Source organism: Aplidium turbinatum, chromosome 10 (genome assembly GCF_918807975.1).
Source record: "Aplidium turbinatum chromosome 10, kaAplTurb1.1, whole genome shotgun sequence".
In the NCBI taxonomy this organism is placed as follows: domain Eukaryota; kingdom Metazoa; phylum Chordata; class Ascidiacea; order Aplousobranchia; family Polyclinidae; genus Aplidium; species Aplidium turbinatum.
The window spans coordinates 5,359,983-5,479,126 of record NC_137481.1 but is presented as its reverse complement, the minus strand read 5'-3'; the positions used below and the strand labels follow the sequence as shown (position 1 = coordinate 5,479,126).

Here is a 119,144-nt window from a genome sequence, read left to right as displayed (position 1 = left end):
AATTTCTCATCACTCTCTTGCCACATATTCCACAGGGATCTACTTTGCTCTCAACAACTGTTCCTTCTGCTCCACTCACCATCACTTTTGTTTTTTCAAGATTCACTTTCATACCCTTGGTTTCAAATGCTTCTTTCCATTTCTCAAACTTTCTCTCCATTCCCTCCATACTATTACTTGTCAAGACCAGGTCGTCTGCATACAAAATTTCACTCAATAAGCCCTCCCTCACTCCTTCAGTTACAACGTCAACCACAATAGCAAATATCAGAGGTGACAAAACTGATCCCTGGTGTACACCAACCTTCACAGAAAACTCGTTTGAATAATTTGATCCAACTCTCACTTTTGTTCTTGCATCCTCATACATAGACATCACAGCTCTCACTAATACCTCCGGTATACCTCTTTTCCTCATTGCCCATTCCATCACTTTCCTTGGTACTCTATCAAACAAGGTACTCTGTCAAATGCCTTTTCTAAGTCGACGAAACACATATATAGTTTTCTCTGCTTCTCTCGGTATTCCTCCTGCATTCTTCTCAATATAAACAGAGCATCCACTGTACCTTTTCCTGGCATAAATCCAAACTGCATATCATTTAATTTCACCAATGTTCTTAACCTCTTTTCTAGTATTCGCTCCACAATTTTCATTCCATGCTCTAGTAGTTTTACACCTCTATATGCACTGCAACTTCTCACATCCCCTTTTCTCTTGAACAGTGGAACAACAATACTATGCTTCCACTCCTCCGGCATTCCCTCTCCATCTAATACCCTTTGGCTAAGTTATAGCATTACTTCAATTCCCAACTCTCCACTTGCTTTTATCATCTCTACGCTCACTTCTGATGGACCGGCTGCTTTATGCAGTTTCATTTGCCCCATTGCCTCCACCACTTCATCACGAGTAACCTTTCCCACTGGACCCTCCACCAGATCAACCTCTGTCATATGATCCCATACATTCTCCTTATTCATAACATTTTCCATATGTTCCTTCCACACTTCTCCTCTACTTTCCGGGCTGAAATGCAACTTCCCATCTCCACTCCTTATACATCTTCCCCCTACAATATCTTTCCCATCCCTTTTAATTTGCTTTATGAGTCTGAATACTTTGTTTTGGCTTTCCCCCATTTTATTAAGTTCCTCCTCAGCACCATTCTTCATAGCTCTTGCAACAACCCTCTTTGCCTTCTTTTTCATACTCTTATACTTCTTTTTATTCTCTTCTGACCCATTTTTGCGCCACTGCTTGTATGCATCTCTTTTCTGTGAAATCGCATGCTTCACCTCCTCATCCCACCACCATGTGTCTCCACGATCCCTCCTCACTTTCTTTTTCCCACATACTTCATCACATGCTGCTAGGACACCTTTCTGAAATGAAGAAAACATTAATGTACTTTATTTATTTTTCAAAATATACGATTATTATCACGTTTTAAGGTGTAGGCCTATTATTCCAGAGTTTTTATGAGATATATGACCTATGGAGCTATATGTGCTGGAGAAGTTGCTATTTTTTTAATTTCACATTTTATGACCTTTATAAATATAATCTTGTTTTATGAAAAATTGTGTTTTATCGGCCACTTTCTCCCATACAGATTTATCGACCAACAATTTCAACATAACCGATCCGAATTGCAACATTTCCGTGCTGTTAAACAACAAGAAACACCTTTTTTACATGTTTGCTTCCTACAAAAATTGTGGATCCATAGTTCAGGTAACGTCGCGATATGCTTTGAATGACGTTTTCTGACGTGGCAAGTCAGCACTTCGAGCGTAGCCAGCAAAATTTTCGAGAGGGGTAAATTAGTAGTGTTGCACATATCAGTGAGCCGGCAACAATGTGACGAAAAGTAATCAGAAGGGTCTGAGGCCTTCATTTAGAAAAAATTGAAACAAAAACCTTTAAATTTACTAATTTTGAGAGTACTTTCAGCCTAAATCCATACTGTAAAGCTCTATCAAACAATGCTGCAACAAAAAATGAAATGTTTTTTCAAAATATTTTGGCGGGAAGGATGGCAATTGCTCCCTTTGCCCCCTGACTACCCCCCTCGTCAATACTTTCCGGCCTTGTGTACTTCTCAGCTCGTTAATTCATTCATTTTAAAAACGTACCATATTGCGTCAAAACGACAATAAATATTGAGAATGTGTTTGTCAGACGTAAATATTAAAAATACAAACACAATAGATCAAACCGGTATGGTGATAAATGCGGACAACCCTTTTACGTCGACATTTTTGATAAATTTTTAATTGCGTGTTTGGTGGAAAAAGTTCAAGTAATTGCACTTAGAAGTGCAAAAGTTTAATAAAAAAGAAAAAGAATAGTTTTACACGTCTTTAACCACTCGTAGCGGTGTAGCGCATTGGCTTAACAACTCAGTTGAAAAGCGCTGCCTACAATAGACCTACGTACATCTGGCATTATTTTGTTCCTGAGCAATGTATAGCTTATGTCTAGATATAAACTTCACCAGTCTATTCTGCTCCAGGCAGGATTTCTATTGATAATAGTAATTACTGTTGGTGACATGTCCTATATCTTCACATGGACGGAGTTAAAAGTTTTTACTCTGTTTGTTGTCACACGCTCAAACCCAAACGTGTAGATTAAGCATATGTCATACGTTTTCTTGATTATTGTTATGTTGGCAGCAAGGTTGAGTGGTGAGAGCCCTGGTTCCGACACCGCTCAAAAGCATGAAGCTGTGTCTTTGGCAACTTGAAGGCATGCCTAAAGGTGGACACGAAGATTGGCTTCCTTGCCTTCCCGTTCACTTCTTCTAAATCTTCAACCACTGGGTGTAAGCCTGGATACGACAAAAAAAGTATTACTGTTACTTTTTATTTTCAGGGGAAAAACAAAGAACTAATTTATACTTTTAACCACAACATCTCTTACACCACCGATACCGATCACTCGTACAACCTTGACTATCAATGCGTACTTCCACAAGGGTCGCCAGCATTTGGTGCTTTGTTAAGAAAGCATCTTAACCCTGGTGAGTGAGGGGGATTTTTAACGTTGCATCATCGCTTAATGCAAAGGAATTGTTATTATCTGGTTATAAATTAACCAACGCCACTGGCCACGCTTTAAACGTGGTTGTTCTGTTGTGGCTTTCTGGCTGTTCCTGGTACTGTAAATGCGGTCCACTACAATTACAATAGATTCAAACATGCTCAAATAATATTAAACTTAATTCAATGAAATAAATGGATATTGAGCATTTGCAAAACAACTTACGTCGATGCTTAACCTACGCACAGCAAGAGACCTGTCCATTTTCTATGTATAACTACTGCCCGTGGTTGCACCTTGAAAAATCTCACATCTATTGGTTTGCGGTTACCTTGTTTAACAAGACTTGACACAAACGTGCAAGTTCGTACAAAGCTTGTTGCTAAATAAAAAGTATTCTCAAGTTGGTAACAGCACTCAAAACACAATTTAAAGAGCACTGTTTTTTACTCCATACAGCAGCCTTTCAAGCCCAAATACCATCCGCACTTGTTCCGACATGAGCGAGCCTTAGAACCTCCACCACAGTGACTCAAACAAGCTCAAATTTGCACATGGCATCTGTGGTTAATCTAAAATTTATTGCAAATAATTTTTAAAATAGCGCAAGGGAAACTTTCGTATATAAATGGACAGTATCAAATTTTCATTTGTCAAAGTGTTGCCGGTAAATTATTTCATTCGCTAGACTTCTGAGTAGAAAAGTATGCTCATGCGTAAATTATGATTTAACTTTTGGTATGTACAAAAAGTACACTTCAGAAACGATCCATTTGGTAGCTATCAGTAGATAAAATAAAATATACTCGCAACAATTCTCCGCGCACAACAGGAAGCTTTCAACTGTTAAGTCTTCCATGGTTGCTATTACTAAAAACGATAGAAATGTAACGCTAAAAATATCTTTATTGCAACAGAAAGCAAACGTCCGCAACCAGAAGCATTCCCAGCAACTTCAGAGCAGACCAGTAGCTTTAGAACTGAACTACAAGCAGCGAAAACTAACTCTCCACTGGAAAAGTTATTGACTACTGTTAAACGTTCCACCGCGACATTTCCTGCGAAAGCCGCTGATGCATGTTTGCCAGTTCCTTGCAAAAATGGAGGAACTTGTATTGTGAGCAACTGGTAAGAGTTTTTGTCACAGAATTTGAAATTTCCTTATGAGATTATTTTACTATTATTTATTCGCACAGTAACTTGACTTGTTGTTTTATAGTTGCAAAAGATAAGTTTTAGTCACGACTTTTTATTTAGCTCCTTTTCTTGCTTGTGTCCCAAACGGTTTGCGGGGATGACCTGTGAAGATTTTGTCGCTCCTTTTCCTGGTGTATGGAATATGGAAGTGGTTAGCAATTTATCTGATTTATTTTTCCCTTTTAGAATGGATATGAAAATATTCGAGTAAGTTGGCTTACAAATCATAACTCTTGGTTGTGTCAATTTTTTGTTTTTATTGACCAAATCATCACAAATAGAAAGTTTCTACAAGTTGTAGCCAGTCGTTTTTTTTCCATTGTGAATATTGCTCTGAAAAGCTTTCTAATAGACTATATTCTACTACTTCAGTTGAGCTTCTACCACCCTTCAATGTTTTCCTGGACAACACTGAATGATTAGGTTACTATTTAATTTACCTATGTAGCGTAGCCTATTAGCCTACCACCATAGATAATACTTTAATTTAAGTTGTTGACTGACAGTATATTTATGTCGTATAAATAAGATCTTTAAACGTTAAATTGTAAAGCAATGGTCTTCATTTTTGCTCTTCAAAGCATTTTCCTGCTTTAAAAAGCTTAGCTCTTTTTCTTCTTTACAGTATGATTGCGCCGTAATTGCTTTTAGCAATTTGGATATAGGCCACTTGATTTCAATTTACACCTATTTAGGACAATGCATTAGGCTACATGAGATTAAAAACATGTTAAAAGTGCAAAATTTATGTTTTAGAAACTTGAAATTCCTTCCAATAGAGCTTATACACGACGGACATCATTACGGCATTAGATCTTTGGTTGGTTGTCTAGTTGGTGAATCCTGTCTCTCATGGCTGACATCTTCAGATGATGGTGACGTTTTCTTTTCAAGAGACTCTGCCAGGTTTAAATTTTGTAACATGGTATTAGGTTTTATCTGACGAAGTTTGGTTTGTGGAATTTTGTATTTCATCTTTTTCCGTTTATTTGGCAGTAACAGCCGAGGGATATGCTCAGATTTCAGTAGGGAAACCTATGGACCTGCCTACGCTACAAAAGGCTGCTAGCAAAATCTTATTTGTAGGCCTATGTGAGAAAGTATAACAATTAAACACAATTCACTGAACAATTATAGTTACTATCCATGGACATTGTCAGTTCTAAGCTCTACTGACGAAACGTATCGGTTGCAAAGTGGATTCACTGGAGAACATTTGGTTTACGAAAATGGTTTTAAGCTATCATTTGAAACAAGGAAGGAAATAGCATTAAAATTTATGGAAACGAAAGGTAAGAACAATAGGAACACAAAAACACTAATTTCCTTGGAAGTAGAATCAGAACAAGCATAAACAATATGGTAGGCCACTCTTTCAACCACGTATTGGCAGACACGGAAGAAGGCAAACTTCTCAAATTTGAATTAATAGCTTTTTTGTGATCTTTTTACAATTTCAGATGTGAGTACTATTGCTTTGGAAGCAGAAAACTATATTTCTTATGTGCAATATGAAGTCAATAAAATCTTTTCAATTGCGGAAGACGCTCACATCTCGATACCTTTAAAAAATTCCAACAGAAGTTTTCATATCTGCACTGTTTGCTTTTGGTATAAAGCAAGAATGCATTCTGGGGTGTCTATTCCAACATTGAAATTAAAATTGAAATCATCTCGCAGTTTTAAAATTGAAGAACTTTTTGGAACTGCTTTCGGTTTAAAGAAACTTCGACTTATTGGCAGTGGGATACCTGAGGTAAATTGACTGCCTGAGGAGCATAATTGAAAACAATACAAACTTTAGAAATAATAGTTATACTTAAGCTTGTCCTATTATATGTGCGATAACAAACAAGATAAGGTTGAAAAATTTCTTTTCTGCAAAACTGACTTCTTCAAACAAAAATTTTGATTTAGACTGGGATTTCCTTTAATTACAAGAAAATGGTCTATGGATTCTGGCATTTTCTTTGTCTAACATTCGTTGACTCTTCCATTACTTTGTTTCTTGATGGCTTCAAATTTGCTCACGTGTCGCTTGAAAAGTACAATGTCAGTCTCCAAGATCTGTCGGTGATTGAAGCCGCATATTGTTCAAAAGCGTCTACAGGAACCTGCTTTGTTGGTAAGTCATCCGAACAGTATAAGCATAGAGCAGTGCTTCTAATTTTTTTTTATGCACCCTATAGCTGATGCTGCCATTTCATGTACCGTACCCTTGCAAATTGTCATTGATATCACAGTTTCCGGCTGTTTCAGCACTCTTTAGACTTTTTGGTCTCTGTAAGACATTCGTGTGACCAAACATTGGGTGATTCCAATTACAAAAATGCACCCAACAGCGAACATGTGCGTACTTGCAAGTCTTTTCATTTTCATACAAACCTATATTTGTTTAGGCAAACTGCAATGCATTTCCGTTGTGGCTGTTGTGGTGCACCTTAGGGTACATCGTGCATTGCTGTTATAAAATATTACCAGCAATAGAACTGTGCTCCTAAATCTTGCAAACGCAAGCGCCTTACAGATAATTGTCATCATCATTATGTGCCATCTCCGATACGAAGGTTAACTGTCAATTGTTTCTACACGTCACGCTGTTCTGCTACTCTTTTTTCTTCTCCGATGCTGAATAGGTCAGCCTACTGTTTTACATCTCCCCAAGTTCGTCTCCTTCTTCTGCATTTCTTTCCTTCCACCATACCTTCAATTTCAAACTGATGTAGGCTAGCTGTCCTGGAGATCCTCCCAAAATATGCCACGTGAATTTCATTTTTTGTTTTGCTAAATCGTTTGCTCATCTATCCTGCACTCCAATTCTTTTTCTAATTGCTTCGTTTGTAAAGTGTTCAAGCAACAGAGACACAACTTCAAGCAACGGTAGTTCTATTCTTGGATGGAGATCAGCAGCATAATGCACTTGGAACAGCTTTTTTTTCAGGGACACTTAAGCGATTAAATAATTTTGAACAGCCAGAGTTAGAAACAATCCGAAGTATCACTCTGTCAACCTCTGCTACCGTCCGGCCAAGTTTACCCAGATGACAAGAACATGCTTCGAATAGACTTCTAGTCGGATCATAATAATCCTCACAATTAATCTTCGTAGTAAACTATGTATGAGCATGTTCATACTGAGGCCAGGGATATCTAGAACAACGTGCGTTGTTCTGGATATCCCTGACTGAGGCATATCTCTTTATTCAATGACAAGTTTAAAATATTTTAATTAGAACAAAAAGAAGCATTTACTCATTTTACAGTAATTGTGGGCGATACAAACACTCGTTGGTTTGTTATGATCAGTTGCTTTGCTTTGAAACCATTGTTTGGTTAATTTGTGATAGAAATTATGCACCATTTGTATTAGTTTAAGACAGTTGCTTTTTGCAGGATTTATACATGGAATTAACGTATGGCCACGAATACTTTCAAACTCTGAAATCCATTCAACATTTTCTGCTCTGTCAGTTTGTGGTCTTGGCCATTTGGGAGCGAAATACTCATCCAATCAAGATTTTGACCAAATGATTTTCAAAACATCTGGTTGTAATGTCTTGCTGCGCAGGCTGACATTTCCTGAATGCAGTTGCAGTAAGCAATATATCTTTTCAATTAGATTATTAGAGATTAAACGTGATGTACTAAAACTTTATGTTTATGATGATGTTGCACTGAAAACGTTTTATTTGAACCTGTGTTTGCAAAGTTGTTTTCGGTTGATGCATGAATGAGTCATAAGTTACCCAAACGCATATTGGATTAACTTATTGGTTGTTCTTTTGCGCTATGTCCGTCGACGAGGGCATAGTAATTCAAAGTCTTCGATCTATCAATACAAATTTTATCTTGTTATCAATGTGAAAACAAAATATTTAAAATTCCATTTAACGCCCATTCTTACCTTTACGCAAAGAAACCTAAATGTAAAATATGTGCAATACGCGGAATGAGCTATAGTCTAGTAATATTTTCTTCAGGGTTCTGCAAGCCTGGGTGGAGTTTATCTACTGCAACATGTTTTCAAATCAGCGTAACAAAACATGACTGGGAGGAATATTTCTATGGAGATGCTTGTCAGTCGTCTACTCCAGCTGTGACGTATGCAAAATCACGTGACATCTTTGTCTCTAGTATGGTGGATGCAACCAACTCCAAATCAACTCCTTACATTGGCCGTCGACATTCAAATGCGAAAAACGAATACATTTGGCAGTAAGTAAAATTTATACATTTTCCACAAAGAAGTAGATGATTTGAAGCAGCTCCAGTAACCTTATGCGAATCTTCAGAATTTTGCATCAAATCATACAAAATTTTAGTGCAACTTAAATTATTTCATTGCTTTTATTAATTTAGCTCTGAAGCACATCGCTCGTCTCTTCACGGAAAGATTTAGTTCAATATCATTTCTATGTTTTAGTGACAATTACACTGAAAAAGCAAACTTGAGTGCTTCAACTGATCAATGTGCGATTTATCAACTCAAAGACCCGTTTGTTTCTCCTACTTTTGTTGGAAGCTGGCCAGGCAGAACTCCAGCTTCGATCCCCCGCTACAGGCGGTTTGTTATCAGCAATGTAAATTGCACCATAAAGAGAGCAATAATATGCCAGGAAGAGGCTTGGGTGATCGGGTCTGCAAACAATGTTTCAGTAAGTGCATTTACATTATTTCGATTACAAATTTTAAGAACTTTTTCAAGTTGAAACCTCATACAACACCTTGAATATTTGTTACGTAGGCTATGCAAAATATGGTAGTAGCTGCGTGTTATAAATCAAATAACTCGCAAAAATAGTTGATCAGTACAAAAGCCTAAACTAGAAGTATGAGTCTCCCAGTTGTTAACTCAGCACTTTGCAGTTGAGCAAGTGACAACTGAGCTAATAACACTTCAGCAAGTGGTTGAAATTGATAAATGATGATCCTAAGCACGTAAAAGCTAAGCAAGCCGACTCTTGGCATGTAACAAGTCAGCAAATTTAGTTTAGCAAGTGATTGGTTTGGTTTTGAATCTTTATCCTCGGACTGACAAAGCCTTGATAGGTGATCCAGTGATGACCAAGCAAGTCCGGTGCTAGACGGACATTTTATTTGCTGACTTGAGCAGCAGCTGAAATGTAGGTACTTGCTGAATTGACACACTTGCTGAGTTGTCGAATGCCGAGTGGTCCGACTACAATCCATGTAGGATAGGCTACTACTCATAGCATTTGTTTTATGATTTGGGTATTGGGTGGTAGCCCATTAACAATAGTGGGTAGCCTAAGACAAGAGCATGACCTACAACAGATTATTGCGCTCGTTGTAACATTTATAATTGAAATACATCTCGATCCAAAATGCAACTAATGGACTATTTCATCCACAACTTATAACAAGTTGTGGAACAAGTTCGAAACAAAGTTTAATTATCGCGCAATAGATCACGAATAAGATTCATGTGTCAGACTAATGTACCTTTAATATAGATTGAATTTGATCATCCGAGTGGATGTTTAAATTTTAACTAAAATTTCAATAATGCAGGTGCTGTTTGTATTGGAATATATCCCACAACCTATTGCGTTGAATCATTACAAGCAGTCGTTGTATGATTTAGTGGAAGCATTACCATCTCCTGCCATCACAATGTGCTTTTCAAACTACAAAGAGCTTCACTGTACCGACCAACTTGGGAAAGCTAAAAATGTTAGTAGGTCTACGTTCAACCCATTCTCTAGTAATAGGTCAATATAATGACGATTTTGAAAAACTTTACACTTTGCATAAGCATTACCTATCAAAAACTCAAATGGCAATATTAAAAATAAAATTTAATTAACTTGAAAATGTTTTTATAATAGAAGTCACCACATTTTTTATCACTAAAATTTCCTTTTACCCTTTAGAAATTGATTGTGGTGATATAAGCATAGAATCATATACATATTACAGAGCATTTTTCTAAACTCATTTAGTAACAAATGGCTAATACCAATTTTTTTATATAGAGCGTTTTGTTTGTCCTTCCAATTCTAGCGAATACAAGTTTGACGCCGATAGTTTGCGCTGTTTATTGAAGAAAGTAGCAGTCGGCATTTGGCACCTTTTCATGCTGTAGTGTGCAGAAAAGGACTGATTTTGCCAACTTGGAAAAATTGTCACCTGTGGCCAAAAGCCCTCACCCTGTTTTCTTTTATCCTACCACGATTAATTAATAATACAATAATTTTGGTTTCTGTAGATTATTGATAAATATTTGCCTCAAGAATCTTTTGAATATTTGGAATCGGTGCAAGTAGTGCAAGAATTGTCAAATAAGAGCGAAGATGGTTTTTTTCGCTATACCGTTTTGACTTCATCCGTTTTTGACGGTATGAAAGAAGTGGTTAACATTTTAAAACCGAAACTGTACGGAAAAGGTTCTCTGTTCGTTTTAGGTAAGTTTGATTTACTGGATAATCCAATGCTTTCGGATTTTAATTTAAAATTGTCGCTTTTAGTCTTAAGCCCCTGCATTATTTACTTTATTCAGAACAATGGCAGATTTTTTAAAGTTCTGAAAATAGGACTACAAAAATAAAATTTTCCAAGAACCGAATGGGAAAAAGCAAGATAGACCTTTACAAAAATCTAAAAAATGCGAGCTCGAAATTTATTTAAAACTTGATTTTTGAAATCGACCATAGCCGAGAGGAATCCAAGTAACCCGACTTTCAACTTGGTTATACTGCTGTTGCAGGAATGCTTAAGAGCGACTTGCGCGACGCACAGACGTTGGCAACGCATCCGAGCTTTGCACAATATCGTTCTTTGAAAAGACAACGAACTGAAAACGAGAAACTTGGTTTGCAAGAAGCTTTTAAAAGATTTTTGTGCGGTAATATTTACGTTACAACTGCACGCGTGGCATAGCAAAAATGATTTATAGCTTGCATTTTCAAATAAAAAACCTCATAATTTGATTTATACATGAGACACCATGATTATGTCCATGAATCTATTATACAGTGTTAACCGAATTCCATCAAATAAATATTTTTCAATAAAGAAGTGAAAATTACAGAGCTGTCTGTTTACTATCTCTTGCCAGTATGCATTTCCAAAAAAGTAAAAATTTTAGAGAAAACGTCTCATGTTTTAAAGTCATAAAGCGTGCATTTTTTATTTTATCTTGCCATTATTTTAAAATATTTTTTGTGACCTTGTGTTTGCTTTTTATAGGAATCAAACAATCAAGTAAGATCTTTCCTTTTCCGCCATTACCAGTGACCACAACGTCTGACACAGCAATGTCTGACACCACAACGTCTGACACTACAACGTTTGACACCACAACGTCTGACACCACAACGTCTGACACCACAACGTCTGACACCACAACGTCTGACACCACAACGTCTGACACCACAACGTCTGACACCACAACGTCTGACACCACAACGTCTTACACCACAACGTCTGACACCACAACGTCTGACACCACAACGTCTGACACCACAACGTCTGACATCACAACGTCTGACACCACAACGTCTGACACCACAACGTCTGACACCACAACGTCTGTCACCACAACATCTCAACCTTCTTCTTGTGACAAAATGGCTTGTCGGAATAATGGAAGTTGTTTGATGAAGAATGGAAGTTACATTTGTAAATGCACTTCAGAATTTTCAGGAAATTATTGCCAAAAACGTAAGCACATAAGTGTTAAGACGATTCAAGATGTGAGAATAAAGTCTTTTCCATAAAAAAATGTTTTATTATCAGGGTGCGCCAGAAAAACCTACCACATTTCAAATTGTTACTGTACCAAAGCTGTAGCAGTCTGACAGGAAATGCCAATGGCCTGGACTGGCAAACACCGTGCATTTATTGTGAAAGATTTCATTAGAAATGCGAAAATTAAGAAATTTTAAGACTCATTTCAAAGTAAACCGTAACGATCCTGGTCCCAATCGAAAATCTGTAATGCTCTGGGTCAAAAATTTCAGAGCTACTGGTTCAGCACTAAAGCGAAAGCCACCCGGAAGGCCTCGAAGTGTTCGAACTCCAACAAACATCCTTGCTGTAAAACAATCAATTTAGCAATCTCTTACTCGTTCAGCTCGCAAGCACGCTTCAGCATTGAGGCTTTTGAGCAAAATAAGCGAAATACATCAAATGGTAACCTTTTTTACTTTGAGATGAGACAATAAATGTTTTGATTGCTTATAAATTTTGTCTCTTTTTCCTAGTTTGAAATGTGGTAGGTTTTTTTGGCGCACCCTGTAGCATCATTTTGTTAAACATCGGACCACTTGCATAATATCTTTTTGCGACTTCAATGAAGGTTTAACCATAGAACCGTGATTAGAATGCCTAGGAGGCATAGTAAAAATTCAATGATTTCTGACAAGATGAGAAAATAAACTTCTACTTTGAGCAACAAAAAAGTTGCAACAAGTGATTAATTTTTAAGTATATGACGTTTTGAGCTCTACAGTCATCTAGCAAATTGGCGTATGATAGCCAAGTTTTGTTTTCAAGATTTACAATATTTTCAAATAAAAAAATGTTATAACTGCCATGATTAGTTTTGGTACAGTCGTAGCACTTTGATAACTTACAGTTGTAATAATATTTATATCTCAAAGTCATGAATATCGAATGGAACTCTACTTTCTGGGACCAAAATCATATCACAGTTGAAACTTTCGGTTTGATCATATGGTTGGTTTTGAATCTTTATCCTCGGACTGACAAAGCCTTGATAGGTTATTTCTGGTAGTTTCGCATACTTGTAGAGGCTTTTGACGGAAGGCCAGTTATCGAGATTCACAGAGTGAAGTTTCCGATTGTTGAAGTGTTGTTACTGGGGAATTATTCCATCCATGAGGTGAAATGAATTGTTTATTTACACTAATGCTGTTGTTAGTATTTGTTGTCAAAACTCTTCTTCCGTCAGATACTCTTCATCCTTCGGTTCAATGCAATGATTTTGCTGTAACAATAGAGCTAGGTGGAAAAGCTGTTCTAGAACACGATGTTCAAACTTATGAAAACAACACTGTCGTTTACTTCCGGAATTACAAAAATGTTAACGGCTGCAGTGTGTCTGCGCCTGTTTCTAGCGACAGTGCACCGGTGTACAGGTAAGTAAATCAAAGCTTTCAGCTAATGTTTTTGAGAGTAGCTACTTTGTATCACAGTCAATTGTGTATTGTACAGTCAATCATCTCAAGAAAGATTTGATAGCTAATTCCGATACCTACTCAAGCTTACAGCGGCTTTAGTCGAACTGCAATGAAAATTTGTGCTCCCTGGGTGCTATTTTATTGATTAAGAGGCTTAGTAAAAATTGTTTGTATCATTACGAACTTCTGATTAATTTGTATCTTTTTGCCATCAATAGGTTGTTTCTACCATTTCCGTTTTCAAAGTGTGGACTCAAAATGAATATTTTGTCTCCTGAGCTGGAAATATCTGGAAGTATTTACAAACATTCAATCAATGGGTCCTTCTCTCCACCAACACTTATTACCAACTTCACATGTTTGTACAGTAGAGAGAGATCGATGGCTGTGCCAATTTATCCTGTTGTTGATGAGTAAGCATTTTTATCTAGTTTTGCGCAACCATTTTATATCTGCTGTACTGTATGGTTAGAGCAATCGTGAGAAAATAAGTCGAATTTATTTATACAAAGCAGCTATAGTTTAGCGGCTTAATCACTGCAAAGTTGACATCTAATCTAAATTAGAACTTAGTATGAAGTTTCACATTACACCTACGGTAACAATCCTGCAAGTGATGGGCTTTTACCAAAACCAGAGTGGTCTATGAAGTCTTTATAATGTTTTTTGTTGGGTAAAGTCAATAAATTTAAATTTGATTAAATAATGCGACTTTATGCTTTTCTAGAACTCCTAGATCAAAAGTTGCTGGATTCGGTTTCTTCAAAGTGAATATCAATTTGTACCTTGATAATCAGTTGACACTCAGACCTCAGAATTGTGGTTCTTCCTTAGTTTCCAAAGTCGTGTTGGGACAACGGGTTTATGTCTTGATCAAACCATCAGACCATCTTCCTCCTAGTATCCGACTCTTTGTGGTATTTTGCTCTGCATCGCCTCACGTTGCTTACAACCCCAGCTCTATTAACAACATTCCACTGATATCTAAAAGGTTTCTAATATTTTGTTTGATTTTGGCTTACATTGAAAACAGTGCTGAGATTGTAAAACCTATAACACAAACTCGACAATGACGCTAACAAGTAATTGTTACATGAGATGATTGTATTTGTAATACTTCTTCAATCCATTGGTTGACTACTGTTGACATCAGAAAATAGATTGTTTTAAATGTGATTTTTAGTAAGAGGGTTTTTCGTGTTAGCCCAATTTCCAGCATGGTTACAAATGTAAATGTTTCTTTTTTCTCTTCTGATTTCTTTTTCTTTCTCACTTTGTTTGACTGTATGCTTTGTTCACATAAGACTACAAACGACATTTTTCTATTGGGGGGTATAGCCAACAAATCATCTCAAATACACAAACGTGAGACAAAACGAAACACAAGTGGCATCATAATTTGTAAAAATCTTATTTGTCACCTACGCTGCGGTCCAAAACAGAACCGAAGTTGCTGTTGGGCATTCGAATCATATTATCTAATCCCGATTAGGTTCGTTTAAACGTGATAGACTAACCAAAAAATTTTTTTTTTTGATATTTCTACGCACCCAATATATTTTGTTTCTCGTTCTTAAGTGAACGTAATCCTGTACCAATCGTTCTAGCTTCATGATGGGGTAACATATCATACACTATTATTTTAGTTGCGCTGCTTCTGCTGGCAAACCAGTTGCTTCTCGTGTTGAACAGACTGGAGGAAAGAATTTTCTCTTCAGCTTCTTGACATTTCGCTGGAAGAAGCACTCCTTTCGCTATATCTACATCCACTGTGGAGCATCCTTGTGTTCATCCAATAGCCCTTCTTGCACTCCGGTTAGTAAGTTATGGAAAATTGTCGATGAGGAAGAAACAACCAATTGCTAATCATTGGATTTGGTTTGTAGTTCATGAAAACCAAAACAACTTACAGTTAAATAAAAATTGACATTGCATTTTATCAGAGTAAACCTAAACTAGATATGACGTATTCTACCTTGCTTCAAAGTGTAGAGTTTAACAATCTGTTTCGTCATAGCACACGACTAGGGAACTGTGTTCCGAAAGCTAGTGCAATTCGATATTGCGACAGCAAACTCGCAGCATCAGGCTAAAAAAGATCGTTCAAATCTAAACTGTGAAGTAAGCAACGATCATGCTGCTAAAAGCGAAACTCAATCAATTGCATATTCTATCCTAATTTGATTGATCATCCTAAATTGATCATGTTTAGTGATCTATTAGGAAGTTGGCAGGACTTGTTGCTAGTTCAACAACAACATTATCAATAATACAACAAACATGAATCCAAAAAGTCGGTATCTCATAAGTCAACGATAGGGTTTGTTTCAGACATGCTCTCGAAAACGAAATATTAGGGCCATCAAAGGTGACATTTACCACGTTAGCACTCCAGCTATTGCAATACAACCTATGGAAAGACCTGAAACAGAGAAGAGTCAAAGTCAACCTAATCTCATCAAAGCAAATCCATCACAATTTAACTATGCTGCTCAGAAGTTATCAGGTAGTAATTCCACACCACGTCAATGCAATCTGATGCATTTTTAAGCTCCAATTGCTACGGCTTACCAAGATTGTAATTCTATGCAGTATTTCTCTATTAGTAAAGAGTTGAACCTATTAACAGTATGTTAAAGCCGAGCTGCGTGGCCGAACGGTGAGAACGTTTGCGTGACGCTTGAAAGAACGTTATGAAAAAAAAGTTATGCTCTCGAGTTAATAAGTTGTTTCAGTCATGAGCTACGCATTATTCTACAACGCTTTTTATCGTTTAATAATAATCTGCTAGTCTTTATTCTACAGAACTTACAGTGTTATGAAATTACAATGCATATTTGCACACCTAGATGACCTTCAGCAAGGTGGCAATGGCGAGTGGACAACAGCAGCACCTTCACCAACACCCATTGATCACAAATACAAAATGGCTGGTCTACTGTTCTTCACCTTCTTATTCTTCACTGTTATTATACTTGTCATTCTGCATACTACAAGAACTCAAAGCATAGGCGACTACGTAAAGTAAGTCTTTATTAAAGCTCTTTGGCATTTACAAATGGGCTCAAATCAGTATTTTTGTACGTGTGAGGAGCCCGTTAACGAGTCAGAGCACCCACAGGGAGATATGGGGCCTCCCCAAAAGTTTGAAAATAAATTGCCCATTTTGAGGGTACTTTCAGCCTAAATTAATAATAAAACTTTGTCAAATGATGCTGTAACAGAGTGTGAAATTTTTATTAAAAATATTTTTTGGGATGAGGGCAATTGCTCCCTTTGCCTCCTCCCTGACTACGTCAGTTATTGTATGCCATCTACACGCTTGTTACATCAATAATTGAAACGATTAATTAAATCGTTGGTTTACTGAAATGACTAATGTTGTCTATTTACAGTATACAAGTTTGTTTGATTTGCATATATCAAAAAAAAAATGTAATCTGTAACATTTTATTGATAAAAATAAAATCTATGATTTATTTGTTTAAATTGTGAACATTATAAAATTAAAACAACTTGCTTAAGTCAATGTATTCGGCAAATGTCTCCTGATTTCGCATTGGATTTTTTTTTAGAAAACAGGTTTCGTTTTGCCAAAATATTGTAGGCCTACGGGCAAAAACTAAGAAAGCATTAACTGCAGAGCAGACTCTTTGTCACAGACATTCCTTGAGCCGCTACTACAGAGGACCAAGTCTCAACGATATGACCAATGCAAACGCAACGCTAATCAACAAACAAGGTACCATATGTCTTGAATAAGTTTGAAATAAGTTTATTTGATACTAATAAAAAACAAAAATTAAAAAAAAACATGATTGTTGTGTTTTTTCTCAAAACAAATCATAAACCAATTAATACCAGTGAATTATTTGAGGAGCGTTTTGTGATTGATAAGTTTTGAAACACAGTTTTGCTGTTTTACTATTTAGAAAATTTCAGTGCAACTAAGAGATTTGTCACTTTTAGTGACTTCGCCGGAAATGAGATATCCAGACTGCCACTTTATCTAGGCCAGATCTTTACCAGATCTGGGCCAGATAAAGTGGCTATCTGTATAACTTCTCTTGACCCTTGCTCAAACATTAGGCAATGATGTCTAGGGAATGTTCTTTTGGCTAGCAAGTGGCAGGCTTGATTGATTGAATCTGTATCCTCGGACTGGGAAAGCTTCTTGCAGAGCTTAATCCTGGCAGTTTCACACACTGCAGTGGCTTTTAATCACTGACGCAGGCCCAGTCACCGAGATCGGCATAGTGAAGTTTTAGATTGTTGAAATCTTGTTGCCGAGAATTATTCCATCCATTAGGTGCCGCTGAATGGAGAGCAGTCCTTAACGTGCGTTGCTCAAGCGCACACCCCGAGAGTCGAATCAGCGCCGCTTGATCAAACTTTTTCGTTCCGGAAGTCACGTGCTAACCAACTAAGCTATCGGGGGGGCTAAGGTTAAAAACACCATAGGTTTAAATTGAATAAGGTTTAAAAACTAGGTTTAAAATACCATAGACGCTAAGTGAAGGATCCTTGTTTATTTTTTCATCCTCAATAACATCGAGGAACCAGAGCACAGTTCGAGAGACATCAGAATTTGTTTTTTAATTATAAACCTAGTTCATGCCTATGTCTGTTTGGATTTTCACACGTGTTCTAAGAAAATCAAATTTTACTCTTGGCTAGTTTTTAGTGCGCAATTGTCACACCACAAATATAACTACTACACAACCGGCTTTGACTGAAAGTAATTTTCTAGACCACAATGTCAAAGAAGCAAACTGCTCTGTCCCAGACGTCGCTATAACATCTTCATCTCTTCTTCAATCAACTCCTGCACGTAAGGAAGTGATCTCTGGAGATGATAGCTCTTCTTCGCACCGTCCTTTGAAGAAATCCAAGTTGAACGTTCCAGTAAAGTCAACCTTTTCCAAAAAACACAAAAAGCCTTTTTCCACATTTTTGGGAAGTAGTGACAGTGTCTCCACAACGAATAGCACAAAATCATCTTTCAACCACAAACGAATGGTGATCAAGAAACGGATTCCAATCATCAGCAAGCAGAAAAAAACAAGCACACCAAAAAAATCGTCAGAAAGCACAAATATAGAGCAAACTGCTCTTTAGAAGTCTTTTGTCTATTGCTCTGAAGCAGAAAACATCAATGTTAGTGCATTGTCATTTGTCTTCAAAATAAAAAGAATTTAATCTTACTTTGTTTCTGTAGTATTTATGTTTTACGTTGAATCATCTTGACATGATGTGAAAAGCTCCTTTTTTAGTGTTGACGTTATTGAGTTTGCTGCATCTTGTCCTCATTTTATTCTTGGTTCTTCAATAGTTTCAAGTTTTATCTGTGTTCAAACAGCCACTTTCATTTTGTTTTACATTTTCTTTTTACTTGAGTTTTTGTTTGTACGACAGTTTATTGCAAGTACCGTATTTGCATTGACAAACGTTAATAAAAGTAATCGAGTTTTGTTGAAGTATGTTATTGAAATAACTTACAGTATATAGCACATGAGCAATGAGCATAAGCTGTATAAACGAGAAAGCTGTTTGTATCAATTCTGAGGTTATTCATCTAAATTAATTATTGATAAAGGTGATTGTAAAAACTTGCAATGTCTATAAACAATTCTTTTCTTGCTAGTAGTGACGTAGAGAAAGAAAATTTGTAGAAGAACTAAAGCAACTGTTGGGAAGGGACAATTATCCTTATGTTTGAAATAAAGAGTTTGAAAGTACAGCAAATATTTATGAAACGTCATTAAATATGCAATACAATGCCATTTGTCGTCGTCGTCGTGTGAGCCTCTGGGGCAAAGGGTCTATCCTATTACCATCTCACATTCACAATGTTTCTGAACTAAGCCAGAAGGCTAATAGAGAGCTGCCACTTTGATTTCATCATCCAAGACACTCAGACCTTCTACTCCATTAGATGGCTTGAAGATGGTACAATCGGTCATGATGTGGTCTGTGGTCTGTTCCTCAGCACCACATTTACAAGAAGAAGAAGAGACCATTTCTCATTGGTGCATAATTGAGCAGAAAAGCGCGACGGCGGTTGAGGCGTAGCCACGCCTGTGTCTGTAGTATCAGGCCGATGTTGCGGGTGTCGGCGTCAGGGATGAACGAATGGAGTCTGGTGGTAGGTCCACTTGACTTCCATCGAAAATATTTCATTTATGGACCACCAATTCGTCGCATAGTTGTCTTATTTATCAACTTCGTCGATCAGAAGTTGAGCGGCTGGCAAGAACGGATGTGTTAATTCAAGTCGGCAGGGGTGCTCGTTTAGGAGAGCAGAGACCTTGGGGTGAAAAAAGATAATTGTAAACTTTGTCATTAACAGGTTGGTTTGAGTCCATAAGCTTACCATCCCAATGGATGTTGGCAACTGATGGAGGTTTCCAATTTCCTGCAATCCTTTCAGAGATTGTTTGAACTGCTTCAACCCGATATCTCTCAGTGGTAGTGCAACTTAAGTTTACTTTTGACATATCACCATCTGCTGTATCGATGACTGCATGCAACACAGCAGAAGCAGCAGAAGAAAATTGTTGAAACTTTGCCGCTTTGTGAAATTTGTTGTATTTTGTTATATCCCGTGGTGGCTAACTGCTCCTGAACCATTAACTGCTCCAAAAAATGACCAATTGTTCATTCACTCCATCCTTAATTATCAAGCCATTGATGGTGCCATTGCGGGTGTAGCTCTGAAAATTTTTGGAAAACATACGTGGTATCTGACAGAAGAGCTTGTACCGTTGGCTTTTTTGAGTCAGAGTGTGAAAACTTCAACCAAAGAACTGATGGCACAAAAAATGATCTTAGTTAAAAATGACGGTGTGTGCACAAAAAGGTTTGGCTCTGGATTTGGAAAACCTTGTTTCCATGAACTCCCAGCAGACACATCCAGGGATCTCCAGGACTATATTGGAGAAGACTCTTAGTCATTTTTTAAAATCTTGAAAATTGACTCAGCATTTTTAAGTGAACCTATCGAAAGCTGGGATGACAATGAGACTTACAAAATTGCAAAAACAATTGTGAATAACATCAGTGTGGTTAATGACACAGCAGAGCGAGGAGTCAAACTGGTCCAGGATTTTCATGGGACTGCTCTCAAGGAAGAACGATACCAAAACATTTTACAAGTAGTAGAGAATTCCCGAAAAAAATTACCAAACCAAAGAAATAGGAAAATAGATCCAGCGTCATGGTATCTGACAATCTAATTGCGAGTTTACTGTTTCATTACCTGTGTGACCTTTATGATGTGAAATTCACAATTATACTAGATGTTGCACTGTTCTTTCTTTGTTTGTTTTCAATGATATACATCTCAATGAGTTGCATTTGTTGAAACTTTGCATATTTGAAGTCAAGTCCAAGCGGTTACGTTAGCTTAAACTTATGAAAAGCAGGTTTTCTGCCACCTAGTGGCTAGAATCTTTAAAACTAGCAGCAAAAATAAACCCACCACCCTTGAAAATGGGGGGTTAGACACCAGTTTTGCTTCAATTGGATGAACATTTAAGGAGATAATTGTTGTTATGTTTTGGCCACTAGAGGCAGTATTGCGCTAGGGGAGAGTACAAAACTGCCCATATTTCTGCTTCCCATTGGCCAATTCAGTTAATTTTTTTTAAATTATGCAGAATGAAGAGGGGTATGTTTCCAAAGTAAATATGCAGTTGCATCTTGTAAGCATCTCCATCTAGTGGCAATAATGTGAAGAAAATGCCGTTAGTCCCCTCAGAAAATGGCCGGGTGGAGGGGTTAAACTTTGTCCAATCAAAATGAAACTTTTCAAAAGTTGTTTTCTAAGATAACCTCATAAGCAAAAAAAAGTCCAGGCTTTTTGCTAAAGGTCGGGGGGCAAATGGTGCACTCTAACGAATATAGCGATATTGTCAGGTATCATCTTGGAATATGCTTAATATAACAAAAACGGTCAGGCTAGTGCAAGTAAGAGGTTTATTTTTGAAATCTACACAAAATTTCAGTTTAGAAACACTTGTCAATCCTTACTGACCCTGACAGTCAAAATAAATCGACCTGGCTCCTGCTCTATTGGGGTTTATCCGTCCCCGGGTTTATCAAAGCAATTGACATTGAAAAAAATGACGCGCGTGTAGTAATGCTTTTTAGTGGTTTAACGTCATTACAAATACTTGATGATTACCTACAAGCTTTTAAGATTCCTAAATCCTAATTGTCCACTTAGTGGTCGCTCCGGTATTTGTGTCCATCTCAAGATCTCAAGTAGAGAATATCTTTATCTGCTTGACTTCTTGCTTTGAAGTTACTTGTACAAAGTTAAGTGGATTGCTCAAGCTGGTGTACCAGGGACTTAGCCACGAAGGAGATTTTGGGAGCAATTTCTTTCCCAAAGTTGTATCTTGCTCTGTTGAAGTATGTCTGTAATACTATTTTAATCAATAACTTACAGCAAGAAACATCTCAGGAATAAAATAGAATGCTTTTAATATGAATATTGTATACTATTTCTATTGGCGATTTGGGCATTTAAAATCATAGTAATACGTAGAGAAATCATAAAAATGTTTTACCAACAAACAACACGAAAATGTAAATTGAAATGGTTATAAAATATGAATAATGGCAAATTTTCTGAGGCATTAGATCCTTGCAACAATTCCGAAAGTTTTGTCGCGTTTAAACCTGGCAATGGCACATCAAAAGAATAGATTTCTTTGTTTGCATTTCTACATTCCAAATGGTGCTGTCATGAATAATTTACGGTCTATTTAATAAAAGAAAAGTTTTTAAAGGCAACAATGCCTGCCTTCATGACAACAATGCAACTTTTATTGCTACTAAACGTAAAAGTAACGTAAAATAACAAAAAATTCAGCTGAAATTAAATTCATTGGCCATATAATGGAACACTTGTGACTACCGCGAGGCTGCAGAGTTCGCAAGACTCTGTGTAACAGTAGCGGTCACCATGGCATCTTTACAAGACAGACCTTTATATTGTGTCGTCATTGTTGGTATTGTTGTCAAACAATAAAAGGAGGGTTTTAACTTTGTATAGGCTTGTTGTATTGCCGTTATAGATTAAATTTATGTGGTTCAGAAAAGGCGTGTACTGTACAGAAAAGAAATGTATCTTTAGAAGGAAAAGCAAAAGGCAATTAAGTGTCTGGTGAGTTACAGTAAGTACAGGTTCAACTAATGAGCTTTCATAAACTTAGAATTTTTAGTGCAGGGAAGATAGATAAAACGGCAGTCTTTAGGATGGCACTGAACTAATCAAGAAAAACTTCAATCAATTTCAGCATTTGTGTTGCTGTAGTTTGGCATTGGGTCTCTATTTGTGCAGCGCTTTAAATATATTCTTTGGTAGCGTTTGCTTTGTCCTGTTCGTATTAACAGTAGGCTAGTGGATAATATGTACTTTCCTTCAGTTTTATGGGATAAAATTACTTTCAGATTTCTATAGCTGAAAGCATTCCAATATCTGGAGCTATTTCTATCATGTTTATGAGCCAACTTGTGAGGTGATCACAAGCTGATACGTGTTATCAACTTAAGGAAGTACTTACAGAAAGAGAACTGTTTTAAGGAGGTACTCATAATAAACAATAGTAAAGTTGATTTATTTTACAATCACTTTGTTTGTTATGCGACTGACATTATTTTCACTTTTGTGTCATCAATGTACGCCCCGTTAGCTCGGTGGTTACTCGCCTAACTCAAGATCAAGCGCCGCTGGTCGGCTCTCGGGGTGTGCGCTTGAGCAACGCACGTTAAGAACTACTCTCCATTTAGCGGCATTTAATGGACGGAATAATTCCCCGACAACAACACTTCAACAATGGGGAACTTTACTCTGTCAATCTCGGTGACCGACCTTGTGTCAGTGGTTCAAAGCCTCCACAAGTGTGTGAAATCGCCAGGATTCCCCTCTCAAAGAAGTTTTCCCAGTCCAAAGATGAACATCAAATCAATCAATATTTAGGATGTGACCTCATTATTACTTTGACATTAGTATGTATTTACTGCACTGTTCATGTAAGGCCACGAACTAGCCAATTACGTTTAAAATCTGTTGTGTGACCTGGTCTGCAACGGAACAGGAACCTGCAGGAATTAGACGAAGACATCTTTCAATTGGCCACTTCTAACAACACGTAACTGCACACTCAATAAAAATTATAATCGATTTTTCGATAGCCCTTCGTTTTCGTGGTAATTATCCAAACAAAGTTATTGGCCTGTTCTTACCATATCACTGCACTGCGTGAAGTACAACGTCTCGTTTTCTTTTATATCCACTTTTCTTCTACTTTCCCTATTTTTTATTACAGAAGGCTGCAACGTCTGAACATTGCCATGAGAACTAGCAAATAATAATTTTTGACATTTAAATGGTATCTTCTATTTATTTATTTATTATTCATATGCTTATTCTTTTAAAATAGTAGATTGAACGTTCTTTTTCAGCCTAATGCTGTGGGTTCGCTGTAGTGATAGCGGTTTTTCGCGAGCTTTTAGAGCACAGTTCCCGGGTCATGTGCAAATAACGTGTGAGGTTGGAGACAGAGTGTCGCTACTTTATGAGAGCCCTTAAATAGGGCTTGGGCTTATAGCATGACAAAGAACGTAAAATTTGTACTTGTGAAATAATTAACGACCATGTACTAAAGTGGGCCTACCACAACTTTTTACACAACCACAACACAACGTTTTCAACTATTTCAAGGTTTTGCAATCCTTTTCCGTTTTATATAAGTCATTGATATTTATTAATTAAAAAGGGGTTTGACACATTTAACCTTAAATAAACGTAAAGTTTGTTAAAGGATCCACGTAAAGCAGATACTTATGCGTCGAAAATTTAAGAAAAAAAAAATACGTTGAATACTTTAACATATTAACGTCCACCTTGTAGAGTACAAGTCAATTCAAAGAGAAACAAGAATTTATTAGCTAAACTTCCATTTGTACTCTACAAGGTGGACGTTAATACGTTAAAGTATTTAACCTATTAATATTTATGTTTGTTATCCGAGACACGTTAATGGTGAAGTATGAAATGATATGATATTACCACTGAAATTCATCATGACTTTCTTTTTAAGGATTAAATTTTATCATAAAATTTGCATTTGCATTTGATCGGTTGTCAATGGGCCTTGTTTTTACTGATGCAATGTACGTTTTGTAGCTTACGGTTTCACATAAAGGTAGTTTACAACACGCTTGAGTATGACTGCTAATAGCTTATTCAAGAACATTCTCAGCATGTCCGACACAGAAGATTGTGAGCTATCGCTTGTTAATATGCTCCGAGACCTTGTCCAAATCAGCGGGAAGTTGAAAGACGGGATACAACTCGCCATTGAGAAAGATGTCGCTACAAAGGCTAAGAGAGCGGAACAGGGGGAATCAAGTGACAGTGAAGAAGAAGATGAGGATGAGGAAGATGATGAGGAAGACCCAGAAGAAAGTGAATTCGATGAAGAATACGATGAATTTGATGGAGACAGCAAAAGAGAAGTAAATAGCTTTCAGCGATGGAAAAAAAATTCACGAAAGTTTGCAATCCACACATTATAATCTTAAAATAGTTTTTTAGTATTTAATTTCTGAAAAAAAAATTTGATACTTGCATATACGACTGCAGTATGAATATGATTTTGAAATTATGTCAACGTTTAAGAACAAATTATTTTGCAAATTTTGTCACTGCAAAGTTAACGTGACAAAAAAGGGTTTTTAAAAAAATGCAAATCACGTACATCAATTTGTTTAGCCTACCAACAAACTTTAACCCGAAAAGATGCTTTGACCATTTAACTGCACAATTTTAACGCTAATTTAAAATTTCAAAAAGGTGATTAGAGTGGTTTTAACTCAGCTTTACAGTTATATAAAGTAAAAATGATACAAAATGCTGATTGAAAAGCTGGTTAATTCAATTATTATTCTAATTATCTGTAATAAAAACATTCAAAAGATACTTTATTTTAGAAAAAGATAAAAGAAAAGAAGCCACCGAAAACTAAAACCAACTTGGAGCAATTATTGGAATCCTTGCATCTTCACAAGCGTCAAAAGCAAACTTTGCTCATCAAAAAGGCGATTTTGCTGAAGTTGGAAGAAGCTCTATTCGGCAACAATGACATCACAATGACGATTGATTTAAGGTAAGCATCTCAGACAGCAAATCAACTTGTCCATGACTTAAGTCCCATGACTTGCTGTTTGGGACGAAACTGTAGTGAGTGAAATAATTGAACAGTATTATAGCTAAACAAACATTTCAACTTCAGCTCTTCGTAGGACTTGAGTCGTTTCATCACTTTACTTATTTTTAATAATATGTATGTAAGACAAACCGTACATCCTTGCACATCGAGGGCTATATCAGCTATGATACCTACACAGAGAGAGAGATCTCAATTGTTTATTCAAGTTTATATATTTTTGCAAAGGGCAGGGTTTACCCGGTGCTGTCTTCTTCGATTGATGGTCATTTGAAGGTGCTACGAAAAACTTTTTGGCATTTAGGTCGCTGCCAAGTACGCGTTGGATTTTGGAAACTTACAGTTGGCTAAAGCAATACAATCAATATGTCATGCCAATGAGGCCATCCGTTCTCATTCGGCATTTTCTATATTTTTAATGGTTTCTACTCGTACATTAAGAAAAGGCTACTTTTTCAGTTTAAACTTAGGTTAAAACCCAAGCAAAAACCATAAAACCCATATAACAAAGTACCCCATATAAAATAACCAACGAAAAAAATTAAAAAAGCTAAAATTTACATCTTTAATGATGAGTTGTATGGGAAAGCTAAAATATTGCTCCACAGACAAAATAATTTTCGATTTCTGATTAAAAAACTTTTATTTTGGCAGGAAAATTGGAGAGGAAGAAAAAGACGGAAAATTGGAAGAAATCCTCGCCTGCAAAGATCTTACCCGTTATATACCTAAGTCTGTAACGGAAAATGGAACTTCTATGGAATTCGCGGAAAAGGCAGCCTTAAGAGAAATAGTTAGTATTGCTGAAGGACCTCCTGATATCTTAAAGCCATTTCGATCAAAGACTCCAAAGAAAATTGCAGTTAATCTAATAAAGCAGCAATACAACATAAGGTATGAATATTAGTGTATCGATCAAAGTGCCTTTGTGTTTGACTAATCTGATTTTTATCAAATGACACCAAAACAGTCAACGCGCAAGTTCGCAAACGAATAAAAATGCTCTCTTGGATGGCAATAAAACCGTAGTTATTCAATTTCATCGGTACTAACACTCTTGTTACTGAAACTCTGCTTACCAGTCAGTATTTGTATGTTTTCAGGTGGAATACCCAGAGTGGTGAATATAAACCTTTCGATTTCTTCTTTTTACCGAAACAGTTTGCTAAAGGGGTAGTTCGTAAGATGCACATACAAACAGAATTGTTCGAGCAGAAGGCTGATATAGTTGACTTGCAACATAGGTTAAATCCCACAGGACACGTCGTTCCAGAAGACTTTTGCCCTGAAAACGTTTTCGTCAAGAAAGATCCATATCGGAAAGACAGTGATAGCGATACATCCATTCCGATTCGCGCACGTGACGAGCCCAAGTTCTCGTGGCAAAAGTGGGGTATTCAAACGTCAGTTTGCAGTGAGTTAGGTTTTGAATTTCCAGCTGAACTCAAGTGGATTGACCCAAAAGTAAAAACTTTGATCAAAAAACTAAGCCATCCCTTATCAGATGACTTTAATCCAGAATCAACAAAAAATCTCATGTATCTTATTGTGGTAAATGAAACAGTGTCAACAATACTTCCTGACGTTGGAAACCGCAGTCAAGTTTATGTTGGTGCTGCAGACGATGGATTACTTCATCGATTTTTAGATGAAAATGAAGGACACTGCTCCAAGTTGAAAAAGTTGTATGAAGACTTTAGTTCAATGGAGACCTTCACTCCAAACTCAACGGCTTTGCTCGTAGAACTTCGTATTCTACTTGCTCTAGCACGAAGAGAACAGTTTGCCGTATTTGCAATTCAAGATTTTGATGAGCCAAGAACTTTGGGACGTGAACTTCACGATCTAATCATCCAAGCTTTGTACTTGGCAAACAACGAGATTTGGGGTCCAGCTGTGAATATGAGATTCGGCTTGAACGTCAAAGAAGAGTTGAAAAAACGAAAGAAGTACTTGCCGGATCATTTTCCAGGTTCGCGCAGAAGAAAGAAGAAGTAATTACTCAACCATCAACGTTTAGTCGTTAGTGAAGATGTTGAGTTGTTGATATCGAAATTATGTTGTGACCTTGAAACTTCAGCACACGCATATCTTAAATAACTAAAACAACATTCCATGTTGCATGTTCTGCTATGCTTATGTAAATGACGACATTAGTCAAACTGTCAGCACTTATCATCACGTGTTCTACTCGTCATTTTAATCAATACATTCCCCTTGTGTTAGCTGAGAACACAATGAAAAAGGTGTTTTTGTCACAATTTTATGCTTTTTAGTTTGTTTTCATACATACGTTTTTTGCTGCATGTCATGCTGACAAATCTTTGCATTGCACTTATTTCAATCAGTAAAATGGTATTATTAAGCAAGAACTACTATTAAGCAAGAACTCTTGGCTAAGAGACAGAGGTCTATTGTTCATTTATAAAAAGTTGTAATCAACTACCATGCTTTCTTGTTTTTAATAAGGCCTTTTGTCGTTCAGAGCTTTTCAATTACTGACGTAGGCAAAACATGGTGCTTGGTAGAAGACGAATCCCCACAAGAGATCAGTGACGAATTATCGTCTGTTAACTTTATGGTGTTGTTGCTTTTCGAATCTCTTGTGCTGCTCATTTTGTGTATGCCTATGAGGTCAATGGCTTTCGATTGGTCAGCAACTGTGAAACTCTTTATTGTCACATGATGCCATTAGAAGGCTGTTGTTGTGTGTGCTGTCTAAACACATTGTAGCCTACCTTTTGTTAGTGGTTGGTTGAAAGATTGGTGCTAATATCAGTGAAAGCAGGGGCCTTCGTTTCTTTACCCTTCCCCGTATGACTCATGTTGTCAGCCTATAACCCAATATGACAATTCTGATACTCTTTTTCTACTAAAAGAATCATAAGACATTTAAACAACGCCGAATACCACAAAATTAAATGTAGGTAAAGCTTTCACAATGTCAAAGGATTATACATAACGCTAGTGTCTTATTCTCAGGGCCGTTTAGAGGCTAATTTGGGCCCGGTACCAATGAGATCCTCAGGCCTTAAACCAAGACACTTCCAAAGTTTAAGTGCCCCTAAAGTTATTCCGGGTCTAAAAGCAGCCCCTAGATTCTAAAGGATACTTTTATGTGGTTCTAGGGTCTAGAACCTCTGTCAACTCTACTGTGTCCACCCTTCCACAAAGTATTGTTTTATCGATTGATTTGAAATCATTGTGAAATGGGACAACGTGTATGATGATCTTCTGTGGTTAATGACAGAGATGAAACCCTAGTAGCAAATGACGTATTTTTTCATTGGATCAACGTCTGTAGACGACTGCAACCTTTATTTGAAAATACATGAAGATGTAATGCAATGAAGTTTTGTCACCTGCGTAGTCGAGTAGTGCAGGCGTCAAACTATTCGAGAGTTGAAGGGCCTTGGTTTGCTTTCCATCGAAAGCTCCTGGCTGTGTCTTGGCAAGAAGCTCCATGACGTATATAAAGGTAGGCACAAAGATTGATTAATTTATTATTCTGTTCTGCCTTTACTTCTACTGTGACTTAAATCTCACTCCTAAGCAACTACAGTACTGTATGTCAGGCCTAGCCAAACTGCTGCTCGCGAGCTACATAAGCTACGTCTCTTTTCCCGCTTTTATGCGGCTGTCACGCCGCACACATAGTGTAATAGTGCATGAAATAATTTATGGACAACAACAGCAAGCGGACACTCTGGCAGGGCCTGTATCACTGACTTATAATTTTAATAGTAAACTATGCAAAACTATCAAGCATCCAAAAAGAGTTTTTCAGTCTGTTATAAATAAAATTTTCCCGCTTTTCAAAGTTAAGCAGCAAAGTTTTCACTCTCCAGGTCCAAATCTAAAAACTAGATTGGTGATAAATTGAGACCTGGAGACAAATTAACTTCACTTCAGCAGCACATGACTTCTTTTTTTTTTCTTTCGTTTTTACTGAACATCGGCCTATCTTGTTTCAACATAATTTTCCGATGCTTGACATTTGTCACATTAAGAACTGGGAAGCAGCTGACTAGGTAACTGATATAGTTTTTGCTGCATCCTGTCTGTTGTGGTATCTAGATTGCTATGGTGCTACTTTATTCGTAGCCTATAATTGTACCGTAGGCTACTATTCTTGCAACAGACGAAATAAAAGTAAGTTTCCTCTTTCTCTCTCTCAATTCAAGCCAACTTAACAATAAAAATCTACTGTAAACGTTCTCACATGACTGTGTTAGTTCGCATTGAACAAAGCAGCAATACAAAAGTGTAGCGCCCGAGAGCTTTCTCTCTAGCGCCCGAGAGCTTTTCTTCTATCGGACGACGTCCGCTACAAAAGCATTGTTTTTTTTATCAACGCTGATACTGCAGCGTAGAAGAGTCACGGAAAAACCGTAGAGGTAGCCTATCGTTAATTATCTCAACAAAGGTGCACCCACACGAAAGAACTGCACAAGAATTGAAATGTCAGATTAAAAAAAACTGAATCACAAGTTAAAGCAAAGCGCACAGCGGAAACAACAAGAGTGGTGGGAGTACACATCCATCAAGTAGGCTACTCAATGGCCTAGGGCAGTGGTTCCCAACCTTTTTTGGTGTCGGGGCCGAATTTCAAACTTCAGAGTACGTATGGAGCCGCATGAAAACACTCAAGTAATTAACGTGTGCTTTAGCGGATAGCCTATGTGTGCTTTAAGCGTGCTTTGTGCTAATTGGTATTGGTTGCAAATTATTGGGCTTGTCTTTGTGTTGATTTGCCTGTTTTGGGCTTGTTTCTTAGATTCACTTTCTTGTTTTCAAAAAAACAACCTGACATCACTGTGTAAGATGTAAAATGAAAATTTCACTGACAATGCAACCTCTACGACACAACGACAATACAGTTTGTAAACAATTTTGACTTGGCAAACAATTTTGACAAGTCATAAAATAATCGCCCTAGTTATTATAAATAGATTTTTTTATATTTTTTTGTGGGATTTTCAGGGGTCAACGAGAGCCGCAAGAAGGCTAGCTTGGAGCCGCATGCGGCTCTAAGAGCCGCGGTTGGGAATCACTGGCCTAGGGCCTAGGCTACAAGACTGTTTAAGCTTCCGGGTGAAATAAATTGGGTGAGCGTAGTTACCGAAGGAAGGGCGGTCGAAAGAAAAGAACTAGCCACCCTACTCTCGTTAGTGCCGAAGGCTTAATAAGTTATACCAGTAATGAGAACCCTGTCTTCTCATTCCCCGATACTTGGATCAAATATGGGACTCATCTTTCTAGGCTACCTTTACCCCTTTCAACGGCACGCTAAAGGGCGGAATAATTCACAAACAACAACTCTTCAACAATCTAAAGTTTACTCTGTAAATCTCAGTCAAAGGGGGTTACTTGGTTCCACAGTAATAATTCCCACAATCGATACTTTTTGAAATGTTTTCTGTTACTGGTAGGTTATGACATTGTTTGTGGCTAAATTCTTCAAAGTTTAGATTTTTGTTTTGTTTTTCATATCTTTATCCTGCATTGCGGGAAAGCGGACTTGAGCGCTATGCATCGGTGTACGCCTTCCGACGTACACCTGACCCACGCTGCAGCCGACCGCAATGTCTGTTTCCAGCTGTCTTCTCTACTACATCGTCTACATCAGTAGCTTTTATTATCGTGCCCACCTCTAGAAAACGGGTAACAATTCTCTGTCATTCCTATACTTTTAGTGATTTAAGACCTGACTAAATTGGGCTTTCCAAGACAGCTCTCCATTTAGCGGCACCTGGTGGATGGAATAATCCACAGATAACAACACTTCAACACAAACGGAAACTCCACTCTGTATTCTACAAGTATGCAAAACCGCCAGTATTAAGCTATCAAAGAAGCTTTCCCAGTCCGAGGATAAAGATTAAATCAATCAATCAATAGCCTAAGCGGGGACAAAAATCATAGATTTATTTATTAATTTATCTTTGCCCATTATTCCCTCTGAGGATGCGCATTTCCAGATGCTTGAAACGTCAGCAAAGCAATAAAACAATTCGCATGTTTTGCTTTCGCATTCATCAAATGAACGTTGTAGCTATTGACTATTGCTGAAAAAGTTATTTGTGTGTCGCACATTTTTTCGGAGACAAATTTTGCTAGAATTGTCAGATTAAACGAAGTATTATTTATATTTATTAACTAAAAAAGTTTTTAACTTCTTTCAGCAGCATACTTTGCATAAACATGTTAATCTACAAAACAAAGGTTAAAATATTATATGAACCTGAAAAGGAAGCCACTCTCCATACCATTTCATTTTCTAGACTCTAGAGGGCGCAAGCAAACTAATGCGTTACTAGGTTACCCAGACACAGTCATGTGGAACCGAATCGCAAATTTAAGATTATGGTTGTAAATTTTGAGTGCTTTGCCCTCCTCGACTAGAAAAGTAATCTAGGAAATTTTAGAAAAAACGTTGTAGGCATAGTTAGGTTACTGTAGTGTACATTAAACCCAATAACATGTAACTAAAAAGTGGATGATACATAAATTTTTTTTTGGTTAGTTAACTTGTTCCCAAACAAACAGTAGCCTACTGGTAGGTTATCCTCAGTAATAAGTTGAGGTTAGATTGTTAGAAAGTAGAGAAGGGTTTCTTATGAAAAGGAAATTTTTTGAGTGTGATAATACGATGAAATATTAGAATGAACTTCGAAAGTTTATGGTAATGGTTTTCATAGGATGGATGCTTATGAGTTTTTGTTTTGATTTTTAAAATGTTTTTGTAAACTATATTTTATGCATAATATCCCAGTTGTTTTAGGGTCTTAGGCTAGGTTAAATAGTATATTAGAAGAATTTAGTTTACTTCATTATACAGCCATTCCCAGGGATAGGCTATTCTCAAATAAAGCAGGCACTGAAATTCATATTGTAGACAAGAGTTGTTTGTTTGTTTATCTTTATCCTGCATTGCGGGAAAGCGGACTTGAGCGCTATGCATCGGTGTACGCCTTCCGACGTACACCTGACCCATGCTGCAGCCGACGGCAATGTCTGTTTCCGGTTACTCGAAATTGATCACTGGGTAGAGGCAATTATCATAAAGTTTCTTGCCCAGAGAAGCAACAGCAAGTACGGGTGGCTGGAGTCGAACATGCAGGCTCTCGACTGCGAGCCCAACGTGCTAACCATTCAGCCACTGCCGCCGATCAATTACGTGCAATTGTAGTTGAATACAGTTAATTACACATTTTATGTAATTACAGTTGTACAGTACTTGAGACTTTTTGCTATATTTTTTAATTGATAAATGTAATTGTAATAATTTTTGGTTTAAATTAAAATTAAGTTTATAATTACATTTTGGTGTAACTGCAACATCAGCCGCAGCAGAAAGATTTTTTTCAATAGCTGGTTACTTTCATACCCCAAAAAGGAGCTTTTACTGGTGCAGACACTTTTTGCAACTTAATCTTTATCAAAGACAATTATTCTTCTACTGTCTTTGATATTACCAAATTATAAAAATCATCAATCAACATAACTATTGAAACATTTAGTTTTTAGTTGTAATTAATAATTGTAATAATGTGTAATTAATTACATTTGGAAGTAATTATTATAATTGATAATTTTAGCACCAAATAATTGTAATGTAATTAAACTTGAAGCTATGTATTTGATCCAACTCTTCTGTAGAACTTTTTTGGTGATTCTTAATCTGAATAGCTTTTTGGCTGAAATTTGATAACCTCGTATATAATTGAAATAGGTTAATCCACAGAGGGTTAATCAAATAATCATATAACCCATTTGCCAGACGTTTTGATATTATCCGATTGATGAGTTTAGCTAATTTGCTCCAGAAAAAAATGGTTTGTTGTAAATCGGAAGAGTTTATAACGGCTGTATTACACAACACAGTGCATTTTTTTTTTTGCAAACTGCAGCAATCAAACATATTTTTATCTTTACCGATTTCTGTGACATTACAGTGTGAACTTTGACTGCCTGCACCTTTGTTTTAAAGATGCTATTTTTAGCTCTGTTATAGTGTAATTACTTCTTTTGTCTGTTCTTTCACATTAACAAAGTTCAGTTGTGCAAAAATTGGATTTACTTTGAGTGTTGTCTTGCGCTTGAGTTTAAACTTCAAAATTGCAGTCACTTGTTTTTTTTACCACAGTCATAAGTTTGTTGCTTTCTTTTACACATAATTATGTATAAGAAAAGAGGGATATTCTCCTTTTTGCTTATAGGTAAACAATTGTCATGCAACTCATTTTTGCTTATAAACATCTGGCAAAAAACAATATACAATTAAATGAATGAACTACACGAGCGATAAGCAAATCCTGATACGTTTATCCGATATATTCTTTTAAGTAGAATCTGTTAAATCAATAGTTTTACTTAACATTAGATAGGATTTGGTTTGGGATATCGAATTTTAATCCGATAAAACAATTGATACGACAAAACAGTATGCTGTTACCCGATTTTGTCTGTAATCGGTGAAATTTGATTTAAATGACATTTGAGATATTGTTTGAATACTTGTCAAAAGTTGTGACTTACACATTTTGAACTCGCGGTGTTAATGGTTTTACAACATCATGTATTGATCTAATTTGTACCTTAATTGTTTTGTATTATAATTGTTTAAACATGTTTTTTCTTACCAAATTGTGAACCTGTTTTTTAGCATCAACTAATCAATTCCTAGGTGCATGGTACAGAACTATAACAGATAGTGGCCAGTTTAAGGGCTCGTAAATACAAAAATTATTCTGAATTATTGAAATCTTTGGTAAAAAGCTATGTCATCAACGTCAAAAGATAATCATGGCACTAGATTGCCATTGCCACCAATTCCTGTTCGAAAAGCTAGCAACAGAGCACGAGACTTCTCCAGAAGTAAACTCATGACATATAGAAAGAGTAGAGAACATCAGCATGTTTTAAACAACATTATGTAAGTCGAAGTTCTACCATTGACTAATTTAATGTAAATAGTACATCTGAAATAAGAAAAACTTAAAATTGCATGTGTCAAAACATCATCGAAAAACAAATCGTAGCTTGTTGTTTATGTTGCTATTTTGCCAATGTATTCCAAGAGATATTAATGCATTGTTGTAACTGATTCTTTTCTTAAAATCATGTTCTATTTTATGTTATCATTTTATGTGTCATTGTAGCAACAAATACTTTCTTATCGTACTTACTTTCTGTAATTGTGCCCCTTTTTTCAGTAAGAATGTGTACACCGCAAATATATATATAGTTTGCAGTAATTTCTTCATTTTTATTTTGTTCAGTATTGACCAACAATGCTTATTAACAAATAACCTGTGAAGTCCAATGACAGAAACAGGGGAGGGCATTGAGCTGTGGATCTAGTATTTGCTTTGACAGTGCTATCCGAAACATATTAAATGTTGTGTACTCTACTTTGTTAAATAGTTTTTGTGACATGGGAGGCAAAGCCGATTGCAAACCCCCTCTTGCATATATCACTGACTCACTGCCTAGGTCTATCTTCAATATTGTCAATACTGTCACAAACTTATTCTTAGAATCAAAGAGGCTGAAAAAGCAGCAGAAGAAACAGAAGATTATCTTCGATGTGCCCCGCCTGGCAAACCCGAGCCATCCATGCCAATTGCTGTATGTGTGATAATTTTAAATTATTTACCTATGTAGGCTACTTTGTTTACTGATCACTTATAAGCTTCAAGTCATAATCAGATTGTTGAAATTTGGTAACAAATTATATCTTGTTTTGTGGTTAAGTTTTAATATTGGATGGTTAATGAAAAATTTCAATAAAAACAAATCCATCATACTATTTTAGGCTAAATTTTTCATGCCTTGTTGTCAACTATGATACATAAGCTATAATAAAGTACATTGTTTTTTTCAGATGATGAGTTATGAAAGAAAAAGACGGGTATGATTTTTTGATTGTTTGTCAGCTTCGGCTTGTATTTCGTCAGCTTCACTTGCTGACTGCTTTAGGACAAAATCTAGTTGATACAAAGTATTTAAAAATTTAATTTTATTACAGCAAATGTACTTGTACATGAAAAAATGTGTTGAATCTGGGCCAGTTGTTCCTATGCAAGACAAATGGATGACTTCCATGGTGAATAAAATTCCTCGTCACTTGAAAACTACAGAAAGACAAAAGGAGCACATTGAAGAGCTTTTTACGGATGTCAAAAGCAATTATGAAACCAGCATTCGCAAATCTATGGGTATAGTAACATGGTTTTGAGAGCAAAACGTTTTACTTATTAAACATAACAATCATTACCATTAAACATAATAAACACTTGACGTGCTGAGAGATTCTGTGCTTTACTGATGTCCCAAACAATATAAATGCAATGTCCCAAAAATATCTCATGCGAATTACTTTTCCATTCATTGTATGCTGTATCTTATTCATTACATTTTACCAATTTTTATCTTGTAAATATTTTTTTATACGTAATGCAATACCCTACAGCATCAATGCAGCAACAAGAACGCTCAATGGAACACAAGTGAAATGACAAATGAATAAAATAATTAATTACTTATTAAATAAGGCTATAGGCAACAGCTTAATTTATGCAAATGAGATTTTAAAAGCCCTTAGCTAGTTCAATAGTGTGAAACAGATTGCAGAAGTTTCTTAGATGAATATTAGCTTCATTCACTTTAACCGTCTTGCCTGCCACAAAACAACAATCCCTTGGATGTTTGCAATTTAAAACAACTGAACTCAAGCAAAATTGCACTGTGTTAATAAAAAGGATAGATTGTTCTGTGGCAAACCACAGATATCAAGAAGCTTTTATATTTATTTGATAACTACGCTTTGCTTCAGTTCAACACATTTTACTGAAGCCATCTGTACGTGGTCTGGATAAAGATGATGGCGCTCCACCACCACCCGACCAAACGTGAGTAGATGTATGATTATAACTGTGCCAACTAAATGCCCCGATAGATCAGATGGTGAGCGCATGACTTTGTGAACGAAGAGGCTTCAAGATCAAGCTGCGCTGGTTCGACTCTTGGGGTGTACGCTTGAGCAGCGCATTCTAAGGACTGCTCTACATTCAGCGACACCTAATGGATGGAATACTTCTCCAGCAACAAGACTTCAACAATCCGAAACTTCACTCTCTCAATTTCGGTAATCGGCCCTTCGTCAAAAGCCTCTACACCAGGAATAACCTATCAAGACTTTTTCAGTCCTAGGATAAAGATTCAAAACCGAACCAATTGTTTAAAACGTAAGTTATTGTTGCGGAAATTACATGAATTTTGCACGACCAGTTTGGTTACCAGCTTCGTACAACTTAGTGGTTTCGTCAGTGGTTTCCAATTGTTTAGTTGTTTTGGATAACTAAACCCCATACTTCTAAACGTCTGAGAGTAACTATAATTGAAAAAAATCTGCTGCCATTCTAAAACAAAAATATATGTTCAGTTGCTTAAATTTTAGCACTTTTTTTCTTCAAATCAGTTCATTCACGGACAACCAACTGTTCATGGACTACAGGCTGGGAATGACTGAATTAAACTCTTTATTAAATATTTGTTAGCATTAAATGTCAAGGGCATGAAGAGAGATAGTCGAACATTTGAAAGTTTATCAAAACGCGAATACTGAACGGCAATGCACAGCTTACAGTTCACCACAGCTGCATTTTTAGTGATAACATACTTTCAATTGGTAATGGCATTGACTAAACAAATAGTTTGTAACTTGTGGTTGCTATAGCAGTTTGTATGTTAGCTCAAGCTCACCTTATTCTATTATGCAGAAACAAGTCTCTATTGAAAAGACTCTATGACGATCTTTATGTTAGGTAATGTTCATATTTTGAGTGAGACTGGTTAGAAATTTAATTTAGTGTAAGCAGTAGCGTAGTTGATACAGAAGTTATCGCAGCAAAGAGATAGAAATTATATGTGTTTACATTTCTAAGGAAGAGCTCCACTAAGAACAGTTATAGACAGGAAAAATAAAAATAACGCTGGAAGTAAAGTGCGTTGTCAGGCCAGAAAAGTTAATCAGTCTTATTTCTTCTTCTTCAATTGCCTTGCTTGAACCAGGCATCGACGGCCTCAGATGAATATAATTTGACCAAGTATTCCTACCTAGGATATGTTGTATCAATGATTATTTTTGGCTTGTGGTTAAATTGTTTCAGATGAGTTTGTCTCATTTTGTAATAATTAATTTCACATCATAATAATTTGTCAAGTGCATGATACAAAATTTCTTTTTAGTTGATATGTTTGACTGTATAGATATCTTGTTCTTTCAGTGGTATGGATTTCTCTAGCCCTTGGCATGAGAGTTTTTTAAAGGCTAAAGCGGAAATTGAGAACCGATTATGGATCACACATAGCTCCATGCAAGTCGTGCTCCACATGTGCCAGACCAGTCTTGAGCAATTGCTCATCATAGACTTAGGGAATCTGAGGTATGAGATTATACGATCATCATAAAATGTCTTCTCCACAAAATAATTAACAAGAAATCAAATCCTGATCTTTCACATCTGATCCGTCGAGATCTTCCATGTGATCTGTGATTCTCATGGGTTTTTTTAACGCTTTTAATTGGATATGTATGTTTTAAAACACAATACGTCTAAGTTGCGATATTTTTCTTCTGCTGTGTTTGCTTTAAAAAATTGATCCAAATTTTTTCCTCGTATAAAAATTCTAAGAAAAAAAGAAGTGGTGTACCAGCTAGCATAAGAAGTGGTATTCCAATCTAAAGAATGATTGGAATATGTTAAAAATAAATATTTTATCGTACTTTGGGATTGATTGATCGGTTTATTTTGCTGCGAGTATAAAAACATAGAGGTTTATAAAAAAAGAACATTAAAAAATGTAGAGATTTAAAAATTGTTTATTGCATTGGCATGTAAACTAATAATTTTGTTAGACAAACCGTTTGCATTAAACATGTGTTCTCTTTCTCTTCCAGGTCTCAAGGTCACAACGACATTGAAAGTTTGAAAAACCACGTGGTGTTAGAATGTGAAAAAACCGAGGACAAACTAATGCAGAGGTGGTACCCCAGGGTTATAAACGTCTTCAGTGATGACAACAAAATCAGCATGGTCAAGAAGGAGAATCACGACTATTTTTTCTCATGCGTGACCACTCTTATTTCAAATCAGGTTTGTGCCCAGACAGCAAATCAGTCGATTTTTACATTGATTCAACGTCTGCAGACGTTGAATCAATGTAAAAAACGACTGATTTGCTGGCAGGTTTGTGGAAGTTGTCGTGGACGCAGTTTATTAAAAAACTTGGCAAGGTAAAACCTTGATGTCGTCTTCTTGTGTATGGGGTGGTAGCTGCCACATTATTCCGCAGCGATTAGATTGTGTTGCTATCAAGCGTTGTTGTGACGTGCATGATGTAGCGTGTGATGGCAGCCACGTTGAAGTAACCTGCTCGACAAGGATTGCTAAGCATTGACTCAGGAGTTAGGAAAAATTGGTTCCCGAAAATTGTTTTTTTAATATAATCAGATCCTTAAGTTTTAAGATGAATTTCAGCTGAGTATTTTCGTTTATTTCAGCAGTGTATCGTTGAAAGCCAAATTGATTTTTTTGAAAAAAAAAATGTTTTTGTAATTTCTTATTGTTAATTCGCTTGGAATAATCTTGAAAAGTGGCATTTTTATTCATAAACGCGTTATTTATCGAATTATTTTTCAATAAATATTTTTGTACGGTACCATTTTTTTTATGATATTCGATATGCATTATTTTTGCGCTAATACAGACAACGAAATTTCGAGTGGTATCTGAAATGTGTCTTTCAACCACCAACGCCTATCAACGTTGTGAGTGGAAATATTTCGAAAAAACAAGCAGTTTTCTTCACTTGAAGATCATATCGGTTTTTCAAAAACAGAAAATTGTGACCGAAGTAGAGTAACTACAATAACTGTGCTCTGAATAATACTTACCTCACTCTACACTTACGGTGTGGTATATATTGAAGCCACGTAAATTCCAATTACATCCCGTGTTGAGCTTTGTTGTCGCATGTCATTTGATGCTTAGTGGTTCTTTCACCACAGTATCACTTCTATTGTTTTCCTCACCCGACAGACTAATTCCCAAACGACAAATCAACCGTTTTTTACATTAATTCAGCGTCTGCAGACGTTGAATCAATGTCAAAATGATCGATTAGTTGTCTGGGTTCGAGCTTTTTTCATCTTGTCAATGTCACTTTGTTTGGTTTTGTGGCAATTGCTTTTTAAAATCATGAACAGTTATGTTTTAGTGTTGTCAGCGACTATTGTTTTAACAGAAAAAGGTTAAAGGTGAAACGAGAACTGTTATCAAATTAATTTCTGGGCCTTGTGTCAAGTTACCACGTTTTCAAACCAAGCTAGTATTACGCCATAATAAACACTTCTACTTACTGTGGTAAACGCTGTTATGCACGTTTTGTTATCTTACTTTGCATTGTTTTTTTTTGTTTTTTTCATGAAATTTATATAATGTTCTGTTTATCTGTTTCTATTTTTATTCCAGTGATTTTTATATCACTGAAGATGAAGACAGTATAGTTTTTGAAACGTTTGTTTGCTGAACATGAGTTTAGTATCTACATTTTGGGCTCTTTATCTTTTGATTAGTTTAACCAAACCTTCCAACCATTTTGCTTCGAAGATTCTGTTAAACATTTTTGAACAGAATATATGAGCTTTCAACTTTTCTAATGTTTCATTTCATACAAATTGATGTTACTGTTTATTTTTCCTTTGTTTTGTTTCAACAGTTGAAAGACGTCGTTGCAAGGTCTCTCCGCCACTGGTTGTCGTTATTTGACCTGGACGATAAGCATCGGCTTCCCATATTCAAAATGGAACTGACTTTTGACGAGGGAAAAATGGAATTCTATCCAAGTTATCAGGTTTCGCTTTTCGTAATTTGCTGCATTTTTCAACGCCTGCTTGTCGATATTCTCGAAAAATGAGGCGCTGAAGAGATGCGCGTCGTTTCTAAGAGTAACTTTTAAGTCGTTGCACGACTTACTTTGGCTCAGGCTTTCAAAATCATGTTGAGATTAAAAAAAAGTAATTTGTTTTTGTTTGAACGAACGGAATTCTTCTTCTTCTTACCTCCAGCAGAAAATAATTTCTTTTTAACATTGATTTAACATCATTATATGTTAAATTATGGTAAAAGTTCCAAGCTCCCATCACAAACTATAGAGAACATTGCATGCCTTTTTCATTGCATGCAATTATAATAATAATGTTAGTTTTTATATAGCGCTGTATCCATCGCAGAATGCGTTGCTCTACAGCGCTTTACAAAGCAGACAGTGTCTGCATATTATGCATATTTTGTTATTCGTACAATTTATTCGAATGATTATCCTTAATAAAAAATAGGCTTTTCACGAGTAGATAGAAGCTCCCAAGCTTGACTGGGTAGAAATTCTTTGTGTAAAGTATAAGAAAGCAAGTCTCATCAAATCAAAAATTTTCTCCTTTTATTAGGACCTTGAGGATGCGGTCCTGGATGTTGGAAACACGATCAGAAACAGTTTGCACAGTATTCCCACAGTGCAGTCGTGGCTGTCAGGGGCCGCCTCGACTGTCAACATAGACACAAACGTTTCTGAGGGGTTGGCTGATGGAGCCACCGTCCTGCTCAAGCATGCTGTGAAAGTGAACTTCGAAGAAGTTCAAAAACACATGGACTTTTTTGGTAAAAATATGTTATGACATTTTTTTTAAATTAAAATTTGCTGCTTTAATAAACATGTAAGTAGGCTATAGTTCTACGTAGTTCCGTAAAAACAAAGGTATGTATCGTTTTTTGACTTTGCAAGTATTTGGTTTTAATCATGAGAAAAAAAGCAAAAAACATTGAAATCCCTTTCAATCTTAAGTCCGTCCCGCTAGCTCAGTTGGTCAAGTGTCTGACTTCATGAGCGAAAAAACAACCAGCAACCTCCATACGCATCTGAAGACAACTGTAGTGTGAAAAATACCAAATAGAAACCTTTTCAACTTATTGAGACGTTTAAGACTCAATATATAAACTCAACCACATTTAGTACTTTCATGTTCATGCGTGTGAAAGAAAGAACTTTTTGATTTTTACTGGGTAGCCACTAGCCATGGTACGACTACAAAGTGTCTGGATAGTAAATTGTGTATTGTATGAATGCAATATCATACCGCGTATTTTATGACCTATGCATATTATTGAAATAAGACTATGGTAACACTTCTCACCAGGTATTTTATTGTTTAGCGGCGAAGTACACCTACCTTGTTAACGGCGAAGCTGCCACTGCCATAGAGAAATTCATGGAGGAAGAACACAATTTCCAAGAGTACTGTGAATACTTTGAAGAATTTCGAAAGGTTGCTTCAGACATCGCCCATCTTGACAGCATTGTGCATTTTGAGATGGTAGGTGTAACCTCATTGTGGAATTTTGACCGTCGTCGTCGTATTAGCCTCTAGGGCGGAGGCCGGAGGATCTATCCTTTTGCCTCCCCATATTCACGATGTTCCCTGTCTATATTGGAAGGTTACTGGAGAAGCCTATTTTGATAATATAAAATATGTAGTTTTTCAAATGTTCTGGTGTACTGGTCACATTACAGTTCATTGCCGTTTTGTCATCTTCATGTCATCATCTTCTTTGTCATCTTTTGTCATCATCTTGATGTGCCACCTCCGAACCGAAGATTGGCTATCATTTGCTTCCACACGTCACCCTCTTCCGCTCGGTAGCTCAACCCCAGCGCACCTTTACAGAGGGATTACTGACAATCGTTTTGGATTTAGATTCGTCTTGACTGTGATGACATCAAACGTGGACTCATCGACTTTGCGCGCACACACTCTGACGCTTTGATGGAACGACTCACACACGACCATAGAGTGGACAATGAGGAGTGAGTCGTGTTGATTCTTTCTACTAACTTGCTACCTACACCCGTGGCCCATTCGTCTACATTCTGAAGTCATAAAAACAGTCGTAACTTAATGGTGTGCCCACTAAGTTTGCTGTTGTTACATCATACCGTCCATTGTACCGTAACAAAAGAATGACTTTATTTTTAAATCAGCGATTAAAATGGTGCTAGAAATAACGTAAAAGTCGTTGCTCAGTGTGAACAACTCAGCGTGCACGATAAGGTGCAAAAAAGCATGTTCCTTCAATCTTTAGCCTACGTATTTGTCATTTGTAGCCTACATATTTTTTTTCCGATTTGTTTTATTATGATCTCTTACGTTTTGATAAATCTACAAAAATGAAATGCTTAACTTTCGTCAACCATCAAGTTACATATTTGATCTTAGTACTTCTGTTCCTTACCAATTTCGAAAAATCGTCTTGATGATACTTTCAGCATTTGCGCGAGGTTTGAAGAAATCAAAGAGAGATGCCAGAAGGTTCCTGAGAACAGCGAGGAGATGATGTCCATGATAGCGTTCGTTCGAGAAGCAAGGACTGTTGGTGCGTTGGCTCCGGCCATCTCTAATTTGATATCAAAGAGGCTAAATCAATAATTAGTCCTTCTAATGAAGTATAATTCTTATAAATGTTTCTTTTTTAGGAATGTCTTGGCACTTTGCACCCACTGTATATTTTTTTCTTCCTTATTCCAAAAGTATTGAATGACTTAAACAATTAAATTTGTAATGTTTTAATAGCATGTTTTTTTTAATTTCTACCAATTACATTTTCTACCATTGCTACTGGCTATTAATGTACAATGTAGACCATACCTGTCCTTATGAGAATGTACGGTAATATAAAAAATTTAAACAATCAATGCCTTCCAGAATCGGCTCTAGTTTTTGCCCGTTAGAAATAAACTACAGTAACATCGTTCAGTAGATTTTGTGTAAGGTATCAAAAGCTATGTAAGTTATCATGAAGGTGAAAAAGCACCACTGTGCTTGCAACACCATTATTATTATTAAAAGTTGACCTAAAATAGTCGCACGAGAACCGCCATAAATTCCTGCATTGCTTATGTTTTGTGTAGTGATTTAGTTGTTTCATTTATACCAATCTTTCATGAAGGAATCACCGAGTTGTGGGAGCGCATTAAGGAAAGCCAGAAGAGACTCAACTTCTTACTAGATGTCCATTTATTCAACGCCGAAGACGTCCACCTCAACAGCACTGTACTCTCATGGCCTCGAGCCATTGAACCCATCTTTGAAAGCAATGATGAGGTGATCGTATTTGTGGCATTTTCTTCTTCTCTTCGTCTTTTTGACTCGTCTTGCTTTTGAGCGTTAAAAAGTACAGCGTCGGCTAAGTCTTTAATTTTAAGGTGCAGACTCTTGCATTATTTTTTTAATACAACAGCACATGCTGTAGAATATGAACGCTGTGTAGTGTGATACAGCTCATGCTATGTTAGGCTACTGAATATGGCGCTCGTTCTGGGTTAATGGCGGCGAAAGATCACAGGGTGAACGAAATCAGTGCCACTTTGATGCAACAACCAGATAGGCGAATAAAGCGGTGTAGCAATATAAGAAGAGTTCCTTCACGGTTTATTTCATTGTTGTCTGTGTACACTGTAAATCTTCATGTTGTTCATTCTGTATCAAAAAAGACGTTAAATGTTTCGACTCTCGACAGTTTTCAATGAGAAGATTCTCGAACTTAATGTGTTTTGTTCGAGGACCGAGGTTGTTGCATAAATGTTGCTCATGCTTCTTTTTCACACCTAGATGATATCTTGGCCGTAATTTCTTTCAGCAAGGTTATATTATTTCTCCCGTTTTAGTAGTCATTCTCTAGCTAGAAGGTACATCTTTGGTATGTAAAATATGATTATGTCTAAGTTTGGGTGCAGAGCTGTGTGCACTGTTGTATTCTTTTCTTTCTAACGCAAATATAGCTCTCAGTCATAATGTTCTTAAACTTACAGCTCGTTGAATCAGCGAAACAAGCTGGTGAAAAGGAATTGCTTGCCAAGAGAGAGCGAGTCACTCTGGAGCTGGAGAAGCTTGCCCGGCGCGCGGCCGAGTTCGAAGAGTGCGGCGAGTTGGACATGATGCAACAATACGTCACCGACACCAGGCTCGTACACAAGAAGGTCGCGGATTTGCAGGAACAGATTACGTTCATCAACAAGGTGAGATACTAGAGTTGATGAAATTTTGCAAAACTACAAACTGTAAGTTTAACATTTCAGTCTGCCTCATAATGTTCCTTGGTTATAACATATTTTTGCAGAGAAGTAATTCTGGAATACCATAGATGATTGATAACAACAATTGCTTGAGTTGAATTTGGAGTTGTTGTCCGCCATCTACTTTGGTTATTGTTATGAATCCAATTTGCACAAAGTTTTGAAGGCAGGCAAACTTACTAGCCGTGTTTGTGTGGTCTGCTTTCAAGTTAATATTTTGATGATCCTGTTCTTTCTAAATGGCAATTTAAAAGACAATCGAATTTTATTTTCCAGGAAGAAGATTTGTTCAAGTGGGAACTCAGTTCTTATCCCATCGTTGAGCAGATCCAGACTAACTTGGAACCGTATCAGAAGATGTACGGAAACGTGCTGAAGTGGCAGAAAGCAGAAAAGAAGTGGATGGATGGTGAATTCCTCAAACTAGAGAGCGAAGTCATTGAAGCTGAAGTCGATGAGTTCTGGAGGGAAATTTACAAATGTAAATATGAACAACTAGTTTTGATAACTTATCTTGTTTTTCATCATTTATATGTTCTGGTGAGCATCGTACGTTAAATAATGCTTGGTTGATGAAACTCTAATCAGTGAAGTGCTTTTCTCATAAAATGCTCTTTTCAAACTGCAATTTCATTTCATCACTGCAAAAAAGATCAACTTCTTTAAAATGTTTGCTGAACCGTAATATTTTGTAGTTTTTTTTTCTTATTCATATAGTTAGACGGAGGGAGTTCAATCATGTGTTTTCCAAATTACTGATTGTATTTCTAGTCTAAAATTTGTTAAAGTATGGAGATGAAAACGCTGAACTGGCAACTTGTGTCACAGCTAACAAGTCTTTCACCGCCAAGCGTAAGAGAGCCTTGGAAGAGAAGCGCCAAAGTGCTCCCAGGAAGAAGATCGGTCTGGAGGGTGACGACCAGGACTCTGATAAGAAAGATGTGATGCTGGAATTGTGCGAAGCAATCATGCATGATATCAAAGAATTCAAGGTGACTGCTTCTTTTCTGTTTGTATGTTTAAACAATTCACTTCCAGAAGGGCCTAGCAAGTTTGCTAGAGTTGTTCGCAGCAATCTGACTGGTGACAAAGGGGTGAAAAAGAAGTTGATCAATGATGTATTTTTCGTGCAAGCATTTATCCACAGCCTAATGCTGTGATATTACTTTTGCATCTATTGTAAGTTAAAATGTTACTACATTAAGATTACTTCCTTGTCTTTTTACGTCTTAACGTTTGTTTACTAAGTTAAAACTTTCTTCATAAGACATTTTTAAAGATACATGTCGTTATGGCTTTCGTGGATTTCACTCACTCGTTAGGTGTGGGTGCTTGAAGATGCAAATCTGACACCAATTAAGAGTAAATAAAGCTTTGCTCTTTTAGAAAACAACTGGAATACCTCACGTGCTTAAGCTAATGTAACCAATGTCCTGGCACTAATAAAAATATATTTTTTTATGGTGCATGAACTTACAGCACTTGTTATCGAATGCTTCTCATACTTTTTTTTATGTCGATGGTTTCTTATTTCTCCTCCAGCAAAATATTCCGTTGATATCCACGCTTTGTAATCCTGGGATTCGTAAGCGTCATTGGAAAGAGATGTCGGCAATTTTTGGCGATGATCTCACTCCTGATGCAGGTACCACTCTTCGGAAGATGCTCAAAAAGAGCCTTGAAGAGTACATGAGTGACTTTGAAGCCATCAGTGGTGCTGCCAGTAAGGTTGGTACAAAAAGTAAGAGTTACTTTCATAGTGATAAGTTTTGTTGGAGGACGTTGCCGTGACAGGTTGGCTTCACTTGAAAACGCAAAATTTATTCGGGAACTTGGAAGTTTTTTATTTTTAGGAATTCTCGTTGGAAAAAGCTCTTGTTAGAATGAAGCAAGATTGGGAAGAAGTCCTTTTCAACACTTTGGAGTACAGAGACTCCGGCGTGTCCATCTTGTCATCCTTGGATGAGATACAGACTCTTTTGGATGACCAAATAGTGAAGACACAGACCATGAGAGGTTCGCCTTTCATCAAGCCTTTTGAAGAGCAAACGAAGGTAAATTTCACATACAACTTTCTGGATGCCAATAAGGAGACAATTTTGTTTAACTTTCAATTGTAGAATCACACTGCCAATCGGACGAGAAAATTTTTTGCAACTCAAGATGTTATTTTTGTTTCTGAAAAACAGCTGCTGAGTGGTACTATTGCTTAATTGAAGTTCAGACGAGCAAATGTTTATTTTATTTATAAATCAAATACTTTTTTTAGGTTTGGGAAGAGAGGCTTTTGAACATCCAGGACACATTGGATGAGTGGCTCAAAGTTCAAGCACAATGGCTCTACCTGGAGCCCATCTTCAGCTCCGAGGACATCATGCAACAGATGCCTGAGGAGGGAAGACTTTTCCAAACTGTTGACAAAAACTGGAAGGAAATCATGAGATTCGTGATGAAAGATCCTCACGTGAGTCGTGATTATGAAATGTGATTGTTAGTTCACGAAAATGCTGATGATGTGAGAGACATTGCAGTGTCACTCTATTTTTACTTTCTCTCATTTATTTAGTTCAATCTATCCCTCTGAATATTTTGTCTTGCTTAATAAGGAAAAGGTTTACATAGCGTCTTCTATTTTTAATACAAACACAACTTAAAATTTAATTAAAGTCCAGAAAATGGCTTTGGATGTAAACTAAATCAATTTGATGAAAAACATTTGTGCTCCATTTTTGTTTTATGAATGCTACAACTACGTTGTTGACCACTTAACCACTTCATTTGCAGCTAATGTACAAGTATGCAGAGTAGATATTCGATAAACGACCTTATTCATCTGTTTGCTATTTATGCTTTTAATTAATTTATCGCCAACGTACATATTCGTTGTTGTAGATCATTTTAACGTTTTTGATAATATATGTAAACGTCACTTTACTTTAATTTAGCGATAAAATAAATAATCGATTTTTTTATTGAAACACGACTGCTCATCTCAGGTGATGGCAGCCACTTCCATGAGAGGACTGCTCCAGAAACTTCTTGACAGCAACGGACTGCTCGATAAGATCATGAAAGGACTTAATGCTTACCTAGAGAAGAAGCGCTTGTTCTTTTCAAGGTAGATTCATTTTTTTTGTCTCAACTGCTCGATTGAAAAGCTTATTGGAAGCCGTATGCAGCGTTCTGGTTAATGTAGGGAAGCAAATTCACGTGTCTCTGGGGCTTGGAGCAGGGACTTTGTATGTACAAGATTTCCGTAACGATTTTGCAATTTTATGTTTATTGTGATTTGTTTGAATTTTTTGTAGAAATAAGTTTAAAATACAAAAAGCCTTTTCGCTTTTATGTTTGACGTGGTTGACGTATTTGCGGTCGATGACGTGTTTCACATCGTTGACGTCATTGACGTATTTGACGTTGTTTCTTTCACTGAAGTTATGGATCGGTTTCTTTAGGTTCTTCTTCTTGTCAAACGATGAGATGCTGGAGATTTTGTCGGAGACCAAGGATCCGACCAGAGTCCAGCCGCATCTCAAGAAGTGCTTTGAGGGGATTGCGAAACTCCAGTTCTTGGATAACCTCGATATCAAGGCGATGTTCAGCAGCGAAGGAGAGCAAGTTGATTTGGTGGATCTTGTCTCGACCTCTGCCGCTCGGGGTCAGGTCGAGAAGTGGCTGTTACAGGTAGGTGGTTCCTGCAAGTGCGCTACTTTCGAACGGAGTGCCTATTGAGTATTGAGGGTGATCTTTCACCAATGAGAAAAGCCGCTTAATGTATTGCTTCAGCTGAACTGATAAATTCACACATTTGTTTCTCGGCAGTTGAGTGTAGCAAGAATTGAAATTCACACATTGGTAGCTACAAATATATTAGCTGCTTCGGGCTAGTAAAATGCTCTGATCTCAAAGTGCGTTATCGTTTGATAAAATAGAATCAAAAAGTACTAAGTGGTTTTCTGAACGTGATTTTCCGTACAGGTTGAGGAAGGCATGTTAAAATCCGTCCGTGACGTCATAATCCGAGCCAACGAAGCGTATCCCGAAACTGAACGTCACGTTTGGGTCACCGAATGGCCTGGTCAGGTAGGTAGAGGATTTGCTGTGTGAAGGAGAATGGATTTTGTGTCACCAAATTTAATAACCTACTTTTAAAGTATGATGTGATGTTCTAATCTAAGGGACAACGTGCTTGTCCTGCGTAACCTATATAATGACGTTTTCTGTCACCTTCAGGTCGTCTTATACGTTTCACAAATGTATTGGACTTCTGAAGTCCACGAGGCTCTCCGCAACAACGGCTTGCTTGGCTTGAAGGATTACGTCGACGTCTTGCAAACTCAGGTAGCGTAATTATCTCACAAAAACATTGTTTTCGACGCAAATTAATTTTTTAAGGCGATAGTGGCCTTTAAATTTTGTGCCGTTTGGTTTTACGATAGTTAGAAGATGTGATGGAAAGATACACTAGGGCCTAGTGACCAGGTAATGCGCATCAACTTTTAGATATAGCTGATATTTGAGCATATTTGAGTGAGCAAGAGCTAAAACAATTATTTGTTACTATATGTAGTTTATATTTTTTAGCAATTTTTTTCATGAATTACACTAAAGATGTTTTTTATATTTTTGTTTATTGCTTGTTTGTTTCTTTTGTTGTTTTTATTTCAATTTTTGTCAGGAAGCATTATTCTTGAATGTAAAATTATAAACCCTTCTTTTTCTTTGTGACCTTTCCACGTATTGTAAACTGACAAAACCTCGTTTTTTCAGCTCAGCCACATTGTGAACCTGGTACGCGGCAAGCTCGCCAAACAAACCCGTATCACGCTTGGCGCTCTCGTCACAATTGACGTCCACGCTCGTGACGTTATAACGGAGATGATCGGCCAAGGTAGCATGAGTTTTGATGAATTCAATGTTGGTGGTGATTAGGAATGTTTATTCGTCCTCTTACAAATTTGATATAGAATTTTCCACTGCAGAGCCGATGAACGGTTCAAAAAGATGGTTCTGAGTAGCGGGGAAGTTGTTGCACAGTAGTATAAGTGGATTACTCTCATTATCCATTCGGCTGCTCCCACTCATTATTACGTTCTTCAGAATGGCTGTGTTACACTTGGCGTTCAGATTTTTGCGCTTTAGTGTCCTGTTCTAATTAGTAGAGGAAATTTTGATCCAAACGACCCCATTGTCTATGCCAAAGCCTGGTTCTCAAAAAAGCATTTAAGTGAAAAAATCTTAAAAACCACGAATGTGGCAAGCAGCAAAATACTCAGCTAAGAGAAATTTGGATTTTCCGCTTTCATTTTTCTTCCCTAAATGAAGACATTCATGGAGTAACAAAATTGAAGTGTGGTAAACCGTTATATCATTGAGTTGTAAATATAAGCGAGTGCGTTCAACGAGCTGTCTTCATCCACAGAGGTGTCTGCTGAGAATGACTTTAACTGGCTAGCCCAGTTGCGATATTACTGGCAGAATGACCAGGCTAGGGCTCACATCATCAATGCCGACGTCAAATATGCTTACGAGTATCTCGGAAACTCGCCCAGGTGAGTCAGGAAGAGTTTCGTATGTATGCTAAAAATGTTATCGTTGTAACGAAATCGATTGTTTTGTAATAAATCGTGATTCTCGTCGGCAAAATCAAATTTTGGGTGGAAAAGAGAAAAGTGGCTTCAGAGACTCAAGTGACAATGGCGTATTGAATATTGTTGAAGAGCTTAAAATTTTGTAACAAGGGAGCGAACGCAGATTAGCAACATGGGCTTACAGCATAGAAAAGTAATCCTCTCCAATTTAGCTGTTTGGCCAATAAAGAGATGCAGGTTTAATTGTTGTTAAATGTTCAGTTATACTCAGTGCCTATAATGTAGCAACGCAAATGGTATTGATTCATGTATCATCCAATACCGTCTGTTTAGAAGCTAAGGACTAAGGAGGCACTACACTTCCTTACCATTAAAGTTTGTCATTAGTATCAAGCCATAATTTAACTTGTGTGTTTTGGTTGTGTAAAATATCGCATGGGAAATGAAGAGTTATGTTCTTGTGCGCACTATAACAAGATCGCGATATATTCACTCAGGAAGTATATTTTTCATTTTTTATACCTTGAAGTCGCTACTACAGTAGCCTGATACATAAGAATTTGATTAATTAGAATTTTGATTGACATTGTCATACATTGATTGACAGGTTGGTCATCACTCCACTGACAGATCGTTGCTATCGTACTTTAGTGGGCGCGTTCTACCTCAATCTTGGGGGAGCCCCAGAAGGTCCCGCTGGAACAGGAAAAACCGAAACGACGAAAGATCTTGCAAAGGCTTTGGCTGTACAGGTGGCTGAGACAACATTTTGTACCTTGCGTTGTATATAACAGTTTTTCGTGATTGATTTGTACAATCTGTTTTTTTTATGATTCCTTAACTGTTCTTACGATTTTATATTTTATTCTGATTAGTGTAGAGTTTTTTTTTTACCTTTAAATATAGTACTTGAAATAGTCTCAATGTAAATCAATAATCTTACTATATCTGCGTCTAGTGCGTTGTATTCAACTGCTCGGACGGCCTGGATTACTTGGCCATGGGAAAGTTCTTTAAAGGGCTGGCTTCATCCGGTGCTTGGGCTTGCTTCGATGAGTTCAACAGAATTGAACTGGAAGTTCTCAGTGTCATTGCGCAGCAGGTCGGTTGTTTGTTTCTAGAACGAAACTTACTATTACGAATTGTGATTGGCGGTGATTTGGTGTTAGATTTGTGTTTTGAAGTGATATTTTGGCCTAACTTTGAAAATTATTTATGGCTACAGTTGTTTGTATTTTTGTTTTACACCAAAACCGAGGACTTTGTATTGCAATGTATGAATTTTGGGTCTAGTTTCTTAGGTTGCAAATTACTTTGATTAATTTTTTTCTAGTTTAGACATTAAACTTCAATCTATTTATCATGTTTGAACTACCTCACAGATGTTGTGCATCCAACGTGCCATTCAAACGCATGTCGACACTTTCATGTTCGAGGGAACTGAATTGAGGCTGAAGCCGAATTGCTTTGTGGCCATCACCATGAACCCAGGCTATGCTGGGAGGTCCGAACTGCCGGATAATCTGAAGGTGGATTGACATTTTGATGCTCATATTCAGCTGTTATTTTGCTTACATTGATAAAATTTGATGATTTAAATGTGTTTGCAATGCATTACAATAAAAATTATGCATTGTTTGTTTGTTTTTGCTTCAAAAAGCTTTATAAAAGTCTGAAAAGGCTTTTGTCGCATTTTTGATTAAAATGAAAGATTGCTTCATCTAACCTCACTATAATGGAAAGCCATGATGTAAAATAACTTGAGTGTTTTGTTCATTGCTTTGTTCTGAACTGATATCCATTCGAAAAATGTGCTTTGAAGGTCCAAATAATCAAGCTGTCGAAAATGTTCAAAGTTGTACAAACAATCTAAAATCCATTTAGGTCCTCTTCCGTACCGTTGCCATGATGGTTCCGGATTATGCTCTCATTGCCGAAATCTCTTTGTATTCCTGTGGCTTCTTGGATGCCCGAAACCTCTCCGTCAAGATTGTCATGACATATCGGCTCTGCTCCGAGCAGCTGTCGTCCCAGTTCCATTACGATTATGGAATGAGGGCAGTTAAAGCTGTGCTGGTGGCTGCCGGTAACTTAAAGCTGAAGTTCCCTGATGAAAATGAAGATATTCTGGTAAGTTGTTGAAAGTCATTAATGTGGGTAACCGGTTAAACGTGACGTCGTTGTGACGTCATATTGCCGATATGTGACGTTATATGTGTGGACGATAATTTTTTTATATCGCACATTAGTAGGCCAGATTTCACAATACAAAATATCTTATGCACAGAGCTGCATGAACAATAATGTGCACCGAAGTGATTCGAACTAAAATATCTTTAAGTTGTGCTTCATCTTCTTCCTCAGTTGCTCCGATCGATCCAAGATGTCAATCTTCCTAAGTTCTTGTCTCATGATGTTCCTCTCTTCCGTGGCATCACTTCCGATCTGTTTCCTGGAGTTAAGCTTCCTGAGGCTGATTACGAGCTCTTCCTGGATGCTGTCAAATGGGGATGTGAGAAGCACAAAGTTCAACCGGTACCAGTCTTCCTGGAGAAGATCATACAGACTTATGAAATGATGATCGTCCGCCACGGGTTAGTCCTGCACGCTGTTTTGTTTGTCGTATCCAGGCTTACCCGGTGGTTGAAGATTTAGATTAAGTGGACGGGAAGGCAAGGAAGCCAATCTTCGTGTCCACCTTCAGGCATGCATTTAAGTGTCCTGCCAAAGACACAGCCGCATGCTCTTGAGAAGTGTCGAACCGGCGCCCTTTTGATTGCCGTTCCAGGGCTCTCAATACTCGGCTATGCAGCCGACCTTGTATCCTGTACGCTGTGCATGATTTACCTCATTTGGTATAGTCTGGAAAGACCTCGGCGAACAGAGATTGTGAATTGAATAGAATCTCAAATGTGGACAACAATGTTTCTCGCACACTTCTTGTTGTTAAAAACCTCCAATGCAGTTTTTGTTTATTTAGACTGATTCAAGCTAGGCTATTAAGTTTGTGGGGAAATAGTTACAAATCTGGAGAGATTTTTTCGAGTTGCGAATGTCATAAAGATGATCTCTTACTGTGGACGTATTTTAAATTTTTTATACTGCATGATTTTGTTGCTTTTTAGTTTTTAAAGTTGACGAACTTAATTTTGTAAGCAACAACTTTATTATTTTATTCTTAAAAATTGACAACTGCTCTGTAATTGTGATATTTTTACTGCTTACTCATTTAACAGAGTCCATACTTTTTTGCATTGATTCAACGTCTACAGGCTGACCGATTGCTGTATAAGCCAGGGAGTTGCCCATTTTTGCTGTCTGGGTGATTTATTCCAACTAACTTCTTGTCTTTAGCTTTATGTTAGTTGGTGATCCATTTGCCGGCAAGACGAAATGCCTTCACGTGTTAGCTGATGCTTTGACCCTCATGAACGAAAAAGGTCAGAATGAGGAAGAGAAGGTCATTTACAAAACTATCAACCCAAAAGCTGTCACCATGGGTCAGTTGTTTGGAGAATTTGACCCAGTTTCTCACGAGGTAGGGGGTCAGTAATGAAGCAGATTATGTGATACAGTAGTCCCTGCGTGTTAAGCCCAACTTGGTGCGGAATTACTGAATGTATAGGACTGGCAGAGTATCGTACCCCGCTTAGTAAGCCCACCCACTTAATAATCCAAAATCGCCTGGTCCCAAGGTAGGCTTAATGAGCGGGGAATACTGTATTATATTAATGATATACTGATATTGTTTTCCTTATCACTGTAGTTTCAACGTTTAATAATGATATACTTTACTTATGCATAGTGGTAGAAAAGTATAGTAATCTAAAATCTAGCTAAAAATAAGCCTGTAATGTTAAAATTAAAGTATTAAAGAAAGACTTTTCATTTTCTTATTGAAATACAATATAATAAGATAGACGTTACTAGTGCGAGTAATGACAGCTCCAGATTTATGTTTATTTGTAAGGCAACTTAGCAAACTTAAGAACCGTATATTTACGTTATTTTTACGTTTTATCATACCAGTGGACTGATGGAAATGTTGCCAATACATTCCGAGAGTTTTCGAGCACAGATACCCCTGACAGGAAGTGGGTCGTGTTTGACGGCCCTATTGACACCCTCTGGATCGAGAGCATGAACACTGTGCTGGATGATAATAAGAAACTCTGCCTCATGTCCGGAGAGATCATCCAGATGTCCGCTCCCATGAGTCTCATCTTTGAAACCCAGGATCTGTCACAAGCTTCGGTAAATGATTCTTTACGAAGATATATGTCCTCACACTAAGAAAATACTTTGTTATTGGTATAAATATTATCACTATTACATGTATTGCTGCTATTACTATTGTTTATTTTTAAGCGTAATCCTGCCAGTTTTCTTGCAATAATCAAGGGTTTAAACTACTTAGCTTCGGCCATCTTGATAAACCGTTTGTGATGGACATTCTTGCTTATGGGGCAGCAATTCAGGCTACATCTCCTAACTACTACATCCAGTGCGCTGTCCCAGTACTAGGGTCTATGAGGTCCACATGTCGTGTAGGTCGAAGATGTTGCGTTACCACTAAACTACTTCTTTAAGTTTTACTGCATAGAAAAAATTTATCAAAGTGCCTTGTCACTTGCGTAGACCGGAAATTAAACCCATGTTTTGAATCGTTTCCTGATATAGAATCGCACCTTGTTTCATTGTTTGCAACATATGTCTTGTAAGATCAACCTAGACAACCCGAGTTTGCGAGTACTGTTTGCAAAGTGCCAATGAAAGTAACTGAAGATTCTGATTTGAGACTATGTTTTCATCGCAGCCTGCCACGGTCAGTCGATGCGGTATGATTTACCTGGAACCCCTATCACTCGGCTGGAAGCCAATGTTCGTTTCCTGGCTGGCAACCCTGCCTCCAGTGCTCAGCGAAGACCACGAGAAGCTGATAGAAGCTTTGTTTGACACCTTTGTGCCTCCCTGTGTGCGGTTTGTCCACAAAAATTGCAAAGAGGTAGGATTTATATTTCTTCCAACTTTACTTAAAAAAATCTCTAATGAATCGCATATAGATGATGAATTAACGTTGAGTTCTTCTATGCCTTCGGTTAGTTATAGCTTGCTGATAAATGTTTTAACAGGTTCTGCCAACACAAGAAGCGAACATCATCCGTAGCTTGATGTATATGTTTGAGATGCTTCTAAATGACAACGCAAATGCAGAAAATGCAAAAGAAAACAAAAATATGAAAATTTGGGTCCAGGTCGGTCTTGTCCAGAATTTCTTTATTTTTTATTTATTGCCCTCCCCTCTGGGGTTGGCACTCGATGTAGAGCAACATTTTATTTATATGAATATTGAATATTGTTTCATTTACTTGATAAGTGAAATGTTTCGTGTAGTTGGGTTTGAGTGTTGGTGGTGCGTCTAAAAATCATGTTTAAGATTCTAACTTCTGAGGTCGTCGACTGAAAGGCTAATAAGATCAAAGTGACAGTTGTTTGTTTATAAAACATTTTCATCATTTTCAGAGCGTGTTTCTTTTCTCCACCATATGGTCAATCTCCGCCCTGGTGGACTTAGATGGACGCCGAAAGTTTAGCGACTATTTGCGGGAATTCCAGTCTGGAAAGCTTGCCGATCACCCCCTTCCTGGTCTGATCGGAAAATTTGATTGTCCGATACCTGATGGTGGCTTAGTGTACGATCATTTCTTTCAACAAAATGGTCGTGGTAAATGGGCTCCCTGGACTGATCTACTCAAAGGCCAAGAGTTAACAGCTGACAAGAACATAAATGTCCAAAACATCATTGTACCAACCATGGACACTGCAAGGTCGGCCTACCTCCTAGATCTGTGCATCAACAATTCCAGGCCTCTACTGTTCGTGGGCCCCACCGGAACAGGTATTGTCACTGAAGATTGAAAGCATTTTTTTTTGAGTAAACTCTTGAAAATTCAATGAATTGTAGTTGGATCGACACAAGATAATTTTAACAGAAATTAATTTTGTTTTCACAATGCAAATTCGTTTGATAGAACTTGTAGTAGAATGTGTATTGTAGTTTCATTACCGGAATGGTCATTGTTAGTTCGGCTTTTTATAGTTAGGATTTAGAGTACAGTTGGCTGTCATTGCCTTTGAGGTTGTTCACATATCTTGTGACAGCATTCTTTGCTTTTCTTCACCCCTTCCATATGATGCCAAATATGACGCTTTTTGCCAAGTTATATATCGGAATATGACAGCTATGACCCACAAAGGGGGTCACATAACATGTAAAGATCTTTTATCCGCACCTTTAGCTGAAATAATGTCGGATGTATCACTTAAATGCGAAGTGTTTTGCATTGTCACTGTTCTTTCTATCTCTTAAACGTAAAGAGACGTTGGAAAGATTGATGACGTAGTTTATTGGGATATCAAACGTAAAACCGTCAATTAAATGTCGAACAGTTCTTCGTTTGAGATTGTAGATTGCTTCCAAAAATACTGAAAACTTTTTCTTCGACTTCAAAATAGATACACACAACTACTTGCAAAAGCGACTTTATAATCGCTAATAAATTCCGCTTTTACAATATTCGATATTGGCTGGAACTCTACAATCGCCTTCAACATACTTTTCATTACCACTTCTCAACTTCTAACCCTTGTAATACACAACTATACGTATCATACTCAAATTACGTGGCTATTTATAACAGGTTTGCTTTGTCCAGAACCTTCCAGAAACTATGATAATATTACATTACAAGAACTCATTCTTCTGGTCAACAAGTCAAAGATGTTTCAAGAATCGCACTAACACAAAATTTTCTAGAAGCAATTTTCGCTGTAAAAGATTGCGTAATTAAAAGTTACCGTCGGACAATAACACCTGGCAAGAATTACACATATTAAAAAAAATGGCACACGTGTTCAAGAGCATATAATGTAGCCTGCCGTGGGGCCACACATATTGCTTTTGACATGCATGAAATAGCAAACTTCATCTGCTTGACTTTCATCGTTTGGTTGGCAGGGAAAAGTGTATACGTGAAGGACAAACTGATGAATAACCTCCCTAAAGATAAGTTCCTTCCTGCGTTTGTGAATTTCTCCGCGAAGACAACTGCAAACCAAACCCAGGGTCTGATCATGTCAAAACTCGATAAAAGAAGGAAAGGTAACAGTCACTGTTGGACACGTTCTGTACCGTTCTTGGAGTCTTTTTTGCAAAACTTGTTTTATTTGTTTACACTCTACAATCTACATTGTATAGTTTTGTTTTGCGTATAGATCGAAGTTAATCTTGAAATTTGCTTGATTTGAGAAAAAATTTGATCTTTATCATGAATTTTTTGAAATTATTTTTATTTCTTCATAGTTGGCACTGCCAATCGTCAATCCCAGGTCTACTAGAAACTACCACAGCCATCGTAGACGGTTTGCCACTGTGCAAGCACATTAAATTTGATGACATTCAAGGCGTTATTGACTTGATTCTGTGGGTGCTAGTGTTGTCATTGTTGCATTGGGCTCAGGTGTCTTCGGTCCTCCGATGGGCAAGAAATGCGTGATATTCGTCGACGACTTGAACATGCCTGCAAGAGAAGTTTACGGTGCACAACCCCCGATAGAGTTGCTGCGGCAGTACTTCGACCACGGAAATTGGTAACTTATGTCGATCAAGTTGCTAAGTTATTACAAAGTTACTTTCTATTTTAGACGTTGGTAAAAGGGAAAGAAAAAACAGCTCATTCTTATTAATTTCTAAACGCTTCAAACGAAAATTAGCAAATTTGCAGAAATAAATATACGAAGAAAATTAATGATGTGAGCTGTGATGTCAACCACCTGATTACAGTCTTATTTTATTGAAAGCTGACAGCAGCAGGTCAACTTTTGCTCATGCCGATTCTAGGTACGATCTCAAAGATACGACGCGTCTAGCGCTAGTCGATGTTTTGCTCGTGGCTGCTATGGGTCCGCCAGGTGGCGCTCGTAATCCCGTGACGCAGCGATTCACACGTCACTTTAACATCGTATCGACGTTGGAGTTCAACGATGAAACGATGGTGAAGATATTTTCCACCCTGATGTCGCTCCATATGAGAGCGAATGAGTTCCCGAGTGACCTGCTGGCCGTCTCCCAGCAGATCGTCAGCGCTACAATGCATGTGAGCTATGGCGAAGCCTCAAGGCTAATTTTTTTTTGTTGTTTTACATGTTTAATACGTTTATAGAAACACTAAAAACGTAGAATTTTCTATTTTTGATATTTGCTGCAATTCAGTTTGGGACTTGGACTTCTTTTTGGACCTAAGCAGATGTTTTTTCATTTACATTTATATAAAAATATATCAGAATCATTATCATTAGTATTATTAATTATTATTATTCTAATATTATTGTTTTTATCATCAGCAGAATCAGTAAGTTGGTATACAACTTACTCGTAGCGTTATTGGTTTGCCAGATGTGCCATGTAAGCCGATGCACACTACGTCTGGAAATACCTGCATTGATTAACCCTATTTTTGTTTAAACCAGCGACTCGCTAAGTTTTTGCGTGAAATATCATCAAACACAACCTGTGAAATTTAATCTTTTATTTCATTACGTTCATTTCCTTCTCCAAATTCCTTCACTAAATATACTGCGCACAATTGTGAGGTTGAAATGCTTTATTCGAGACTAATATGCTTAAAAATAGCATTTATCTGATACTGTTTTCTTATTGTGTTTCATGAACTTAAACTTGAACTTTGACGTTGAACTTTAAACTTGAACTTTGAACTTTAAACTTGAACTTTGAACTTTAACCTTGAATTCATGAACGTAAACATTTTGCTTGGCAACAGATCTACAAGGAAGCGATGGCCAATTTGCTGCCAACACCAACCAAGTCCCACTACACTTTCAACCTCCGAGACTTCTCTCGCGTCGTGCTGGGCTGCTTGCTCATTAAGAAACAGAGCATCGAAAATAAAAAGACCTTTATGAGGTGCAGAATTCTCCTTGCATGATTCTAAATTCATTCGATTTTAAATCTTTTGTAAGTCACAGAATCATGACTAAGTGGACCGCTACCAGCCGACTAGTTATCTATCAGGTGGTTTTGTTTCTTGCAAATGTGAATGAAAATCTTGTTCAAAATAGTTTTTCATCTATTGCTCCGGAATACTTTTAAACACTTGTGCCTACTTGATGAAGAAGCGTATTTTGTAAGGCACAAGCCTGGGATATTAAACAGAACGACTTTAAGGCGTGATGGAATGGTCTTTGCATTTTTTTTTCATGAAACCAATTACCCATTGTTTTCTTCAAAATTGGAATGTATCATTGGCCGGTGTTTTGCTCAGGTTGTTCGTGCACGAAGTATTCCGAGTGTTCTATGACCGTTTGGTGGACGATGAGGACAGGGAGTGGCTCTACAAGCTGACTAGGACCATGGTGAAGGAACAATTCAAGGAAAACTATGATAACCTTTTCGAACATTTAGCCCAAGTCGCTCAACCGGTGAGAAACTACATTTTCAAAAACACAGAATAACAGAAATAGCCATTGAAATCACCTGCTTCTCTGGTAGCAGCTTCGTCAAATAGTTACGTCTTCACACTATTAGCAAGTATGTGATCAGCTGAATTGCTGAATCGTTGTGTATGATGTGACACTAAACAGGATATAACCGTTAAACAAAACCAATCTGCACACATTGCACTTAACGTTTAATTGAACATGTGAAAAAGAACAAACTTTATTCACTTTCCAAAATGAAACTTTGTCATTAAATTGTTTATTAAAAACCTTCCTGATTCACTTTGTATAAGTATTTTTGACATTTACATTTAGAGGTTTGGAATACGTCAATATTTTCCACGTAGCTGTCCATGTGTTGTGCTTTTTAACGTTTCACAGCATAAAGATGATGTTTAGTTGTGTGAGGATGACATGAGATCATTGGTGTTCGGCGACTACATGAACATGGATGCAGAAGGGGAGGACAGGCTCTATGAGGAAGTGAAATCAATTGATGAGTTTTCCAACATTGTGCAGCTCAGTTTGGACGAGTACAACCAAACGCACAAAGCTCAGATGAATCTGGTCGTGTTCAGGTATACTTTGACTTTAGACGATGATAAAAATGGCAACCCTTTTACCGAAAGCATCCCAGTTGTGTTGGAACCATCTTACTGTAGGATGAAACTGTTTTTTTTTGTTTGTTTTTTTTTCTGCTATGAAGTTTAGTTCTTGCTGAATGAGGATTTTACAATACTCTCAACTACAACTGTTCAACTTGAGAGATTGTAGCCTATTCATTTTGTGGCATTTTTTTAACATGTAAAATTTTTCCTTTTGCATTGGTGGCTTTTTTCAGAGCATTTTTTTACGCATGACCAAAATGTATTGTTCAATTTATTGATCAGCATTTATCGGTGAAAACAAGCTCAGTTACCTTCTTGTTATGAAAATATTTGTGTATTTTATTTGATTAGTCAGTGTAGCTAAACTTGTTTGGCAATTTTGATTAATAGGGGTTTATTTGTTTGATTAGTTAGGTTTGCCTTGATTAATAAAAGTAACAAGTTGAACCGATTGTGTAGAAAGGAGCGTTCTTCCTGGCTATTAGCACAAGGTTGAGTGCTCACTAGTACAGCCAGCAATTGCGATTCGCTAAGCAAAGTTAACAATCAATTCAACTGATCATTTTTTTATTTTTTCAACAGATACTTACTTGAACACTTGTCCCGCATATCTCGTGTCCTGAAGTCTCCGGGTGGCAACGCTTTGTTGGTCGGTGTTGGTGGAAGTGGCCGCCAATCTCTTACCCGGCTTGCAGCGGCAATGGCAGGCATGCAATTGTTCCAGCCTGAAATTTCCAAAAATTACGGGATCCCAGAATGGAAGGAAGACTTGAAGGTGGTCGATTGGCGTTGATGTAGAAACAATTGTGGCTGATGTTCAAGTTTAATTTAGAGCGTAGAGTGTACCTGTTTTTTAACACTTTTAAATGCTTAGCGTTTTGGTATTTCAGTTTCAGATTACCTCTTTTAAATTGTACCTCTAAAAAATCTTTTAATTTTTTGTGACTGTTGTTAAAGCTAATATCTACATAACAAAAGTTTATTTTCATCGTTTAAACATACATCGTCTGACGTAGAAGCATCTGTGTACGATGTAGACAAAGTTGATCTATCATTTTAGTCCTTAAAAAGTATTGTTATCATCATGATAGTGACTTTACATTTAAAAGCTGTCAAGATTTGAGGTGAAAAGATTTTGGCACAAATTTCTTTTTAGTCGCTTCTCCGTGGCGCCGGAGCACACGGGAAGAAGACAGTCTTCCTGATCACGGATACACAAATCAAAGATGAATCTTTCCTGGAGGATGTGGACAGTTTGCTCAACACCGGAGAAGTTGCTAATCTCTTCGCCGTGGATGAAAAACAAGAGCTTATTGAGGTAACCGCAAAACAAAAAAGACTGAACTTAGTATCAAGAAAATAACTCACGGCTTTTTAAGCAGTTTAATAACTAAATTTTTTTCGTCATTCGTCTGTAAATTTGGCTGGATGGTTTGGATGCCATCCTACAAGCCACCCTACCAGCTCAGTGGCCGAGTGGTTTCGCCTTCGGCTCTGGTGCTGGTAGATCTGAGATCGATTCCAGGTCGGGTCAAACCGAAGACTTTAAAAACGGTACCGATTGTGTTCTATCCTGCATACCGCAGTGAGAATGAGTCGGGTAATAATGTGATAACATCGTAAACCTGATATAAATTAAAAATGAGCCCTGTCGCTAAAAGACCTTAGCTGTTGTAGAGCGACAATAAATAAAACCATAACATTATTATTAACAAGCCACCCTAAACTTTCGGATGCCACTCCTGCACACCCCACTCATGACTTTCGGATGCCACCCCTACACACTCCACCCTACATTTTCGCATGCCACCCCTACACACTCCACCCTAAACTTTTGGATGCCACCCCTACACACCCCATCCTAGACTTTCGCATGCTACCCCTACACACTCCACCCTAAACTTTCGGATGCCACCCCTACACACCCCATCCTAGACTTTCGGATGCCACTCCTGCACACCCCACTCTAGACTTTCGGATTCCACCCCTACACACCCCACCCTAGACTTTTGCATGCCATCCCTACACACCCCACTCTAGACTTTCGGATGCCATCCCTACACACCTCACTCTAGACTTTCGGATGCCACCCCTACACACCCCATCCTAGACTTTCGCATGTCACCCCTACACACTCCACCCTAAACTTTCAGATGCCACTCCTACACACCCCACTCTAGACTTTCGGATGCCACCCCTACACACCCCATCCTAGACTTTCGGATGCCACTCCTGCACACCCCACTCTAGACTTTCTGATGCCACCCCTACACACCCCACCCTAGACTTTCGCATACCACCCCTACACACCCACTCTAGACTTTCGGATGCCATCCCTACACACCCCACCCTAGACTTTCGGATGCCATCCCTACACACCCCACTCTAGACTTTCGCATGCCACCCCTACACACCCCATCCTAGACTTTCGGATGCCACTCCTGCACACCCCACTCATGACTTTCGGATGCCACCCCTACACACCCCACCCTAGACTTTCGCATACCACCCCTACACACCCACTCTAGACTTTCGGATGCCATTCCTACACCCCACCCTAGACTTTCGGATGCCACCCCTTGCTTTCTTCCACCTTACATTTTTGAATGCCAACCTGTTTGACTTAACTGAACTATTTGGAACTAGACTATAAATGCCCCAGACAGCAAATTAGTCGATTTTTTACATTGATTTAATGTCTGCATGTAAAAAACGACCGATTTGCAGTCTGGAGCAGGATTGCCTAATGAAGCATAAACCACCGTGTACATTAGAAGTATAGAAGTATGTGCAAGTATAAAAAAAAGTATTCTTTGTGAACTTTACTAAAAACCTTGTAATATGTGCTGAGAAATAACTAAAAAAATATGAACAGAGATTTACAACTAAAGTTTTTAGAGTGGACAAATATTAGAACACATGATGAGATCAAACGTAAAAAAATGTCATTTCCTATTGACGGAGTTGGCTGTGTAGCATTAGTCACTTCAAAATATTTATGGAAAAAAATGTGCATCAAATTTTTTTTTTAACTATTTGTAAAAACTCTTCCTGCGCAGGCTATCAGGCCAGCAATGACGGAGCACGCCGGTGCTAATGCAGACTTTAGCCCTCTGGCCATGTTTGCTTTTTTCGTGACACGTTGTCGAGAGAACCTGCACATCATCATCGCCTTTTCTCCCATTGGTGACGCGTTCCGAAACAGGCTCCGACAGTTCCCATCGCTCATCAACTGCTGCACGATCGACTGGTTTCAGGTAATGAAAGAATGTTTTCAGCTAGTGGCTATCAAACTACTGGTCACGGAGGGGTTGAATTTGGGCCGAGAAGCTTTTACTTAAGGGGAAATCGCCGGGCAGCTAAAAGCGAGGCGAGATTGCAAGTTGGCCGTAAAAGTCTTCATTTGCAAAAAATAAGTAGATTGAACACTGTTGTTAACGGTTGGTTGTGTTTGTAATCCATAATAGCTAACGCTTGTTGGTGCGTTTGCAAAAGCTAAGATAAAGATCACTCTTTTCAGTGGCAGCCAAACTTTTTTTATCCAATTGATTTGTTGTAGTTTTTTTTTTTAATTTTATGGTGATGTATTTTAGGTTTGTCTTCTTTTGAATCTTTCTTACCAACACAGTGGGTTAGCCTTGTTTTATACTTATTTAGCACATCTTTTGTTAACATCAAGCAAATTTGTTTCAGCCTTGGCCGGCAGATGCTCTTGAGCTTGTTGCCAACAAGTTTCTGGAGAATTTGGAGTTATCCGACCACGAAAGAACGGAGATAGTTCCTCTGTGCCAACACTTTCACACATCCGCCAGGAACCTGTCTGAGGAGTAGGTTATGGCTTAGATTTTGAAGGGGCCTGAAAAGTAATTCTCAGTACACAGTCATTTATTGTCGTATCCAGGGATAGTCAAGTGGTTGAAAATTTCGACTGCATAAACGAGTGAGCCATGGTTCGACGTTCAAAAGGGCACCGGTTCGACCCCACTCAAGAGCATGTGGCTGTGTCTTTGGCAAAACACTTAAACATGCGTCGATTGCGAATGGCACACCGACTATAGTCATTGATTTCACCCTTGGTTATGTTCAGTGCGCTGCTCTAGAGAGAAATGTTTGCTGCTTTTCTTAGGGCTACGGCCTGCTGAATTGAACAGACGAAATGGCAATGAAGCAACTTCTCTTGTCCTCCTTCAAGCATCCCATCAAAAGTCTTGCCAAAACTACAGCCACTTTCTCTCGATAAATGCCGAACCCCCGCTCTTTGGAGCGACGTACCGGGCTGTATTTGTTGAGCAATGTTGAAGCAATTTATAATTATATCAGTATTGATTTTCTATTTGTTTTCATTTGAACAATATAAATTGTTTATGTGAATACATGGTTGCCAATGGCAGCAACGAAACGTGACGTTTTTAGAAGCGTTTAAATTAATTCACATTTACAGATTTCTCAATGAGATGGGACGTCACAATTACGTCACGCCCACGTCATACCTCGAGCTGATTGCGTCATTCAAGAAGCTGCTGAACGAGAAACGTGACACCGTGGAAAAGGCAAAGATGAGATACACAGGAGGGTTGGACAAACTGAAATTCGCTTCCTCACAGGTAGCTTTAGCGTTGGCATTGTCATACTGGTACATTTTTTTCCTGCTAAATACCTGCACATTTTAGAAAGAATGGTTTTACATAAACCGAGTTAAAAATTAATCTTTTTTATGTTAACTCATCGAGTGCAGGCATTGAACCAACACAAAGAATACTACTTTAACTAGCTGAGATATATTTGCCGTTGCGATATTTTTAACTTTCAGTTGCTACGTTTGTGGATTGTTTGTTGTTTTGTCTCAATGTGAAGATTTCCCCAGAATATACTCACTTAATCAGCTACATGATCCAGTTTCATCTTAATGTAGAAACTTTTATATATTTTTGTGTGTAAATACCATTATTGACAGTTTGATATTAACAAAACCTTGAATTGTTAGCTTTATTTTTGATCAGGTTGCTGAGATGCAAAAGGAACTGCAAGACTTGCAACCCCAACTGATAGTGACTGCTGAGGAGAATAGCAAGTTGCTTATTGTGAGTCTTTTGTTAGAATGCTTTTTTAATTTTAAAGTTCACTAATGATTCTAGAATACTAGACGATTCGGTCAAATATTGTAATCCTGCGAACTTTCATGCAGTGAAGCATAACGCAACACATACCCGTAATCTGGATACGTAATAGTTACGTCACCATTGAGCACACTTTCAGACATGATGACATCATCAATGTTATTATTTGATTGACAGGTGATAGAGAAAGAGACCGTAGAGGTCGAGGAACGAACAAAGATCGTGAAAGCTGACGAAGCCGTAGCTAATGGACAGGCGGCCGAGTCGCAGCAACTCAAAGATGAGTGCGAGAGCGACTTGGCTGAGGCGATACCTGCACTCGAAGCCGCCATGTCTGCTCTCAAGACCCTCAAAGTGAGTTGAAGATTGTGCTGGTTGAGGGATTTATTGTAGGAATTTTTATCCTTGTACTAAGAAAACTTATTTGAGAGCTTAATCTTAGAAGTTTTGCATACTTGTAGAGGCTTTGAACTTCTGACTCAGGCTCATTTACCGAGATTGACAGAGAGAAGTTTTCGATTATTGTTGGTGTTGTCTATCAATTATCTTTTCCTCAAAGTGAGTTGAAGGTAGCAGTGATAAAGGTTTCAAAAACTTTTTCGTACTTCAAGTCCAGCATGAATGTTGTTAGTACAAAAAAGACTATTTGGTTTATTTAGAATATCAATTATATTACAGCAGATCAACGTTTGAAAAAAGTGACAAAATGTTTTTCCTCATAAATTTTGTTTCTACTCGTTTGAGTTGTTATATTTTCATTTTTAAAATCAAAGTTAATAAATTGGTCAGGATCCAAAGCAAACATTGGTTTTGTTTTTGAACCACAGAAACTAATTTACTTCTTTCAACTTGTTCAGCCTGCTGACATCACAATCGTGAAGTCCATGAAGCAGCCGCCTGCCGGTGTGAAGTTGGTCATGGCAGCCATTTGCGTCATGAAGGATATCAAGCCTGAGAAAATAGCCGACCCTTCAGGAAAGGGAGACAAGATCCTTGACTACTGGGGTCCGAGCAAGAAGCTTCTAGGAGACATGAACTTCCTGCAGATGCTGCAAACATATGATAAAGACAATATACCTGTATGAAACGAATTTAAGTGATCAAATTCTCAATATTTTTATCATAATTGTGTGTCACAATGACAAGGTCGTCGTATCCAGGCTTATGCATAGCGCTTGAAGATTCGGAGGAGACCGAAAAGCAAGGAGCCAGTTTTGGTACCCACCTTCAAATATCTTAAGTGTTTTGCTAAGAAGAAAACACTGCTCGCGATAAGCTTCGAACTGGTGTTCTTTCAACTGCTGGATTGACGCACCCTCCAATTGACTACCCAGATAGCAAATCATCCGCTTTTTTACATTGATTCAATATCTGCTGACGTTGAATCAGTGTAAAAATCGGTTGATCTGCTTTCTGGCTACGTAGCTTTTGATCAACTATACCAATCTATAGTATACGATACATTCTATGTATATCTGACGTTTTTATAACGCTCTATCAACGTAATTTACTAACTCAGGTGGCAGTCATGAAGAAGATACGAGCTGAGTACATCACGAACCCAGATTTCGATCCCGCCAAGGTGCTTAAAGCCTCCTCAGCGGCTGAAGGCTTGTGCAAATGGATTCTGGCCATGGAGGTTTACGACAGGGTAGCAAAGGTGAGAGGGGGCTATGTGTCTCAAATACGCTATTATTGACAGTGAAGTCACTTTTTAATACAAAATGTTTGCTTTTTTAGCACATCACTTCAACGTTGCCAGACATTAAAACTATAAAACGAGTTGTCAGCTGGGTTGCCTCTTGGTACTTGTCGACTGTAGGATCATTCCAGGCTAAACTTTTTTTAGTTCAGTTTGTTACACTTGCATTAATAAGACAAAGAATACATCAAGCAGGGAGCAATGACCAAGACAAGTTTTGTCGGCTTAGTTAATTGCATCACTTCTACTTTCTGTTGTTCAAAACATAACACGGTAGATTTTTGCATATTTTTTTGTAAAAACACTGTAAGCAAAACAAAAACAGTAATTTATGAAAGTCCTTTTGTACGGTACACCTTGTAGGTATTACATTTCCAGACGGATTTTGCTGTCTGGGTTCGTTATGAAAGCCGTTTGCTGTGTTTCCACAATCTTTGCAAAACACTGTTATAATCATGTTCTTTCATTTTTGAGGTTGTGGCACCGAAAAAGATCAAGTTAGCAGAAGCACAGCAGTCTCTCTCAGAGACGATGACAGTGTTGAATGCGAAGCGGGCCGAACTGAAGGAAGTCCAAGATAAACTTTCCGATCTCAAGTTCAAGTTTAACGCTGCCACGGACAAAAAGGAACAGTTGGAGTTTCAGGTATGTTTCCTTAGTGTGAAATTTATATTTTATCTTTGTTTAATATTTGTCTGGAATCTCCGTTTAAATGACGTATCGTAAAAGCTGTTGAATTTGTGATTAGCTTTTTGCGCTTTGACGTCATCAGAAGATGACGCTTTGATACCATCAAATGATGTCATAGATGGTTAACTTGATTTTTGCTTATCATAGATATGAAATCATGTTTAGACAGTGAAGAAAATGAATACACTTATCAAGACATACGAATGTAATAATTGTCTTTATCAACACTTCTAACTTTGATATCTCATATTCTACTTACAGCCTGGTGTGCACATTGGCGGTTTCATAACTTTTCCTCATGTTTAGATCAGCAGTCAAACAGTTTTTGTCACATCAGCGTTTTATTCATTGTCTTGCAGGTTGATTTGTGCTCCAAGAAACTAGACAGAGCTCAGAAGCTGATCGGCGGATTGGGTGGAGAGAAGACAAGATGGACGCAAGCCGCAATAAACCTTCAAACACAATATGATAACCTCACAGGTTTGTGTCTCATTCATTCATATTGATTTAATATTCATAAACCCAGCGACTCTCTAACAGTTGTAAAAGGTTAGAGTTGGCGTTAGCAAGGGTATCCAGCTGTAAAAATCCGTTTCTAATCCATAAATCAAAAGGGGCTACCTCCGGACCCTCGCCTGACGATCAGGAGGGCGTATCAGCAGCTCTTGACTGATATGGCAATCAGGGGTTCATCCCAACAGTCTCCGACTGAGATACGACGAGTGATCAAAGGAAGAACAGTGAATAGGAAGACAACTAAACTACGTCTTGCCACTATTAATGTTGGCGCTTTGAGGAGAAGAGCTGGCGAGGTTGTGGAAATGTTAACACGTAGGGGCATTAGCATGTGCTGCGCCCAAGAATCCCAATGGAAAGATGAATCTGCGAGAATGGTAACCGGGAAGAACTGCAAGTATAAGTGCTTTTGGAAAAGTGATGATGATGGGTTTGGTGGTGTTGGTATTCTTATTGCTGAAAGTCTGGTTGGCAAGGTGCTAGCGGTCTCACGAATAAGCAGTCGTATAATTTGGCTCAGAGTCTTAAATAGTGCAAAAACAATTTAATCACGAGGAGCAAAAGACGTAAAACCGTGCACTAACCAACTATTTCACTAACAAGGACAATCACTTACTTTTGTTCCAAACTCAGGTGACGTGCTGATTGCGTCAGGCGTGATCGCTTATCTTGGCGCCTTCACCGCTGCCTTCCGCAAACGTTGCACAGTTGACTGGACCACCATTTGCAAGGTTGGTTGCCTGCAGTAGCTTGACATTATTTCAAGGTTTTCCGCATCTGTTTCGCATTGATGCTTGGCTTGTGGAAGATTTTTTCATCTGGAAGTTATTTATGTCTTCAGAAACACGACATCACCTGCTCCGACTCATTCAGCCTCAGCAGCACTCTGGGAGACTTGATAAAGATTCGTGCTTGGAACATAGCCGGACTTCCCACCGATGGTTTCTCTGTGGACAACGGAGTCATAGTAGATAACTCACGGCGGTGGTAAGGCTTAACGCTATGAATGTCAAGCTTGCATAGAATTTTGGTGTAATTTTATTTCTTGTATCAGTTCAATATATGTTATTTTTTAGTTCTTTTAGCATATTGTGGACATATTTTATTTTTACACTTGAGCTGTAGATTTATATGAATTTTTTTTGCAGTCAAATAAAATTTATTTTGAATAAACGTTATATTTCAATTTATGGATAAGCGCTAAGGTACATTAGGAGGCCCCAACCTTTTCAAATAACTTGTATCTATCACCAAAGGTTTGCATTTGTGTAAAAATAACATTTTTAAACTTTTCAAAAATTTAATCGATGGGGTGCAACGGGACCCCTTTAATTTGACGTAAACAAATTTTGGGGGGTCCAGTTACACCCCTACGTAGATCAAATTTTAAAAAAACAATTAGAGTTCTTAGTTATACATACAAGTTGATGGAAAAAAATCAGAGTCTCCTCCTGAGGCACCCTAATAAGCACTCGTTGCATTTAGTAGCTAAATAATGTCTGCTTCCACTATGCACCATGCAATTTCTTTTATAGGCCCCTCATGATTGATCCCCAAGGTCAGGCTAACAAGTGGGTCAAGAACTCAGAGAAGGAAAACAAGCTGAGCGTCATCAAACTGACCAATTCGGACTACATGAGAGTGATGGAGAACTCGATACAGTTTGGCACTCCAGTTCTTCTGGAGAATGTTGGAGAAGAGTTGGATCCGTCTCTGGAGCCTCTTCTTTTAAAACAAACCTTCAAACAAGGTCTTAATATATACCACGCAAAATCTAATGTTGAATTTTTTGATTTGAATATCATAACTTTCGGTCTTGTGCTGCTAGACCCACAGTGCCATCAGTCAGCGCAGTGTGATGTTTTCCAAGTAGCTATACGACTCTCTTAAACTGTCTGCTTTTTAAAGCACTGATAGCAAAGGCATATCTGCGAGGGATGCAGCGCCATATAAAATCACTTTATTGTTATTATTATTTTCATCTTTGTACGGTACAAACAGCAACCAGATTTCATGCTTGACTCACTTCGTCTCATCATCATCTTGCATATTTCAGGTGGTGTTCAATGTATTCGCCTGGGTGAAAACGTGATTGAGTACAGTTCGGAGTTCCGCTTCTACATCACCACAAAGTTGCGCAATCCTCACTATATGCCGGAGCTGGCCACTAAAGTATCACTTCTCAACTTTATGATCACTCCCGAGGGTCTTGAGGACCAGCTGCTTGGGATAGTTGTTGCCAAGGAAAGGTAACTGAACTCGTTTCATGGCTGTGTTTTCGAAATCGTATTAGACGAGCTTTTCATAACAAGGCATAGCGTCATATGTTTAAGATGGACAGGTTAATTTGCTTCTTTTTCTTCGCGTTCGCATAATTCAAGCCTTCATCTCTACAGGAACAAGCAGGTACGGCTGGTACAAGGTAAAGACATAGCCGCAATGCAGAAACAAAATGATTTTGAACGAAAGCAGTTTCATAACATTCTTATTAGCTGATTTGTCACGCTAGATTGTACAGTGATGGAAATTTCTGTTATTTTATGTCTTGGACAGACCGGAGCTGGAGGAAGAGCGAAACATCCTTATCCTCCAGAGTGCGTCCAACAAGAAACAACTGAAAGAAATTGAAGACAAAATACTTCACACTCTTGCTTCCTCAGAGGGCAACATCTTGGAAGATGAGAGCGCAATTTTAGTTCTTGATTCTTCCAAGGTTCTTTCTGATGACATTCAGAAGAAACAAAAGGTTGGCAGCATGTATTTTATTCGTATAACGTTTGAAAAATTACCCAAATCCGATCTAAATACTCGACAATTGAATGCTAAATTCCCAGACAACAAACTAAATTGGTCAATAGCCCACATTTTCTACACAATCCACATGCTAATTGTGTATGCCAGAGCGGTATCAGCAGCCCTCGTACTCATGAAAGGGTACTCACTGAGTACTACTCAGCACTGACAGATTTTGACGCAAATGAAAATTTCAACAATGCTTGACAAAATTTAAAATTACTTCTCAGATTGCAGAGGTTACCGAAGTGAAGATTGCAGAGTCACGTGAGGGCTACCGACCAATCGCGAAGCATTCTTCCATCCTCTTCTTCAGCATTACCGACCTACCTAACATTGATCCAATGTACCAGTATTCCTTGTCTTGGTTTGTCAATCTCTATGTCAATTCCATCATGGACAGGTGCGTGGGTCATATAAATTTACGAAGGTTATACCATTAGATATCTGTAAAGCTAAAACCTCAATTGCTAAACCCTAATTCGGGATTGTTTCAGAACAAGACTAGGTCAGAAAGCAAGGCAGACTCCGACTCAGCTCAGCAGCAGCCTAGAGCAGTTAGCTACTATTAGATATCTGTGTTAGAATACTATAAAAATTTGTTATAGTACCGTCAAGTCTTTTTTTTTGCGTTTTCAACTTATCCGTTTAAAGCTCTTAGTAGATCTACTAAAATATTTCTTGCAGCTGTTTACTTGTTTCAAGATGCAATATTACACTCTAAAAGATTTATCACCAATTTTTTTATCCGGTGCAGCAACAAGTCAAAGATATTGGAAAAGAGACTTCGTTATCTCACCGACCACTTCACGTACAATCTCTACTGCAACGTCTGTCGCTCCCTCTTTGAGAAAGACAAACTTCTTTTCTCCTTGGTTTTATGTACCAATCTCACCATGTTAGTATATTACCTTTAAAGAATTAACTGTGTAAAAATACTTGATTTATTTGGTTGGTGGTAGCAACGATACTACTTGCAATACGTAGCACTGATACTACCTATGAGTATTGATAACTCATAGTGATATAATTGATGTAAAACTAATTTTGGTTTATGATATTTTGCTAATTGATCTACAAATTGTTGCAGGGCGAAAGGTGATCTCACACGAGAGGAATTTCTTTTCTTCCTCACTGGAGGGGTGGGGCTAGAAAATAAACGAGCCAATCCGGATTCGTCGTGGTTGAGTGACAAATCATGGGATGAAATCTGTCGCATGAAAGACCTCCCTCCCTTTAAAGGATTCTTGTGAGTACATGCGTAGGCTTGAATTGTACTTTTATGACATTCTACTTGGCTTCTCAGCATGCTGGGATGTAGCTAACCTCTTACGTCACTGAATTAAAATGATTAGCAACAGCAAGATCAACCAACGTGGGTTCGATTCTCGGGGTGTGCGTTTTAACAACGCGTCAGGCATAGCGTTTTTTCAGTGGTATTTAATTGATGGAATAATCACAGACAACAGTTCAAAAATAAGGGTTTCAATGCTTCTGCAAGTATTCGAAACTGCCAGGATTAAGCTTTCAAAAAAGCTTTCAGTCAAGGGATGAAAATTCTCGCAATCAGTCAATTGGTATGCTGCCTTTTCAGAGGAAAAGAAGGCTTGTTCTGTTACAGCATTCATTCATGGATGAATGTGATAAATTTATTTTGCATCATTAAATCAGGTGTCTTTTTTTCCCAGGGATCACTTCCAGGATAAGATCACAGATTGGAGAAGAGTCTATGATCTCAAGGAGCCTCAAAGTGCTCATCTTCCTGTTCCTTGGGATCGCAAATTAAACGAGTTCCAAAGGATGACAGTCATCAGATGCTTGCGACCTGACAAGGTAAAACTACTGTAGTTTAAACTAGTTCAAACATGAATGTTGCTGCTTTGTTTTTTTAAAGAAATAGCGGTGTAATAGAGTGACTCCTCAAAGTTTAAGTTTACAATATCGCTCTCCTCTTCAGAGTTAGTAGCATAAAATTATCTTGCAAATTGTTTACGAAAGTTGGGTTATGTATAATTCTGGAGGTAAAGCTTAAACTAATCGTGTAATGTGGAAATTAATTGTTCGTGTAACTTAAGCATAAAAAAGTTGTTAAACTTTATTTTTGCATCAATATAATGGTTTTTAAACGCTTTTTTATGGTACCGTTACACAACGTTTTCTTTGTCAGGTCATTCCAATGGTGCGTCAGTTTGTCCTTGAAAAGCTGGGAAGAAAATTTGTTGAACCTCCTCCTTTCGACCTTGCTAAGTCTTATGCTGACTCAAATAAATCCATTCCTCTCATATTTGTGCTGTCTCCTGGTGCTGATCCTATGGCAGGTAACGAAAAAGATATTTATCCTGGCAATTTGTAGTTATCAATTAAGTTGATAACATTTGGTTTCAAGTGTTATGTTGGTGTATAAGTTTCTAAAGAGAGTTATGGACTTTCATTTGGCGATAACTTAATTTTTCCACCAATTTCTGTGGTACTTTAGAATATGTCACTGTGGTACTTTAGATAAACGTAATGATGATTTTATTCAACAAATATCAAACAAACGTGGAGAAGCAGCGCTACAACGAAATTGCTTTAACATTGAAGGCAAAAACGTTTTAATTGCTTAAAACTTTTTCAGACGAGCTTTTGCAGTTGCCCCTGTGAGCCAATGCTTTTCCACGCGTCGCCCGCGCTATGGAGCCTTAAGTCTCTCATGTATAGGCTATAAGTTGTCGGCCACCATGGCTAAAGTGGGCAAAAATGAAAGTATAGCGTTGTCCAACTCAACAAATATTTTTATCTACAGCTCTGTTAAAATTCGCCGCTGACAAAGGATTTGAAGGGGATAAATTCAACGCCATATCCCTGGGCCAGGGTCAAGGACCGATTGCGGCCCGGATGATCGATTCCGCGATGAAGGACGGCACGTGGGTGGCGCTGCAGAACTGCCACTTGGCTGTATCGTGGATGCCAGCCATGGAGAAGCTATGCGAGGAGTTTAACGTAGACCTGATGCACAACGACTTCCGGCTATGGCTTACCAGCTACCCGTCTGATAAAGTAAGAAGTGATTTTCTGGTCTATGATAGCCTATCAATATTGTATCGTCCGTTTCCAATTACGTACTTTATTTGATCATTATTGTTTGTATTTTTGTTAGGTCACAAACAATTATTTTGACGCACACGTCACTTTACGTCATATTTCACACTTACGATGTTCTTGTTTGTGATGAATGAGCAAACCAATTAACGGATCGCCTTTGTCATGCTTTCTATGTTTTCTTACAGTTTCCTGTCACTGTGTTGCAAAATGGTGTCAAAATGACCAATGAACCCCCCACGGGCCTTCGTATGAACATCCTCCAGTCCTACCTGAGCGACCCCATATCGAACCCAGAGTTCTTCTCCGGTTGCGGCGAAAAATCATCGGTAGATATCAGATTGCAGTTTATTTGAGATTGTTGTTTTGTTTTTATAATTTGTAAGATGGTAATTGAGTTTGATACTGTTTTCTTTTCAGATTTGCATCAGCGTTAAGACAGTAGCATAGAAAACCTAGGAGCATTGTTTTTTTTAGCAGTTCAGAACTTAATTATTGTCATTGTTAAGTTAGTTCATGATAAACTTTTGTGTGTGCAGTTTCTTCTATTCGACAATACTGTTGGCAATAAAGTTCAGGCAATTGAATTTCCTTTTTTTTTACTTTTTAGTCGGTTATTGGGTCGGTCGCTTTAAGCCCATTTCTACTAAATTAAAACCTACGCAGATTCAGTTCAGCAAGCCATAACCTTAAGAAAGGCCGTAGATATTTCTCTCTAGAGCAGCGCACTGTTCATAATCATTCACACATTCTATGTTGATTCAATAGTTTAAACATGAAAATGTTTCAAAGTACTAAGCCTGCTGGGCCAACATGTTTCTCTATCAACTCCACAGATAGCAAGTATGATTTTAAATCTAACCGGTTTATTCCGGATATTTCAGGTTTTTGAAAAGCTTCTTTTTGGTTTGTGCTTTTTCCACGCACTGGTGCAAGAGAGACGGAAGTTTGGACCACTTGGCTGGAACATTGCTTACGGGTTCAACGAGTCAGATTTGAGGATCAGTGTTAGACAACTGCAGGTATTTTATGGCACAACCATGTTGAGTTTCCGTTAATTGAATATATTTCATTACGATGTTGGCATTCGAATACAAACTTCCGTGATTAGAAAGTGCTCTTTAGGCTGCTCTTGAAACACGCTCACTTGCGCCATTCCTGCTTATGCTAGTGGTTCACGATTAAAAATATGTGGCTGGAAAGGTAGCTTTGCATCCTCCTTCAATTCATGTATTTAAGTGTCTAGCCAAGACGAATCGTGCGCTTTTGGTAAGTGTAGAACCGAAGTCCTTTAGGAGTCACCTAAACACTCGCATCACTCGACCACGTATTCGAACCTGATTTTATCGTAATTTGGTTCTTGTATATTTAATTATTTATCTCTTGATATATCGTCCACATTAAATGATTGATGCTAGAACTTTTATCTCGGACTGACAAAGCTTCATTAGAAGTTTGATCCTGACAGTTCTGCATACATGCCGATGTAGAGATTGACTTGATGACACGTGTTCGATCACCGAGGTTGGCAGTGTGCAGTTTCCGCTTGTGCTTGAAGTAGGTTTCTTATTTAGATTTTTATCAACGAATATGAAGACATCCCGTTCACCGCAATCACATATCTCACGGGGGAGTGCAACTACGGGGGGAGGGTCACTGACGACTGGGACCGTCGTCTGCTTCGGAGCGTGTTGAGAGATCTATACTGCCCTCCACTGGTGCACGAGCATAAATACAAGATATCACCTAGCGGCGATTACTTTGTCCCACCAACGATGACCTACGAAGAATACATCGAGTTTATAAAGGTGCGTTTGTTCTGCTCTTGTATCCATTCTTCTGTTTTACTTGCCTAACTTGATTCTTCCTTGTACAAAAAGCTCTCAAGTTTCGTGGTCTTGTGTTAGTTGTATTAGATCCGTAGTGCTGATGTTTTTATTTCTGGTTTGTTGTTATGTCAATTTTTGTCTGTCGCAAGCTTTTCTATCTAGCCGATGAGAAGGAGGTGTTACGAGTTTTGTAGCCAGGAAATTCAAAATGTTTATCTTTAAATTTTTCCTTCGCCTTCTTGCTCGATTAATTTATAAAAACTTTTCATTAGTTCTTCTGGCAGTCTAGAAACCATTCTACGGAATGCCCAAATGTCAAAAGCATTTGCTCGTATGTGAATGTTCCAAGTTTCTGAACTGTATGGAAAGAAATGACATACCTACTGTGAATTATGCGGTATTTTAATTTGATTGTCACAGATGGTTAGTTTGTGTCGTTCTGTAACAAGAGTGTATTGTGTGGGATAACAGTTCCATGTGTGTTATGCAGTGCTGTTGTTGCTCTTATAAAGGCAAAACCTCACAGAAACACTGGAAATTTATAACCACCCTAAACCTCTTCCATCTGCTGAGTGCCAAGCAGGAATGAAATTTAGCACCATTTTTAAAATGGTCTTTGGTATGACCCGATGGGGAGTCGAACCCATATCTACCGACTAGGAGGCGGGTGGCCTACTCACTCAGAAAGCCACTGAGCCGGTGGGACATTTAAGAAGTATTGTTTTGTTTAAATGGGAATTGTACTGACGATTTTAAATGTAAAACTTATTATTATTATTATTTATTTGCGTCAAACAAAGTTGTCCATATCCAAAACAAAAACAACGAAATAATACACAAACTGAAAATGCACAAAGATCACAGAGAGCCACCTTGGATGCCGTCGGTTTAAAAGCTCACTAAATGGGCTATCTGCTGTTACAAATTTATATACAATGAGCGTTGGAAGAATTGAAAGTATTCATTCACAGTATATTGTATTAGCATTAGTATTTAAAACTTTATCGGAATGCTGTAAGCAGAATACATGCTTTGCGTATCACGCACTAGAATAGGCTGTCTGCCTCAGGACTTTACGTTTCAGACGCTGTGGGTTTTTTCATGGTGTTTTTCGTTCAGGACTTCCCGACCGCTCAGCATCCAGAAGTGTTTGGGATGCATGAGAATGTGGATATTTCAAAGGAACTGCAGGAGACGAAAGACATATTTGACTCGGTTCTGCAAACTTTAGGCTCTCAGGTGGGCGTCTTGTCAAGTACCGCAGGTCTTTACACATTGCTACACGTTTTATAGAAATTGATGAAGATATAGCTTAAACTAAAGTTAGGGTACGTTTGATGACGTAACAAAACCAGAAAATACTTGATGGGGTTGGCTGAGAGCTGTTTTATTGACCTTTTCTTACATTGATTCTTAAAATGTGTTTGTTGTCAAACAGTCTGGAGGTGGCGGCAGTGGCAAGACGGATGATACATTGAACGAAATTGCGGTCGATATTCTTGACAAACTTCCAAAGGATTTTGACTTAGAGGAGTCCTTGGAGAGGTTTCCTGTCACTTACGGCGAGAGCATGAACACGGTGCTTGTGCAAGAGATGGAGAGATTCAACAAGTAAGGTCCAAATAATAAACAACCTTTTAACGCTTTTTCTGGAAATCAACATATTCAATATTCAAAGAAACGCGGTGTGACATCTCAGAGTAAAACCACAGCTTAAACTAAGACCAAACTCGTAGAATTACCAAACACGACTAGTTTCAAGCATTGTAGCCTATATTATAGGCTAGTTGTGGAAATATTATTAGCTGTAACGTTATGTGAATTAACATTGTTACAGTAAAATATTTTACAGTAGCCTAACGTTGTTACAGTAAAATTCGTATGAGGGCACCTTGACTTTGATATCCGCATGCTTTTTTTCGTTGCCTCAATGGTGTAGCTTTCATACCAACTAAAGTATTATGTTACATTTTCTGCTATTTGTACATTGAAATGAATGTGGAGATATGCCGAAATAAATTTTATTGATTGCGTTTAGAGATTAAGAAAATAAATCAATAGCTTTTTTTCCTTGGTCTGAACCTTAAAACACTTGACCAGGCTAACACACACAATAGTATTTCAATAAGATAAATTTATGTTATGGAACCGGTTTTCTTCCATTAGGAATCGTCAGCATAACTGAGTCGAAATAAAAATTAGCCTACATCAATAGATGTCAGCATAAATGGACCAAAAACAAACGAAAAATTACAAATTAATTAAATAATTAAAACTAGAATATGAATAGAATAAAATAGAAATAAATAAAATAGAATAGATAAATAATAGATAAATATAATAATAGATAGATAATAGATAATAGTTAAAGATAAATAATAGATTTATTCTTTAGATATTATTTATCTTAGTTAAATAATAGATATATTCTTTAACTAAGATAAATAATAGTTAAAGAGAAATAATAGATAATAGTTAAAGAATAATAGATAAATAATAGATAAAAAATAGAAATAAAATAAATAAAATATTTAATTTAAATAAAATAAATTAAATAAAATAGAATAAAACTAGAATATGAATAGTTTTAATTATTTAATTAATTTGTAATTTTTCGTTTGTTTTTGGTCCATTTATGCTGACATCTATTGATATTGTAGGCTAATTCTTATTTCGACTCAGTTGTGCTGACATCTATTGATGTAGGCTAATTTTTATTTCGACTCAGTTATGCTGACGATTCCTAATGGAAGAAAACCGGTTCCATAACATAAATTTATCTTATTGAAATACTATTGTGTGTGTTAGCCTGGTCAAATGTTTTAAGGTTCAGACCAAGGAAAAAAAGCTATTGATTTATTTTCTTAGTGATATTGCTTTCTGTATTAGGTAGATCGCCCATTTGAGGAAGCGTCATAGTACCAGATCACCTTTTTCAGTTGGTTTTTCCCATTTTTGATCGTTTAGAGATTATTACTGCCAATAAATTTAAAGATGATAAAGCAAACTTATCAGAATGTGGTTTAATTATTGTAATTTGTCAACAATGTTCCAGCTTGCTACGAGTTATTCGCACGACACTGACCAACTTGCGCAAAGCCATCCGTGGTTTGGTCGTCATGAACGCAGAGCTCGAAAACGTAGCCGGAAGTCTCTTGATAGGAAAAGTCCCGGCGCTGTGGATGAAGAAGTCGTATCCAAACTTGAAGCCGTTGGGAAGTTACATCAGCAACTTCTTGGCAAGGTTGAAGTTTCTTCAGGTTAGCAGAGGACTGTTTTTTAAATGAGTAAGCATGCACTCCTAGATCCACCATTGCCCCTCTTCTACAGTGGAGCACAGGAGGCAACTTTTTATCCAGATGCCTTCCGGTTTGGAAAGTGCAAATTTTCCGATTTTCTTGGGTCGGAGTGCAGATTTGGGAAAACGGCCTGTTGTTACATGTATGGAGTGCTCTAAATTTGTCTTAAAGCCTGGTTAGATGCCAGAGGACATACGAGCAACCCATTGACTTGGCTTTTTCAACGCATATGCACTGAAAACAACGTCTGGTACAGCGGTTCTCAACCAGGGGGGCACAAAGCGTTTTCAAGGGGTCCTAGAAAGTTTCCGAATTTGCAGCAAAATTAATAGATCTTCTTCTTCTTGCGTTTGAGGCCGCCACAGATCACGTTGTTACATCCAGGCGCAGCAGCCAGTTAATAGATTACAGCATTTAAAAATTGGTGTATTTCAATGATTCCAAAGAGTGTCGCACAAAGGTTCGGCTTCTTAACTAAAAAAAAATTACTAGGCAGCCAATAAGCACTCACAGTTTTGCCATGACCGTGATTACAACGAAATATTGATTACAAATGAAATAAAGAAGTTCTTTGTAAAGGTCGCAAAAATTCTATTCATTTTTGATAAAATTAATAGAAAAACATCAAATCAGCATATAAATTTTCTCTCCTGTGTGGCAACATATAGCTCATAACATAACGTCGTCAACGTCATCAATCGTCATAAGTGCGTTCGCGAGTTCAGCAAGTTCTTATGTGTCGCTTCGAAACGTATGAAACATTTTTTTCCATTTGGAGATGCGAAATAGGCTACTAAAATTTCAGATAAATTGTTAAGCTGTCCGCTTCGACCGCACCAAAAAGAGTCCGCAAAGACAAAACGGTTGAAAACCACTGGTCTAACTTAGCACTTGTTTCGGTTTTGGGGGCTGATAGAATTTTGATCTTGGAAATGGAGTCGTAGGCCTGTAATATTCGAAGAGCCTCAATATTAAAATACTGTTCCATTCACAGACTTGGTTTGAGCAAGGAAAACCAGATGTTTTCTGGATATCTGGATTTTTCTTCACTCAAGCTTTCCTTACCGGAGCTCGTCAAAACTACGCCAGGAAATACACGATTCCGATCGACAAGCTGGACTTCGAGTTTGAAGTTCTTCCTTTTGATGATGCAGACGATGGTGCCCCTGCCGACGGTGTTTATGTCCACGGGTTATACCTAGATGGCGCAAGATGGGATCGACGCACGTAAGATCATATTATTTAGTTTGCAATGACCAAAACTCGATGTAAATTTGTATCTTCAGTGCATATGAAACCAGTGGCTTTACGGTATACAAGACAAGAGAGAATAGCGGCCGCTCTTACTTAACTTGTTTATCCTGAAAATTCAACATTGAAAATTTATTTTGGTAAAATTTTTCAGTGCAAATTTCTTTCTAACATCTTCTTATCAGGTCGCATAGGCTAGCATAAACCTACTTACTTTCGTTCTGTACCATAAGTTAGCCCCCTCCCCTTTGGTGCGAACACCGCTGTATGTGATCACATATTGCAAGTTAAACTAAAGCTTGTAGGAATACTATGGTTTATATCACTGTTAAGTTTTCCAATCTATATTTACAGAGGCTTAATGGCCGAGCAGCATCCAAAGATACTGTTTGATACTGTTCCTATTATCTGGCTCAAGCCCAACAAAATAGATAATATTGCTACAGGTCAGTGTTTTTTGTAGACTAAATGTTTTCGTCTACATAGTTGTAGAGTTTGACACTGTTTCTATAATCGGACAAGCCCAACAGAGTAGACAAAATCGCTACAAGTCAGTGTTTTTTGTAGACTAAATGTTTTAGTCTACATAGCTGTAAAAGAAACATTACATGAACATAAAGCTAGTAGGCTATATCTCGTAGTCTGCATAACAAGATAGTAATTATTTCAGCATAGCCCCATTTTCTGTTCAAAGTACAATAGCAGAAAGTACGGTAGCCACTTTAACAGAACAACTTTTGTAGAGCCCAGTGAAACTTCAAGTCACTCAATCAATCAGAAGTCAGAAGTAGAACAGCCTTTCAACCAATCAGAAGTTACAGGTAGAACAGAGAAAAACCCAAAACATTTCAGATAGAAAGTGAATTAAGTGAACGTTTCGCCGTCGGCAGGGTGGCCTAGATGGTTAGGAAAGTAGGGGAGTGTGGGACCTTTGAACCAAAAGTAGGTTTTTCAAGGCTTCTTCTTTCGCGCCAAGTGGAATGCATGGCATAGCACAACTGGACGAAGCTACACTCACCTTTCCATAACCTGACCTGAAATCTTAACATCCCGTCTAAAACGAAAGAAGACCATGAACATTTTTTCTACTTTCATTTTTAGTGAATTTGCAGGGATATTAATATTTTTAGAAACTGATTCAAAGGTGTGGGACGTTCAAATCACCCGCGTGGGATCTTTAAACCACTTTGTGAAGCAGCTGCGAAAAAACGAGCCAAGATTGGGTAGGGCAAAGTTAAGGGAATGTGAGAAAACAAACATTACATGGCAGAAATTTTTGTAAAAAATGAAGGAAAAAGTCTATAAGAGTTGTATGCAGCCTGTCATGTTGTACGGTAGGCGTGTTTGTAATCTGCAGATCGCTGCAGCATATGAGGTTTATTGGCTAATCAAAAGGCAAGATTTAGCCCAGCAGAGAACAATTTTGCGGGAAAAAGTTTAAGACATCAGATTTCCACAACTCGCAACTTTATTTGTCAAAATCGAACTTGGGAAGAGTTGTGTGCAATATGTAATATTGTACAGAAGCGAGACTTGAATACTAAGAGAGAGTGAACAGGCCAATCTGGGGAACGAAAAGCGCAAAATACGAAAACGTGACCAAAACAAGAAAAATTGCCAACATTTTCTAGACGAGAAGTCTTCCTCAGCAAACTGCTTTGCTGTTTCGAGACTCAAACTTTTATAGTGTCCATTTTCTCTTTGAATTTTTACTTTGTTGAAATCTATTGTGAAATGCTGATTACATTGACAGGGCGAGATTACAACTGTCCCGTGTACAAAACCAGCGAGAGAAAAGGAACTTTATCCACGACTGGCCACTCTACAAACTATGTGCTGGCCATCAGGTTGCCTTCAGATAAACCCGAATCTCATTGGATCAAGCGAGGGACTGCTCTCCTCTGCGCTTTGGATGATTAATTGCGTCATCAACGTGTACGATCTACGTTTTTCTGAAGTCTTTATTATGTCATTTGGGTGCTATGTTTATGAACAATGCTTAGGTTTCCTTTTTTTATTTTATTAGGAATTCACAACAAGCATTTCAGTGTCTGAAGCCGATGTCTGTTATGACTTATGATTACACATATCAATTTGGGAGTAAGATTAACAAGCAAGTTATCAGTGTTTCATGATGCTCAAGTCATTGAATTTGTAAATATCTTTTGTCAGTGTAGGGCTACTCTATGGTAACATTCTATTTAACGTTGCATGATGCATGGCCACCTGGAGATGCGGCCTGATTTGTCACATTTTGATTACAGCTACTGCTAGTGTTTGACTGACATTTTTTGAGATGTTTTTACTTTTTGCGGTTTCCTAATGACATAAAACTTTTTTGTTGCCTTGGGGTAGCAGTAGCAAATGAGAAAAAATAAGTTGAAAAACGCAAAATCAGACTGTTATTGAAAATTAACAGTTTGACTAAAATCTTCGAAATCAAATTTTCTTTGTTTTTATTGTGTCATCTGGGGAAAAGAATAAAGAAAGCGTAAAAATCTAATTTTTAGAAAAATTTATTTAAACGTTCGCCCAAAGTTAGAAAAACCAGGAAATTTCTGCAAAATGTGACAAATCAGGCCGTATCTTTAGGTGGCCATGCATGATGTTACTTCATTGTTAGCGAATTCATTTAACCGTGTGTTGCACTTTGTGTGTTGATTAGAATACACAGCTTTTAAATTTGCTTACATTTTAATAAGATCCATCAACGAGTTTTCATTGTATTATTTTAGTAAACAATTCCTTGATTATGTGTTCAACTTCTTATTTTGAAATACTTTTGTATGCTTTCTGTGATTTTATGATCTTTACGTTAATTAACATCGAAATAACGTCCTAAATGGGATTGTTTGGCCATATTAGCTGCGTTTCCAAAACTTGTTCTGCAAGCATGAGCAACGCAACTTATTTGTTTTTACGAGCCAAGCTGAAGCTATCTCCTCATAAATGCACTTTCGTGTTGCTTTTCATTGAACTTTGCCTTGAAATGAAAGATCCGGTTACATTAAACGTTCCTTATGTGACGATAAAATGACGTAAAAACGCTCGATTGCATCACTTGATATACTTTATAACTCGACGATATTTCACTGTGTGTGTGTGTGACTGTGTATAGTCAATTTAATGTCGTACTGTTCAAAAAGCGCTTCATCAAACAAGAACTATTTTATATAAAAGCATATACATCTGGTCCGGAACATACGACAGGTATCACAGCAATAAAACGAAACATCAAAACTGAACTAAGGATATAATCCAATGGTTAACAGCAGTGGTAGCTACAAATCCGAGGGCTGCTTAGTTTTAAAACACCACTCGCTTGATCAAACACTGTTGGCAATTATAGAAAGTGCAACATCACAATATTCATGACTTCACAATTTGTTAAGTCTTTTTGATGACATCACGCTTTACTAGCATCACGTTTTATTCGCCGTCATTCGTTCATGTAATATTTAAACACGTTTCCTTTCCACCATTTATTACAAACTTGAAAGATAAGATGGATGTAGGCCATCTTATCTTTCAAGTAACTATCTCTATCTTATGTAACGATTCAGAAGTTAGAGGAGTTGTCAGACAATTAATTCCTAAAATTTTGCAAAATCAAATTATCTTTTCTAAAAACACAACAAAGTTAGATTAACACTTTACATTGAATTGTTGCCACTCAAAAGACAAAAGAAAAACAGCTTGGACAACTTTAGACAACATATTGATTGAAAAAATGCATTATAAAATATTTTGTGTATCTCAACATGATGAACGATAGATATGATAAACGGCAAGGGCAATTTGAAGGCAAAAACGTTCGTCTATCTATACGACTTAACGTCTCTTCTTCCCCGTATTGTGAGGGAACAAGAGACGCACTTGTTGCCTCGTCTATGCGAAAAAATCAAAAGCAGAGCAAATGGAATGGCACATAAAAAAACACACGTTATAAATGCACAGCTTAGACTACATCCTGCACTAGCGAGCATTCTCTCTCCATGAAACTTTGCAGAAGATGAGGTGATGTGAAATTAGAAATTGGTGGCTCGAAAGAGATCACACCAACATTTAAAATTATTCATATTCTTGGTTTAACCGTTTTAAAACTCACGGTATCACATAACTGTGATTTAATCTGTAATAAAATAAAGGTAATAAACCTAATACACAGCAACCTAAATTAACCATAAATGAATAAGAACTTCAGAAAGGAGGCTGAAGGGTTTTCGATTCAGTTTTTTTTTTGTCCTTTTATGCAAAACATAATAAATACCAAGTTTAGTTATCTAAACAAAAAATAGTAAGGCTTAATCGGAAATTGCTAAAGGCTGATGAGTTTTTGAAAAGCTGATACCTACACTTGTATCATTGCATGAGTGAATACTTTACGTTTTGGATAAGAATAGGTAGGTCAGGCTGATTTGATGGCATTTATCAATACACTCACGAGCAGCACAGTCACACACGGATCTAACTAATAAAAAGTGCGATAAATTGCTACTTTCAATACGACACAAACTAAATGTGGGATAAAAATTAAAAAACTAGAAAAAGCGAACCAAAACATAAATTGACATTATTTTCTTGGAAATGGAGATATTAAAAGATTAATGATTACTGGTTCAGGGTTGTAGCCTAGTAAGTTTACCAGCTTTAGGTTTCACAGTCAAACGCATGACTTTCTTCTGTTTCACTGTTTTTTGTGTCTTCGAAAAATATGGTCTTTTTTTTGGGTTAGCCAGACGCTAAACAACTTCAGCAAGATGATAATGACGAAATCGCGCAGCCTAGCCAATGGTGGAAATAAGCCAATAAATTGTTACAATTTATTGAGTAGAGTCAACATTTCATTCAGCTTCGCCTTTAAACTTGGTCTCATCAACTCGTCTATGCGCCCTAACACAGCTTCAACAAGCGCAATTGCGGATGATTTTTGTTCTACCTTTTGAGAGCAAACAACTGCTCTTGCAAAGTTATAAGTAGCCCAGCAATAATTTCCAAAATATGTGTCATCTTCTGCTTTGGTTTTCTTGAAAAACTCATCAAAGCATATCAGAGCTTGATCAAAATCTTTGCTAGCGGCATGAAACTTCGCACAATGAATCAAAAAAATAAAAGACTTAAATACTTCGCCTTCATTTTTGCAACCCATAGCATGTAATTTGTCAGCATACATTTTTCCATCTGTAATCAACTCATTCCTATCTGAAGATTCTTCCATATTCTTCAACAACCTTGTATTGATGTTAAGCAACTTAGAAAACATTTGTTTTCGATTCATAGGATGAGATGCAGTTACCATTTCTTTCAGCAAACCATTCTCATATGTCTTCAAGTCAAATCTTCCATTAGATGGATCGAGCAAATTCATGCAGAAATCTTTTATCTCTCTTAAAGCAGTAGCATCACCTTTTATTCTAAGAATAATTGGAATTTTTCCTGTTGTAAAAGACAGCTTTTCAGAAAGTAAAGATACATTAAATGACTGTCTGCATTGCACAGATATAGCATGAGATAAAGAAGTATGCCAAACAGCTTGAATCCTCAAAGAGTCAATGCTCTCCTCGTCAGCATAAAGGATCAGCCTGCTCCAGCTGTGTAAGATGGAAGCAATTCGCTCAGAAAAAAACACGTGCCTATGAGTTTCTTCTTTAAGGAAAACACCACAATCTCGAAGCACGTTCAAAATATCCTCATTAATCTCTTCTGTTTTCAAAGCTCCTTTAATTTTGTCAAATTTATTTTTCTTTAGGGAAGCCTTCTCCAAAAACTCCAGTGAATTAGCTGCAGTATTGTTGAAAATAGCCAACTCGTATTTGGTAATAAATCCTTTTGGAAGCTTGTTCCCAGCAAAGGAACATTGTTGAACAACATACGCGGCGGTTGCATTGACACCTTCTGAGTTGATTTCAGACCATGTCAAGCGATACAGTGTATCTTCGTTGCAACAAAGTTTCAAAGCTTTTTCATAAAATTGCTGAGAAAAGGGATGAAATGATGAGTTACCCATTACCATTGCAGCTGCGATTTCGTAAATATGGGAGAGAATCATTCTAAGCAACATTGAATGTTCGTAATTTTTAGGCATTTCAAACTGTTTGTCAACATTTTTTAGCAAATTGTAAACGTGGGGAGTGAGATTTCGCATGTTTTCTAGGTTTTCTCTCGATCTCAAATCTTTGGTGATCAACCCAGCTATTATCCAAATGGCATCTCGTAATTGCTGAAACTTTAGTGATGATGATTGAGGCTGACATACTTGAAATGCATGAAGAACTACCTCATGGAAAACAATTAACTTTTTCTCTTCATCACAGGTACACATCTCAAAATCCAGCAACTTGGAAATCAAACATCCTGAATCTCGTTTGTTACTTAGTTGAAAATTTTTCGCAGTTTTATCTCGAAGCACTTGGATGCACCTGTGCAAAAGGAATTCAGGAATTTTATCATGATGAAAATAAGACAAGCAGAAAAGCACATTCCAGTTTAGTTTATCAGCTTTTTTGGATTGGTCAGTTATGAGAAACGGCTTCACAATGGCTTGAAATATGTGCTGACCGCTTTCTCCGTATTCGTTTCTAATAATCTCTTCTTCTTCTTCTTGTACACTTTCTTCACAGCCATCTTCAATCCACATAAAATAATCTGTGTAGGACATTGTCGTTTTTTTACAATATGCTTTGGCCACTCTCAATCCCAAGGGAGAACCACTGAATCGATTAAACAGTTTAATGCACTCCGCTTCCTCACCTCCTGTGTTGGGTTTGTTTTGAAGAAGAAACTTCACACCTTCATCTTGGTCAAATCCTGTAATTCTTTCAATCATATAGTGGTCCATGCTTTTATGCTCATCGTCGGAAAATACAACTGTCTTTCTTCTTGTCGTAAGGTAAACGTGAAGTTTGGGTGAATCAAAAGATGATTTACGCTGATTTATGCGTCTTAATAAATCTTTTAATAAATCATTGTTTGGAATTGTATCTTCAATAATTAGTAAAATAGGCACATTTGACTCGTACAAAGCTGATACTAATAATCCTGTCAAATCCTTTTTCAAGTCCTCCAAAATATCTTGCATGTGTTCAGGTATTTTCAACAAACAATGTGTTTGCATTTGCTTTACCAGCTCTTTCAGCTCATTCTTGGCATCACTAACTCCATCATACTGTATGCCCCACTTCATAAAGATGCCAGTTGAAGAAGATTTATCTTCATACGGAAATCTTTGAGCAAGTTGTCGAACCATTTCTGACTTTCCACTGCCAGGAACTCCATGGCATTGCAAAACCAATGTCGATTTTGTTTTGGCTACGTCTAGTAATTGAGTGAACTTTTTGGTTTCAGCAAAGTTGGGAATGGGCTGTCGCACACGATTGATCGAAGTTTGTTTGCAGGGTTCTTTAGCAGCATAATCTGAATAAAACAACAGTTCACTGTCATCTCTCAGAAAATGCTATCTGTACATGAGAATCATGCAGCATGCCTATCACTACGGTTAACATGAAGCAGCCAACATGAAGCATCTTTACTCGTGATTGCAAGCCATATGGTTAAAAACTACAAATACACTCGAATTCATATTTTTAAGATTTTGATAAATTATCTTCCGACTGTGGAATGTGGATCATACCTTATCCGATTTTTTTCACATTACTGAACAAAATCGTGATGGCAGATCAAATGCACTTTGCTTGATACAATACACTCTTGTTTTATTAAACGCAAAAAGTGTAGCTAATAATGATGTTCATCACATTCACAGCCAAGTCGGCAGCGTGGCCGAGTGGTTAGCGCGTTGGGCTCGCAGTCGAGAGCCTGCATGTTCGACTCCAGCCACCCGCACTTGCTGTGGTTTCTCTGGGCAAGAAACTGAACGATAATTGCCTCTACCTAGTGATCGATTTCGAGTAATGGGTAGTACCAAATTTAAGTCATAAGTAGAGTAGACAATCGGAAACAGACATTGCCGTCGGCTGCAGCGTGGGTCAGGTGTACGTCGGAAGGCGTACGCCGATGCATAGCGTTCAAGTCCGCTTTCCCGCAATGCAGGATAAAGATAAACAAACAAACAAAACAAACAAGCATCATGAGATAGTTTGTTATGATGATTTAACATCAGTAATATGCAACTGCACAAAAAGAAGTTCACCATTTCTGCTAACCATGCTACTTGAATAAAGTCACTGTTATTTTGACAGATTATAACCTAAAGTTCTAAACTTACCATGAACACATTGTCCAACATTTTGCTGAATATTCAAATCAGTAATAATGGTAATGGCCTCAGATTGAATATTAAATGTATTTTGCACGGAAAGTGGTGATTGCTTGTGATCGTTAGAGCTAAAATCTACAACAACAAAATAGCAGGTAGACACTTGATTGATTGAATTTTTATGCTCGGACTGGGAAAGCTTCTTGCAGAGCTTAATCCTGGCAGTTTCGCATACTTGCAGAGAATTTGAACCACTGAAGCAGGCCCGGTCACCGAGATTGACAGATTGAAGTTTCCGATTGTTGAAGTCTTGTTGCCAGGGAATTATTCCATCCATAAGATGCCCCTAAATGGAGAGCATTAAAAAATTGATACTTGTTGGCTGGTATTGTTAATTGTTGGATAATTGTTGTGCGTCTGCTATTTGTAAGACTTTAAATTTGGGATGATTACTGGATCAAGAGCGTCTATCAATGAAGTGGTATATTATTTGAAAAATGTGGTAATGGAGATGGAGCAGTGATATGAAAGAGCTCCGGAGCTATGCTCTGATAGAAGAGAGTTCTGGAGCAGTTTCATTTCTATGCCGGCTCCAAAGCCCTGCTATATACACAGGCCATGCCAACGTGCAGGATTAAATTTGACTGGAGGCCGATCTCCTAATAGCCAAAATCGGTAGTTGATAGTTAGATTAGTAGAACTTAATAAATATACATTACATATAGTGGTATTTTGAGCTACTTTTATACTATTGTTACCATACAAATAATGGACTAGATTTTAGCAGTTGTGCTGAAAATCTTAAAAGCATCCAATAAGTCTGTTTATGGGGAAAGATTTGTATTTTTTAATGTAAAATTATGAGTTTTGCATTTCTTTGACATTCAGTGGTCCAGGCCTCTAAGCTCCCTGCGGCCATCACTACCAAGAAGAGCCTCCGAAACTACTACGCCGGTAGGCCATGTTTGGTTGCCGGCTTTCACAAGCCAACATTTCTCTGATTGGTTGATCTTTGAAACTTTTTTGTCTCATTTCATTAGCATTTCAAACTTTTATCTCTGAGTGGCATTGAAACATGGCGTAATTTGGACAAAATTACACAATTTGGTACAAAAACGTTTCAAAATGAAGCAAAACAGAGAACAAATTCAATCACATTTTCAAAGTTGGAAAAAAAAAGTTTTTGCTATATATATTTGAGAAAAGTATATGCATCTTTCACTGACAGTTCTAATGCCTGGTAAAACCAAATTGTAGAGTGTAGACGGTAGGCCTACCTCTAAATACCCATTGTCAGTGTTGCAGGATGTTTTTAACTAAAATTAGTATTTATTCAAATGAAGTCGATTCGAAATAACAAGAAAACAAAGGATCAATGATACATCATCCGCAACTACCGAAACATTGCCCGCAACTGGAAAGCAAAACTAACCCACATTAGTGGGCAGGATTCGCGGATCTGACAACCCTTGAAAATTGTCCAGCATTTTCAGTAGTTTGCAGACATTTTAAAAGATTATCAGAGCGTAGTCTTAACCCTAAGTTAACCTTAAGTTAACTCTAAGTTATTGCAACCCAAACTGAAATCTGCAAAACTGGTCTGATTGGAACTGGCAACCCTGACAAGTGACAATGCTCGAAAATGTCTGACAATGAGTACTGAGAGATACCACTGTGGACAATCACAGCAAAAAATAATGATTTCTAATGTAATAAAATATGTGTCTGAGACATTTTGGCACAAATTGTCATAAATGACACAATGAGTTCAGATTTATAGCTACGATTTTTAAGGTTTGAAAATCTTCTATAACTTTGTGGTATCTGATGAAATTTAATGACATTTCTGGTGACAAACCTGTTAGAGAATCTGGCAACCCTGGTTTGTTGGATTGGCAGAGATGGAATATATTAAATAAAGAAAAGAAAAACGATACTAACAGTACCTACCTAAGCAATAACAAATAGTCATTTGTGAATGAAAAAAATGTTATTGTAATAGCGCTTAAACTAGACTCAGCGCAATGTTCGATTTTTGGTGAAAAAAGCTGACAATATGAAAGCATTTCCAGGAATGATGCAGAACAGGTTCATCATCAACCAATTTTGATTATGCGCTTATGCAGGCCATGAATTACTCCTCATGTTAATGGTTGTGGGTTGTGGTCTATCTGTCAAGGGCAAAGTCTTCCTTTGCACACCTCATGGTCTGGGTACCCGGTCATTTGGTCGACAGGACGTTTGGTCGACAGACATTTGGTCGACAGACATTTGGTCGACAGAACGATTCATTTTAGGGTTAGTTAACTAACCTTTACCCTAACCTAGCCCTAACTCTAACCTAACTCTAACCCAAATGTCCTGTCGACCAAATGTCTTGTCGACCAAATGTCCTGTCGACCAAATGTTTGTCGACCAAACGACCGGTTACGATGGTCCGTTGGATTGGCAGAGTCCATGTTCACAACTAAAAGTCACACGTAACAAGTTCTTTTCAAGAAAGTTTTGGTGTACCTTGACCCCACTGTGCTGCAATGTTGACACATCTGACCTGAGAGATCCAGCTAGGGCTGCGCTCAACATGTCCACTGCCCAAGCCTTCTCATTCTGCCCAATTGGAGGGCTTTACCAACGTTTCTTATTTTAAGCCTGGATAAAAGAGTTTTAAACTGGATGTTCTTTTCAGGCAGGTCCATCTTACCGTTGCTCAGTCATTACGTTGTAGCCACTTCTCACGTTTCGAAGCCATAGAGCATGACACTCCTCACGCAGCTAGAGCAAACGACCTCTAATTGAAAAAGGCACTTGCTTGTAAGGATAGGGAGGAGTTCTCTAAACATTTTCCAGGCTGACTTGCACCGCATTATGGCTGCAAGTTCATGCCCCTCAAGGTTAATGTTTCAGGGCCTTGTTCTTACCTGAGTGAATGCAAAAACAGTACAACATGATATTAATTACCAAACTTTTGAAAACATGAATTTTTAACGTTTTTTTTCATTTTGGCTGCCGGGCACAAGAATTTGACCACCGGGAAGAAGAACTATAAAGTAAATTTAGATTAAAGTTCAAAATTAAAGTAACATCGGCCTCCACTTTGCATGTTGGCCTGGCCTGTGTATACAAATCACTATAATATGATGTCTTCGCCTGCAAATGTCATGCCTTAAATACAATGCAAACACCTTTTAGCAAAAAAAACATGAATATGTTCAAGAGTAGTTGAATGACTTGATCCATTGTTAGATCACTAGAGCTTGTTACTTCACAACAATTACCTACAAAATATTCGTGTGTAGGCTACAATGGAAAAACAATAGGTTACCTTTTTCAGGGTCTCTTTTCATGATCCAAAAATAAAAAAATTTTCTTTACATCAACATCGGTCATGTATATGTTGCAAACAGAATATATATGATATATATATGTGGTCACAGCGGTAAACCATAATCTCTTCGTGGGAAAATTGTAACATAAGATTCCCAAATCCGTTCGTCTGCATGCAATGACCGAACAAGAAACACGCCTTTGAAACGTCTATTCAAATTGTATTTCTGTAAAATTAGCCCGCGGCTACCGAAAACGAGGGGGTGCAACTCCGTACACCTCTAAAAACTGTCACTACAAAACAGATTAATTGGATAAAAGACGGAACTTTTGTCCAGCTAGCAAGCACTAAGCCAACAGTTAAATGTGCGGCCAACTTTCAAGCAACCATTTCACGAATGACCAGAATAGATATCAATATCTCAAATTCACGTATGCAGTAGGCTACTGTGACGCAATAGAAAGACATTGTCACGCAATTCAAAACAGGTGTTCAAAGCTGGTAATCCTATGTTTCCTGTTTAAACAGGTTTCAAACTAAAACAGGCCTAAACAGGTTTAAACAGATTTGACACAAGTCTTATGAACGATGTGCAATTTTGGCACATTTTCTAGCAACTTCCATGACGTAATATTCAGTAGAGCTGAACGGTTTTTATATGACGTTTGATTTGGTGAAAAATTGTCTGGAACATAGCGGCCCCTAGTTATGACAGTCTGACATGGCATAACTAAAAAAGAATTGACGACAATTGTGAGCCAATGAATAAAAACACATGATACACAAATTGTTTGAATCACTCACGATTAAGTTAATACGCAAATACAAAGGGCATGCAACGAATGAACAGCAATAAGAATAATACGACGATACATGAAATTGGTACCATAGGTACACGCTAAATGACGCTCTATACAATGGTTGCGATAATAACCGACTGTTCTGGGCTCAGACAAAGGTCGACCACCGCAGACAGAACCAGGCTCAAACCCTAACACTTAGGTGTTCTTTACGGGGGCGAGGCACGAAATATCCCTCAACACGTAGTCTACTTTCACTTTCCCCGTACTCTCATCATAGTTGCAGACGGCAACTTTGGCTCTACGAACCACAGGCTTCCCTTTCCTAATTTGTGGAACTACCTCATGCACCCTCCCAAGTTGATACTTCCCACGTTTACCAATGTCTTGGAGAGAACCTACCACTACAAGTTGACCAGGCTCCAAATTCTCGGCCATTTTTAGCCATTTTTTCCGGCCCTGAAGACCTGGCAAGTAAAAATCGATCCATTTACTCCAAAACTGCTGAGAAAGTAACAAATTGAACCGATAATCCCTTCTTAGTTGGTCACGATCATGTGGTTGCCCAACAGCACAGTATGGGTCTAAGTATGGGGTCAAAAGTGAGGCAGGGGTGATGACAGTAAAATCCCTAGGGTCGTCACTCAAAGGTACCAAAAGGCGTTCGTTCACGATCCGAACGGCACTGCCTGTGTACGTAAGCAGTTCAATAAAATTGGGCTTACGAATTGAAGAGTCCAAAATGTGAAAAAATGCAATTTTAAATTGTTTAATCATTGCCTCCCAGGCGCCACCTTGCGCCGGAGCATACGGAGGTATAAATTCCCAGTTTATCTCTCTCTGTCTCAGGGCGTTGTGAAATTCAGCTGATTCTATCAACTCGGGTAACTTCTTAGATGCTGCCTGAAAGGTACTTCCATTATCGGAATAGATAGCATTAACCTGCCCACGTAAATCTGTAAACCTCGTAAAGGCAAGTAAAAAATCACTCAGCGACAATGACGTAACCAGCTCAACATGAATAGCGCGAGATGCCATACATGTGAACAAGAGTCCCCAAGCTTTTTTGTGACTCCTACCTTCAACAAAGGTCAATGGTCCAAGATAGTCTAAGCCGCAATCAAAAAAGGGTTTCCTATGGGCAGTTGTGCGAGACAAAGGTAAATCAGACATGAGCTGCCTTATAGGCCGAGCTTTCTCAATCGCACATACACCACAATCATTAAGATACCTCTTCACGGAAGCATTACCATTAGCGATCCAAAACTTCTGTCGCGTAGACAACAAAGTGTGCTGTACTCCACAGTGCGCATTTCGATTATGATGCGACAGTACAACAAGCCTATAGTGAAGGGGTGTTTCGAAGGCAAAACAATCGGATGCTTTGCTTCAAGAGAGATCTCGGGAGAATTACTTAAGCGCCCTTCAATGCGGATTACACCAGCGTCATCTACACAAGGTCTGTACTTTTTAAGTGAACGCAATTCTTTCAAGCGTTCCTTCTCACGTTGCGAAGCGCCAACACTACCCCGCTTTATCACTTCCTCAAGGGCATCCGGCGATCGCTTGGTCATTAAACGCACCACATCACCATACACGCTCTTCTGAACAAACTTCACAGTCAAGTCTAAGGCTCTATTGAGATAAGAGGCGTCCAGTTTTGGCTTTACAAAGCTACGCTTTCTCGTTTTACAGCACAAAAATTCAACAAAAGCAACCAAATAAGCGATTCTCTTATTCATAACATACAAAGAAGGTGCGGCCTCGATCAATCTGTGAAGACCACCCTGTCCGTCAAGCGACTCCTCTTCGTCACGAAGATATAGGCTATGGACAGGTACTGGAGTGGCATTTTCTACAGATGGAATTTCCTCACACTGGTAGAGAAGACTAGAACCATTCAACCACAACTCTCGAAATTCTTTCTTTGTAATAAGATTTGGCCGTGTGCCAACATCAGCTGGGTTCATATCAGTAGGGCAAAAACGCCAATCCTGGGCTCCAGACAACAATAAAATATGCTCAACTCGACGCGTAATAAACTTATTCAAACGTAAATCAGGGTTTTTAACCCACTGCAACACAGTACGAGAATCACACCAAAAATACTTAAGGCAGTCGGGCATCTTCAATGCCTCGTAGGCCTGCTTCACGAGTCTTGCTGTATTTAAAGCGGCAACAAGCTCTTTCCTAGCTATCGGCCAAGAAAACTGATTTTTTAAAACAATGGTAGATTTACCCAGAACGAAAGACACACTCGGAACTCCGTTAACCAATCTACGTAAGTAAACAACAGAAGAGAAAGCTTGATTCGAAGCATCACTAAACCCATGCAATTGATATGACACAACATCATTCGGACTACACACACCAGAGTTTGCAAAATACCATCTCGGTAACGAAAAATCCTTAAGCAGGTCCAAAGAGCGAAGCCACGACTCCCACTCTTTAACAAAGCTATCAGGGACCTCGGTGTCCCAATCAAACTTATCTATTGCCAATTGCTGAAGTATCAGGCGTGCTTTTAGAAAAAATGGCGCTCCAAAGCCTAGCGGATCAAAATTTTGACCAAGCTGACTGAGCATACTTCTGCGAGTGTGTTTAGCCAAGGGCTTTAAGGAACATGCGATACGCATCTCGTCAGACTCGGTTTGCCACACGCAACCCAATGTCTTCGCTGATGGCAAAGTCATATTTTCAGTCTGAAAGTCAATGTCACGAATCAAAGGTGAAAGCATCTCATTATCCAAATTTGACAAGACAATCATAGCCTCCTTGTTAGCACTCCACTTAACAAGTTTAAACCCACGGCTATCAAACAAAGCAATTGATTCATGAGTGATTTGCTGAGCTTCCTCTAAGCTATCAGCCGAAAATATAAAATCATCCATGTACATATTATTTGCAATATTGCAGAGAGTCAATTCACCAGCACTGCTGGGATTCTGCTCGATCATTTTCTTTATAGCCAAGCAAGCGATATATGAGCTACTCTTTATTCCCCAAGGGTGTACACAAAAACGAAATGGTACCATCTTACCACTTTCAAGGTCATCATCTTCAAACCACAATATACGAAACAAATCCCTTTGCGACTCAGGTAACATTATTTGAAAGAAGCATTTAGTCACATCAGCCATGAGACCAAATCTACCAAGCCGAAATCTAGCCAAGACATCTACCAGAGGGTTTAACAAGTCAGGACCCGAAAACATTACATCATTAACACAAGTTCCTCGAAATTCAGACTTGCCATCGTAAACAATGCGCTTTTTTAATTGTGACGTCACAAAGTATGGTAAATACCATTCAAATCCCTTGACATTTCCTGCTTCACCAGCACACTCAATATAGCCATTAGATTTAAGATCTTTCATGGTGTCAGTAAGGAAATCACGAAGTTCAGGTTGTTTTAAAGCTTTCTTTCTTAAAGCAGCAGCTCTATCTGACGCCAACACAAAATTGTTAGGTAAATCAATATCTTCCTTCAACGGAACAGGTATCTCAAATCGACCATCTTTCAACTCAATATTCGGTTCGACAAGTTCTCTAGCCAAAATATCATTGCGAGACAATTCACAGGTTTCATTTTGCAAAGTCAAATCCTGAATGACTTTATTCAGGTCTGCTATTTCCATATCACGAGACTCAATTTTACGCTGAAAGCCAGAGATGACATCCGACTCTGAAGACGTCTGCACTCTGCACACATTAGCAACGTTTTCATCTAAGGGTGACTTACCACCACAAGCCAACCAACCGAGAGAAGTGAGCAAAGCATGCGGTTCACTACGATTTTCACCAACACGCTCCTCTTTGGCCCACATCAAATAAGCGTTGTCGTTGCCAATCAGTACATCTACAGTACTACAATCATTCAAATGAAACATATTCACGTCATGAAAATGACGAAAACCACTTAAATCCTGCTTATGTGGTAAAGTTTTAACATCGTCAGTCCAAGCTGGGTTAACCACCGAAGTTATATCACAAAACAGTTCATCTGTCTCTAACGACTGGATGTTGAGTTTGACAAGGTCAGCACAAGTAGCTTTCTGACCAGCCAGGGTATCCATTTTAAACGACGCTTTGTCATACGGTTTAACGCCAAGTTCGCAGACCAAATCACTCGAAACAAAAGTCAACTGCGAAGCAGGATCATGCTGACAATACACCAACTTCGATTTGCCAGTCATTGGATTCAAAACACGAGCAGCAGTAACGCGGTTAAAGGCTGCTTTAACATTTCCAATCTTAACATTACGCACAGGAACTCTAGCACCAGCATCATCTTTGCTGATCGAATCCAGAGAATCACGTGACGTCACATAAAAATCATGCAGAAGAAAATAGTGTTTCCTATCGTTGTTAGGTCCACACTGACGACAGTTGTTTGCATGATTACAGTCCCTAACCATATGCTGGCGCAAACAATTCAAGCATTTGCCAGCTTTCACAATAACATCTCTCCGATCTTTAGGTGTCAAGCGCAAAAATTCTTTACAATTAGACAAAAAATGATATTCAACTTGACCACGTGACGAACAATAAATGCATGCCGGTAGGTTCTTACGTCTAGTCTCACCACCGCGCGGTGCGCCAACAACAGTCGAGTACTGCGAACTCCCTGACATCACATCATCATGGGGTTTTACGGACGTCTGCCTAACCGGACATGAAGGCAATTTTCCTTTGCCAAACTTTTTAAAATGCTGCGACTCACCAGAATCGCCCATTAGCATAATGCTAAAATCAGTCGACTTGCGCGTTTCCTTCCGTACTACAAATTCAAACAAACTCTGAAAAGTAGGCTCATCAGTGCCACCATACTGATCACCTAAAAAGTCAAGATAACGCTGCTTAGCGTCAAACGGGAGTCGCTTAGCCAAATCCAAAACAAAACGTCCTTCTAATTTATCACGCTGACCATAAGCTTGCGCGTAAAGCAAACACTGCGACAATTCATCTTTAAACTCTTTCAAATCACTGGAAGAGATAGAAGTCAATTTGCTACCATAGCGATACTTTCTAATTTCTGGTTCTGCGAAAAGACCTCCACGAACTCCAAAACGCTGGGACAAGCGAGCTAACGACATTTCTATCCTGTCTTCCTCTGACAAGCCAGGAGTGTCAGAAACCAAATTAGCAATCGTTTGCGCAGCTGTTCTAACACAAGCTGCTTGTAACAAAGTCAAACGAGTTCCTTTGAAGGGCGAAGCTGCCATTAAGGCCGTAACACGATTTTTAAAGAAGATAAATGGCATATTATTACCATCGTAACCAATCAAGGCCGCCTTATCGAAAAACGTCCTACTATTTTGGTATTCAAAAAAGCAATCCTGCTGTTGAGAACTCGATTTCGCGGGAGAAGACAAGCTATATCCCTCAAGGGGCTGAGTGGGCTCAGTCACATGCACAGCCCGATCACGATCCTCACACACGTTAAAATCAGGAGACGCGTTACGCCTCTCACAACCACCCAAATTACGTGTAGCTGGGCGATCAAAAACTAGCGGCGCAGAAAACTGTGAAGGGGGCAAAGCATTACTGCTAATGGCGGCCCCGTGACCTGTACGCTCTGGGGGAGGAGTTCGGTTGTAATTTTCAGACCTTGGCTCTACAGCCTTCGGAAGACCCTTAGCCGCGGCCCCGAGACCTCCTGAAACAGCTGGAAAACATGTGGATTGTACTGGACCACTTACGGATTGGACAGGTGTCTGGAAAAGGTTATCTAAATTTAACCGCGATTGATGTTCACTTCTGGAATGCCTAGAAGATCCCTTCTTAGAGCTACGCCGGGAGCCCACATCTGATCGATATTCAGCCAAAGCTACCTCTTTACATTGTTCAGCCCTCAACTGTGCGTCTTTGAGTGCAAACTCAGCAGCTCTTACTTCGGCTTTCGCGGCAGCCTCAGCTCGTACGGCCTCAGCTCTCGCGGCGGCTTCAGCAGCTCTCGCTTCGGCCTCAGCAGCTCTCGCTTCGGCCTCAACTCGTATGGTCTCAGCTCTCGCTTCGGCGTCAGCTTGTATCTGAAGCTCCGCTCGTCTTAGCTGCAGGTTAATTTGTGCAACTATCGTTGACGAGCTCACAGACATCCTAGTGCTTACATTTGAGGCGCTATCCTCAGGATGTATGTCAGCATCCAACCTATCTGAGAACTCACTTTCTTTTTGTTCGAAGTTATTTTTTAACGAGTTAAATTCGGGATCTACCCTATCACGAAGTTCTGCCAAGATTGCAGAGTTAAAAATTTTACTCAAGAGAGCATGGAAATGCCGTAATTCCTCTTCTAAAGTAGATAACTTAGATCTAAAAATTAACAGTTCCTGCTTATCACTCAAAGAACCTAGGGCTACAGAAAGTTCCCCAATTTGAGTCAAAATATCCCGACTAAGATGCCGGGCCTCTCGAACTGACTTAGCCTCATCGTTACTGGGTCCCTCCCCAGAATGGCCTGCCCGACCGCAAAGAACATCATCAGGCTTAAACTCAGTCGAGTTGACGGCGGTCGAGTCCCTGTCGCCACCGAGTGTAGACATATTAAATGTTGGGGCTAAATTTAACAATTAAAAAATTAATTTATACAAACACACAATATTATAACAGTAGTTATAAAAAACTTAACTGCAATGACCGTAAAAAATACAAAAAAGAATTTAAATGCACGATACCGTAGCTCTACGAGTATGAAGTCCAAAAGTCCACAAAACTTGCTTGGATTCTTCCACTTGAATCTTCAAGCACAGATGGATTGCCTTTAATCTTCTTTTTTGCCAATGATTGTCAAAGTTATTTTTCTTCAGTACCAAACTGAGAAGAAATGTCTTTACTTTTCTTTGCTTCTGTAAGAGTGTAGACTACCAACCAACAAATCTTCTTTTATTATTTCTTGTACTTCTAAGTAGTTCTTCTGCACTAGCTGACAACAAACTCGTTTTTTATTTTTTTGCTTCTAAGTGCTTCTTGGCCTACCAACTAACAAACTTCGTCTTTTATTTTTTATGGTCACAGCGGTAAACCATAATCTCTTCGTGGGAAAATTGTAACATAAGATTCCCAAATCCGTTCGTCTGCATGCAATGACCGAACAAGAAACACGCCTTTGAAACGTCTATTCAAATTGTATTTCTGTAAAATTAGCCCGCGGCTACCGAAAACGAGGGGGTGCAACTCCGTACACCTCTAAAAACTGTCACTACAGAACAGATTAATTGGATAAAAGACGGAACTTTTGTCCAGCTAGCAAGCACTAAGCCAACAGTTAAATGTGCGGCCAACTTTCAAGCAACCATTTCACGAATGACCAGAATAGATATCAATATCTCAAATTCACGTATGCAGTAGGCTACTGTGACGCAATAGAAAGACATTGTCACGCAATTCAAAACAGGTGTTCAAAGCTGGTAATCCTATGTTTCCTGTTTAAACAGGTTTCAAACTAAAACAGGCCTAAACAGGTTTAAACAGGTTTGACACAAGTCTTATGAACGATGTGCAATTTTGGCACATTTTCTAGCAACTTCCATGACGTAATATTCAGTAGAGCTGAACGGTTTTTATATGACGTTTGATTTGGTGAAAAATTGTCTGGAACAATATGCTCTACAAATTGAAAATGGTATAGGCTACTCTTCTGGAGTTCTGGTGTATGTATATATCATTTTAACCTAACTAAACAGTTATAGACAAAAATCTTATATATATAATATATTATTCTATTTGAATAAGACCCTTCTGATAATCCGTTAAAGGTGAAACAGGCTGTTAAGGATTCAGATAGTAATAACTATAGGCTATTTGATTTGATTCGCTCTGCTTTGCTTTTTTGCTTAGCATTGATCACTTTTTGTAGTATTAATAGTTTTTATTGTTTTTATATATAATATATATCTATGCAATATTGGTAAGTTCAACATATTTTCTACAAAGTGGCTATTTTTCCACACTAGCTACAATGGTTGTGACAAGTTTCAGTTTTTTTTTTTTTTTTTTGTTTCTGACCATCACAATGAAAAACAATATATGCCAAACATACAAGAGGTCTAGAAAAAGGTAGAAGCAACAAAATGCGGATTTAACGTGCATGATACCAAAACAGGACAATCAGTTTCAAATTTGGCATGGTCACAACACCTTATTAGAATTTTTTTTAATTTAGAAAAAAAAAAAGAGAGAAAAAAGACAACAGATCAAAAAGCGTTGTGTCGTTGAAGGTGTTGCCAGAGTTATGATTATGATAAGGGTTATTAAGAAGAGGTTTACAATTTTTCTCTGCCGAGAACTTCATTTTTTTCCAAATTACACATTTTTGTTTTTAACTTAGCTCTTGACAGATTAGATTGGCCACATCCTCAACATGAGGAACAATTGATGGCCTGTATAATCAAAACTGGTTGATGACAATGATGAACAGATATATATTTTTTTTTTTCAAATTAGGGCAGAATTCCTTACCTGGCAACACTTGTATGGGAAAAATAGCCATAATCTATTTTCCATCAGCATTAACAAGCTTTTTCAAGAGCTAGATCAAATAAACTGGATCATGTTGCTGCAAACAATCAAACTGTGATAAAATGAAAAATCACAAAACTTAAAACAAAATTTTGAATTCGCCTAGGGTCCATTAATTCAAAGGGATTAGAAAAAAATGACAAATTAAGCCAACTAACGAATTATGCAAATAGGTCAAAACTATAACTCAGGTATAGTCCACGTGCGTATTTGCAACCACTTTTTTTTCAAGAACTTTTGAAATTTGTAACTTGAGCAGTTACTCTTCTTTTTATTAGAAAGATATTTTCATACTTTTATGCAAAGGTGGGCAGTAACTAATTACAAAAGTAACTAGTTACTTTTTGAGTAACTGTAACGGTAACTTCATTACCATTTTCCAAAAGTAACAAAACGCGGTAACTAGTTCCTATTTTATCACTTTTTCAACAGTTACAAGTTACTTTTGCATTGAAATTTCAGTTTCTAATTGCCATTTATTTCTCTTCACGTGTTTGTGTCTTGCTTTGTGCGTGTTTGCTGCGCTTTGCCAAATAATGCATTTTTCTCGCAGCTGTATCGGCGCAGCACTGCACAGTGCACAGCCAGCACAATGCACATATGCGCCATGCGGTTCTACTTTTGTTTTGTGGTCTTGTGGAGCAGGATTGCCATATTGGCGAATTTATCGCCAAAATCCAGAAATCTGATGATTTTTTAAGACGTTTGGCTTCATATTTATGATTTGGCTCTTTTTTGGTAACTGATTTGGCTAAATTAATTGTTTATGGCGTTTAATCAATATGTACCAAAGACAGGCAAGACACAACAATATAACAGGGTTGAGCATTATAACAATATATTTTACATATTTACAAATAGTATAACAGTCAAACGTTTTCGGTTTCACTTAAGCCCTCATCAGGAACCTGAAAATATTTATAAAAATGCAGTAAATTTCAACTTCTTGAAGGTAACTAACTAACTGACTATAAGCATCAAGAAATTGTTTTTAATCGCTGTGTGATGCTTATAGTCAGTTATAGTTAGTTACCTTCAAGAAGTTGAAATTTATTGCATTTACTGTAGTCTAACGCTTGCAATCCCTCTAAAAAGATTGTCTGACATCAAAACCAGCAACAGCATTGCTGCTTGCTTGCCGTTGGTGGAAGTTCTTGTAGAAGCATTACAAACCAGATTTGGTCATTGATTCGAGGACAGCGACTTTCAGCTTGCGACTGCATTCCACCCACAATTTAGACTTATCTGTGTTTAAATAATGGCTGACAATTAAGCGACACTGCCGAATTGAAGACCAAAATAAAACAGAACGCATGCTTCAAGCAATTAAAGAAGCAAACTGCTCTGCTGAAGAAAGGAGTAGCAGCGACACTGAAGTATAGATGGTGGTAGAGCCACAGAGGACTTTTTTGCACCACTTTACGCAAAAACCAAGAAAAGAAAGCAATGCGCGTTGAATTTGTTACAGGAGTAGCCTATTTGGAAGCGGACCCTGAGCCCAAGTTAAGTGGATCCAGAGTCACAAGCGGACCGATGAAACAACTGTTTTAAAAACATAACAATCCCATTCCGTCAAGTGCTGCAGTGGAAATATTGTTTTCATTGCAGCACTTCTTCATCACCAGACTTTATTCGTTCATCCCCGACGCCGACACACGCCCCATCGGCCTGACACTACCAAGACAGGCATGGATGCGCCTCAACCGTCTAAGTACGGGCGTCGGGCTTTTCCGCTCAAACATGCACCAATGGGAAATTGCCTCTTCCCCCTCCTGCGAATGTGGTGCCGAGGAACAGACCACATCATTGATTGATTGAATCTTTATCCTCGGACTGGGAAAGCTTCTTGCAGAGCTTAAACCTGGCTTTAAATCACTGACGCAGGCCCGGTCACCGAGATTGATAAAGTGAAGTTTCCGATTGTTGAAGTCTTGTTGCCGGGGAATTATTCCATCTATTATATGCCGCTAAATGGAGGAGAGCAGTCCTTAATGTGCGTTGCTCAAGCGCACGCCCTGAGAGTCGAACCAGCGCCGCTTGATCTTGAAGCTTCTTCGTTCCAGAAGTGATGCGCTAACCAATAGAACTATCGGGACGGACATCATCAATGACTGTATCATCTTCAAGCCACCTAACGGAGTGGAAGGTCTGCATATTGTGGCGCCCGAGAGCTAACTTTCTCTGACGCAACGCGCGTCACTGTGACGTCATGTCGTATTCCAGAATCTTCCTTTCCAATCAACAAATACCGCGTACTTTCGGAATGCAGTCTTGTAATCAATCTTTGCATTCTTCCTGAATCGCAGTACCACTGTACTTGAACGACTAGTGAATCCACCGTTGCATTACTTTAGATGATCGCATGTAGAATTGGCAATGCCTGTGGATGCGCCTCTCCAATTTAAACCAGGGTTCTTTTTAAGAAACTGCGACTATACTATACAAAAAAAGAGACTATTCGAGAAGTCGTAGACGCCGTTTCCTTTACCCCAAAGTTGAAGTTCTTTTTGTTGTGATGAAGTTCATAATGTAGTAGCCTACGCCAGCATGCTAGTATTCCGGTAGTGGGATTGTCAATAGTTCGGTGTTCTCTTTTTGCTACGTTTGGATTCTGTTCTTCTGAAACTAGCAGTCAAGTTAATAAACAACGCAGTCTTAAAGGATTCTATCTTGTGGTCAAGTACTATTCTGTGAACTAGTCAATAAAATAGGCAGTGAAGAAGACTATCGTGTCCTGGTCATTTCTCGCCAGTTCTGATCTCGGTTCTGCCCAGGAATGTCGCCGTCAGCACGGACGGCTGCATATGAGCGCGCGTGCTAACTACCGCGTCCGCTACACATATCATGGATGATGAAATCAAAGACTGGCTGCTCTCTAGTAGCCTTCCAGTGTAGCCCAGGAACATCGTGATCTTGGGCGGTAAAAGGATAGACCCACGGCCCCAGAGGCTCACACGATGACGACGATTGGGCAAGGACATTTTAAAGCCCAAAAGGGCAGGCCTCAGTGACGAGCACTTTGAAATGCTCGTATTTCTCACAGGGATCTCTGAAGTGCGGGATGACTCACTTGTTTTTGCCCCGGACACTAGTAGGGTAGATTTTCGAAACCCTGCAACTTGTTAATGTTCTCTTAAATTAATGTTCTAAGAGGTCAATTTATAACGCTGATCCACCCACATTTATTTTTTGATGTTTTGAGGGCAACTTAACTCACTTCGTCAGACCACATTTTGAAGATTATTACAAGTGTATTACCAATAAGCGGTAGCAAAGTTGGCTTCAAAAGGATATAATACAATTTGCAGTTTTGATATAATGATGTACTGCATGCTTTTCCAATGGAAGTTTGACTTAACTATGCTGGTATTCTATAATGAAAATAGCCTATATCAGAATGGTAGGTGGTAGGCTATACTAGTAAAAGGGATGACCATGACTACAATCTATGCTTAAAATAACCTGTTTGTACCAGCTAGTGAAGTAATAACGGTACTTGCCACTGAAACAGCTAGAAACAGATTTAAGTTAGCCTGAAAATCATAAGCTTAAAAGTCCTCTCTCAGTCAGTAGGGTAGCAATTAGTATTCAGCTAAGTCTCTTAAAACAAGAACCATCACGTTATTGCTTGTACTCATATGTAAGGAATACCATCTGTTATAATAAAATTACACATCATGAGGATTCATCACTTGCTTGTAAAAAACAGACTACTACCTACCTCAAAGAATCACATTCATAATTCTCAAAAACGTACGTGTTTTTTTTACCCTACTAGTGGCCACTAAAACACCAAAAATTTTCCAGTGAGCGGTCCCGGTATTCTGAGGTCCCTGATTTCTCAAAGGAAATAAACATATTAGCCACTGAGTAATTTTTTTTAAATAAAGCATTGTTGGTTTTGTACTTGTGCTGTTATGTTAGCATGGACATGGATGGCTCTAACACTTTATATCAAACATTGCGGTTAAACTGGACTTGCATGCAGAGCTGGCCAGGTGCAGAATTTTATGTTCAGATTTGTGAGTAACTGTAACTTGTAACGGTAACTAGTTACTTTTTAAAATCGGCAACTGTAACAGTAACTCAGTTACTATTTTGGCCAAGTACCTGCAACTGTAACTCAGTTACTTTTAAAAGTAACTTTGCCCACCTTTGCTTTTAAGCGTGTAGCCTAATAACATAGTGGTATTGTTTTGAGTATTAAAACAACAATAGCGCATTTTGTGATAGCTATTTTATTCCAAAATGCGTCCAAGCGGCAAGCACCACAGTCATTCTGGTAGAAGTAGAATAATTCTGCGCAATCCGCCTAATAAAACGATCATTAAAAAATGTGCGGTAAATAATGCGATGACATCACCAAGACCTGGACCCTGATAAAAACAAAGCACTTCTTGCTTGTTGAGTGTTGACACTTGACATATTTATTTTGCTGCCCCTTGAAAATCAAGATGCCGTTTTTTTTCATAAAAAACGGTGTTTTGCTAAAGACGTAATTTAACAACCAAGAAACAAGTCACATAGTCAGCGTAAAAATATAAAACTTACACTGATAACATTATTGATAAATAGACTGTTAAATTTTGTTCTGTCAAATTATTTCTAATTGTGAAATATTTACAAATTTGTGAAATGGACGCAATTACGTTGATGGTCGCAAATTGCACTTGGATCATATATAGTCCAGGGGTGGGCAAAGTTGCTCAAAGAAAGAGCCGCTTGCGGATAAACCATAAACACTGGCAAGCCGCAAAATCAGTTGACACAAAATAACAAAACAGCAATAAAAACACAATGATTGTTTTTGTTTATCCATATCAGTTTTGTACTTGACTCGCTAATCTCTGCAAATTTGGACGATAAGTTGTTAATGCTGTGCGAATTAACTCTTCCAAGCGTTCATTTGTCAAGGCTGCACGATGTTTTGATTTTACAAAGTTATAAATTCTTATAAAAACGAATAAGTAAATTCTGGTGTTACTTCTAAGCTTCAACTAATTGCTGCTTAGCGACTTTATGAAACTTCCAATTGTTGCCAGGGTTGCCAGATCCAAAATAGCTTTGCCTGCCAAATGTTTCATAAAAACTGCCAAAAAACTGCCAAATTTTTCAGGGTTTCAAAAAAAAATGCCAAAAAAATGCCAAACTGTTAGTGTTAGTAGTTACTTGTCCTGTTAGTCAGAAAGGTCATACACCATACTATTTGGTGCTACATATAGCTCTGTCTGATGGTATAGGCCTACTGTCTCAATTTACCTTGATAAACCACTTAGTATGAATAATAAAACACAAACTGCATGTATCAAGCTAAATTAAAACAAACTTTCAAAGGTTGTACGCGGCCACATAGTTGGAGGTGGAGCTATCAAGCATCAACCAAGCGCAATCAGAGGAAGGTGATAAAGACCAAGTGGCCTTGTAGTGGATGTTTTTACAAGTGGATTTGGAGCTATTCTGGCATCCGATGGGTTTTCACATGCATTTATAATATCAAACAGCTGTCTGAAACTTTTGTATTGCAAATATTCTGTTTGAATAAGCTTAACTGAAGGTGATCTACAGTGGCGTATCTAGGGGGGTGGGGGGACAGACCACCCCGGGCGGCACGTCTGGGGGCGACACTTGCAGACTAAAATTTTAGATTTTGATTATAATCTGATAAAAAAACGCATTTCATTTTCATCTGCTTTTTCACATGCCATATATAATAGACTGCATGTACGGTACTGGTGAGGAACTTCCGGTACCAATTCAGCAGCTCAAGTCAACGAAATTCCTGGTAGGTTGCACAGTGACCGTGTGCTCTTTGAGACAGTAGCCTCCCGTATAGGTTTATAGCCTACTGCCTATCTGTATGTCAACATGTTCAGCCCAGCCAGCCATTCATACACAGTACCGTACAGCATACCGGTAGCCTAGGCCAAATACGTTCCGGTTCAAATTTCTACAAGACCTCTGACCTAAGCTATGCTTTCAACTCATACGGTCCGACTGCGCATCATTAACCATACCCTGTTAACACTTACTATTGGCAAGAAAATAAATGTCAAATCCGCATCCCTCCAGCTGCCCAGTCCAACTCCAACTTTGGTTGGTGAATGGTGACTGGTGTGACTGGCCAGTGGCCTCTGGTCTGGAGCTTCCATTTCAATAAATTAGGAATCGGAGTTTCCAGTCCATAAATTAAAGTTTTTTGATGGACTTTCATTAATAAAAGTTTTTTAAAAAACTGTAGTGGTGAGTTGTACCGGCACCGTAATAATTACAAAAAAATGCCAGACACAAAAATAAAAAATGCCAAAAAAATGCCAAACTGCCAAACGTAATTTTCTCCTGCCAAACGCTTTCAAAAAACGCCAAATTTGTGAAATTTGGCAGGAAAAACGCCAATATGGCAACCCTGATTGTTGCTGACTGAACACAAAATATGCCAGGAGAGGCACAACGTTGCTTTTGCAACGTCACAATTCCATTGTTTAACAATGGCTGCAGTAAAAGAGAGAGACTCCTCTTTGATCTTTGTATTAGGCGGAAATTATAGATTTTGAAGAAAGTGCAAGTCACAAATTTTAATTTTTACCAACCGATTTAGCTTGCTTGGTTGACAGCGCGAGATAACATATTTATAAAGTATAACCTTAATTTTTTTTGTAATGTTACGATTCAATACTAGAGCCACAAAATTTATGTTGACGAGCCGCAGTTTGCCCACCGTTGATATTAGCCTATAGTCCATAGGCTATACTAATTTGGGACCATTTTTTTCAAGAACCTCTGAAAATCAGTTTTTTAATTTTAATAGTTGCTCTCTTTTTATTAGAAAGATATTTTAATACTCTTAAGTCTGTATGCTAATAATTTGGTGGTAGGCTACTGTATTGTTGGTTCGGTGCAGTAGCGGCGCCACGGGGGGGACTGGGGTGGACATGTCCACCCCACTTCTATTTATGGTCAATTTTGTAATTCGTCGAGATCCGATGAGAAAACTTGGGAGGTGTATGCAGGGGGTTAGGGGTGCCTAGTGACTGCGTCATAAGTTAATTTCAACTTCTCACTTATGAATTACTGTTGCAGCATTGACATACGAAGAAATAAAGAATCTTCATGGTTATCGCTCTATTGTATTGATTGATTGTAGTCTAATTTTACCATTTTGAAGTGATGGCTTTTATCACAGCTGAGACACAAGCTTTGTAAGACCTAATAGGCAAAGGTTTTGATGGGGCCACCAACATGTCAGGCAAGGATGAAGGTGCACAGCAACACCTAATTGCAGCGGGTGCCAAACCGTCGGTATATTTTTATTGTTTTGCACACCGACTAAATCTTGCGCTTGGGCACAGTGTTGAAAACGTAGCGACAGTCAAAACAATTGGTAACATCTACAACTTTATGGACTGTTCTCCCAAGATACATTTTTTTATATAAAGAGCATTTTAAAAAGGATGGAATCACGTCTGGAAAAATTGCATTGCACTCGTTATCTGATAGGCTACTAGATGGTCTCATTGGTCTGCACGTTCAGATGATCTGGATGTTGTTATTAATGTAGCCTATATCCAGCACTGCTGTCAATGTTCCAACAAATGTCAAACGAAGGTAATGGTGTATCTACTGGATGTTTGTTCCGCATCAAGCAAACTGAATTTGTTACTGCTAGTCTAATTCTTCATAAATGCTTTTCGTTAAGTAAACAGGCTTCAGATTATTTAAAAAGTGAAGAAATGGATCTCACCACTGGGGTTGCTGCTATCAACGACTTGACAAGAGCATTTGACTCACTGCGTTCAGAGGAAGATTTTACCAAATTGGTTTTCAACACATCGCTGTTTGCGGATAGAAATCAAATTACCAGTGAAACCACTACGCCGGCTAAGCGATGCCGCTACCCACCAAGCCATTTCCGAGATGGTCAGATATTATTGATAGGTTGCAACAGTCTTCCGTGGAGTGAATCTGAATCCATTACAGAATAGTTAAGACGAGATTTTTCTTTATCCTTTGACAGAATGCTGAATGAACTTAAAAAGCGTTAGGCTACTCGGATCAAACATGTGAATTAATGTCAAATGCAGCTGCATTTTATTACACGCACGTGTCTCCATCAAATTTGCCTAAAGTTGAATATTTAGTCAAATTCTATAAATTCCATGAAAATCAGGTAGGGCAGCAATAGGATCTTCTTTTTTGGGGTCAGCTAATTGTCACAAGTGGAAACTAGAAATTGAAAAGCACCAAAGTGGACCGTGTGGTTGTGTCTGCCTTCACTTTTGAAATTGTGTGGACAAAACGATCTTAAATCATTTGTACAGCGATTTGTTTCAAATTATTGCTACTGTTGCTACTTTGCCCATGACTGTGGCATCTTGTGAACGTATCCACAGCAAAATAAGACAATAAACTATTATCTGCGACCTGCCATCATTACAAAGACTTGAACAACTGGTGCAGATCAGCAGTAAGCGAGACATTGCCGACAACACTGGTCCTCAAAAATGGTGAAAGCTTTTCAACTGACCTGCGAGCGCAAAATAAAACTTTAGTGCAGTGATTCTTAACCAGTAATGTACGCGCATACAAAAAATATTGACGCCGTCAGCGTTAACGCAAACGTTTGAAAAACCATGCGCCGTATGCGTCAACGTAACTTGTAAAAAAAGTTGGCGGCGTCAGCGCATCCATTAGCGTAAACTAATTTTGTTTGCTAGGTGCCAAACATTCACACGGTATAAACCACTCGAAACAAACAAGTTTTATTTTGAATTTCCACGAAGAAACACAAGCATCTGAAAGTGTTCATCAGACATTTTGCTGTGTTTTGGTTCCAATATGTCTTTGCCCATTGAAAACGTTCTTTCAACTGCAGCGCTGGAAGGTATTGGCGTGTTGTAGCGAAAAAAAGACATTAAATAGTAGCCTATGCGTTGACGCTATGCGCTAAAAAACCGCGAAAACTTTACGGCGTAGCCTCAAGCGCAAACTATCCAAAAAAATGTGGCCGCAAGCGTTAGCGTAAACAAAAAGTCTACGCCGCATACTTGCGGCGTAGAATTTGCGGCGTATACGTAGGCTACATCTCTGTTCTTAACCTATGGCAATGGGTATTATTAGGTACCGGTAATAGCCAGGTTTTTTAAAATTCTGTTTAAGGGGCCACCCAATAATTTTTTATGAGGCCGCCTATCATTGCAGCAGCTCCATGACATAAAATAACGACAAGCTTGCTAACACAAAGATCGTAGTTGGCAATTCTATGGACCGCAGAGGAAATGTATGGGAGCGTTTGGCCCCATTCTATTCTTTTGTTCATATTACCTCGAAATATTTTTGTCCACCCCACTCATTTTTGGCTGGCGCCGCCCCTGGTTCGGTGTAACCCCGTTTAGATATTAAAACCAAATATCTATAGCCTACATTGCAGTAACAAGGCTGTGAGTTTATAAGATTAGAAGGACAAAGTGTGAGACGTGATCTAAATCCTTACTGTGACCAGACAGTAGAAAATGTGTACAAGTATAGTTAAGATTCACGGACATAAAAGATAAGAAAATTAAAGAGGTTTAGCTTTAAAAAAAGCTTAAGGGAAAATCACGAAATAGATTTGAGCATGAAGTAGAGCTGGAATTTAGCTGATTTTCAGACAATGGAATGAGTTTGGAGTTCAACTTTTACATAAAGTTTTGGGGTGGACTGCATTCGGAGTTTGGTTTAGCAACTTTACAATTTAGTTAAATTGTAGCAATTTATCCAATATCATTAGGGATATCATGCCAAACACGTTTTCCTTCCTAACAAGTGAACCATATTAACCAGGTAGCCACTTTAACAAGTCGAAATTCTGCCACTGCGAATGGCTACAATGCAACCGCCAACCAATCAGAACATGTTATAAGAGGCTACCGTCCAATTGTGACCCTTCTAGCACTCAGCCAGAGAGTTAATGCTTGTTTTGAACTTTATTTAGTAATTACAGAAGAAAAAGAGCCATAGCAGTGGTGGGAATCGAACCCGTGTCAATGAAATGACTACTTTCTAGCCCTAACCCTAACCCCTAAGCCAACCAGCTGACAAAAAATCCATCACTTAATTTGCTTTCTATCATCTTCTTTTCGCCATGTTTTACGTCACTTAAACCGTAGCTTATGATTGGTTGGCGGTTTCATTCTAGTCATTTTCAGTGGCAGAATTTCGACTTGTTAAAGTGGCTACCTATTAACCCATGCGTAATTTCCTAAAGATTTTGTATTTTTCCATCTAAGCTGTTCCAAATAGAAAAAAGGTAACAGAAAATAAAACTGTCCACACTCGCCCTTTGAAGGGAGAGACATGGAGAAACGAACAGCGATACGAGAGAAATTAGAACGTAGGGCCTGCCTACATGCAATTTGGATGATTTTTAAAATGTGATAACTTGTAACCTCTTTTTGCTTTGTTATTCCGTAATGTCTAAATTCATTTTTGTTATAAACCTACAATATTATACGAACACCTTCTGATAACTAAAAATTATAATTCGAGTAACAATTGTGTGGAAATAATTTAACCCTTTGCTTTTCAACGTTTTTTTGGAAGTTAACTGCTTAAGGGGGGGCCGTTTTTGGATCAAATTCAATCAGCTGTTACGTGTTATCCGCTGGTGCTATTTCAACAGAAGTTGCACTGGTGTGAAAGCAAATCATTTGTCTATAAGTTTGAAAAGTCATGATTCTAAAATTTTATATGTTAAACTTGATATTTCAATTTTTGCAAAGGTACCCAAAAACGACAATTTTGATTTATCTTGCCGCTATTTAATTACCGTGCTAATCCGATTTCATGCAAACTTCTAAATAACAAAGAGCTCGATCGAACGCACGAAGTGTGTGTGTGCGGTGTGCCGAATCATTGCATTGATTAGAATTTACGACTTGCGAGCAAATCTTATTGTAAGCTATCACTGATTCTAAAATAGTTACAATCAGAGTAACATTGTTACACGAATTTGAAAAAAAATCAAAACTGCGTTTGTTGTCTTACATTTTTATCCTAAACTAATGCATTCCGAAACTCATGGCTAGCTTCTAGTTTTATGGAACCAAATTTTCATAAGTAACACCTTAGCCTGCTTGAATAGCTGTTTACATCTTCGTTTGTGTATTTTAGGTCTACAATTGAGTTTGTAGTATGAATATTTTTAGTAGAGAGAAGACAATTGAACAAGTTGTTGAAATTATCTGAAATTTCTAAGTTCAAATTAGGTGATTTTGAAATTGTGGATTTGTGTCAAGTCGCATCACAAATATCATGCAGGCTACATCATGAGTCATTTCGCTTACGGGTGTTTATAAACATGACTCATAAATTACATCCACAAAAAATACAGCATTTACCTCAACAAAGCTAAGTTCGAAGCTCACTTTTTATTGAAGATTGTGTCAATCAATTTGAAAATACATTTTTAGTCCGCCAGCGTCGAAATAATGCAACGGCGAATTGAGGAACATGCGTAAACAAAGGAAATGTGAAATAACCCACAGTCAGCAAATCTACATAAATTTAACGTTTACAAATGTTGAATCAATGTAAAAGGACTGGATTGCTGACTGGGTCCTTATTGTTTGAAGCACTAAAAATACGCGTAAAAGCGACAACATCAGCAAGGCAGTGATTATGCTTCTGGCCAAAAAAAAACAACTTTTGACTTCAAAGATAAAAATGATTATAACGAAGCTTCAAAGTTTGTCGTAAAACATTTTACAGAGATACAATAAACATAATCATTTTGTGCCAGATTGTGAGAAGACTTCCTAGATTCTTTCCAACCATTTGCATGATTGCAAATTATTTTCTATAACTTTATATTGCTAAAAAGTGGCTTCTTTGTTGAAACAACGTGGCTACAATTCTATAAAAAATTCTTAGGCCTACTACATTGACGTAATGAATTTTTTTTGTGATTTTGCTGATGACGTTTTACAATATCCGAGCAGTAAAAAATAATAATGATGAATTATTTTACAAAACCGTGGTTTGCAAGTGCTTCACAAAAAATTGTTGGGGGAAAATTTACTATTAGACGTAAAACGTTTGTAAAAGAAAATTGTCGGTTTACGTATTGATAATGTTTATTGCGCTGTTATCGAATTATAAACTGCCTGTAGGCTATTGTCTACCTTTGTGGTTGCCGGCCAGCTTAGAGCAGCATGCAAACTAAGCGTTTATGGTATTAGCATCGTGTTATGATTCTCGAAAATTTCCCACAAGGTCTTTATTTTTATCGTGATATTTTGTGCCTCTTCTGTCCTAAACTTGAAGTTATTGTGCAGCACAATCCACATCGGTTTTTAGACTCAGTCTCCATTGAAAATCTTTTGTGTGGTGCATCATTTCAAGTAGTGTCTTCCCCTAAACTGTTACACAAATCGCCCAGAACCAGGTTGATTATTATGTATCTTACAGCAGATGAGAGCCCGTTATTGTATGTGTGGAATTATTACTGTAGATGTCTGACTAAATTCATGCCAAAGTCGAGCAAATTCTGCTTTCGGGATCCTTTCCGTTATTTACGGTATTTTTTGTTGATAAGTTTAGGCAGCATTTTTCCAAGATAAATGAAGACATCGGTATTGTTCGTCACTTAGATTTAGTTTTCTCAGCATTGTTTATTCATTCTTTGATCCACTAGTTTGTCCCACTTTTGGTATAATCGGATCGTTTATAAATGGCGGTCTTCACAATAGCCGGCCTCTTATACATTGGCGCAACGTATTCAGATGTTGAATCAATGATGAAGAAAGCTGATTTGTTGTTTGTCTTATGTGACGCCTAACTTTATGCCTCGTCTACAGTACAAAATATTTTGTAATGTAGATTGTGTACATTGTACATTTTGTTTGTAGGCCTACACATGGCCACCTAAAGATATGGCCTGATTTGTCACATTTTGCAGAAATTTCCAGGTTTTTCTAACTTTGGGCGAACGTTTAAATAAATTTTTCTAAAATTTAGATTTTTACGCTTTCTTTATTCTTTTCCTCAGATGACACAATAGGTTTTAACATCCTCACATGTCGAAAAACAAAGAAAATTTGATTTCGAAGACTTTAGTCAGACTATTAATTTTCAATAACAGTCTGATTTTGCGTTTTTCAACTTACTTTTTCTCATTTGCTATTGCTTACCCAAGGCAACAAAAAAGTTTTATGTCATTAGGAAACCGCAAAAAGTAAAAACATCTCAAAAAATATCAGTCAAGCACTAGCAGTAGCTGTAATCAAAATCTGCAAAATGTGACAAATCAGGCCACATCTCCAGGTGGCCATGGCCTACATTACAAAATATTTAGTAATGCAGATGAGGCATTATCATCTTTATTTTGCGCTCTTTGGAACAAAACACAGTGCACTGTGAAACAAAAATACAGGACATAACAACAAGTAGGCGACATAAAGCAGTGAAGGGACGCCATCGAGTTAGCTGCTACGTGTAAATGGAGCCTATCTCATAATTTTGAGTGTATCTCATAATTACTGTTTGCAAAACGCTATTTCTCCGGCTTCTCCCAAAAGCATTTGCAGTGATACATTTCCTCAATTGCAAGTTTTGTCAATGAGAGCATTTCCATAGAACGTTTATTTCGAAACCAGGTTTTCGTGTCTTTATCCAAGAGAAGATTTCTTATTGTAACGTTTTTTATTCGTCAATGAATATTATCTGCTTGAAACAACTGTTTTGAATAGTTTGTGGCCTCCATAGCCTACTATTTTGATCATGGATTGCTATTGTTCGTAGAGCTGATAACGCAAAAAAACGTTTGCTATTATTGTTTCTAATTAACAGCTTTGCGATCACTGGCTTTTCTTTGTAGCATAAGAAATAACGCGCTTTATATTATTGAGGTCAAACCAAACAAAAGAAAGCAAAGAGGATGCTTCTCTCTGCTCGCGCATATCGATGCACGAAGCAATTATGAGCTTATGTCTTGTCATCGCAATGTAATCCATTTCACGCTTTGCTGGAAGTTAGCTAGAAATAGCAAAAATTCACCAAAATCTTGAATTTACAAGAAAACTACACAACTTTTAGCATCAAATTTAATATCATCAGATCCGCCTGGCAATTTTAGGAAAAGTCAAGAAAAACCAAGTGCATGACGTTACTGTGCTTCAAATAATTAAAGGAAATATGAGGGGGGGGCCAAATCTGGCCTCCCTTTGAGGAGCAAAGTGTTAATGGAGTCAGATAACTTAGCTAAATTAGATAGATAGAATTTTCATCAGGTAGTCAGACAAATATTAATTAAAATATAAACAAACCTTAAACATTAAATAATAAATATGACCACATTAACATCATTCTTATTCTTAATAAATGTTGCCGTACCGGCACCACAAAATCAACTAGCCTAAGCCTCATATAGGCTTTCTAGTTTCATTAATTTTGTAAAAAAAAAAGCAAAACTGACCTACAAGTTTTGATCTTGTAGGAATGCTTATAAGTTTAGCCTACTCTACTAAAAACGTTTACCGTACATGCTACTGTAGGTACTAAACTTGACAAAAATGTTGCACCCCTGAGCTATTTTGTGTTAGGCTATAGGCCTACGCATCGACTAGTAGCTTATCACTTTAACTCAAGTTTGCTTTTGAAGTGGAGTAAATTGGGAGTTTTAAATGATAAAAATTTTTAGAGTTGCATTGGAGCCTGGTTTCATCAGAGATGTACGTATACGCCGCAGACTTTTTGTTTACGCTAACGCTTGCGGCCACATTTTTTTGGATAGTTTGCGCTTGAGGCTACGCCGTAAAGTTTTCGCCGTTTTTTAGCGCATAGCGTCAACGCATACTTTTTAATGTATTTTTTTCGCTACAACACGCCAATACCTTCCAGCGCTTATATTCCTATCAGTGACGATCGGTGAGGGAAAGCAAGGAAAGCAGTGCTTACCTGAGCGAAAACTATGCAAAATATAATGACTGAATTCTAGGTTTAACTTCTTATTATTTTTATCAAGTCTATTTTAACTTGAAAATTACTGTGTTCGTGACTAGAATTACTCGTAACTCTTGTGAGTATCTAAGTCCTCACCAAACCGCATTTCTTGCCTATAAATGCCAATTAACGCAAACGCTTTTGTCAGAAACCATCACTGAAGCTCCAGGAAATCAACTTTCAAAAGTGCTTACCTTACATTGAAAAACGCCTTCGTTTTATCCAATCCTCAATCGTTTTGCAAAACGACACCAGCTGCTTAGCCAATCAGATGTGTTATCTGGTGTTATGGTTAAACTTGCTTTCCCAGTGACGTCAATGCGTATCTCATAGCGGCTGTTTTTGGTTTCAGGCGAAAGGAATACAGCCTCTACGCATGAGTGATTTTCGGGCTTGTAACTATAGGCTACTGAGTACGCTGAAAATAAAGCTGGTTCTCTTACCAAAAAAAACATAGATTCTACAATAAGACATGCAATTCCAAAGGGTACATTAACCAACCAGTACTGAAACAGCACAAGTGTTTTTTAAATTCTTTGGGTCAATAGACTGACATCACAAGTTCAGAGCAAACATACTTGTGTTCTTCAAGAATGGACTAGCTTAATTTATAGGCTAATTATTTGCTCTTTACTAGTGCACCAGTCCAATGCATGTTGTAAATGCTTACAGATGACATTGACAATAAGTTTTTGTGCTCAGTCTAAAAAAGCAGCCAACATTCTAGACTAGTCCCAGTTTGATTGATTGATTGAATCTTTATCCTCGGGCTGGGAAAGTCCGAAGATTTTGTTTTGGAAATGCTCTCAGAGCGCACCAAATTGGAAGTGTTTTTCAAAATTTTCTGGGGGAGGCCCCCCAGACCCCCCGCTGGAAGTGTTGCCTTCGGCAACACGCCTTCGGGCTTCGCCCGACGGTTACGCCCCTCGTGCCTACTACCTTGCTGCAACATATTTCCAAGTTGCTTTCCCAATGGTTTAAGCCACCGAACGTCACTGATTCCTATATATTGCAGAATTAACACTTGCAAACAATCAATACGGTAGCCTACATGCGGCCAACAATTTGGAACAAGCTTCCAACTACTATAAGAAATGAATGTAAAACTTTAAAAGGTTTTAAATCAAAAATGAACAAGCTAAATCTTCCTTGAAATAATCCTATCTAAGTATTACATACACCAATCATACTAATATTTTTTTAGGCCAGCAATGATAGGCCAATGTGTGTAGATTTATTAGCAAAATAGTAAGGTTGTAAATACTCCTACTGGCTTTCTGGTTCTTGTGTTTTTTGTCCACAGAAGTTCTACAGAGTCTGCAGAAGTTTTTCCATCCTCTTTGACCAATCGCCATCTTTCGGTGAAGCGGTGGCCATGTGCTCCAACCAGTTGTTTTATATCAATATCTTGGACTGGATCGTCATGCTATTGTCTGTTTGTTTTTCCATTTTTCTAACGTAATATGCCGAATTGTTTATTTACTTCTATTATGGTTTAACGTGTAAAACATACGGTAACCCAAATTTTCTCATATTACTGTGACATGCCACTACTACATCCCAGCTAGCGATGCCTGTCATTTTTGCTTTAATTCAACGTTTGCTAACGTTGGATCGGTGTGGAGGTGACGAGTTTAGCTGACTGGGGTTTAAAATTATCGCTTTATCAACGCAACTTTATATCAAAGCACGCTTGATATCTTCAAGACGTAACTTCTCTGGGTATAATTGAATTTCCGCAAGATGATAATGTTGTTCTTGCTAGTTTGTTTTAGTCATTGTTTTCATGTCAAGTTATAACCTATCTATTTTGTGAGTCGTGCAAGGCCTGGTGCGTTGCGCTTGAAATGGCTTTGCCCGTGGTAGGATTTCTTTGTGGGGTTTTCTTTGCCTGCCTTGCTCTTCTTTGCTATGAGCTAACGAATCAAGACGTGTTCCCCTCACGACCATCAGCACTCTTGATAACACACCATGGCCGATCTTCATAGCAACTGTCCATACAAATCTTAAATATATCAGCTAAAGCTATTTTGGGCTAATAAAGCTATAGCCTAAAAATATGTTGTTTATTTTTTTCATTTTTTTTGTAACATTTTATTTTTCCTTTAGGCCTATATCTTAAATTTTTCTGAAGGTGTTGCGACCGTGCCAATTTTTTTTCAACTCAATAACTTACATCGGTCACAAGTACGTTTTAACGTTCGCGTTTTGTCGCTTCTACCTTTTTCTCGACCTTTGCTATGTTGACATGTATTGTTTTTGATATGATGGTCAGAAATAAAAAACAACTGAACTAAAAGAATGTTTTCAACGAGCAAAGACATATTGGAACCAAAACACAACAAAATGTCAGATGAACACTTTCAGATGCTTGTGTTTCTTCGTGGAAATTCAAAATAAAACTTGTTTGTTTCGAGTGGTTTATACCGTGTGAATGTTTGGCACCTAGCAAACAAAATTAGTTTACGCTAGTGTATG

The 119,144-nt window shown here is 38.0% G+C and overlaps 2 protein-coding genes across 6 annotated transcripts; both read left to right on the top strand.

Moving 5' to 3' along the window:
• The first annotated feature begins 22,491 nt into the window (after positions 1 to 22,491).
• Positions 22,492 to 28,991, top strand: LOC145778679 (uncharacterized). 4 transcript variants are annotated; one of them, XM_082590225.1, is made up of 6 exons: positions 22,492 to 22,592; positions 22,870 to 23,005; positions 24,673 to 24,939; positions 25,414 to 25,589; positions 26,304 to 26,543; positions 26,753 to 28,991. In XM_082590225.1, the coding sequence occupies exons 3-6, from the start codon at positions 24,685 to 24,687 to the stop codon at positions 27,645 to 27,647; spliced, it is 1,566 nt and encodes a 521-aa protein (XP_082446351.1). In that variant the 5' UTR covers positions 22,492 to 22,592; positions 22,870 to 23,005; positions 24,673 to 24,684; the 3' UTR covers positions 27,648 to 28,991. The 4 variants fall into 4 exon arrangements, with proteins under 4 accessions (XP_082446351.1, XP_082446352.1, XP_082446350.1 ...); XM_082590226.1 differs by having other exon boundaries at positions 22,494 to 22,582; positions 24,684 to 24,939; XM_082590224.1 differs by having other exon boundaries at positions 22,494 to 22,582.
• A 5,331-nt stretch (positions 28,992 to 34,322) lies between these two features.
• Positions 34,323 to 83,852, top strand: LOC145778036 (dynein axonemal heavy chain 12-like). 2 transcript variants are annotated; one of them, XM_082589428.1, is made up of 74 exons: positions 34,323 to 34,587; positions 35,192 to 35,282; positions 35,539 to 35,565; positions 35,683 to 35,872; positions 36,490 to 36,565; positions 37,436 to 37,480; positions 37,943 to 38,101; positions 38,617 to 38,812; positions 40,437 to 40,571; positions 41,164 to 41,374; positions 41,927 to 42,087; positions 42,469 to 42,578; positions 43,038 to 43,144; positions 43,718 to 43,872; positions 44,580 to 44,786; positions 45,120 to 45,324; positions 45,672 to 45,835; positions 46,386 to 46,571; positions 46,697 to 46,897; positions 47,113 to 47,307; positions 47,840 to 47,961; positions 48,299 to 48,527; positions 48,822 to 48,926; positions 49,077 to 49,184; positions 49,614 to 49,734; positions 50,266 to 50,395; positions 51,042 to 51,186; positions 51,393 to 51,536; positions 51,817 to 51,963; positions 52,319 to 52,564; positions 52,799 to 53,028; positions 53,789 to 53,972; positions 54,464 to 54,688; positions 55,251 to 55,439; positions 55,567 to 55,689; positions 55,958 to 56,333; positions 57,453 to 57,596; positions 57,955 to 58,084; positions 58,335 to 58,590; positions 59,275 to 59,417; positions 59,776 to 59,932; positions 60,350 to 60,528; positions 61,141 to 61,333; positions 61,715 to 61,876; positions 63,618 to 63,815; positions 64,252 to 64,385; positions 65,000 to 65,162; positions 65,559 to 65,639; positions 65,853 to 66,029; positions 66,533 to 66,754; positions 67,195 to 67,335; positions 67,852 to 68,022; positions 68,427 to 68,547; positions 69,217 to 69,314; positions 69,425 to 69,570; positions 70,119 to 70,333; positions 70,640 to 70,832; positions 71,137 to 71,329; positions 71,607 to 71,779; positions 72,134 to 72,274; positions 72,467 to 72,625; positions 73,065 to 73,209; positions 73,544 to 73,694; positions 74,162 to 74,415; positions 74,646 to 74,786; positions 75,342 to 75,479; positions 76,032 to 76,265; positions 77,406 to 77,525; positions 77,725 to 77,897; positions 79,342 to 79,546; positions 80,580 to 80,812; positions 81,191 to 81,282; positions 81,580 to 81,657; positions 82,590 to 83,852. In XM_082589428.1, exons 1-74 carry the CDS (start codon positions 34,433 to 34,435, stop codon positions 82,754 to 82,756), a joined length of 12,021 nt encoding a protein of 4,006 aa, XP_082445554.1. In that variant the 5' UTR covers positions 34,323 to 34,432; the 3' UTR covers positions 82,757 to 83,852. The 2 variants fall into 2 exon arrangements, with proteins under 2 accessions (XP_082445554.1, XP_082445555.1); XM_082589429.1 differs by lacking the exons at positions 37,436 to 37,480; positions 81,580 to 81,657.
• Positions 83,853 to 119,144: the final 35,292 nt, after the last annotated feature.

Bases quoted from the DNA above. Each gene is read 5' to 3' on its own strand.
- LOC145778679 (XM_082590223.1), top strand. From the start codon at position 24,649: ATGACTGCTAATAGCTTATTCAAGAACATTCTCAGCATGTCCGACACA. The intron at 24,940-25,419 runs GTAAATAGCTTT...TTTTAGAAAAAG, and splicing joins ATGGAGACAGCAAAAGAGAA to ATAAAAGAAAAGAAGCCACC. The intron at 25,590-26,303 runs GTAAGCATCTCA...TTATTTTGGCAG, and splicing joins ACAATGACGATTGATTTAAG to GAAAATTGGAGAGGAAGAAA.
- LOC145778036 (XM_082589428.1), top strand. From the start codon at position 34,433: ATGTCATCAACGTCAAAAGATAATCATGGCACTAGATTGCCATTGCCA. The intron at 72,275-72,466 runs GTTAGTATATTA...AAATTGTTGCAG, and splicing joins TTATGTACCAATCTCACCAT to GGCGAAAGGTGATCTCACAC. The intron at 80,813-81,190 runs GTAAGATCATAT...CTATATTTACAG, and splicing joins GCAAGATGGGATCGACGCAC to AGGCTTAATGGCCGAGCAGC.